Source organism: Anguilla anguilla, chromosome 14 (genome assembly GCF_013347855.1).
Source record: "Anguilla anguilla isolate fAngAng1 chromosome 14, fAngAng1.pri, whole genome shotgun sequence".
NCBI lineage: Eukaryota > Metazoa > Chordata > Actinopteri > Anguilliformes > Anguillidae > Anguilla > Anguilla anguilla.
In genome coordinates this window covers 34,409,376-34,553,554 of record NC_049214.1, presented here as the reverse complement: position 1 = coordinate 34,553,554, position 144,179 = coordinate 34,409,376, and the positions used below count along the sequence as shown (strand labels likewise).

The 144,179-nt window shown below is 44.4% G+C and overlaps 3 protein-coding genes across 9 annotated transcripts in view; 1 reads left to right on the top strand and 2 right to left on the bottom strand.

Moving 5' to 3' along the window:
• The window catches only part of unc13bb (unc-13 homolog Bb (C. elegans)), a 62,137-nt gene extending 39,344 nt beyond the window's left edge, over positions 1 to 22,793 (bottom strand). For 2 of the 4 annotated variants that reach the window (XM_035392132.1, XM_035392134.1), the window contains exons 1-8: positions 22,151 to 22,793; positions 8,958 to 11,520; positions 7,955 to 7,977; positions 5,726 to 5,772; positions 4,546 to 4,624; positions 3,854 to 3,859; positions 1,193 to 1,267; positions 125 to 344 (exon numbers count right to left, since the gene is read on the bottom strand). In XM_035392132.1, the coding sequence (XP_035248023.1) occupies positions 125 to 344; positions 1,193 to 1,267; positions 3,854 to 3,859; positions 4,546 to 4,624; positions 5,726 to 5,772; positions 7,955 to 7,977; positions 8,958 to 11,352 (2,845 nt within the window). In that variant the 5' untranslated portion in view covers positions 11,353 to 11,520; positions 22,151 to 22,793. The remainder of the gene's footprint in view (positions 1 to 124; positions 345 to 1,192; positions 1,268 to 3,853; positions 3,860 to 4,545; positions 4,625 to 5,725; positions 5,773 to 7,954; positions 7,978 to 8,957; positions 11,521 to 22,150) is intronic. The other 2 variants (XM_035392133.1, XM_035392135.1) reach the window with 1 other exon arrangement.
• A 24,225-nt stretch (positions 22,794 to 47,018) lies between these two features.
• Positions 47,019 to 115,765, bottom strand: LOC118213035 (protein unc-13 homolog B-like). Its single transcript, XM_035391635.1, has 11 exons — positions 115,499 to 115,765; positions 115,257 to 115,420; positions 93,684 to 93,713; positions 72,945 to 73,044; positions 61,835 to 61,952; positions 59,478 to 59,601; positions 56,265 to 56,338; positions 54,954 to 55,008; positions 51,827 to 51,856; positions 48,794 to 49,016; positions 47,019 to 47,034 (listed from the first exon to the last, which is right to left on the bottom strand). The coding sequence occupies exons 2-11, from the start codon at positions 115,399 to 115,401 to the stop codon at positions 47,019 to 47,021; spliced, it is 915 nt and encodes a 304-aa protein (XP_035247526.1). The 5' UTR covers positions 115,402 to 115,420; positions 115,499 to 115,765.
• Positions 115,766 to 127,995: 12,230 nt separating this feature from the next.
• Positions 127,996 to 144,179, top strand: part of LOC118212968 (protein FAM214B) — a 34,573-nt gene continuing 18,389 nt past the window's right edge. For 2 of the 4 annotated variants that reach the window (XM_035391544.1, XM_035391540.1), the window contains exon 1: positions 127,996 to 128,131. The gene's annotated coding sequence lies outside the window, so the exon portion shown is untranslated. Of the gene's footprint in view, positions 128,132 to 128,895; positions 129,086 to 144,179 lie in introns of those variants that run through there. The other 2 variants (XM_035391543.1, XM_035391542.1) reach the window with 2 other exon arrangements.

Genomic DNA, 144,179 nt, shown 5'->3' with positions numbered 1-144,179 from the left:
GTCACATGACCTGCCCCAAGCAAATGGTCGAGCCATGTAAGGGAGAAACTAAAAAGCACCCCCCCTTTTACCCCTTCCCCCCCAAACCCGTTTCTTTCTCTCCATCCCCACCCCCAGGACTCACGCTGCAGGCAGTCGGCGTTCAGCAGGTCCTGGCACTTCTCGTGGCACTTGACCCCGCACTCGGAGCACCTCATGCCCTGCCGGGCGATGCCCCACAGCAGCCCCTCGCACTCGTAGCAGTAGGTGGGCGTGGTCGCCGTCCACACCTCGAAGTTGTGGGGCGTGGTGCAGGAGATGGGGTAGATCAGCGCCTGCAGGGTCTTCTTGTAGACATGGTTTTTCTGCAGGGGAGCGTGAAACGGACACCGCATTCAGGAGCACAGTACACTGGCTCAGGCTTGTCTGTCCAACATCATGTTTCTGAAGTTATGGCAACAGCCAGCCTCTCATATCAGCAGGGCTGTCATTGGGGGGGGGGGGGGGGGGGGGGGGGGGGGGCTGGGTACTTTATCCCAGGCCCTGGAGGAAGCAGGGGCCCAATGGTCTGTGAACCTGTGGTAAATACTACTGTCCTAGAACTAGGAATAATATAATGCTGTAATTTTGAGGGAATTTCACCCAACAGCCCTACTCACCAATCAGTGTAAAATCAGTAAAATATTTAAGGTAATCATCATGTTAGGATTGATGCCAATGACACTTCAGCTCAGCCAATTCAAGAAATTAGTTTCACTTAAATTTACTTTTTTTAATGATGATTTTTTAATTTGTAAAAAATGAATTAAAAACCATTATTATCTGAACTGAAATTGACCACATACTGTTCATAATACAAGGGTAGATGGGCTGGGAATCATGATTAGAACCAAAAGGGCTGCTAGGCCAATTCTTCAAGTCAGACTAAAGTTGAGGAGGACCACTGTCAGAATAAAAGTGCAAAGTTTCTGGGCTGTGATGAATGCAAGGGCACACCTCAAAACAACAGCATAAAAAACATAATCTTTCAAGGCCAAATCAATATAAAAGTGTAACACTTCTTGGCTGTGATGAATGCACGGGGGGCAGTCCGAGTCAAAATACCAGCTGGACGTTTCTGTACCATGATGAATGCAAGGGCAACATGTCAAAATAAAAGCGCAGCATTTCTTGGCTGCACTGCAGGTAGAGGCAGCTGCGGAGGCCTACTCACCAGCTCCTCGTCCTTGATGGACGAGCGGGTGGCCATGGCGGAGGTAATACCGGCTTTCCTGGACTGGACCAGGGACTGCACATCACAAAGCGACCGTTAAGTCCCCCCAAACCATCCCCACGTTACCTCATCACACACTCCACAACACCCCTCCCTCTCTCTCTCTCTCTCCCTCCCTCCCTCCTTTCCCCGACTAAATCCTCTTCCCTCCACAGCAGGGTTTGGGGTCAGTTATTTTTAAATTCAGCCAATTAAAGAAATTAAAACTAAATTCATTAATTGGAAAAAGCCCATAATGCTCTGAGGACTTTTTCAAGCTAATTCCAAGAATTTCCACTCATTTCCTGAACTGACTGTAATGCAAAGATAATGACCCCCAATCCTCCTACTGACTTCCAGTACCTTATGACATTAAGCTCATCGAGCACACCATTAGCTCAATTATAAGAACACTCATCCCACTGACCGCCTAATTTACATAATGAATCAGTTACTCTCTTAACCTGACACTGAAACTCCACTTTGGCTGTGTTATGCAACCAGGGTTGGAAGAGGAATACCATAACACTGATTAAAAAAAAAAATTAAGCAAACATTAAAATAATTAAAATAATAAAATAAATAAAAGTAAAAATCAGCTTGTGAACAGTACTCTGACTGAGGAATTGGTCTCCTCAACAACTCAAACAGACAGAAACTTCCCTCAGTGGTGATTAAAACCAGGCTTCATCTGTGTCTTTCTTCCTCTCATGCTAAATGGTAAATAATTAAGACCCCCAAGGGGAGGAAATAAACAAAAACGTATGAAGTTGTGATTAAAAGATTCTGCGCCATACATTAGTACCCTGATAGATACCGTGGGGTGACGCATCATTTAAAAACACAGCCAAACAGAGCTTTGTCTCCAGGTTACGCTCTGCGCATGAAAGAATCATTCCATAGCACAAGGCAATCCTACTGTATGTCTGAACTCAGCACCCCATGATTGCCAAATAATTGCAACTTTCCTTTTGACTGGAGATGAAACACTTGATGAGTGAAAGCATGAATGTGACTGTCTAAAAGAAAGGAACAGTAAATAAGATGTTGCTACGGTCTCCCTATTTATTATTCTCAATGAATTTAAACTAACTAAAAACTACGCCAACAGAAAACCTTAAACCTGTGACTGACAAGATGATTCCTGTTGAGCAGATTTTTTTTTCTTCACGCAAGGATCAAAACAGCCCTGTTCTTGAAACAAGACATTGATGCAAACATCTGATGCTTGTTGAAATATACACCGTACAGTGTACATTAAGCATCAACCATAGTCAAGTTAAAAAAAATGTGAGTTTCAAACCTGCAAAATAAAACTGGTTAATTTCAATAGCTATGAATGCTCACATAAATTATAAGAGGAGACAAAAATAAAATAAATTAATAAACAAAACATAAAAAGGAAGAAATAAATGAAAATATATATGCATACCTTAAATTGAAGCACATATGTTGAGCTATTCTGATTTCATTGATTTCATTTTCTCTTCAATTTAAGAATGCTTTATTGGCATGCCATATTACACTGTCATTTACTTACTGTTTTCTCTTACAACACTACAGGTGCTTACATGTTAATAGGATATCATTAAGACGTATCACAATAATATTAAAATATATATGGGATTACATTTCCAAAATGGGGTGAGATACAGATGGAAGGGTAGTGAATTTGTGCTCCCTTGTGAAAATGTGATATGCATGTGAAACACAGCAGGTAAAATCCAAAATGTAAAGAATATATTTACATCATCAACCTGCATACAATATAATGCAATTTGTAAAAATAAATATGAGCTGTATTGGACTAGAAAATAATAAATTTCCACTACTTTTTGAATTGTATGTTTCAGGCCATTACTACTGAATGTTCAGCAAAATTACCCAGTTGAACAAAACTTTTAAACTTATATACAAGTCTGTACACACATCTAAAGACATGCATGTATATACAGTATGTGGATGTGTCAGCCTAGTTTTCATAATTCTAATGAAAGAAGCCTGTAGCGTAAATATATTAAGAATTTTTTGGATTTTATATTGCTTGGCACCATGCACTCTTTCAAGTTAAAGATCTTGAGCGCTTCCACCAATCTTGAATCATATGCTGCACAGGGTGCCTCCACACGCGTCTGTGCAGCAGACCAAAGCCTGTGCCTCAGTGCCCCACCTTCACAGAACAATGCTAGCGGTTTGTGGGACAAGGGCGGTGCCATGGAGAGTGATCAATCAGAGAGAAGAGACCCGGCTTCTTGTGTGAGCAAGCCCGTGACAGTGACGGTTTTTTAACATGCCTCTGCGTGCTGCGCCACACAGGGTTGGGTTCACATCCATTTCAGTTTGGTCAATTCAGGAAACAAACTGAAAAAAACTGCCCATGATGTTCCTCCAGAATGTTTCAGTTAATTAACTGAATTTCAACTCACTTTTTTGTGAATTGACTGAATTGAAATGGAATTCATCACAACTCTGTCACCATGGTAATGAAAATAATTACTCAAAGGGAGGGAAAATAAATAGAAAGGGTGGAGGAAAGGAAACTAAAGCCTGTAAATAAATTAAACTCTGGAATGGCTAAATCTGAGAGTAAAGGGTAGATAAGTGGGCTTTATTTAAACTTACCATAGCCTGACCAGGGAGAGGGATGGCAACGAGAGAGTTGTAAAGCATTAATTTTAAACTTTTCATGTGAGAGAACACAGTAGGTTACATCATGTGATTTTCGTAAAATGATCTTCTTGGCTATGGGATTTATTTAAAAATGAACTGTGGCACATGGATTTGGCAATGCAGAAATATACATCAGTATCAGCATTTGCACAAGTAGATTTTTGTTCTTGTGGCCACATATACGATTGGGAAAGACAAGGAAATAAAGAATAAGCCTGGCACCTGAATGGTCATTTACAATAGTCATAATAATTCTACAGACATACCTAAAAATGTACTTCATATTTCAACATACATATCTTCACATCAGACCTGAATTGAATATGCATTTGAAATAATGTACCGCTACTGATGGTAGAAAAATTGGATAATTTCTGAATGAATTTTCAATCAAACACATTAGTAAGCAGACTATACACTCATATACATTTTTAAAATCTGTATATTGACTAACAATTCTGTCTTATGCATTCAATTATTAGAAATACAGAATTTTGCCCAGAACCTTCTGTAGAATAGCTTAATAAGAATAAGTTTTCATTCTGTAGGCCTGATGCCCCATGACCAGTTTGGCCAACCACAGACGTCCATTCCTTGTTACAGCGAGTTTTGGGAGATTTGGGACCTGATTTGAGAGCACTCACCAAGTCACTGACCAAGGGGATGGGCTTCTTCTTGCGAAGGTCGGGCATGCTGTCAATCCCAAAGAGGCCGCCACCCCCTCTGTGGACATAGGTACACCTATCCGTCAAGAGCCACACCCACTCTAGCTCAAGGCACACACCTCCTGGTAGGCCACACCCCCTCGCACAAAACACAGTCAGAGGTATAAAAAAGCACATTGCCGTGCACAGCACACGCCCCTTCCGTGTAAAATGCAGGCCCCTCACACCTATCTCGTTCCGCCTTGTGTAGCTCTAGAGAATGTAAAGGGGGAACACACAGGAGGAATTTTAAAGATAAAACTTACCTACGGAAACAAATAATAAAATATATAATGCAATTTGTGAAATGTTATGTAATTATGTGATTTTACAGTATACGGTACAATTTTCTTCACATACTGGTGGTACAATAACTCACAGTGCACAATATCAGTATATATTTTTTTACCTGTGATAGGATGTATTGCTTGTCTTGTTTCCTACATTGCTATTCCATGAGGAGCCATTTCCCAGGTAAGCTCGCAAACGGCTTCCTGTTTATCAGCAGTACACCGAGAGGCGCAGGACATTAAAACAACAAATTCACCAGTAACTGAAGAAAGCGTTTGGTGCCGAGGGACCGGCTCGCTCCAGAGGGGAATATTAAAAACTAACAGAGGCGTTCAATCACTGCAGTTGTGTACAGTAGAATATCTTACTGGTGAAATGGCAGGGAAAAATATGAGGGTTCATTTGCTGTATTGGTGAGGAAAACCGTTAGAACCAGCTGTCAGTTTGCAACCTCAGAAAGGGTGCAGGGCAGTGTTTTTTGAAAGGGGGCATGAGACCCATGGGTGAGTCACATGATGCACATTTAAAAATAAATAAAAAATGATTTGCTAAATTTAGTATTTGATATTCACACCAGCCAAATTAAACGCTGTACATGTAACACGCACTGCACTCAGTACAGTGTACATGTATGTTCAGGAAAATGTAATTCTATGATATCAGGCAACATTTAACAAGGACTAAATCATAAAAAGAACTATGTGCTCTTTTAAGTGTGCCAAGGTCTCAAGTGTTTGGGAAACACCGGTTAAATAAACTAGTTCCGGGCTGACAGCAGTGTTGGAGACACGGAAGCATCTAGAAATGGCGGGAAAGGAGGGAAACTCACCCAGGTTTGACCCAAGCCTGTCTGCCACTGTCGCCATCCTCTCGGCCCTAAGAGAAGGAACGGGTCACAGAACGAGCACAAAATTAACAAAGAGGCACCGCAGACCAGGGGTGGAGTAAATTCCATTTCAAATCAGCCAGTTCAGGGAATCAACTGAAATCAAATTCACGGAAAAATACTCACAGGAGCATTACGACATTTGCCACCTGTGGATTCAGTTTCAGTTAATTTCCTGAATGGGAAAGGAATTGATCCCCACCCTGTTTGGAGACTTTGGAATTTTTCCAATGAAAATAAGGATAAAAATGTGAATGTGTAAGGAAAAATGAAAAAAAAGAGGCCACTGGTAGAGGGAAGAATAATGACAGGGTTGGTTGAGTTTCACGACTGGTAGAGCATGCTGATGGAACACCACTTGGCTACCAGGGCAGATACCTTATGAAACAAAATGGCCACCACTGTAGACAGACAGCACTGGTGAAGCAGCCCCATAGCAACTTCAATCAAACCAATGTTATCCACCAAACCATTTTCCTTCAAACACCACCTTTTCTGACTAAAGAAAGACCGAGAAAAAGGTACCAGAAAGAAGACAACAAGAAGAGACAGAAGAGAGGAAGAGGAGGAATGTGTGAAAGGAAGATCCCAAATAAATCAGTAAGAAATGCAAGCTCTTAGCTAGTAAGGTTTACTTTGTTTACTTGTTTTCATGAGGTCATTAAGGCATCCTCTACAACAGGGGTTCCCAATAACTAGTCCTGGAGAAAAACAAGGTCTGCTGGTTTTTGGTGTTAATCAGCAAGTCAATCTATGAGAGCAGCTGATTACACAGTTAACTTCCGCCTGGTCCCTTGCAGTGGCTGTTGGTTCCGGGTTGAAAACAAAAGCCAGTAAAAACCAACACAGTACAGCTGTTAAATCAACCAAAGATTAAATTTAAATATTCTATTTTTAAAAACACAAACATTTGAATATATTCAAATATTTACTGCAAAATTTACATGAAAATGTCAAAATTGTGAATTTGGTAGCCCTGATGTAAACCTTGAGGAATTCCCAGACCTGTATTAAGTGCTCTGGAAAAATCACTCAGTGAAGCTCAGAAAAGATGGAAGAGCTTAAATCATAAATAAGAAGGGGGGGGGGGGGGGGCTGCTCAGAGAGAGGGAAGAGACTTCAGAAGGGGCCTGGGGGTGCTCAGGAGAACCACAGGATAGTGGATATGAAAGCAAGCCAAACATCCAAACAGTTCAAACTTTCAAAAACAAGGCGTTAGGGGACACAACCAGGCACACGCTGCTGTGCTTCTGTCAGTTTTCGCACCGGTCGCTGTGAAGGGCATTCCCGTTCTTTGAACAGTTTCACCGAGCATATTTGACGACTGCACTCCTTGGAAGGAAGAAATGTGGGTGTTTAAAAATAAAAAATAAAAAAACAGCTTCCCACTGCCGATAGAAGCGACAAACAGTCAGAAGGAAACAGCAGCTGCGCTTGTTCTTCCCCCGAAGGTAAACACAACGGCCGAGCCAAATACAGGGGATAAATAGGGCCAATGCGTGGCCTGCCTGCCCCCCCCCCCCCCCCAAGCCAAATACAGAGGATAAATAGGGCCAATGCGTGGCCTGCCTGTCCCCCCCCCAATCCCACAGAGGCTGTTAAGCTCATTACTGGATTTTAAGACACTTCGACAAACGCCCCTGCAGACTTCACCCTAAATCTAGGGCTGTCTGGGACGCGGTTCAAAGCTTCACCATTCTCTAGCCAGGGCAGTGAACCCCTGATCTGCTCCACCGCAAAAAATTTCCATATTATCCAATTCAGATTCAATTCATCAGTTATTTCTTCTGTGGATACTGTTAAAGCACATATGGGGCGATTTTTTCCAGGTGTACAAACATTTCTCACTCAACACTATAAAAACTCTCAAGCAGATGTCAACGATTGATGAGTGCGTCAATATTTTTTATTCCGTTTCTTTATTGAATAAGCTATTGTGCACAAATCTTGCGTCGCAGATTTAACAGATCACTCTAATCGTAATTTCTCGTCGCTGATGGGACTTGGGAGCAAATGAACAAAAAAACCTAAAGCAAGAATCTTGGGGGAGAAAAAAAACACCACACAGATATGTTAAGCCTCATGCAAGGAAGCGTACAGTATGGATGTACGTTAAAAGCAATGCCGCAATGCATTATGGAACAACGTCAATGGGGAACTCATGAAAGTAACCTGCTCATCTTCTCTTGTGCTTTCTGTAAAGAAAGAAAAGGAGGTGGGGGAGAGCAGAAATGGTAAGAATATGTAAATGACAACATCCCACACCCAGCATATGCTCGGCACATTTCTGGAGATTTGTGAGGTTTCCACTGAGTAAGCAGGGCATTATGTAAACAGCTGGCCGGGGGAAATTGTTCATTAAATGCAGCATATCAATAATTCACCAACTCTCCCTTTTTATCAAATGAGCATCTGAATATTTATCCTTCGTTTATTGTCACAAAGTCACCTGGCCCCCCATTACTGGAAATCGAGGTGAAATAGATTTTAATGACTGGCTGATGCAGAGGTATGAGATCGTAGACCAGTCGTACTCACAAATCAAGACCGCTCTATCTACCTCAAGCAAAGCAAGAAAAGCTTTGTGTCTTCATACGCAAATGAATAGGGTGAGCGAATCCCTAAAAGAACAGTGCTCTTACGATGAGCAAAATAAGTCTTTAACTTAAGGCATTCGGCCACCCGAAAGGATACATTAAAATGCTTCAGGAAACAGGACCCTTTTTATCATGCAGATAGCATCAGATATATACAGTATACACACAGCATTGGCTTGCTTAAAAGCACAAATACTTCTGTAATACCATGCATTTGCTCCATTTAAAAAATCTGAAATGTTGTATGCGTATCTAATCTAATTATTCATCTCCAGTTATCCCTGCATTTAACCTTAAGATTTCTTGAAAATCACTCAAATCCAAAACCCAGGAGTCATATTCATTTGGGTGAAATGCATTGGCAGGTTTGGGGTCAGTTCCATTAAAAATTAATTCAATTCAGGTTTAAAACTGAAACTTAATTAATCGAAAAATCCCCACAGAACATTAAAATGATTTCTCAATTCCACAAAAAAAGAATTTCCTGAATCTAATTGGAATTGATCCTAATCCTGGTCAGCAGGCCACACAAGGCAAAATGACATACATATTTCTGTATGTACATGCTGGACAGGTACCTGGGTTACACTCTTCCTCAGAGTAAATGGACTTGGACGCTTCGACGATTTGGGAGAGTTTGTGGCGGACCAGTCTCTTCTCCCTCAGGACTCGCTGGAAGTTGTTGATACACTTGAGCCGGCGCGCCTCCTGCTGGCTGAGCTCGGACGGCGCGGCGCTGCTCTCGGGGGCACGTTCCGCATCGGGGCGCTCCTCGTCCAGCTGGGGTGCCTCATCGAAAGACTGGCCCCCTTCCAGAGGGAATGCTGCAGCGCTGTGGAGAGAGGCGCTGGCGTCGGTTGAGCCCTGGTTCTCGGGTGGCGTGGGGCTGAAGCGGGGTGCCTCTGCGCCACCGTCCAGACTGAGAGATGCGTCACTGCGCGCCTCCTGGTGGGGATCCGAGGGGCAGCAATCTGAGGCTAAGCTGGTCTCGCCCTCCGTGTCCCTGTGGCTGGTCTCCCCCCAGGGCAATTCGCTGGGTGGGTTGCTGGGACTGTCAGTGAATTCAGCCCCGTCCAAATCCCCGAGGTCCTGCGTCCCAGGCCCCTCCAGCTTTCTGAGAGCCCCCTTAAGAGCCGATTTGAAGGTCAGGACAGCTTTACCAATTTGTTTTACGTTGAAGCTGCCATCCAGTTCAACATCTCTGGGGTCAAGGTTACTGTAAGGGCCCGGATACAAACTGGAGTGATAATCTTCCCCGTGCCCCGCCCATTCCCTCTCCTCACACTCCCCCAAATCTGTGGCAGCAGGGCAGAGCTCGCAGGAGGAGTACACCTCGTCCTGACAGCAGTCGTCGCAGTCCGTGAACACAACGGTGGAGTTGTGGCTGAGGCTGCCAGAGGGGGCGCTGCCGAGCTCATCCGCGTACACCTCGGCGGTGTGGTAGCCGGAGCTGCGGGAGTAGGGGCAGCTAGCCATGCACTCACACTCCTGGTTAGGTGTCTGGCCCTGGCCATTCGGGGCCATCTCTTTTTCATGCGATCGGGGCCTGCCAGATCTCCAGTCCGCTAGGCTGCACGAGCTGGAGGGAGAATTGTAATGGCGGCCGAAAAGAAGGGAGAGGTGCTCCGAGCTGCTCAGAGAGGACTGTCCAGGGGTGCTGCTGGTCTCACCGCCTCCATACCGGTCCCAGTTGTCAGGTTCCCCAAAGTTGTCACCCTCCTCTATGCTGTCCTGTCGGGAAAAGCCTTCTTCCTCGCTCCAGCCCACAATGTCATCCCCACTTTCACTGCATTGAATTCCCGCTGCCTTCCAGTCATTGTTCCCTGGGTGGTCCTGGTTGCCAGGACAAAACCCACCTGGTTTCCCAGGTTCTGATTCTTCGCTCTTGGAGCTGTGGCCTGAGGACAGTGAGCTGGTGCTGGGGAAGTCCTGGCCACCCTGCCGTTCCAAATAGCCAAAGCTGGCCTTCCTTGCACCAAGGCAGGCTGGACCTGAGCTCTGGTCCGAGATGTCCTTTTTCACCAGCTTGTAGATAGCAGAACCCGAAGGCTTGTCCATGCAGGGGGTTGCTGAGGCTGCTTGGCGGGCTGACATAGGCCTTCTCAGTGGGCCACGCTGGGATGGCATCAACTTGCTGTCCTCACCCCAGTCATAGTACTGGGACAGTGAACTGCTCTTTGTCCCCAGGGATGCCGTTGGGACGTCCTCCCGGCGGAGACTGCCACAGTGGCTGCTGGGCCTCCGCGGGAGGCAAGGCCCGGCACACGCTCCCGAGCGGAGCTCCTCAATCTCAGACAGGACCGCATCCACGCAGCTGGACACCTCATCCACAGACCCCCGGACGGAGGTCAGGTACTGCCGCAGGTCCGAGATCTCCTCCTGGATCTTGTTGATCCCCCGCAACTCCTTCAGAATGTGTTCGACAATATCACTAGTCTCCTCCTCATCCTCATCCTCCTCTACCTCCTCCCCCCCTACGGCACTGTTTGAGGTAGAAGCCACAGTCTCCTCCCCCCCGCTGGCGGCACAACAAGCCTCTCCTTCATCCAAGCCTTCAGGGACGGCAGAACCGTTCCCACGAGAAGCCGGGCAGTCCAGTGTGAGGCCATTGTTTTTAACAGTGCACGGTATCTTGACATAGCCCTCCCGGTTCAGCTCCACCTCTCCAACACAGGACATAGTGGTAGGGGGCACAGAGTGGCTCCTCCCATTAGGGACCCGCAGGCCGGAGAACTCACCGCTGGAAGGGTCCCTCTTGATGCCGCATACAAACATGTCCCTCTCGATCTCCACGGGGGAGCGGCGGGCCGAGTGCTCGCCGGATCCCTGAAGGAACTTCTGGATCTTGCTCCGGAGACCCTGAGCCACCTTGGAACTCTGGGTCTTCTTCTTAGCCAGGTCTTTCTTCTTGGACTTCTTGTGCTGAAGGATGCCGGTCCCATCTTGCCCGTTGACACGGTTCCTGGAGAACATCCTTTGCGGGCAGACTGTCCGTATCCCAAACCCTGCCCCTCCCCAGACTCCCCCTTCAGCAGTCAGTCAGCACCGCTGGTCTCAGCTCAACATTGCTGTGATGCACCGCCATTTTACTTTGGATGCCAACGGTAGCTTTGTTTCTCCATAGGACAGCTTTGGCCATGACTTTGTAAGACAGAGAGAACACGAGTGAGCATTCAACTGGTTACCCAACAGAAGCCCACATAATCCACCGAAGATAACTCTCACAACAATGAAACAAACCAATCTCGAAAGCACAGCTAATATTTGAAATCCTTCCCCATCAAAGCTGTGTGGTATTAAGAGAGAAGCTTGTAAAATAATGAAAAAATTTGAAAAAATGTTCAAAAATAGAACTGTAACTGTTCTCACACATGCCCGACACTTTTCGGAACACAATAAGCTTGACTTTGACAAAGTTTACTGTGACTGAATTAATGCAATGTGACTGTAATGAAGTGTCATATGGGTTAATTTACTGCCAACAGTGTCATGGCAACACAGAACACAGTGCCATGTCTACACAGAGCAGGGCAGTGGATAATAGCAAATACAGGGCACTCCACTATGAATAACTATGTCATCAACAATCTAACGTGTGCGGAGGCAATGACAACCAGACATTGCTACCACGTGACGCTTTTTTTTTTTTGTTAAATCTCTTCATGCGATTGAGTTCATTCGCTGGATTTCCACAGCTGAATGTCCTTCAGTAATATCCCTGTGCCAAAACAGCCCCGTTTCTGCGGCCAACCAACCCAGTCATGATATTTCAGTCAAACCAGCGTTCTGGACTTCTGCCTTACTCAGTTTTTTTTCTGGATAGCTGGCTTTGTTGCTTTGCAGGGAAGCACGGTATGGCACGTGACCCCCTCACTGGCAGAGAGCGGAATTAGATAGGGAGGCTGAGGGTAGCGCTGCGTCCTCAAATTTGACAGGATCTATAAATAGAAGTCTACATATGTACTGTAACAGGCCTATACATGCAAGCTTCTTTCCATCACCGACCGATGAAAGTCAAAAAAAAAAATGTTTTCATCTTAAATGTATATTTTTCTCCCGAATCTCACACATTTTATCTGTCCAAATAGGAATTGAGCACAGTGCCAGCATTTTTTAAATTATTTTTTTGCCTGACACCATGATGACACAAGAAGGGGCTCGTGAAACAATGTCCACCTGGCGCACGCTCCCATAGGCACTTCACTTCTGTCAGGACAGAGACACTCTCAGCCTGCAATCTCTTCTGTATGAGCAGTAATCACTTAATGAAGGCTTTTAGATCACCGCTAAGAAATAGCCACTGTGCACAAATACAAGCTGTTCTTTGGAAAGGATACAAGTGATTAAATCTCAGTCCAGTGGACACCACAGGGCAGCAAAGGAAAACTCAAATGGGATACACATTTAATTTGACTGCAGTTCACAAAAACGTATTTTTGTAAGCAAAAATAGATCCCAGAATTCAAAGAGAATGTGGCCCCCTGACCACTTTCAGAAACAGTTACTGCGAGTGGCATTCTTTCCTGTCAATCAATGTGGTCACTGTGGAGACTGCAACGGAAGGCTTCACATTAAGGATTGTTCCCTAAAGTTGGAACCCAGCGCTAGAACTGGTACTGGAACCAGGGAGAACCGCAACGATCTGGTTACTGGGTACTTTGCAGTGTCCGACTCATCCTGCTTTCAATATCAAAGGAGCCAGTTCTGGTTTAGCACCGGATGATTGAGGCAAGTAGGCGTCCAAGTGCCAAAACCGAGCAAATTGGGCTCTTGTAGCAAGCAGCTAATAATGCGCACCTTGTCGCAAAGCAAAAATTAGGTAAATGTGCAGCAGGTGTTCCTTAAGCAGACTGTTTTGAGTCTTGTCTCAATCCGTCCGTCTTTGATCCAAACACAAAGCTGGCACCTTTTTTCTTTGTTTTTAAAGGCCAGCCCACCCCCATTTCTGAACATCAGTGAGAAATCATTCATCATCGTCATTCACTAATATTCACTCCACTTGCAGGTTTGGGGATGAGCAAAATTTTTATGTATTTCATACACTGTATTTGACCCAGGACGGAGTTATCCCATTCTCATTACATAATGAAAATGGCCGAACAGAAAGAACACAAATATTTGATGTCTACACTAGAAGCTGTTGGGCTATCAAAAAACCTGTTCCTGTTACAAGTGGTGTCAGTGAGTTCATATTACACTGGAGATGGAATTTAACTCTCAAACAGTAAAGAAGGGAGACTGTCTGTGCAGCCAGGGGTTTGAATCCCCATGGCCCTCTGTGCTCTCCCCCTGTCTGAAAGGGGTGGAGGGGTATACAGGTAGGATGGACCCTCTGCTCTCCTGTTTTATAAAATTAAAGATATTATGCAAAATGTATACCAAAAACATTGAAATAGAAATCACTGAGCTGCCCAGAAATGCCTTGTTGGAATAGTTCAACCTTTAAGGCGTAAGATCGCAAACATGTGACTAGGATGTTCTTAACTGAGCAGTCTAATGCTGATGTAACAATCACTACTGGTAATTGAAAGCAATGGAGACCTACATTTAGAAAAGCATTGCAAAATACCTACTCTTCAACAGGTTAAATACCTCAGAGTCCCTAAGCAACGCACTCCTACGTTACATAAGAATAATTACAGATTACACAGGGAGGACACTCTGCTGAGTGCAGTATTTATGGGCTACAATGTCTAAATTGAATTACACAGATAGATGAGTGTAGACCAGTCTCCAGTGTTTCACAGTCCTTGATTGAAAATCGTTGCCACGCCGTTATTGCGCCTTCACCAGTGCGCATGGGTGCATTGATCTTCAATATCCGGTACACACTACAAGCTTGTCCTTTTGTTTTTGCAATATAACTCAATGTCATTAAATCGACAAAAAGCGCGCACTGGTCGCGGTTATTCGACGTCTGCTGGACGGATTGTACAAACACACACAAGCAACACACGCTGGCATCCACATGCGTTTCGGTCAGCTTTTCAAGGTCGGAAGCAGGACGTGCTTTTCTTTTATAAGCCCTTCTCGCAGGCCCCAAGGCTACGGCCGGCCTTTGACCCCCGTCAGCCTCGAGGGGAATCAGTCTGTGGCCAATTGGAAATTGGGGGAGGGGGGGTTTGGGGGGGGGAGCCACGGTGGGACCCTCTGGAACTGTGTCTCAGAAACATCTGAGGCCACGCGTGGAAAACAATCGGTACGCAGCGCGCGGAACATCGAAGCCTCCCGACGCCGGAGCGGGAGATTAAAGATGCTCGGCGCGATCAAGCGCACACGAACACGTCCCGGGGCCAATCACGACTGACGGGTCGGGCTCGTGCCAGCCTGGTGGCGCTCGCCGCTGAATCTCAAACCGTGACGCTCTGGAACGGCACCCCAGGGCCAAAAAAGAGGAGAGGTTCAGTGTAGGGGCTGCCTTGAGTTCACGAGTGCCGGATTCCTATGAAGTGGTAATTAAAAATGAAACGGAGAAAAAAAAAAAAAAGCGAAAGAAAGGCTTTAAAACTCGCCGTGACGGTAGCTATGGAAACCCCGGTGGATTCCTGGCTTCTGCGCCTTTTATCACCGCCCCGTCCCTCGTGCTGCACGTGCCACGCCCCCGGCCCCCGACCAGAGACGGCTCGGTTCTCTGGAGCTCATGGGTGAACTCGGGGGGGGGGGGGGTACTGTTACACAAAATAGTCTCAGCTCCTGCGTGGTCTCTCGTGGCCTTGATGAATACACACCGTTTAAAGGATCAGCGCTGCGTACCATGGGCCAGTGTGTTCTGCAGAGCCTCGCTGTTCATGGGATCAGTGCTGGCAGCGCAAGCCCAACACTTCCTTCGTTTAGGGAGGGAACAGCCTGGCTTTTCAGCATCACTGGCTAAAATACAGCCAGGACTGTGACCAACATACAGACAGACAGAGGGGGAGTCAGATCAGCTAGGCAGGTAGGTAGGTAGGTAGGTGAGTGTGTGTGTATGTGTGTGTAGGAGAGAGGTAAAAGGGGAAGGGGTGGTTAAGAGGGTGTGTGTAATGAAGCCCTTCCCATCAGAAAGCCCACTAGGTGGACCTCTCCCCCTTGGAACACTGTTGCATAGTCCTCTGGCCCAACACTGCAATTAGTGCCCTGCTTCACACCTCCATCACGGTCACACCCACACACCCCCTGCGTCCCTTAACCAAGACAAGGGATGCCAGCATTGTGTAACGCTCAGGGAACTGGGTTCGAGTCTGAAAGGAAGCTTGTTCAAGTCCCAGATGCGCTGTTACCACTGTACCCTTGAGCGAGGTACTTAACCTGCACAGCTATAGTGAATATCCCACTGTATGTGCACAGTAAGGAGAACTGGGGCTGCTAAACAGCCAAATCCAATGCAAAGTAAATGAGCTGAGAGAGCTCAGCTCACAGACAATGGTGGCCATTGCACAGCAGGCATTGGTACAGCTGACCTAACTGTTTTATTATTTTATTATTATTTTTATTTATTTATTTAACCTTTATTTAACCAGGTTAGTCTCACTGAGATTAGAAATCTCTTTTTCAAGAGAGACCTGGCCAAGAAAGCACTGTGGATGGATAGAGCGTCTAAATGGCACTAAGATATACAGTGTAAACAGCGCTCCCGTGTGTCCGCATTCAAACAGCCTCCCTTGTGTGAGACAGTTAGAGGGAGTCTCCTGTGATCTGCAGTCAGATTTTATGATCTGGAACAACCTCGTGCCCCCCCCCCCCTCCTCCTCCCCAACCCAGCCCCTCCCCAGATAGTAAAACTCAACTGCCAACGTTGGCCAAGTTTATTAAACAGAAGGCCTTGAGTCTTTTAACCTCCTTGTCAATTACTGATCATCTTGGCACCAGTACTGCCCATTCTTCTGCTCTTTATCTCATTCTCTGACTGACACAAGGGCACAGCCTTGATGGAGATTGGGAGGCACACAATTGCCTGTACAGTTTGTGAGATGTGAGTATTATTTCAGTATGTACTCTGGAGCAGCGTGTAGACTAACGCACTAGAGACTGAGGAACCACAAGCTTATGCTCTATGCCAAGATCAACACCATAGCTGCTTTCGTTTAAATTGAATTCTATACATTTTTCAGCATGGTTTGCAAGCAAGGCTAATCAATTAGATGAGACTAGTCACCTATTACAAGTTGACTTGTTACCCAGCTACAACACTCAACACAGGATATTCAGTCGATTGGCTTTTCACAAACAGACTACGGTATGCACTTATTGTACGTCGCTTTGGATAAAAGCATCTGCCAGATAAATGTAATGTAATGTAATGGTGAAGACACATTAACAAAAGCGTCTGTTATTTTTAATCAAAGTTGTATCTAGGGTTGGTTTAGAGGCATCAGCTTTCCAATTCACTGTAAACGCTCACAAAAGCTGAAATGTGAAAAATTGACTGAATAGAGGCGGCTATGGCACTAAAAGCTATAGCAAATGACACACCATTGAGTGATAGATAATTGCTATTTCACTGATGGAATGGCTCCTCCTGAACTCCTAAGTTTATTGTTTGTCTGCAAAAATGCAGTGTCCATATGAAGCGAGTGCTGGTTCTCTGAGCCCTGCAGACTGAAGCGCTTCTCATTGAGAGACATGATCCTCAGCAGTCCCAAAAAAAAAAAAAAAAAAGATCAGTGATTATTGGACAGGACAAGTCAGGCCAGGACCCATTCTCCTGTGGTGAAGTGGCTGCTGCTGACCTCTGCATGGCCTCAAGCTAAATGTAAGCTTCCCTCCTTATTGTGCTCAGTTCTCAATCTTTCCCCCCTTCTTGATATATATGATTATAATATATGATTTCTTTCCTTATAATCAACCACTTCCTTCTGGTCTCACTTCTTAATTCCACTTTTAACTCTGATGTTTTAGAAAATAAGTACAGATACACTGAACTCCTTAAAACAGAAATATTGCATGGGCATTTTATGCACATTGATTCAGGCTATAATACAGTAATAGGTAACAGAAATCTTCCTGTAGATCAGAATCTTCTGTCTCTCTCTTGCTTTCTGCCACACGTGTGCTTGCACACACATGCACACGCATACATGGGCAGAATCCCTCCCAATACAGAAAATAACCACAACATTGCACTGTTGTCTCGGTTTTAATTGGCTTTTGGACATGACACCAATGACACGCGGATCCGAAAAGCTCGCGTCACCATCTCTACAAGCCGGTCTACACCACGGGGGAGTCTTCTCTGCTCGTGTTGTAAATGCACCCAGGATTAATGGATGATAGAGACTGAACTGACACGCACGCACAGTGTGCGCTCTGTAAAACGCGGTTAGAATGGCACCCGGGTCTGCCGTTTCCACGGCGAGCCCGGGGGTTAAGCGGAGGCAGCTGGCGGGCGGGCGGGCGGGCGGGCGGGCCGTTTTCTGCTCCCAATTAAGCCGCTAAAGTGGGACCCCCCGCCACGTCTAACTGCCGCGTTTGTGCCGCGCTCATCGCGGTCGCTGTCCTACTCCGGCACGGCAACAAAGTGCCTGACAGCTTGTGTTTAGCGACTCGTGTCCCCCCACCCCTTTCTTCCCATTGGCCAAGGCGGGGACTGATCCCTGAACCTAGCGTACTAGCGGATGTCGATCGCCGTGGCAACATTTCACACCAGCCGGAGTTGAAGCATTTTACTTTATATCAGGCCGGGGGGGGCAAAAAGCCTATTCTCGGTGTGCCATTAAAGTCCACCAAACTGTACAGGCGTACGATTAATTGCGATTGGAAAGCAGCTCCACTGCATGCAATAAGAAATGAAAACCTTGGATCATATGGATTTTTCTTCTTCCTGGGATCAATAGAAAACTCAGTCATGGCATCACTCTATAAATTGTCAGTGCACAAGCTGTCAATCACCCATCCCCCTTCTGTGCTCCCTATCAAGGAGTGAGGTAGTTAGGGAGCGGTTTTGTGAGGGCTGTGAAGTTCACTTCATAACAATTTATTTTCTTAATCTCTCCAATACCAAGCCCAATGAGAGCCAGGTGATTCAGGGACTGCAAAATAATTTCTGTAAATTGCAAATTGATTGTGTACACTGCGATGGCAATATGCCAATCAATGCTTCTGGTTACAGCCCACAACATTACTGCCAAAATGGAAGCAAACAAACCTCAAGGTGAACTTCAGAAAAACAGTTTACATTTTGAATCAGCCCCTGCTGGAGTTTGGCATCCTTGAGAGTTTTCATTGTTTGCTCAGATTTTCAGAAAATTAATACATTTTAGATTGGTCCTTTTTTGGTGTTGGATTGCATAGTTCAGTTCGTATTTACTCAAAGGGCAATATGTGCTGATCATTAAAAATCCGAATACATTTGATGACCAAAGGGGACGCAGACAGAAAAAAAAGCGGATATTACTAGAAGAAAGTTTTAAACTTGATTTATACTCAAAGGAGTAAAATATAATATGTACAAATAATTACATTCAGAAAATGCAAATTAAAAAAAAGAAGTTTTTAAAAATAGGCAAATGAAAGGACAAAGAGGGTTAATCCGTTTAAGCATTTTAATCTTCAGTCGCCTTTGGGATGCATGAGAGATTTTACCACATGCTGACGGACAGAATGTAATGTTAAATTCAGGGTAGAGCGCTTGAGTTTGGCCATCATGGATTGCAGTCGTACTACACAGGCGTGGGAGACCCTGTACAATTTGAGCAGATGCTCATTACCTTCTGCAATCTGAAGGCAGATTGAGATCATATATCTTCACATATAGCTCATACACATATAGCTTTGTTCACATCACCACTGAAAGGGTGTACACTGCTGTAGCTGCACCTTTGACATGTTTCCTGCCTGGTGGCACTGAGTTACATGAAAACAACTGGCAACTGTTTTCCTTTCCTAAGTAGGAGGCCTAAAGCGTCCGCAGACCCGTTTCGTGTTGGCAGTTAACTCTGAATGGTTAAAGTTGTTGTGACCAAGTCCAGCTGCACTGTAATGTGTCACCGGAGGCCCCCGGGAGTTGAGCAGCAGAGAGAAAGGAAGGCAGGCAGGAGCCGAGGGTATCGGTGATGTCTGAAAAGGGGACAGGGCCCATTCCCTGTTAATGTGCTACGGCACCCTTTGGCTGTGTTGGCTAATGTTGATTAGCCCCCAACACACCTCCAAGGCACCCCCCCCACCCCCTCCAACCCCTCCGCCATCATTGACATTCATGGCGTCGCGTCGACAATCACTCACCCAAATGAATTCACGGGCCGACGTGATCTTCACCGGGGCTCGTGCGATATCTGGCTAAGACGGTGGTATTTACAGGGGCTGTTGTTTTTTGGCAGCTTGCCTGAGGTTGTCTAAGGGGGAGGAGTGATGTAGATAGATTTTTTTTTTGCTTTTCCTCCTTAGCAAATGGGTTTCTTGTCCCTGCTTCATCATTCAAGAAGAAATATGGCATCTCCATTAACGGTAAAAAAAAAACTCCTAGCTAAACCAGACAGCTGTGGCCAAACAATAAGAGGAAATTTAAAATGGTTGGGTAGGGGGTGGGGGTGTAGGGGAGGGGCTGTACCTCTGCTGGCCACTGTAGGAACAACACCAGCATGATGTACAGTATTTCTGAACAGTGTGTGAGTGAACATCCAAAAGGCTAGTGAACACGCACCTGAATAGCCTTAAAAATGTTAATAAAAAAGGTAAACAAACATTAGATTTTTTATCCTGTCATACTGTAGAGGAGGAATTATTCCAAACTAGTTTTGCAAAAAGAATGAAAAACTGAACGGTGAGGATTTATTCCACAAGCGAGACTGTTTCCCCACACCTTTAATGGACTTTCTTCCCCCAACACAATACACTTGAACTCTGCCAACCCACGGCACGAGGAAGAAAAATGCACTGCCACTGCAGACTCCCAGTCACAGTGAGCTAATGACAGCCCAGGCTCACATCTGCCCCAACAGGACCAAACCTCCACTCCTGGAAAGCAGCTTTAAAAAAAGACCCTTCAAACACACAGGATGCTCTGTATTCTTAACGTTGGATGTCCTGCTAAAGCTGAACCACTTGAAACGTCTCTTGAACATTTGTGAAGTGCTGTGACCCGGTACAAAGGGATGCTCTGGCAAGGGATGTTCTGCACTGTAATACAGTGCTGGAAGCCCTTGCTACCAACCACAACATCCTGTTGCTAAGATGCAGAGAGGACAAAAGGAAGCTGAATATCTGGTCAGCCTACAGAATCTGTATCTTTACCGACTTGGTCCTTCTGTAGACCCTGTGAGCCATTGATGGGCTGTCAGCCATTATGATTCTAGATTAACTGTCAGTCACCTTCATTATCCAACCTCAAAATCCAAGTTTATCACCGGTGTAGTGTCCTTGAATCCCTGGTGGTGCACCCATTAGCCTGATTAGAGCCAAGATGGCCACAATTCATAATCAGGCATTTTACTACAGCGGCCAATCACATTAATGAGGTTACTTAGGAAACAAAATCCCGAGAGAAATATCAGGTGTCAAATTTCCAGAAAACATTTCCCTTGTCATTTCCCCTTTCTAACTGATCAAGCCTTAAAAAGGTAAATATTACATCACTATGATAATAATAATTGCATTAAGAAGAACTATTATATTTATTATTATACTTTTATAGACTTCAGCTGGAGTTCAATAGATAAATAAATAAATGGCACATAATTTTAAATTCCTATTGTGTAATTACCGTCCCTGGAACATACTCCTTAAGGAGGGGACCAGCCTTTACACCCTAGTGTGATTGGCTATCGGCCATCCAGGTCACAAATCAGGGATAATCATCTCTTAGGGAGCGTCTACAAACGGGTTTCTCATTTACCCTAAATGGTCGGTGGACTGTCAGTAATTTGTCCAGGCCCCAGAGGAGAGAGGGGGGTAGCACAGCCGATGGAGGTCTGGTTTAATCTGACCGGGGCAATAAAATAACACATCCTGGGGGCCATGCATTTTCCCCCCACTCCTCCATCACAGTCTGCTACCCATAAAAGTCTAATTCACGCTCCCCCCCCCCTCCCCCCAATCCCCTTCATCCACACTCCACTTACGCAGTCTTTCCATTGTAAATACGAAAAACCTCACCACAGAAATCACGCTAAGACAACCGCTTCCATGTTATTTGTTTCGGCTGCCTTTATGTGATATGTCAGGAGGGATTCATTTAGAAGGAAACTCCACGTCTTAAGAGGCAAACATCAGTGGGTTTTGCAACTCACCTTGTGCCAAAATTCACTGTTCTACGCCAGACCCACGCAAAAATTAAACGTGGGCTCTCTTTTCAAAATGCAGGAGGTGCGCCTGCCACAACTGTGCCCACAAGTGGTGGAGATGAGGGCAAAAACTCCCTATCGTCACTCCTCTCTAACAACCTAACACAGCCGGCCATCCTAAAAGCACAAAGCACATTAGCAAGTTTTTGACACACGATGTAAAAGACCGTTCTGGCACAGAAGTGAAAACATCATCTACTTCCTGCACAGTAACCTTCCCTTTATAAAGATCCCATGAAGTTGCCATGGGAATTTCTCAAACCTAAGTCCCTGATTCTGTTTCCACAAGTAAAATAAAAATGTACCAGTACAGTCTTTGATGAGGAAAGGATTTTTTTTTTTTTTACCCCACACTACTTACAGCAGTCAAGGAACATGCAATCAAATCAATGTTCACACAATCATTCTACAGACATTGATTTGTATAAAAGTACAATAAGAACAATTAACAGTATAACTTAAGCTTCAAAAGCAAGAGAGGAAAAAACTAGATGTGGACTAAAGATCAGTGTACTCACCTCAACGAGGCAAAACAAAAACAAACAAAAAATCACTAATACAACAACCTGAGTAAGAAATCCGTGAGAGAAAATGACTTTGAAAGGACTGCAGGATCCATCAGAGGAAAGAGAGAGAGCTCCTCAGCCAGAAGAGGGGGTGGACACCCAGACAGCCGGCGCCCGCGTTTTTTGAAAGGGAAGCGATCCACGGAAAGACGCGTGAAAATGTCCGCAGGTCCGCTTCACCCCATGTTCCTGCGGCCGGAGACAGGCGGCAGCACCGCACTCCAAGGGGCAGCCGGAGGAGAGGCGGGCGCACTCTCTCCTCAGATGGACACAGACTGTGGCATCAGTTTGAGTGTCCCTCCATCTCTCTCTCTCTCTCTCTGTCTCTCTCTCTCACTCTCTTTCTCACCCAGTCACTCTCACTCTGTCTCTCTTTCTCTCTGTCTTTCTCTGTCTCTCTCTCAGTCTCTTTTTCTCTGTCTCTGTCTTTCTCTCTCTCTCTCCATTGCTCTGACTCCCACTCTCAGTCGCTCTTTCTCTCTCTCATGTTCCCTGTCCCCTGTGGGTGCAGCTGGTTGCGCGAAGCAAAGCTGAGACTGTCAACATGCCAGCAGTTCGTCTTCTGCCTCCCTCTCTCTCCGTCCCTCTCTCTCCCTCCCTCCTTCCCTCTCCCTCCCTCTCTGTTTTCTCCCTCTCCCTCTCTCTCTCTCTCTCTCTCTCTCACACACACACACGTGCCCCCACGACAAACGCTTGTAGACGCACGCACACAAATTCCGCGCAATGTACTCAGAACATTAAAGAAAGCAACAACGACACAGGTGCAGGAGGTGAATATAAATAACTTTCACGTTAAATTCTCTCTCATTTCTCCGCTTTTTATCCGCTTCCTGATGATACTTTTTAACCGATTATTTAATATGATTTATCCCAAGAGAGAGAGCAAGGCACAAGGCAGCACATGGACACTGCACTGCACTGCTGGACCCACTGCTACAGCCCCAGCCAGCCGCCACACAACCACTTAAAGCTGACCTCTGATTATTATCTACTCGGGATGACCTTGGCCTACATGGGCGAGGTCCCCGTGCCCCGCGAAACCAGAACTGACCTGAGGTGGCATGCCAAGCAGGGGGACGAGTGATTAACGACGTTCCTATTTATTGCCACGATAAAAAAGAAAGGAAAAAAAGGAAAGCAAGGGACAGCTCGCGTCCGAACGCTTCCTGATTTCTCCAATAAATCAATTTTATATCGCTTTGCCCCGAACATTCAACCTCACCACCCCCCCACCCCCCCCACCCCCCCCACCCCCCCCCTCGTCCCCAGCCCCTACCCTCATTCCATCAGGGTGCGTTTACCCGCCCATCTCCAGCGGCCGCCACAGCGCAATCACCATAATGGACACCCCGGAGCGCTCCCGGGAACGCCGGCCGGGAACGCTGCCCGCGGCCGAGAGCCCACGTCCGTCTCCCAGCAACGGATCTTTCATAATGCAGCTCAGCGGGGGGGACTACGCGGCGCTGCCTTTGGGGTGGTCAACTCTTGACCCCATTTACGAATTCCACCCCCCCCCCCATGAGGGCAGTGGTTCGATTCCCCACCGTGGCACTTTCTTCACTGTGATCCAGTCTCTATCTATAAATACCGTCTGCTTTCCCCATCTGGGTGAAAAAGCACTGTACGTAAGGTTGGCAGATCCGCGGGGCAGGTACCCTCCACACTGACTGCGAGCTGAAAGCAGCCCCTCCCGTGCTGAAGGGCGCACATATCCAGATCGAGTTTCTCAATCTTAGGACCCCGATGGGTGCTGCTCACCAGGCCAATCCACAAAGGAGGCTTCGACGGTCAATCACAAACTATCCACCCAACGCCAGTGAGACACGGACTGTTTATTCATTGTAAATAAAGTAGTCAAAGGCTTTTTTGGTCAGTACTGTTGTCATTACATTACATTACATTACAGGCATTTAGCAGACGCTCTTATCCAGAGCGACTTACACAACTTTTTTACATAGCACTTTTACATTGTATCTATTTATACAGCTGGATATATACTGAAGCAATGCAGGTTAAGTACCTTGCTCAAGGGTACAACGGCAGTGTCCTTACCCGGGAATCGAACCTGCGACCTTTCGGTTACAAGCGCAGTTCCTTACCCACTGTGCCACACTCCGTCCGTCAGTGAGGCTTGGGTGAGAAACAGCAGCACTAGCACGCCTCGTGGGCAATCTGAGCCCGACGTGCTCAGTAATCACAGAATGGAGCTGCTGGACACGTACGTGCCGGGATTGGCCGGTGCTGTTTTATGTCGCTTTTGATGTCAAACTTCACGTGTCATTAGTCGTGACGGTCACAGGGTCAAGCTCTTTCAAGGACTCCTTTCAGACTCCAAAAGAAAGTCTGTCTTAACAAGTCCTGTAATAAGACTTAATCTTATTTTTAGTTTTTCCCTCAAGTAGAAAATATTAGCTTGTTTGAAGTTATTTTTTGCTTGACGTGAAATTGTCTCACCTCACTGGCCATCTTTTGTCTTATTTAGCAAAAAAGATAACAGAAATAAGATTTTAAGTTCAAATATGATATTAAAATACTTAAGGCTGACTTATTTTGTGGTTTTCGCAATGCGATGCTGTGGAGTACTCCCTATCCTTAGAGAATGACATTGTTCAGGGCACCGAAATTTCCCCACAGTCGGATAAACATTGTCTGGCAAACCAAAAATACCAGCGCAAGACAGGAGTCTCTCACAAGGCTCGTGCCACAAGGCTGCGACACACACGCATGACTTCCTGATCCAAACGGCAGTAAACTTTGATCCTGGCGCCCATCGTCAGGTAAACAGCCCGAGATTTCCAAAGAGAATAATAGTGCACATTTTGCGTAGTGTGGACTGGGATCCCTGCCCCAACGCAGGGATAGAGTGTGGTTGATGACCTCATATCCTCATACAGGTGATGTCATTTCTTTTCCCTTTAACCTCATTACCAGCCCTGGAGTCAGTGTAACACATCAGCCCACCCCTCAGATCAATTACATGACATTATACTGGGCAGACGCTGTAATCATACAGAAGGGCAACATACAGAAGTGGAGAAGTGCCAAGGTAACCCTCAGGATCTATTTGCACAGTCCTGCCTCCTACATCCCTTTTCTCCATCTACCACTATCACCTCCTTCACTGGCAGCGTCTCTCTCTCTCTCTCTCTCTATCTCCCTCTCTCTCTTCAATTCAATTCCATTCACTTTAATAATCCTTTACCAGCACGACTGAATAAGACAATATTGCCAAAGCATAACATTGAAATAAGACCCGACACAAGCAAAATTGCAATTTAAAGAGCGAAAAAAGAAGAAATGAATTTTCTCTCTCTCTCTATTGATGCCGAATTGTACCCTTGCCTTCTAAATGGAACTGGTGAAGAAAGGAGAAAAAGAACTGCTGCTGGTACATTTTCCAAAAAATGTGAAGACCATATTAAAACTGCTCACTGCCACTCCCTCCGTCTTTCTCTCTCTCTCTCCCTCCCTATCTCTCTGTCTACCTCCTCCTCTCTCATTCACTTTTTCAGACTCACCTCAGAGTCCAGTACTCCATTAACTGAATTACAGCAGAAGAGAGGGAAAGAGAGAGAGAGAGAGACACACGCAGGGAGAGAAAGAAAGAGACAGGCAGATGCTGGGAAAGCGCAAGAGAAAAGAGAGAGGGAAAGAGAGGGAGAAAGACAGAGAGAGCTTGAGAGATAGTGAGCAAGAGTATGAGAGAGAGAGAGAGAGAGAGAGAAGAAAGTCAAAAGGACATGATGAAAAGAAAAAAAGAAAAAAAGAAAACAGGAGCCAGACAGGAATTGTGGGATCCAAGTATTCAAATGGATCACATTTCAAATGGATCACAATTATTATTTCCAATTTACAGGAAAGATTACGACAGCACCTGTTTCACCACAGCACCACTGCCTGTGCTAAAGCACAGCAATACACAAACACAGCCTCTTGAACTCAGATGTCAGGGCCAGCGGGTGCAACTAAACACAGCCCAAAAGTTGCAATAGAAATTGCTTTAAAATAGTTCCATCCCTTGTCAGTACGTTGTTTTTCTGCACTTAAGGTCCATTCACTGTTATTAAACATTGCAGCAGCTAAATGGCATTAACATATCTCAATAGTAAATGAACTTCCCAGTGACAGGATAGGAAGAGAGGAAGAGAGAGACGGAGAAACAGACAGAAAGAGACAGAGACAGGATGAGAGAAGAACGTGCAATTAACCCGTCAATGGGAACATCACTCTCTCTGCTGGAGGGGAAGATTTTCATGACCTTAATTCTCCTTTTAAGGAGCCAAAACCTTACCCTAAACTGAGGGAAGAGGGTGGAGGGAAATCTGATTTTGAAGAAAATGACAAGTGCTGAGGAAACGTTGAGGTATGGAGACCCTGCATCAATGCATGGAGAGGGGGACTCTGATAGAAGACATCAGGCAAGAGGTAATGAGGGAGAGTGGTACAGAGAGGGAGGGAGAGAGAGAGAGAGAGAGTGAGGGGGTAGAGAGAGATAGACATAGAGAGATACAGCGAGAGAGAGAGAGAGAGAGAGAGAGGGGCTACAGTTACACAAGATACAAGAGTAAGAGAAAGGATATCATTACCCTGTCACCAGCAACCCTTAATCTCACGTCCCTTCATTGTGCAGAAAGGGGGGGTGGGGGGCAGAAGATTACTGACAGCAGGGTCATTATACCCCCTCCTCCCCCCTTGATAGACCCTAATCCTACCCCCAACTCCAGGCACTGAGGCCATCTCAATGACAGGAAAATTATTTCCAACAGATATCAGCTGATATCTGCTCATACATGCCATATAAGCCACAGTCGCAGCACAGAAGTGTGCTGTGCTCGCTCCCTTCATCTGAATACATTAAGGCTCATGGGGGATGGATGGTTATACAATAACATGGTAGCTGGAGACATCAAACGCTCCAACTGTACGAGAGCACCCATGTACACAAACAAGTTATGCAAACATATTTATCTTATGATTCAGAGCCGTTTGTGTATTTACACAAAAGTATTCATGCCGTTGTTACAGTGAATGTCATTTTATAAAATGGACTGCGCGTATGAATGCAGAATGTTGTGAAATATTGAACATGCCTTTGTAATACTGTTCAGTGTAATTTAGTACAGCGTATCAGCACAACCCAACTATTACGTCAGAGTTACATTTCACTGTATTACTTCCCTGCTATTATTTAAAATACAAAGGACAATAGCCATGATTTGCAGTGGAAGCAACTCCACCTTATTCCCATTAGCATGCAAGGTGAACATTTTTTTTACATGATATAAGCCGCCTGTTAAAAGGTTTCTCATTTTAAGTTTGTTTTTCAGTTAAAGTTTCAGTTTTAATACGGTCTTCACATTTTTCTGAAAATGTACCAATAGCAGTTTTTTTTCTTGCTGTGCCAATTTAATGAATCCCATTTTGAAGGCAAACTTGGAATCTACATCAATAGAGCAAATGCTTACTCTCAAAACATTTCTTCTGAAAATGGTTCTCCATGCTCTGCTTGCACAGAATATAGTGTTAGTGGCACATATAGCCATAAATGTTTTTCTTTTGCTCTGCAATTATGCTGAGTTTTGCACTGCTTGTTCTAAACCTAAGTGAGTAACCATGAGCTAATGCCAACAATTGTGTATTTGGTAGCACAGTAACTCTCCTGTTTCATGGGTTAACCTGGACAGCCTTCTGTTCTTCGGACTTCTCTTTATGTAGAGAATACATCAGCGGTCACACAAGGTGGAGTTCTGAAAGTCATGTCCTTTATAATACCAGTTTGATATTCGGTATTTTCGGCCCGGCAGAGCAACGTGCAACCATCTCCGTTTATAATGTCCCCCAGGGATGGGAGGGATTCAGATGGCGGGGATGACAGCGTTTCATTGATCAATAGCGACCCCCGCTGGTGGATCGGGTGCCTGTAAGTCCACCTGTTAAGCTGTGTATGAAGAGTCTTCCTGCTACTCGTGTCTGTGTGAGCCAAACTGCACTGTGGTAAGAAGAGGCACTTGGAATCGGCTGCTTAGGAGAAGAGCATGTGCACGTTTGCACCCTCCCGAAAGGACAGCAGAGGTCGTGACAGCGGAATGCTGTGGAATATGACTGGGCATTCCAAACCGGGGAGAAAAGAGAGGGGAAAGTGCTAAAAAAGAGTCCCGAAAGGTGCTTAGCATCTCAAACCACAGAGAAGTGACCAGGTGTACAGTACTAACGCACACTGAAATTATGAGTGGTTAACATTTATGAATTATTATTAACGTTTGTCACCTTGGGTACGGTTATAATGAGAGGCGACGTTCACATTGAAATTCTCTTTTATTTGTTCTTTGCGATAAAGGCCTGAGCGGGGCTCGTTCGTCTTGCCCTGGCGTTCAGGAAGTGCAGATCCTCGCTCCCTCTCCCGCTCAGCTTTAATTAGTGCCTTCATCGGGAGTTTATCAGACATCAAGCGGGAACGTCGTCGCGGTTATTGACCTTGGTCCCGGACAGATTAATGCGACTGCAGCTGAGCGGGCGGGAAGAAAAGAATCCCGACTCATTACCGCCTGACGCCGAGCGTGACGCGTACAAAGGGACGGGGACCGGGGGGGGGGGGGGGGGGGCAGCAGGGGGGGGGGGGGGGGTGGACGCGAGCCGAGGCCATTTCGCCAGTTCGCGCGGATATCTCGCTGCGTGTCACCTTCCGGACGTGCCTGTAAATCAGGGACCTGAAACTCCATTACTAGAGGTCTGCACTGCCCGCCGAGTTTTTTTTTTTTGGGTGTATTCCTTTAAATCAACGGCCACTTTAGACCTTGGAAATAGTGTGTGGACTCTTTAGTCAACAGTGACTGAAGTTAAGCACTAATGCAGAAACACACCCAAAAATCAGCAGAGACTGTGGCCTTTCAGGCCAGGAGTTTGAGGCCTCTGCTCTAAATCATGGAGAGAGGAAGAATGATCATTAAGCTTTGGAACTCACAGTTTATGGTCAGTTTGCTGTCTTAAATCTATTGGCTGCATATGTTTTACTGCAGAGTTGTAGGTACATAAACCAACAAAGTGTACATTTGTTCTTGCAGAGTCTTGCCAAAACAAGAATTCAGCAGGGGGCACTGACTTATTCACAGCACTGTATATTAAGGGAATGTGAGGTGTCCCCATGTAGAGATCCAACTGGCAAATTGGCTGGAATTTAAAAGCCATTAAAGTCACTGTGCTACAGCAATCCAGCAAAATGCATCCTTCACTATTCACAGTTGACTGAAATGCTGATACCTTCACGCTTCTCAAAATGGCCGCCTCACCGAAAGGCCAAAAATTCCCATGATTCACCAGTTCATCCCTCTCTTCTGATCTAACATTTCCCCCATTCCCCTGGGCGGTGAGTACTGCCCTTTCAGCCCGGCCCTTAGCGGGGGCATATCCCAGCTCCGGCGGTGCGAGGGGACAGGAAGTTAAAGGTGATGACACTTCCTTTGTCGTCTCCCTTTGAAGAGCAGGTTGGAGTCCCGCAGGACCCCCCCCCCCCCCCCCACTTTCAGCTCTTAAACCTCCCCTCTTTTCCTCTGGAGGTGATCTGCCCCGATGTTCTCATTTAGAATGCGCCCCTAAGAGAGGCAGGCTCTGATTCTGCCCCAGGGGCAGGGGGGGGGGGGGGGGGGAGTGGGGGGTGGTTGGGAAAAGGGGGGTGAGTGGCTTATATTTCATTTGTAATTCAAATTAAATACTGCCTTGCAGTTCCCAGTTTTGTTCCAGCCCAGTTTTTGCCATGTTTCAAGCAATATATTAAATAAACATTAACTAGAAATACAAAGTCATTTCAAATGTGTACGATACTGATATAATCAGATAATACATAAAAATTATATGATTACTTCAGACATGTATATATATATATATATATATATATATATATATATATATATATATATACCTGTTATCATTTATCATATATTAAGAATACAAATATAAAGTACTTAATATACATAATCCTTATGCTGCATGTGCAGAAGCTGTGAAGAAATATCACAAAAATGTTTTCCCTACAGAATATCAGTAGTACTTTCAGCCATGATAAATATTCCACATAGCCATGATAACATTTCCCTCACACACTCACACACACACACACACACACTCACACACACACACACAAGATAAATGTTCCACACATGTGTTTATCTAAGAAGATTCAGCGGTCACAGTAAGCCTGTCACTGCTCGATTAGCGGCTGCTGCCTGGACGCTTGATCTTGGTCGGTGGTGGCCTGTGAGATGCCGAGGAACGCAGCAGCGAAACACAACTCAATTCAGCAGCTCAGGCTGTTTTTGCCTGCCGCACCCCCTACCCCATGCCCCCCCCCCACCCCAACCCCCCCAAATGAAAAGGCTTACATGCCTGCAAAAATTCAAATATCAAAAAAAAAGAAAGAAGCTTACATTTGCTGTTAAGGATGTTTTTCACCACTCTCGAGCTGAAGCATTAACCCCTTGCCAGACTAGCAGGACATGGATTTTCCCCCCAGTTCTGCAGCGAACCTCAGACTTATTCCAGCGCTTGAGTGAAAGTGATAGCCAAGCCACAGGGATGCAGGGATATTAGGCTCACCGTTTTCATGAGAAATTGAGCGCCCTGAGCTACCGCCAATAGCACAGCCCATCACCTTGCACAAATGATGTCTTACAAGCTAATGGTCATGGTTAGCGCCCTCAGCACCCTCAAACCCAGATCTCTGAGGACGAAGACCTTTCCTGGCAGCAGCAGCAACACACCCCGGGCAAACACAATAAATCCCATCCAATTTTCCACCTGAGCTTCGATTTGCCCTCCATTTTAAAAAGAGAAGACATCAAAGTGGGAGTCTAGGTCTAGGGCAGACTAGCAAACATGAAGCCGCAACTGCAACTGCATAAGCAATAGTACTGTAGCTATTAAAGGGGTAATAAAACACTAAGTCACATTTTTTTTAGTTCTAAAGCCAAGTACCCTGTCTCCATTTGATACATCACATTAGTCCTGTAGTAAACAAAAATCTAACTAAGCCCTGGCACTGTTTTTTATTTTTTTAAAAGAGCCACCCTTTGCATTGTCACCAAAATGTGAAATGTTTGGTTTCTTTTCACCTGGAGCCCAGCCCAGCCCACATCTGTGATGCAGATGAAGGTAAAAACCTGCTTCTATGCAAGCAAGCAAAAGCCCCATCCCGGCCCCTCTTCTTGATTGATGGGTAAGTATTATGTATTCAGCCCATTTATTATGACTGCACAAATTCCCTTGCTCATTTCAAAACGGCCTGTGGTCGAGCTTTGACAGCCTGGACAGTGTTTTTTCTCTTTAGATTATCTCAGCTAGAAATCCTTTCAAGTCTTTCCTTGTTCCATTTTCTATATCGTTCTTTAGGTCTATATTTGGTACTTTAGTAGTTTGTAGTTAGTAGGAGAAACATTAGTATTGTACAGCTCATTCATTGTTAAGATTTACATTAAAATTGTACATAGCCTTTCCAATTGTAATGTCAGTCGTTTCTAATTGAAGTATTTTCAAATTTTAGTTTCAACTGCAGTGTTAGGAACCTATCAGCAGCAAGTAGGCTAAGTGCTTTTTCTAATTTTAGCTGAGAGAGCTAGCATGGGTTTCACCTGCTGCACTTGTGGATGTCAGAGTTACCAAGCTACTCACAAAATTACATCCTTAAAATTGTTTCAAAGTATGTTCAAAAAATGTTCAAAGTAAAACAGTTCCATCATGTGCTCTCACTCCCAACACCAATTTGCATCTTTAAAATGATGAAGTGGGCGAAGACAGGCCAAAAGCTGGATTTGCTGTACACTTTAAACTGATCCATTAAATGCAAGTACGTTCTGAAAGTAGGAAATATGAAATCTCTCCACTATTTGCAGAATAGACCAGGGACGGGGAAGGCACTCTTAATTACTTAAGATCAATCATTTTGGTGATCTGACAACACAGCTAACAAAAAAGTTCTCACAATGTTACTGGAACGTTTTTTCAATGTTATCACATTGCCACTACATGGGAACAACACTGCAAGAATGTTTTGGGTTAGCTGGGATCCTAACTACCATTATTGATAAGTTTGTCAATGAAACGCGGACGACATGCACTCGATGAAATATTAGAACACGTCTTACTGGGGCCAAACACCAGTGAGCTGTTGTGAACTGTTTGTGAACTGGTGTGCACAGCTACTTAAATTAGTAAGGGGTAACTCAATAAAGAGCAAAAACTTGTACATATACCAGGCGTATAAGAACAGAGGTCCTGACCTCTGGTCTAAGAAGAGCAATGACTAAGCTGAAAGAAAGCAACACGTCAGCCAAGCTACTACCCCGGCAGTTGTTCATCAAGTCGCGTATGAGTACGTGGGAGCTGCTCATTCAGATAAAGTACCTCAAATAACGAGCCTGCTGAAGGAAGTAAGCCGAACAGCGGAAGCTGGAGGGAATGAGGTGGACCAATCAGACGAAGAGCCCTAGAACATGGAATTAGTGTGGGAGGAGGCACTCTCTCTCAGGCACGGAACTGCAGCGGGTAATCAGAGAGGAAAGAGGATGTTGGGAGGAGGGGAGTCTGTGGGTGAGGGGGGGGTGTCCAGGGGGTGCCTACTCTGGTCTCCAGCTTCTTCATAATGTATTAGGATTGCCTGTTTGCACACTGCCAAGCGGGAATGGTGATTCATAAGTACACTGTAATATGTAAATATGAAATGCATTAAACCTACTGTTTCTGATGTTTAAAAAACAAAAAGATTCTGCACATTACACCTCTGACATTTAGCAGATGAAATTAGCCAGACCGACATACACAATTTTTAAAGTATTATTATTTTTTTTTACATAGTATCCATTTATACAGCTTAAGTTCCTTGCTCAAGGATACAACAGCAGTATCCTACCCAGGAATGAAATCCACAACCTTTAGGTAACAAGCCCAGTTCCTTAATGGTTTATAAATGTTTATAAAGGCCAGGTATCAGATTTTCCAGACAGGAAAATTATCAGTGGCTTACTGCAAGTGATTACCTTCAAATATATATAGTGGTTTTATAAATATAACCCACATAACCCAAATAATGTGATAGGGGTTTACCTATTATCAAAGGCCAAGGGGTCTTCTGATAAGATCTGAGTGTTGAAACTATTGCAGAATTAAACCAAAACAAGTACACTATGTGGGCCACAGTAAGGGGGGTCAGCAGATCCAAATTAGGGTGAGGTAATTGTAGAAACCGTAAGTGCAACAGAGTACTTCCTGGCATATCAGCCTCCGCAGAGCCCAGTGAATTATGGACCTCATTGGAGTGTATAATGGAAAAATGTGATTGAGCCAATGACAATGACCCAAGGCAGTTCCTCTGCTCCGCAGCAGCACAGACTTCATTTCTGCCGCTGAGAATTAAGACCAAATCAGAGGAAACGTATGCAACCAATTTTTAACACGTGATGTGTTGAGAGACTCCTCTGGAGGTGTAATTTTACTTATTTGCGTGAGGGCGAGGGCTAAAGTAGCGCGATTTCCTCTTCCATAAAACAGCGCATTGTCCCACCGAGCAGGCTCGGCGCATACAGAGAGCGTGAAAGCAGCATACACCTGCACGCAAAGCAATTTTAAGCCCCTCTGCGGTGCTGTTTGTTTGGATTTTCTCATCCACAGCCTTTTACTTTGATAGAATAAAGGAGCTCCCAGAAGCCCGTGCATGGAAGCCATTGTTTTCGCAGAACGTCTTAATCTTCGCTCGCTTGGGGCCCAGTCTTTCTCTTGGGCGACAGCAGAAAAATACGCATCTGTGCGCGAACGGCATCGTTTGAGAACCAGGAATTTCAATTCGCTCGCGTCAATAACACGAACCCTCAAGAGAACAAGCACATGCAGAATGAAATGAACTCAGTCATCACAGTCAGAAAGCGCACGGTTAATATTGGTCTTATTTATATTCACAAACAGTCACTGCCTTGTTCAACACCAGGAATCTTATCTGCACACCCAGTGTATGTATTGTAGCACACATATCTCCAATATTATAGAAGTCAAATGTTCTCTCAAATGTATGTAAAGTTTATATGCGTATACGCTGTTAATACACTGTATAAAAGACATTGAAATAGTCTGCCTATTGACTGAGAAAAATGAGCCAATCAATTCCACCCAGAGTGTCTTTTCAGTGTTCACAGGCTTGGTATGTCTATAGCAAGCTAGGACTGTCAGGCAGGCGTTAATAGCAGGCATTTAATGAAAGATCGACATGACCAAAGTGATGGCTGCTGAACTGGCAACCGTGAGCAGGCTCAGCACAGCACGAGGCAAAACTCAACCAACCCAAGAGTGGCGGACAGACAGAGTGGGTCGAAGAGGCGTGGAGAGGTGGGGATAGAGGAGGAAACCAAGGAGGAGGTGCAGTCCCTACCTCCTGCAGCTGCGCCCGAACTTTGTTGATGGCCTTTATCCAGCGCACTCTCGAAGGGGAAAAGGGCGGAGGTCCATCGTCAAAGAAACTGTGAGATACAGAGACAGTGAGAAGAAAATTAGCGAGGAAATGAACTGGAATTCAATTAAAGTTATAAACTGAAATTAGCCCATAATGTTCTTTGTGGGTCTTTGCAGTTAATGAACGTAATCAGAATGAAATGGACCCTGAACTCAGGACCATGATCGGATTCTGTACCTTTTGGCAGGTTTCTCAGACTTCTTCTCCTGAGGCAGAGGGGGCTGCACTGGAGAGATCCGGTCCGTCTGCGGGGTGCCGTTCAGGCCCTGGCTGGGCTCCGCGGGGGGCCTGGTCTCCTCCTCCCGGTCCCAGGTGGCGTGCCCGTTGGCGGGCCTGTAGCTGCCGGTGCTGTGGTAGGAGTGGTAGGACTCCTGGTCGCGGCGCTCCTCCAGCTCGGACCCCGCCGCACTGTCCGGCCCCATTTCGCTCAGCTGGGAGCTGGCCTGGCTCAGGTTCCCCGAGGACCCGAAACGACTGCTGTCCACCGGGCTGGGGTGAGACGAGAGACCCGCGTCAAAACCTGGGACTGCAAACCAAAGTCTGTCACTGTGTCTTATACTGTGGTTTTCAGAAAAAAAATTTACGCTTTAAAAACCACTATAAGTATACTAATTACATAAAGAAATCCTTAAATAAACCTGTATTTTCACCAAATTTCAGAAGGATTTTATTTCTTAGGACTGTACATTTTGTTTAAGAACATGTTTCTCTCCAGGAGTGTTTTCAAATTTTATCTAAAGTATCTAAAGTATTTAGTTATTTCAAATATGGATTTTACCCAGCTCCAATATTTCAATTATTGTATTATATTCTTAGAATTCTTCTTATTTGTTATCAATTACATCCATTCCAATAACTAAAAACAAGGCAAACTGTGTAAATCTGAGGTCATAATGACATATCATTAAGGTAACCAAAATCCGTAAAAAGTAAATACAAGATGAGATATATCACTTCATGTGTTCAGAGAAAATAAATATGGCATTTCAATTTATCCATTACACATCCACCCTGAGTTATAAATAAAATTTATTACGTTAGAGACATAATCAGAAAATAGTCTTTCATGTGCACGGTTTTCAGTGGTGAAAACAATGTCACATTGGCTGTACAAGAGACCAGTGTAACAGTAATTACTGTGCAATAACTATACGGTTTTCACATCAGGAGCTATACATTTTAAATATCTTCACAGACAGGAATAAGGTCTGAATTGGATCACCATTTGTACTTAACTCTACATCACGGTTAAATTTGAAGGTTTTTTTATTTTATTTTAAATCTCCACTAAGATATTTAGAAGAATTAAGTGATCAAAAATCAATTCTCCAAATGATGGTGACTAAAAATGTTAAATGTAGATTTTAGTCCTATACATGCTTTTATAATGAAGAATCAGAGTGGCACAATACATTTCATTCTCTCCAAAATAACTTTGACATTGTAACTGTCCCTGTGGTGAGATCACACAAACAAAATGCAAACAATCCACATAATATAATGAGCACAGCACACAACACAAGCAACTAAACAACAACTAGCACGTACAAATAGCTGAAACAAAGACAAATAAGGGGAAGAACAAGAACAAAATCTTAAGAGATTAGGTATCAATTCTAAAGGGGGGGGGGGGGCGTCACTATCTTTCATATGGAAAAACTAACAGCAATGCATTATAAATGGTGTTTCTCAGCCATTTATTATGCTCCTACTGGCCTTTTTGCACTCAAAAGGTCCTTCTTCAACTGGTTGTCCTTCAGCAGTCCTAAGGTGGGATCTGCAGAAGATGAGGGTTTGGAAAGGGTGTCCTTCCCATTTTCGGCCTGGGATAGCAACTGGTCTGACACGGGTGGACAGACGCGTACCTGGGGTGTACCTATGCTATCTGCAGGACCTACTGTTCCCTGCTTGGGGAGTATTGTGCTTCCCTGGCTCTGATCGAAGCTTTGAGCTTCTTTTAGGATCCCGTCAGTGGGTTCCTTAGCCTCACAGCTAATTTTGTCACAAACACCTAACTCTGACTTGGGTTTCTCATCTTCACTGGACCTGCCATCAATGGAGTTGGGTTGGGTGGTGATGACTGGGAGTTCATGAGGCTTAGGTGGTTCAGGGGGTTCTTTTGTCCAAGGGAAGCCTAATTTCTTTCCGAACATTGAGGCAGCTGTCGATTCCTCCTTAGCTGCAACAGGCTTCTCTTCTTGAAAAAGGCCAGTGGAGAAGGCTTTGAACCCAGAGAGGAGGCCTCCTCCATCTACTGGCATTTGAGGCAAACCTTTGGGAATTGATGGCGGAGAGGAGAAGATGGAACCGAAAGATGACCCTCCATCACCAGATCCAGACATGAAGCTAAGCTTGGGGGCAGACAAGCCAGGCATGTCAAACAGGGACTTTGCAGGATGAGGTTCAGCATTTTGAGGTTGTTTATCCAATGGAAGGACCTTCTCAGCATTATCCAGTGGTGCTCCAGCTTTGTCCATACCCTTACACTCAATTCCTCCCATGATTATACCAGGTTTTTCATGTATGATTTCTGTCTCAGGAGGGATACCTTTTACCTTCTCAGTAGCATCAGTAGGCTGACTTGTGTCAGTTGCTGTAACAGAAACTGATGTGTCTACTTCTGCTGTTGGTTGAGCTACTTCAATGTCTTTTCCAGGCACAACTTCTGAAACACTTGGTAAGACTTTAGCCAGAGTATTTGCTTCTGGGATTGCCTGATTTTTATCCACACCACCAGGTTGGGCTGAGAGTAATTCACTACCACCAGGCAGAGCTTCACTTACATTATGCACACTAACTGCTGGTATTACATCTTTTACACTAGACTGGGGCATGAGTACCGAGGCTGGTTGTTGTCTTGCTGCTGGTTTAGGTGGCTCTGGTGCTTTGAAAATTCCAAAGAGGTCGGTTTTCAAGGACTCTGTGGGGAGGCTGCCAGGAAGAGTGAAGAAGGAGCTCTTCTGTTGAAGCTGAGGGGTGGGGGTGGGTGAGGACTTAAAAAATGAAGACTGAGTGGGTGAGAAAATGCTAGTAGTGGGTTTGGAGGGGCCACTTGGTCCAGAGAACATCTTGGACATGAAACCAGAGAGCATATCAGCTGAAGAGTCCAGAACAGACTTTTCTGCCTCAGGCAGTTTCTGTGGTTCACCAATACTAGCAACTTTGTCCTGGTCTGTAGACTTTGTATCTCCTGATTTAAGCTGTGGTTCAGCCTGGACAACAGTCTGCTCTGCAACTGGAAGTTGGTGTGTTGTATTCGTGGGTTGTTCACCTGTGGTAATCTGAACCTTCTCAGAGGAATCCGGGAGCTTTATCGACTCAGAGCCTAGAGCAACCTCTTTGTTATCAACCTGAGAAACTGATTCTTTGAGTTGAGAAATGTTGTCAAGTTGCCCAGGTGCACGAGACAGAATAACTTCTTTATGCAGAACAATAGTGTCCCCTTGTTCCTTGTCTTTCTTAGCAGCATCAGTGGAGATGCTATCAGATACAGTGGTCTTTGGGATACCCTGTGCAGAGGTGTCTCTCACACTTGTTGAATCCGGGGGTTTCAGTGCCTCAGGTTGTTTCCCATCCACAAGGGATGTGTTTTCAGAGTTACTAGCACCAACTTTGGGTTTGCTCTCCTCAGGAACACCACTAAGTGAGAACAAAGAAGAAAGCTTGAAACCACTGTCGGCCTCAGGTGGTTTAGTTGTCGGTGTAGTTTGGTTAGGACTAAGCTGGGAACTAGGTCCACTGAACATGGAAAATAGACCCATTCCAGGTGTTTCTTTGGGTGCAGAAACCCCAGAGAAAATGCCCCCTAAAATTGATCCAGTCTGAGAGGGAGCTTGTGCTGAACTAGGTCCACCAAACATGGAAAATAGTCCTTTGCTTGAAGGCTCTTTGGGCGCAGATGTTCCAGGTGCTGGGCCACAATTTGTAGTACTCGTTTCACTCTGAGCTGGTTGGGGACTCGGCCCACTAAATATAGAAAATATGCCTTTAGCAGGAGCTTCGTTTGGTCCGGAGGATCCAGAGAGAATGCTATCCAGAAATGATCCAGTCTGGGATGCCGGTTGCTGAGGACTGGGTCCAGTAAATATTGAAAATAAGCCTGTGCTTGGTGACTCTTTTGGCAGAGCAGTTTCTGGAGGTGAAGCTTCATGGGCTGATGATTCTTGCTGTGTTGCAGGCTTAGGAATAGAAAGAGATGTTTCTTCTTTACCTTGAGAGACCTCTTTTGGAATATCTTGCTCTGCAACAGTGGCTTCAGGGCCTTGCGTAGTCTGTGGTGAGGCATGCTGGGGACTAGGTCCAGAGAACATAGATAACAAACCTATGCTAGGACTTTCTTTAGGGCCAGCTGACCCAGGGAGTATACCACTAAGAAGAGATGTTTGCGATGGAGCTGACTGGGAACTAGGTCCACTGAACATTGAAAATAAACCTTTGCCTGGTGGCTCTTGAGGTGGGACAGTGCCTGGAGGAGGGGGTCCAGAAGTGAACCCTGATTGGGGCGGCGTTTGTTGAGGACTAGGCCCAGTTAATAATGAAAATAAACCTTTGATTGACGGTTCTGTTGGAGGCGCAGTTCCTGTCTGAGAGGGTTCGGGGATGGATCCTTGTTGGGATGAGGCTGCCTGTGGACTTGGCCCACTAAACATAGAAAATAACCCTTTGCCAGGGGTTTCTTTAGATTGAGAAGCTCCAGAAAGAATGCCACCAAGAACTGATCCAGACTGGGTCTGAGTCTGCTGGGGGCTAGGTCCAGTGAACATTGACAGCAAACCTTTGCCTTGCGGTTCCTCTTTTGTGGCTGATGTTCCAGAGAGCATGTCCACAACTGAAAAGCCAAATAAGCCACCGGTCTGCTTAGGAGGAGGTTCCTGTACAGATTGTCCAGTTGGAGGCATTGTTTGAGATCTACCAGGAGCAGGGCCAACACTGGAATTGGGAGGGAATATCTGAGACATGCTTTTGCCTGGCACATGAGGTGGGCTTGACTGTGATACACCACCTTCAGGTAGGTTACTTTCACCAAAACTCTGTACAGTTTGCTGTTTAAGAAGGCCCTTAGGTCTTGAAGACATCCGTGTATTATTAGGCTCAGCATCATCAATGCTTTTATTACTGTCTCTCATGCTGGAACCTGGCTGTAGCTTTTTTGAAGTTGTAGATTGTGATTGTGCTTGTGGTGATTTTGTTGGCTGAGAAGGAGGGGGCTCCACATTAAAAAAGTCACTGATTGACCCAAAAAGGTTTGATATCCCTGTTCCCTCTTTGTTTGTGCTTGCAGCTCCATTCTTCTCTAGTGGTTTTACTCGAGGTTCACTGGGTTTACAAGGTTCTGGTTTTGGTTCATCAATCCCTACTGCTGACCTGAAAAAGCCCAAGAATCCACTAGCCTCTGGTTTCTCTGCTGGAATTTCAACTGGCTTTTCGGCTGACTGATGGGGCATATCTGACTTACTAGACATATTCAATGAGCTTCTAGACAGTGAGCCCTGCTCAACAGGTTTCTTAGCCAGCTGACTTGGCGGTATTGTGGACAGTGTCGGTATTGTAGACTGAGGTGACAAGGTAGGTTGTCGTGAAAGTTTATTTCTCTGTGGAGAGGGAGGAGATTGTTTGCACTGAGCAGAAGCATGAGTGAATCCAGAAGGCAATCCTGTGGTGGGAGGTGTAGGCAAAATTCTGCTTGGTGTACTTGAGGTTGGTTTTGTCACCTGTATCCCTGTAGCCTCAGACAGAGTCGATGGCACAGAAGACTCTTCCTTCATGATCTTTGACTTTAAACTCTGGAAGCTAGAGGACAGAATGTTCTTTGCCTGACTATCCACTGGAGGATCTTCCTGTGATTGTACTTTAGATTTTTCTTTTTGGATATAGCTACCATCCTGTGGGATTTGTGAAGGCTTTCTGGAAGACCTGGATGGACTTGCTGCAGTAGGTGGCTTAGAAGCAGTTGCAGCTTTGCTCAGTTCATAATCTTGAGTCTTAACTAAATCTCCAATAGCTGAGAAGGAAGAGGCCTGCTGGGCTGGCTGCCTCTGCCTTTGGCCCATTGTACGAGTTCTCCTACACCACTCATCATCAGATACATCATCAATATGTTTCACTATAATCTCAGAAGTTGATTGCTGCCTCTGCTGAGGGAGGGAACCGCTATAAAAGCCTTGAGGAGTGGGGTCAGTTGTGGTGGTCGAGAGCGAGACAGAAACTTTCTGAGAAAGAAGTTCTTTTATTGCTTGATTATTAAAGTAAAGGCTTCCAATATTTTCTTTCCGTAAAGATAGATCAACTGCTTCCAAATATGGATCTGGATAGGAATAGTCTGTCTGGCATTGTTGTCTTGTGTCCATTCTGAACTTGTTTAGTCTGCATGTGGAGAAGTTCAGAGGTTCATCTCTTTGTGTGAGAATTGCATCCTCAAACATCTGGGAGAAGCTCTCTAAATTCAAGTTCATAATTTGATTCCCTTTCCTGAAAACTGAAGAGAGGTCAAAAGGTGCATTAAAGAGCTGAGCACTTCCCTGGTCTTGTCCAGGGAACCAGATAAGCTCATCCTCATTATAAAGAGGAATTTTGAAACCACACACAGTGACCATCTCATTTTGCAACCATGCAAAAGGGAGGTCTTCAGGGACCTGTCCATATCCCCAGGGTTCATCTTCAGTAGTGTAGGTGTAAACATACTGTCCAGCATCATCAGTCAGCAAGGCATAAATATATTCCTCATCAGAATATACAAAATATCCACAATCACCATCTTCAGATGGCCACCACATTCCTTGTTCCAACAGCGAGAGCCATTGCTGGTACCACTCCGACTCCTCAATGTAGGTGTAATCTTCCAAATCTTCATACCCTCTGGGAGAGCTACTCAGGTCCATAGCAAAATTATCTGAGTGGTAACCATATGGTGAAAGTTGTTTCATCATATCTTGCATACCTCTGAAATAAAACTGTGTCTTAGGGGGCTCCACCGATCTGGGTTGCCTCCCCTCTAAATTGCCCTCATAATACGAGGCACCATGCAGATTATAGTTATTGCTTTCATCCATAGAGTGCCAGCTGCTGAATCTCACATTCCCCTTAGTACTCAAGTTCAATACAATATCATCTGCCATCAACTGATCTTGATAACCTTTACTTTTTACATGATACCGATCTTCTAGGTTATCGTAACTACTCCATAACCTTTTGCTACCATTCTGATATGAGCCATTCTTTGATGTTTTGTAACTTAATGTTTCAGGTTGATAACATGCATTCCTCTCTGGGCAATCCACACTTTGCTCCCATGTCTGTGAGATAATGGAGTGCTGATTAATGTCAATTTTGTCAGTCCCCCAGGACAGAGGAGCATCTTGTATCGATGCACCATCTGGTGGCTGCCTGAAATCCAGATTTTCCTGATAATAATTATGTGCTTGATCAACAAATTTGTTTGTAAAATTGTTGTCGCTGAGGTGCTGCCACAATACAGATTCTTGGGTCCAGTTCTGTGCATAAACTTCATTATCATTTGCCCCATGCAGTGTAGATGATGATGGCTGCTGTTGATCATCATATTGTCCAGTTGTACCATGTGACAAATATTGCTGAGAGGACATTATAGCAGGATGCTCCTGTTCTAAGGAATAAAGTTTTTCAGTGGACAGTACTGTTTTCTGGTTTCGCTGATAACCATGCTGATAGTAAGAATCATTGGGTAAATGACCAGTGCTATTCAATGAATAGATTGCCTGATTATGTTGTAACCTGATAAAAGTAGCAGAAGTCCTCAAGTCGATACCTTCTGTACTACAAGACATTGGCACATTTTGAGAATCATTTTTCGTTCCAAAGATAATTCCCTCGTTCTTTTCAGGTTTAGTTCTGGGTTCTTGAGCACCTCCAGTGGATCCTGTTTTGAAAATACTGGAAAGCAAGCCTGAGAAGTTTTCCTTACTCTGCTGTACATTCTGTGGAGCTTGATTGTCTGTCTTTGAGGAGATGTTGTCTTCCACCGAGTTCCGGGTAAATAGTCCAGAGAAGAAGCCTTGCTGAGCAGGTGGGTTCTGATCTTTCTCTGAACCTTGTTCATGAGATAATTGTGGTTTTACGGTCTGATGAGTCTGTGTTTTATGAACCCCTTGCCCGGGCAGACTGCTGGATTGAATCTCAGGCTGATGTAACTGGGTGACAGGAGTCTGGTTTCTTGCTGATACATCATCTGTAGATGTTTTAAACTTGTTAAACAATCCAGATAGTAAGCCTGCAGGTTGATCTACCATAGCATCTGCCTGTGGAGGAACATGATATGGTCCAGTTACATTTTGACCTTTTCCCAGATGTTGGCCAACTTGGGGCTGACTGGTTAGTGGTGTCTCTTGTTGTCGAGCTGCACTGTCAAGGGAACCTGATTTTAAAAGACTTGAACTCAAACCTCTTGGCTGACTGGGCTCTTCTGCATCATGTTGTGGAGGAATCTGACTTTGCCCTAGTATACTGTGCCTGTTCAATTGTTGCTGATTTGGTTGACTGCCCTGTAAAACTGGTTGTGGTTGGGTTGTTGCAGGCTGATTAGCAGAAACATTGTCTGAAGATGCAAACTTAAATAGGCCAGACAGAAGCCCTCCTTGTTGACTTGGTGCTTGCTGAAGGGGATTCGGATTTCTTCCAGGCAATTTTGGAATGTTCGTCTGTTGCTTGCTGGGTTGATCACCAGGTAGTGGCAGTGGCTGTTGCGAAATATGTTCCTGGGATGTAGGGGGTTGGTTAGCAGAAACATTTTCTGAGGAGGCAAATTTAAACAGCCCAGACAGGAGACCTGGTTTCTGAGTAGATGTTTCCTGAGGTTGATTCTGATTTTGTCCAGGCATATTAAGTCTGTTAATTGGTTGTTGGAGAGGCTCATTGCCTGGAGGGTCCTGCTGTGACTGTGGCTGGGACGGAGGGGGTGGGCTGTTTAAAGACACATTCTCTGATGAAGCAAATTTAAATAATCCAGAGAAAAAACCACCTGCCTGTGATGGTGGTGTGGCAGATCGTTGAGGTTGATTCTGATTGTTACTTGGTAATTGTTGCATGTTCTTCTGGGCCTGATAATCCTGGCCACCAGGAGGCATTGATTGCTGCTGTGTTTGAGGGAGTGGGCTGTTTCCAGATACATTATCAGAGGAACCAAATCTAAGCAACCCAGAGAGAAACCCTCCTGTCTGAGGAGCTGCAGTACCTTGCTGAGGAGTACTTTGACTGACAGCTGACTCACTCTTATTACTACCTTGTGCTTGCTGAACATTTGAGGATGTCTGCTGGGGTTGGCGTAACAGTCCTGAAATCAGCCCTCCCTGTTGAGGCTGAGGCTGTTGCTGAGCGTGCTGCGGATCAATTGGGGTTATTGGCCTATTAGAATGCTGCTGCTGCTGCTGCTGCTGCTGTTGACTACTGGAAACAGACTGGTTTGGAATTGCTGAATTGGATGGAGCAGAGGTGTCAGGTGGTTTCGCCTGTTGCTGGGCATGAGATGCTGCACGCATGTCGTCATTTGAAGATATCTTGAAGAGGTTAGAAAACCAACCTGTTTCAACATTTGCTTTAGGTTGTGTTTCAAGGAGAGCAGCACGGTTCACCTGATTCATTTTGGACACCTCAGAGGACATAAAACTACTTGCCCCACCTTGTAGGGTTCCACTTTCTTTTTTCCCAGAATCTTGTGACATATTTTTAGACAAGCTGATGTCTTCACCAGAGGCGAATTTACGGAGGCCAGAAAATATACCACCTTCTGATTTTGCTGGCTGTTGAGCAGAGACATTTTCAGTGGACAGAAATGGAAGTTTAAACTTGCCACCCAGAGAAAATGACTCATCAGCAGTTTTTTCTGCTTGAATGTCCTCTGTTGATCTAAATACAGAACCCACAGAGGAAGCAGATGAGGTCTGGTTAGTGGGGCTTTCAGAAGGTGTAGGTGAAATCAGTGAGCTGATGGATTTCTTGAAGGGGCTAAAGAACCCGCTGTCCTCTGTTCTACTTGCATATACCCCATCTACTTCAGCTTGGCTATTGGAAGGAACATTCTCTATTTCTGATTTTCTCTGTGTCTGATTCTGCTGTATATTAGTAGTTTGTAGATCCTGAGATCCACTTCCTGTTTTCTGGAGGCTTCTCTCATTGTCTACCTTGGAGAAATGTTCTCTTGTCTGAGTTCCTACAGGCTTAACCTCAGTCAAGCCTCTATCACTTTTAGCTTGATCTATAGACTCCTCAGGAGGTCCATTCCTGCTTGGGTATTTGTTCTGCTCTGTGGAGCTTGCTATTTCATCACCTGAGAAAAACCTTAAGGGGTTTATTTTTCCAAACATGGAATTGACAGTAGAAGGTGGTTGGTTTTCTGTACTTTCTTGGGCTTTCTCTCTGGTGACCAGAGTTTTGTCAGGTGTAGCTTCATGGTTTGCAATCGATGCCTTGTTTCCAGTATCTTTGTTATCGAGTGACTGGAAAGGCAGAAGTGATTGAAGGGAGAACTTTCTGTCTGGTGCAGGCTCTTGTGCAGGGGGCACCACGGCCACTGGAGTGGGACTTGGCGACTTGGGAATGAAGGACAGTAGTTTGGAGATACCGGATTCTGCTGAGGCTGGAGAATCGGTGGACTCCGGAGGCTGTTTGGAGACTGAGTTAACTTTTTCAGTGAAGGAGCTAAACAAAGAGCTCACGGCACTTTTAACCCCAGAAATTCCCTGTTCACCTTGGGCATTTGATTTTGACCCTATAGTCTCAGGTACCGTTTCCTCTTTAATTTGCTTTGAGGCAATGCTCTGGTCATCTCCAGTGGACTCTGTTCTAGCACTGCCCTGCGATGACAACCTTGATTTTTTTGACTTAGGAAGGGAGCCATACTTGCTGATCTCCTCCTCTTTCTCAGCCAGGTACTCAGAAACTGTCTCCACCAGACACTGCAGCTCATCCATAGGATCCACATACTCATCAATGGGCTCTTCCACTGGAGAAAGCACAGCCTCAGGTACCCAACATCCAATCTTCCCTTTGCTGGGCTTTTTATCCCGATATCCTTGAAGCTTGTCTTTGTGAGTCCCATGTGAGGAAACAAATGGGCTTTGGATATAGTACCTCTCATCCTCAGTATTTATACCCTCTGCTAAATAAGAAATCTCCTCGAGCTCCTCTTCAGAGCCTAAGGAGCACAGCAGCTCCTCTGAGCCCTCAGAGTCCCACTCCAGACTGGCCCGGAGCCTGGCGGCCTCCTCCTCCTGGTATGCCGCATAATTTTCCAGAGTGTTCTCAAGCTTATTTTTGGCCCACATCCTGGTTTTGTAGAGCAGACCATTCTTGTAAGGTCGCAAACATGGTGTCATCTGCTCTTCCTCCTCTTCCATCTCCGCAACCTGCCGCAGCACCTGATCCCCTCTCTTGTGGCGAAGCAGTTGGACCGAGGGCATGCCGGAGATGTCCGGGGGTAAGAGCCCATCTCTTCCCGGCCCCTGATAGGCAAGTCCAACAACCCCAACATGGTCCCGACGCTTCTTCCTCCGACGCCTGTCGATGGTGTCATACGCTTCTGGGTAAGAGGCAGGAGGAATGGACTCCGTTTCCATGGAATCATAGAAATGACTCTCTGACGACTCACAGCAGGCTTGGGCCATGCGGATTATCATGCTCTTGTTCTCATCATCATCTTCCCACTGCGCTTCCTCCTTGTCTAAGAACTCGCTCAGCGCACTCCTCCCCTGTACTTTATATTTGCTCTCCCAGTCTTCTACACCCATCCCAGAATCTACAGGAATAATTCTGACTCTTCCCCTGTGGTTTGGGGATCTTATGTGGATGGAAATCAAACAGTAGAATTGGTAAAACAGGGAAAGAAAGGGACAGAAAATGGGCAAAGCAAAGAAAACAGAAAAAGACAAATAAAGAAATGTAGAAAAGCAAATGGTATCATAGGAAAAAAGAGAAGACTTTCGGACATAAAGCACATCATAACAAAATGACAAATTAATAACATGCAAACAGGATTATGTAACAATGCAGCAAAGAGGATTGTTCTGAGCTTATTTGACTATGTGTGTGTGTGTGTGTGTGTGTGTGTGTGTGTGTGTCTGAATACATGGCAATTGCATTACCACTGGCAGTTAAAAGTAATTGTTTGCAGACTCAGAAAAAATATGTTTAGCACTTCATGATTTTTTATAACGACACAGTAATACAATATTATGCTAAATGAAATTGTTGTTAGAGATGTTATAGATAAATCATTCATAATTTTTTATGTTCAGCTATAATCTTTGTATGACATATGACCGAATCATGACCGATAAGATACTTCAAAACCAGGATAATCACAAGCTATCTGGGACCCCCTCTAAGTAGAAGAGACAAAAATGGAATTTAACAGAATTTCTGTTACTGAATATGAGATCTTCCAGCTGCTGACTATCGAGTGCCAAAAACGAAACTCAGTTTCCCTTGCTACAATACAATCCCTCCTCTGCTCAGTTGTCGTCAAAAGTTTTCCCGCCACATCCCGTGATATGCTAAGACCAACTGAGATTACCCACTTTGGGACGCTGAAAGATAATATAAACTGCTGTCTGTCCATCACTCAACCAGTTTCCACACAGACAGAAAGCAGAAACTTTGTAGTCAAGGGGTCACTCGGAAGACACCATATGAATAATCAAATTTTCTGGAGATTTAGGTCTAATGAAGCAAGTCGTCAAAAGGTATGCAATAACTCAGACAGCTTTCTTTCCTATTGCGGTTTTGCCCGAACAGGTAGCAAGGCAGACAAAAAAGCCAAAGCAGTATTACTCAATTCAATTCAATTCAATTCAATTCAATTCTAAAGACTTTATTTATCCCCAGAGGCACACTTTAAAACACAAAAAGTACCACATTGTCTCTAGAACAGAAATACAAAGAAATCACTTCTATGTTGACATTTGAGTTGAGTGGTTCTCAACCCTGGTACTGGAGTACTCCTTTGTATGTCAATTTACATTCCAACCAGTATCATAATTAATCAATGTTTTCAACGGTTTTTGTAAATTATGTTCCATAATGCTGCGCTGTTATGTTCCATAACGGTGTTGGTTTGCAGCATCACTATTTGCTTTGTCCTTGAACTCTTCATTTTGTACTCAAAGGCTAAATCATTCCTTCATTAGAGGCAACAAAAAATCAGTTGAAAACTAACAGTTGGTGATGATCCAGGAACTGTGCTTAAGGTTCTTACAGAATCCAGCATACAGAAGGGAGACGGCTTTCAAGGTTCAGGGTTCAGAACCGCTGCCTTATTCCACCCAATATACTAGATTTTATTTCACATCCTGGGAATAGTTTCACATTTAAATGATTTCCCAGGACTTTCATGTTTCAGTTTCATGTAAATTTTGTCCTACTAGAGGGTCGGTTTTAAGTGTCAGAGCTGGAGTGTGGCAGGGCAAATGTGAAACAGACCCTGCGTCCAGAGCAGTAGGGCAAAGACCCATCGTAACTAGAGATCAGCACTTCGCGAGACTGCCCGTGCCACACCCTGACCTATGGAACGGAAGCTAATAAACCGCTGCTCGCTGCCACGGTGCCTCGCTGTGGACTTTCTGCAAAAGAAGATCAGCGGCTAAGCCCATCTAAAGCCCGTACATAAACTGGGAACTTCTGTTTTGAAAAGAGCTTTCAAACGAATGCATCAGCAGTGCTCCTAAGGAGCTTTGTTTCAAGACTGCCGCTCCATCCGGTTTGTGGGGACAGTCCATGGCCAGGAATGAGTCAGTAAAGGCCACCTGACCATCCAGAATCGCTCAGTCAGGGAGATCCCACAAGGTCAGAAAGCTCTTACTGCCAAACTCTGAAGCACTTTGGGCTGCAACCCATTGCATGAACAGTGCTATAAAAATAAGGTTTTTATTATTATCATCATTATAATAAATATCATAATAATAATACAAAAATAATAAGAATTATTATTATTATTATTATCGGACCTTGCAGTATCCTTTCCTTTCTGCGGTTGGCTAGCAAACTAGCGAGTCATGTTCTGTGAGTCTGTCTGAGCGTGGGTGACGTGTGTTTGTACATCAGCACATATGCATGTGTGTGTGCCCGTGTGTGCATGTGTGTACCTGGTCCCCCTGTGTTCCCTGTAGTCCAGGTCGTAGCTCTGCATGGAGTCCGTGTAGGACTCTCGCGAGTCGGCCTGGTGATGCAGCCGGGGGCCCATGGGGTACTGGTGCAGGGAGGAGTTGGGCTGGGCCGTGGTGTGGTACCGGGGGGGCAGGCTGTTGCTGGTCTCGCTGCGGTAGTCACTGTCCCGATCGTCTACCGCGCTGTCGTGGTCATCCAGGGCTGCGTGGGGGAGAAGAAAAGCTCAAAAACACAGAACCGGGTGTGCCTTCGAGGGTTCGGGAGGAGGGGGGGGGGGGGGGGGTTGCGGGGGGTTGGTTGAAGAGCCTGGGGATGAGACACAAGGCAACCATTTCCTCACATTCTGAATCAACCTCGAATACATCCACATTCATTCCACCTGCTGAACATGCCATGCACATGGACACAAACTTCCATCTCTGTATAACTCATGTATAAGTTATTAAACAGAAATCAAATGCCTCTTATACAGCTATCAGATTTTTTTCCCCAATGCTCTTATGATTGTATGACAATCCACTGTCATAACATGCATGTATTTGATGGCTTTAGAATTAAAAAATGTTAATTTCATGTAAAAGATTAAAGCTCTTTTGTTAAGTCACAAAACTGTTCATTTTGCTCTCTGTCTATATTTACCTTCTAGGTGTCAGTCAGGTGTTTTCAACAGATCATGCAAATCCATAAAATAAAACAGCTAAATTAGCTTCAATGGGAAAACACATCAATGTGTATGCAAACAAAATGTATGGTCAACAAAAAGTAAAAGAGTAAATTCCCCCACATATATATTATTCACCAAGGATTATCAAAGACATTAGCACAGCAGCTGTTATATGATGAACAGCTCACAGGCTGAGAAGAAAAGAGCAGGATACAGATACTCAAAATGATGCGGCAATAACGTAACCATGCTTAGTTTCATCACGGGGTGGGGTGGATGGTTTCTTTCATTTTGTTTCATAAGAAATAATGAAAACAAATGCCAGGAAGTTTAAGCACACTCTTAGTGCATGCACCCTTGTCAACGCAAGGGACGGACAGTAGCTCCATGTGATGGGATGTATGTTCCATTCCTCTTCTATGGATGGCTAGACATGGTGGAAGAGTGGTCATGAGTGCGTGCTTCCAACTCTGGTCCTGGAAATCAGTGGCTGAAACTATGCTAGAACTGAAGTACTGCAATTGAACTGCATTCACTCACGTACAACTGTGTTCACTGCTACAATGGGATCGAGCAGTACCTAGCAATTAGATAGTAATTAGGCATTGGACCAAGGCTGGTGAAGTGTGGGGGCCATAGAAGCACATCACATGTACAAAACCACACACACTTGCAACCACAGATAAATACACACACACTCTCAAAGACATGTACTGAAAAATACACAGACAAACATAGACATGTACACATAGCCACCACACACACGCACGCACGCACACACACACACAAATACAAAATTGCATACACGGGAGTGGAGTATTTTGGATAAAATAAATTAGGCCACACTGGCACATACACACAGATGGGGGATGGGGGAGGATATAGTGCTTTGAACCACAGGTGTACCAGGCTGTCAGAAAGAAACAAACGGGGGGACGCATGCTCCCCTGGGTAAATTGCTCATATTCATGCACACAAACCTTAGGGTACCTCCTCCAGAGAGAGACAGGAGTGCAAAGTGTGGGGAAGGGGGGGGGGGTGGGGGTGGGGGGGGGATGTGTTAGGGGTGGGAGGGTGATGACAGTGGGAGGCGTGTGTGAACATCTGCATGAGTGTGTGTGTATGTGTGTATGTGTGTGTGTGTGTGTGTGTGTGTGTGTGCATGTGCCTGTGTGTGTGTGGGCGTGTGTGTGCCTGTGTGTGCGTGTGTGTGTGTGTGTGTGCGTGTATGTGTATGTGTATGTGTGTGAAAGTGTGAGTGCGTGTGAAAGTGTGTGCATGTGTGTGCCTGTGTGTGTGTGTGCGCGTGTGCCTGTGTGTGTGTGTGCGCGCGTGTGCCTGTGTGTGTGTGTGTGTGTGTGCCTGTTAAACTTAAACTTACTTCCCCACCTGAAAACTTCTCTGCAGTCTTCATCGGAGAGGGACTCAGGGTTGTGTGTAAACACAGATCTGATGCTTAGTCAGTTTAGTCACTTAAATCAAAATAACTCAATCATAAATATACATGCTGTTTTACTCATCACAAAAAGCTCTACCAGCTCTGACCAATTAACATACAGAAAAACTTTAGATTACACTCATATGCTTAATAAATGATACACGTATTGTACATAACTGAAAAAAGCTATTTTATGGCCAGTTGATGTTAATGCATAAAAGCAACACAAAAGCATGTAATACGCATGGTTGAGATGGGATTTTACACAGCAACCATGCATACTGTAAATTTGTGCATGATTTCTTTATCAAGAAACTTTGTCATCCTTCTAAATGGTAAATGGACTGCATTTACATAGCGTTTTTATCCAAAGCGCTTTACAACTGATGCCTCTCATTCATTTTCTTCCGGAAAACTCATGATCCATTCCCAGCTCCAATTAAGATGAGTGTGCTGAGCAATAACTTAAAGGTTAAGTGCTCGTTTCTCTTTGGGGTTTCTCCCTCTGGCCCCCTTTAACGAACATACAAAATCCACACGATTACAGGCACCAACCAACAGAAAGGAAACACAGAAAGCAGGAGTGGATGTTCAAATTTTGTAGTATTGCTGAGCATTGTGGGAAGGGGGTGGCTGTTAATCTCTGACTCTCTGTCTCACATCAGCCCCACCCACCCCCCCCACCTCCACCCAAGTGCCTGGAGAGATGCCAAGATGGGACTGATACAAACGATGGAGATGGAAGAGAAAGAATGAATGAGAAAGAGAGAGCGAGAGGTCCCTTTTCTTTGCACGAATAGAGTCTTTCGTTCAGCCCAGGAAAACATGCAGAGAGCACATGGGGGGCAAGGGGGGGAGAGGGGCAGCCGAGGGTAAACTTAAAAATAAAAATAAAAAAGGACTACGTACTCTGCGGGTCGCCCCATCCTAAATAGTTGCCTGGTGTGGACACAAAAGTCAACAGAAAAAAGAGTGGGGGGGAAAACAATAAAGTTGTTCACTTAAGTTGTTCAAAAATAAAGTTAAACTTTGCGTGTGTGTGCATGCGTGTGCGTGTGTGTTTGAATGTGCATGTGTGTTTGGGTAGGGGGGGAAGTGTTGAAGGTGAGATGTTAGAAGTGGTGACAGAAGAGAAAACAGCAGTCAGCAGTGTTTGTGTGTGTGTGTGTGTTTATGTGGAGGAGAAGAGCAAACAGCAGTCAGTTTTGCAAAAATCACATTTTCCATGTTCAAGGACACAGGTGCACACAGAACATTCAGAAGAACATCAGCGATATGGCAAAACAGGAAGAGACCTGAGCACTGCGGGGCCTTTTCTGGAGAAGAGCATCCTATGACACAAAACCCACAAACCCCCCGGAAACAGGACTGCAAGAAGTGAAAGCTCCAGGTGAAAGGCCCCAGCCAGATTAAACTCTGAATGCTGGACGAAAACTCAGGACGTGGCGGCTTCCAAGAACCCATAAACCACTGAACAGCCTGAGGGAGTCTGTGGCTAGTGTGCTAGAAGGCCTACAGTAAGTAGTTAAGCAACGCTGCAGGTGCCACAGAGAACATTTGCCTAATTATGAGGACGGAGCACAAGCAACCTGCGTGTACCTCTCTCGGGTGCGGGACCAAAAAGCACAGCTCCCCTTTTTGGGAACACTTTTGTGAGCCCCTTCCGCATTCCCAGACGCCGTCTCTAATCAGCAGAGCGTTTGACTAAGGCCGCCAACCCGCCGTGCCGGTACAGCGCCGTGGCAGTGCGGAGGAGCCGCTCAGGACCCGAGCTTGTGCCTGGAAAGCCTCGGGGTTGTGTCCCCGAGCGCGGGCACTGTAGCCGTGACCTTGAGATGCACGGCTTCCGGAAACATCCGGCGGCATAAAGGAATATTGGATGACCAAGGTTAAGCCGTTTCATTTTCCCCAGGTAACAGCATCTGCCAGAAAGGCTGAGGGCCAACTCCCTTTCAATTCAATCGGTTCAGGAAGTACATTTTGCCGACTGAACAATGGCCCGTAATGTTTTGAGGATTTCCGAATTACTGAATGGAATTTAAATTAATTTCTTGAATTGACCAAATCGGACCCCCTCCTCTGTATGCGCTGTTGATACTTGCCAAGCGAGCGAATACGCTGGAAATAGGCTGGGGAAAAAACCAGCATGTGGGAACTGGCTGCATTGATGGCCTGAAAGATGGAACATGACACTGGCTCAGGAGCAATTTCAAGCCAAAGTCCTGGGATAAAATGGGCTGAAGCGCTAGATGGATGGGGCCTATGCATGCCTCTGTATGTTGGCTCTACTGACAGACAAGAGCCCAAATCTTTTAAAGGAAAGCCCTTTATCAGGCAATATGAATCAATTTCATATTTCAAGGATGCAGGATAAGGTCATGGTCTGACCGAGGTACATGAATGGAATTAAACAGTGTCACATTATTCTAAACCATACAGATACATCAAGCATTCCAGTTCACAGCCTGTATTATTCACATGCTTAAATAACACATATTTACTACTGTGTACAGAACAACATGGTAAATAAAGAGCAGAACATGTAATTGCATGCAGCCATAGCAGTTCTCAAAGCAGCGCACCAAATGGGAGAGAACAGCACAAAAAAGAGGATGGGGTGGGGGGCATGTGGGGAGACAATGAGGGACAAACACAAAGGAAGCTTAAGAAAGGTCTTAAAGGATATAAAGTGACAGGGTGTATATCTAGGACATATTAAACCTAAGATCACCCACTCTCACACACCTAATCACTTTCTCATTCACCCACCCACCCATTCCCTTACTCATCCATCCATTCAGTCATTCGCTCATCCATCCCTTCAATCATTCATTCATCCATCCATTCACTCACTCGCTCACCCATCCATTCAGTCACCCATCCATTCACTCACTCGCTCACCCATCCATTCAGTCACCCATCCATTCACTCACTCGCTCACCCATCCATTCAGTCACCCAACCATTCACTCAATCTCTCACCGATTCATTAACTCACTCACTCATCCATTCAGCCACTCACTCACCAATACACTCAGCCACTCACTCACTGTATCTCTTTTTGCATTCCATAAAATTGACTAAATGTCACCACCTTATGTCACAATGAGGAACTGCTTATGGCCAGGCCAAAAAGTAGCCCAAGGAGTTTGGCATAAAGCCTTCCAGATGCACTAAATATTCTGGGACAGTTAAACTCACTTTTTCGAGTTTTTAAGATTCCACTTAACTGCTTGCTTTTGATTACACTAAACCTGAAATGATATCAAAAAACTTCTAAAAGTAAACTAACTCTTTAAGGGTCATGTGGAGTCTTATCCTCATGAATTTAATTTAAAACAGTACATCTTTCCATTTAAATAGGTTCACAGAACTGGGACTGCCGATTCCACTTTTGGTCACTGTTCCCATAAATGTGCACATCCATGATTTTTTCCGCCCATAACCACTGTGGTGGGGGTGGGAGAACAAGCATGCATCCACGTGTACAGGGACATGACTGGGCGAGGAAAGGAGTAGATACCAACAAAACAGGGCACAATTATGCAAAACCCAATGTATCTATGGACCACAGCATGAATGTGAACCTGCAGAAACTGGGTATAGATTACAAGAATTCCCCACCAAAAAATTTGAATGGATACACACAAATACACAGGGAGGGAGAAGAGAGAAGCAGAACAAAACGGAGCTAGAGAAAGATAAGCCAGGCTGTAGCTCAAGACTGCATGCATCCGCCCTAAACTTACGCTCAAGCTTAAAATGTGACTTTATATTCCGCTTTTCCTTTAATAAATAACAGCAGACTGCTGCAAATGCATCGCGAGACAGATTAATCCTCTGTTTACTTAAAATTCAACTTCCTCATCCACAAAACTGACTGCATTTCTGACAACCAGGTTCAATAAATAACTGGAGACAAGACAAAGAACATCAAACTCTTTTATAGTCTTCTGATCCAGACACTCCTTCACATATTGTACAGAATACACAGTAGGCTATGAACGGGACAACAAAAGGGTGTAATTCACACTTACAGCACTGGGAGGCAGCAGAGGGCAGAGTGCTCCTTTGAACTTCTTGCAATGGGTACTGTGGGAAAATATAAGAGGATTGATAACAACCCAGTGTCTCCTCTAATACAACCATTCAGTCCCCACAAGCCCACTTCAGATGACTTACTGATAACAGCATTATTTTTTATTCAAGGGTTATGAAGGAATAAGGTTAACGCAAACAACCCAAGAAAGCGAGACATCACACACCGAGGGATCAAACCAAAACCGTAACAGTACATTTTTGTCTGACAAATTTAACCATTTTATGTAATCTGTCGAATTTCACGCACAAGGGCATGGAAGTCACTTCAATGTGTTACAAAAAGCAATGAATTAAACCACACACATGCTAGTGTACCGTACTTAACCAATTCATCCGCTTAGTCCAGCATACCAAGGAGAGAGCTGGCAAACACCATTAGATATTAAACAGTGTGCCAGCTCTCTGACTTCGCTAGTAAAAAAATGAATAAAGCTCAAAATAAAATTCCTCTTTTCTCTGTCATTTGATGGAATAAAGCAAAGAATATTTTACACATGTTCAAAGATTGTCATTTATGTGGTGTCCTATGACATATATCTTTAAAGTCCTCAAACATGCCCAACATCATACATACTAGAAGAAGATCCATTTTTTGATATTTGGAATATGAATGATTTGTAAGCTAGTGGTTTTAAATTAAATGACCCGTTTCATTAGATGGCACAGGATATGGTCCAAACCACAAATAAATCCTTGTTAGAGAAGCTGTCCACTTAAATGGAGATAATAAAACTGCATGCATAAAATTACTAAGTATTTTTCAATTATTTGAACTTAAAGTAAAAATGTTTTACTGAAATGAATGCCCCAGGAAAGGAGATAAGAAAAAGCATTTTCAACATGCACACTGCAGTAACTTTGTATTTCCCCTAGATGGCAGTGCAATAAGTAAAATCCATAGAACATATTCCAAACAGCTGAACTACTAACTTTACACAGAGCACACAATTTTAGTCAAAGGGACAGGGCTATGTTGCCCTCTCAAAATCCATATGAAGGCATTAATAGTTACCCAACAGTCTGCTACAGGATGGGACAGTCACAGAAGAACAGAAACACCAAACTTCTAAAACTGGCTTCTGAACAGTAAATCCACTGCAAGGCTTGGACCTTAGCCAGTGTGCTTTCTAGAGCACCAGGAACCGCCCGTCCATCGAGAGTGCGGGGCGCGGTGACGCCCCGCCGTCGAGGATCACGCGGTCTCCCTCGGCGACGGGAGGTCCGGCCCAGGTTCGGGCCGCGCTTACCTCGTCGTGGATGTGCATGGTATTGATCTGCTCCAGCTTGCCGGTCCAGTACCGGGCCTCCTCTTCCGGGATGTCTGGCGGAAAGCGGGGGTAGAGAACAGAGACCGGCTCATCCCAAGATCATCCACTGCTGCCATCCCGTCCCGTCCCACCCAGCCCCCGAAAAACACCCCGCGTGGGCTGTCTGCATTACATATTCATGCTCTTCAATATAACATGAGACTCTCATGATTCCTGTAGGATGTTCAAAATAGCACAGCCCTGCTCTGCTCTGCTCCCGGCTGGAGGAATGTGTGAGTGCGTAGTCCATAAAAACAACAAGGATTTAGTGTTTTAGAGTTAGAGTTAACAAATTTAGAGTTAATAAATTCTACAGCAGTCAATCACACTTAAAATATGTCAATGGATATGGACATAAAATATGTCAGAGGTCACACACTCTTGTTATGTCCAAGAATGTGTTTATTAACGGATAAAGTCCCCATACCACAGTGCCTTCATGATTCTTATTCTCCAGTTCTGAGGTTTTATATTGATTTTTTAAAATAATCAGCATATTCTTGAAGTTAAAAGTTTCTCGTCTGCCTTTCGGACAGTCAGCATGTTATTTTTCTCAGCTGATGTAACTGATGAAAGGGGGACCTGACCAGCGAGATGGCCAGGCACCTTCTCACCTGGACCAGACCCCCCCTCCCCCCTCCCAGATTCAGCAGATGTGGAGAGCTTTGAAGAGGATCTGAAGGTCCTAAAAGAGGGCGGAGGGGCGGGGGCTTCAAAGGGCTCAGATGAAACGGCCGGGCCACACGAACCACTTCAATGGGTCAGAGAGAGGCTGGGTGGGACGGGGCGGGGCAGCAGCTTGCTCCTGTCCGAAATGAGCGGCGAACGCACCGGTTTCCATGGAGACCTCAGAATGATCACAGCTCCCCGGCCCCCATGAAAGGACATGGCCGCTGAAGAAGCTTCACAGCTGAATGTTATTTATTAATGAGCCGGATGGCAGCCCAACACCAGCAAGCCAGGCTCACCCGTCCCGTCCCGCAAGGTGTGTGGGTAAATCAGGGGGCAGGGTGGGTTTGGGGTGTTGTTCGGATCACAGGTGCTGTCATGTCCCACGCCCAGGCGGTCAACTAAGGAGAACCCAACCCCATCCCATGCCTCGCCCCTGACTACTTCTCACTCGCTACCAAAAATATCAAAGAACCAGTCCTTCAGCCAACACATATTGTGTCATATTGTGTAAAAGCACTAGGAGTCATTTTTCTCACATTCATAGTCAGTGTCTTACAAGCAGTTTCATTTTCGCTATTTGTAGAATTCCCCTCCCACCCACCCCAGAATATTAGTGGCTTAAATGGGGGCTTTCTGCCTGTTTTTAGGTGCTTCACTTAAACTGCTTCAGTGCAAATCCAGCTGTATAAATGGATTACATCTAAAAATGTACACTCTGGAAGCCCCAGGGAAGCCTTGCTGCTGAGCAGACAGGGTGATGTAACCAGCATCCCACCAATCATATCAACTCACTCTGAACTTCTGCTCAATTTCCCATAATCCACTATTTCCTTATTCTATTACAGTACATACAAGATATTTTTATTTATACAGTTGGACAAAAATATGAGTGGCTTAGATGTCTATCTATCAAAAACCTAGACTGGCTGACTGTTCATTTGCCTGACTTAACTGGTTATCGAGTCAAGCACTAGCCATTGCCAGTACCAAAAAGCTCCTGGTGACTTGCTTTAGTATACCACTGTTAGTTGGACAATTCGATATGAAAGCTGCTGATTTTTGTCACTCAGAATTTGCACCTTCTTATAACACAATGTAGGTTGTGTTCTGAATATACACGACGTGCAAAGGCAGCACATTTTTCTGATCACACGTGCATGCACTGCACTGGACTCATCCACAGGCATCACCCAGAGACTTGTTTAACCTGAGCCAAGTGTTTTACCTGGAGCTTTTTCACTACAGAGCAGAAAATGCACTCTGCCTGCCCAACCTGAACGCGGAGCTGGGACAAATGATCCCCAAAACAAAAACAGGAATACAATATGAATAATTCCCACATCGGCACCACAGATTCCCCCCCAAAAAAACTTTCACCTACAAAATTAGGTCTTTTGAAGAGTTTCAAGCAAACCAAACCATCACTCATTTTTTTTGAATTACAGCATTTGTAGAGAGGCACTGATTCAGGAGGCATTTAGATTGATTCCTTGCTATGTCATAGAAATGCAAATAGGGAAGAGTGAGCAGTTGTTGACACACTGGGTTCTAAGAGCAGAGCAATATGCAGACTTCCGAGAAAAATCAAAGTCATATATTAAATTACTTTTATTACATGTTTAGGATAATCGCCTGACATTCAATGATTAATTGCAAGGCTGATCCATTAGTTCTTGTGCATCATTCTGTTTTGTGCCATAAAACTAGTTGGAGGCACATTACTTTCAAAATATTTTGTGACTACAAAGATGTAATCATCAGATTGACATTTAAAGCTTGTGACTACGAAGATGTAGTCATATTTACAGACACATTTACAGATATTTAAAGTCTTAACAGTAAGTGATATCAAACTACTTAGCTGTAAAAGAAAAACACAATTTTACCATGATTATTCAGTTAAAAAATATAATTTTCAAGGATTTTAACAGACATTGAGTCTGATGGCCAGCAGTTGGTGCCAGAGGAGAACATGGTTTGGGGTTGAAGCTGAACATGTTTGGGTCTGAAGCTGAACATGTTTGGGTCTGAAGCTGAACGTGTTTGGGGTTGAAGCTGAACGTGTTTGGGGTTGAAGCTGAACGTGTTTGGGGTCTGAAGTTGAATGTGTTTGGGGTTGAAGCTGAACATGTTTGGGTCTGAAGCTGAACGTGTTTGGGACTGAAGCTGAACGTGTTTGGGGTTGAAGCTGAACGTGTTTGGGGTTGAAGCTGAACGTGTTTGGGGTTGAAGCTGAACATGTTTGGGTCTGAAGCTGAACATGTTTGGGTCTGAAGCTGAACATGTTTGGGACTGAAGCTGAACGTGTTTGGGGTTGAAGCTGAATGTGTTTGGGGTTGAAGCTGAACGTGTTTGGGGTCTGAAGCTGAACGTGTTTGGGGTTGAAGCTGAACATGTTTGGGTCTGAAGCTGAACGTGTTTGGGACTGAAGCTGAACGTGTTTGGGGTTGAAGCTGAACGCGGTCAGGGCTGGCGGCTCACCGAAGGGCAGCTCGAAGCGCGTGTCCAGCAGGACCCGGTGGGGGGTGGGGTTCTTGGTGCCGTAGATCTCATCCGCCTTCATCAGGACCTCGGCGTCCAGGAAGGTCCACTCCCCCGGGCCCTCCTGCAGGGACGGACAGACAACCCCACAACGAAAGAGTCAGAGAAAGACAGAGCGAAGGGAAGAGGAGGAAGAGAAAGAGCATAGGAGAGAGGAGCAGAATGTTGGGGGACAGAGAGAAAGAGGGAAAGAAAGAGATACGGACAGAATGTTGGAGACAGAGCGACACACAAACAGAAAGAGCAGGATAGAGAAAGGAAGTGACACAGACAAACACAGAGAAGGGCGGAATGGGAAACTGATAGACATGAATTCCACTGCATGAAGTATTGCCACTTGGCCGCTTATTTGAAATACAGCCTACTTTCCTTAAGTCCCCTAAACCTGTCAATTGCCCAAAGAAAACATTTACAAGACAATGTATCATTTTGTTTGTAAAGCCCAGAAAATGGCAAAAGGATTGTTGAAATAAATTGCTCAATATTTTTTTCTGTCCACACCACCCTACCTTCAATTAATTAAAAAAATGGGTGATTTTCTATTTTGAATAATCATTTCTGGTAGCACAGCATGCAAGTGGAGTTCATTATCCAACCACTTGCATTTAAAAACATTACATGAGCATATTTATAATTACCAAGAACAGCCACGGTCAAAATAAATTCTGTATTTCTGAAATTACCATGGTTGGGCTCAGTTCCATTATAATTCAGAAAATTAATTAAAATTTATTTTGTGAAATGAAAAATGCCAACAAAGTTCTAAATTAATCGATTGGAATTGACCCAAATTCTGCCAATTATACTCAAGAACAGCAACCCACTCATTCCTAGTAGCATAATGCTACAAAGCTATAACTCCCTCCACTCATAAAGTATCCAAATTTCAGATTAATATCTAAACTCAGTAGGACTTCATGAAGCTCAAGGGTTTTGCAATGTATAGATTTGCCTGTATCCATGGAGACTCACCATTAGGCATTATGAGAGCCGATTTACCCCCCTGGTAGCCTCTGTTTAAGTGTAACATTTTTACAGTAAATGAAGACTTCCTGGAGACTAACATAATGGAAATTATTGCAAGAACAAAGCCTGCAGCAGTTTCGTCGAGGAGGGAGGCTTCCTAATTTAAGTGCAGAGCTGTGCTCTGGAATACTCACGCAAGGTGGAAAATGCACTTGGCCATATTCCAAAAGCAGAAGGTTTTGGGCTTGCAAACACGCTTGTTGCCATGAAAACATTAGTTTCCCCCCTTAGCGTCACAACGTCACAGTCGTTCCCTATTTTCTTCCAGCACAGTATTTCAGAACGTCTCTTATTCTTCACTTTCAACTATTTTAATTGAGTTAATTAACTTTAGAATTACCGTAATTTGGTACTTAAATTAAGCATTCCCTTAACCGAGCGTAAGCATGCGTTTGTATGCATAGCGTCTGTACCCAAATGTATGCCTCTAGTTCCATTTAGATATAAGCCGCTCGGTCAGTGTGATTTCTGTGACTGTGACTATGTTTCTGCTGTCGGAAACTGCACCGGTTACTAGACTGGATTAATCAAGTGATTAACAGTTCAGAGATCCAGAGGTCCATCCATTATTGATTACTGATGAAATCTTAGTCTCCACCACTACGTTTGCGGCTTGGTTTTCTTCAACATTTGTCGTTAACTTTGATTTACTGTTTGATGAACGTTGTAGGTTCTTAACATCAAAAAAAAATTAACAACTTAATTTTCGTAATCGCTAGATTTGGCAAACTACTATCAACAAAGCCATAGTCAGGATTTTAAAAATATTCAAAGTTTAGTGCTACCAACAGAAGAGGTCATAGGTTGAAATTATTTTGAACATCACAAAGTAATTTTTTCACAAAACCAATGAATGGACCACCTTGCAACTCCATCTACTGTAGAAGACAGGTGCTCAAGTCCAGGCACAACACATATAGGCTAGTTTCTAAAGCAGTGATACACTAATCTAGCCCTCATGGGTCAGTAGTACTGCTGGTTCTCATTCTTCCCCTCTAATCAGGCGATGATTTAGGCCTGGAAAACCAGGTGAGTTGGATTCCTGGCCAGTCAGTGATATTAATCAACCGATTAGCTGTCAAGTAGCACAGAAAACCACCAGTGAAACGGTAGTCAAATTTAACGACAGGTGTTGACTGAACACGGGCCTGTTCGAAGGCACATTGGGTGGCAGCAGGCAGTTTGGCGAAGGGTCCCGGTCGCCTGGCGACAGAGCGGTTCCCCACGCCGCCGACCCGGTGGGGCCCCTCGGCCGGGGGGGTCCAGCTCACCTCGTCCGACTGGCGGATGCTTTTGAGAGGGATCCAGGCGGTGCCCACCATGGTGTCCCAGATCAGGCCCTTGTTCCACACCTCCACGATGAGCCCCAGGTCCAGCCGGCTGATCTCGCTGCAGAGAGAGAGAGAGAGAGCGGGGAAGGGAACGTTAGCGAGGTGTCCCGTCGCAACGGAAATTACCGCCACTTCACAGCCTGACGTGTGAATTCATGCCCCGCGACACATCTGCAGGCAGAAAAAGCAGCCACGGTTTGGCACATCTGCATTTTGCGCAGATTTACACAACACTCGGCTTTCCCGTTCAGAACAGAACAAACCACCCTGCACCTGGCCTCCTGGCTGTCCTTTGATCTGTGCATCAATCCATTTGGCACATGGGGAGGGGGCACTACACTGCCAGCTTGCTATATGTGAATGGTGAGGACAAAAACAGCCTCTCTGAGCATTTCTCAAAATTGGTTCTGAAGTTTTACTTTGATAAAAACCATTCATGAAAAACACACTGAAAACAAGATTGTTTTGGCCCCTAGCCTGGTTTGGGAAACACCTAAACAGGTCCGAGGAATGGACATACATCACAACATTAATCCAGCCTTTTCTCCAGCTGCGTTTGAAAACCAGGAACGTGGTTCTAAACGCCGCCCTCTCCTTGGTACGGAGGAAAACAAAGGAAGTCTCCAACTCCGACGGAGATTTTCTCATTTACACACAGCAGCCTGTGTGAGCTCGGCTCCCGGCAACACGGGGCGCTTTCCAGGAAAAGCGAGGAAGGGCTTGAGCGCGAGCGAGCTCTCAGACGCTAATTAAAAACAGCGGGTAATTAACGAGCGCGCTCGCGGACCCCTCCCCAGACTCGCGCCCGAACAGACGCGCGGGAAAGCGCTCGCGGGAGGGGCTCTCGCTTTAACAAACCGCCGCAAGAGCGTCAAGAGCGAGGCACCTGTTAATCCGCGTATTATCACGTGGCGTGAAAATTCTTTTCCAGTCTTGAATCAGAAAAAAGCAGGAAGTCTAGCCGCAGTTTAGCCCACAAGTGTAAATTAAAGGTGGTTTTTATGAGAAGCCACCATATGAAGTAGCCTTTTCTGGGACAAAGTCCACGTCAGCAGTGTTAACTGTTTAATTACCCTGAAACAAAGTATTAATTTCAGCTTTGTTTACCTTGAATGCCCAATTTGTGTGTGCACACTCATCGTGGAAGCCTTCTCTTTCAACAGAGCAAAAGCGAGAGAAAGCGAGATGCTCTCTCAACTGAAACATGCAATGCCGAGCTGCTGCTTCTTTTCACTCTTCAGCCCACCGGTCGAGCTCACACAGACGGTATGTCAGAGATGGACAATTTGGGCCTGTTTTACTAAGACCTGTAGCACATTCAGAACCTCAAAACTAATAACACAGCACATGATTGGCACAACACCAATACCATGACCAATCAGTGGTCATGTTATTGGTTTTGCACGTGCTGAAAGGTTCTGCATGTGCTAAAGGTCTTAGTAAATTAGGCCCTTTGAGCGCAGCTTGTGTGGGCGGGCTGCGTGTGCTCGACTGACCACAGGGGGTGCTGTTGTGCAGAGAGACACAGCATTCCCTTGGAGGGAAATCCCTCCCTTCCCCAGCGAGCGACACAGCCAATTATGCACTTACCTGTAGGGTGAATATGTACTTTAGATTGCACAGGTAAGCCTCTCCCCTAATAAAGGTTCTCCTCACACTGCTACTGAAAAGCAGTTTGCAGGCTGAACCAGACAGAAGTGGAGGGTGGGTCCCAAAGGAGGTTGCTATATCAGAGGTTGCTAAACACATAAGGAACGCCCTTGGCTGAACAGCTTCAAGCCTGACCTCCTGAACACCTTGTCTCAGAGTTTATCCAATATCTCAGCTCGCCCTCCGGGTGAAATGCAACTGTCAGTCACAGATTACATCTCTACGAGGCAGTTTGCAAAGCAGGGATCAATGTAGGCTGATTGGGAAAGGACACAGGTATCCACTTAGGGGATTTCACCCTGGTCCTCCCTGCTGAGTCACTAGTCTGTGGACAACCTTTCCTCTCAAACCACATCTAAGAATTCCACCTTCCAGCTTACTGAAGAGAGTATGTGAGCATTACGACGTGCAAGAAGACCATGGCAAGTAAACCAGGGCAAACGGAAAGAAACGTTGTGTCTTTATGCCTCAGGACCATCCATGATAGCCCAGCCACGGTCTGTCAATCATTTTATCACAGGAACAGTGATCGGTCAGGCTAACGCACAAGACAGAATGCCTCTCTGTAACCTGAATTTCCTGCAGAGATGTAGATAAGACCTTATGAGACAACATTTTCCTGTAAAACAGTTCAACATACAGTACAAGCACATATAAGGAGCTAATTATATTTACAGATACATTGTACAGATACACTTTAAACAAGATTAACTCTAATTGGATACGATTACATATGTCATAATATTTCTTCTGATTACCAAGTCTTTCCTGGTTTTTACATGTGGCAATTACCATACTCATCTCTGATGCCTTGTAACAGCTGATATAGCAAAAGAAAAAAAATACCAAGAATGATTACACAAGGACTAGAGAGCTCATTATCAAAGGAAACAATATTTCAAACAATGATGTATTATTATAGCTGGTTGAAAAGATGCTGTGATGCAATGTCCGCCAATTAGTTGTATAATGAGTCACATATGAGACTGGCTCTTGAAAAGACCAAAAAAAAAAAAAACCTTGACAGTACAGATAATATAATGTAGCGATGAGAATTTTACAATGAGAGTGTTGCGACCTGATGAGAGTTGAGAATGACTGAGTATTCTAAATTGGGGGGGGGGGGGGGGGGGGGGGGGGAGGGAGCACAAAGAAACCTGCATGGGGGCTTTCTGTAAAGCCAAAAAGGCAAAAAGGGTACCAGTGCGATCACAGCACCATGCAAGCCATGTTTTAAACCCATCAGCATTCAATCCTGAGCGGAAGAGAAACCGGGAAAAAAAATGACTCATTCCCAAATGGAGTTGCAAGCTTCCAACATATTCATTTTTTAATAACCAACTGTGGCGTTAAACACACACACACACACACACACACGCACGCACACACACAGACACACAATAAAAACAACAATCAATTTCCTTGTGTTTATCATTTTAGGTTCTGTTTTGCTTTCCAGAAAGTTTTTTTTTTATTATTCCTTTTTTTTTTGCTCACAAAGCCAAAGTAAAATAAGGGAATTACTAATTGATGTGTTGCCATAGATACAGATTGTCGGCTCTGTAATCTATTGTGGCATCAGATGAGTGCCGAAACATCAAGGCTCTACATCCAGCTCCAGCTCTTAACCACAATAATAGCAAGAAATGCTCCACTTAAAAGACCATCTGCAGGGAGCATCATGAAAGCACGGACGCTGCAAAGAGTTTACCAGGTTGCACTTAAAAAATACATAACAGCCGAAGCAAAGCGTATTTCTGTTTATTATGGTTTGAAATTGCTATTACTGAAGCTAACACAAAAAAGGTTTTGCCTTCAAAGGGGAATTCATTTAGTTTGAATTGAAGCATAGGGCCTTTACAAGGGTCAGCCTGAAAGGGGGTGGATCCTAAAAGGGGTGTGTCTTTAAGGGTGGATCATTAAAGGTAAGGATTCTTAAAGGGGCGTGTTTTAGAGGCTGGATCATTGAAGGTATTGACCCTTAAAGGGGCGTGTTTTAGAGGCTGGATCATTATAGGTATTGACCCTTAAAGGGGCGTGTTTTAGAGGCTGGATCATTATAGGTATTGACCCTTAAAGGGGCGTGTTTTAGAGGCTGGATCATTATAGGTATTGACCCTTAAAGGGGCGTGTTTTAGAGGCTGGATCATTATAGGTATTGACCCTTAAAGGGGCGTGTTTTAGAGGCTGGATCATTATAGGTATTGACCCTTAAAGGGGCGTGTTTTAGAGGCTGGATCATTATAGGTATTGACCCTTAAAGGGGCGTGTTTTAGAGGCTGGATCATTATAGGTATTGACCCTTAAAGGGGCGTGTTTTAGAGGCTGGATCATTATAGGTATTGGCCCTTAAAGGGGCGTGTTTTAGAGGCTGGATCATTATAGGTATTGACCCTTAAAGGGGCGTGTTTTAGAGGCTGGATCATTATAGGTATTGACCCTTAAAGGGCCGTGTTTTAGAGGCTGGATCATTATAGGTATTGACCCTTAAAGGGGCGTGTTTTAGAGGCTGGATCATTATAGGTATGGATCCTTATCGGTGTTTGTTTCAGAGGGTGGATCAAAACTCACTTAAAAAGCAGCTCTTTAAGCCTTCAGTGTGTCTGAAATACCCTGATAAAAAGCTTGTTTTCCACCCCACACTGAACCCTAAAGGCTCTCACTCCTAAGCGATACGTTAACAGCGTCTGGCGGGACAATGTCTGTGGCATGAGGGTAACAGTAACACAAGCTGCGGAAAGCAGAACCTGTCCGACATGGACATGGATTACAATGCACTAGTAATGAACCTCCTCTAATCCTTACAGCTCCAGACAATAGCAGCTGAAGGACTGGGCTGCTTATTCGTAACTGCGACTGAGGATCCCACAGCTTTTTTGTAACTCCCTAATCAGTTAATTAAAATGACTTTTTTGGAGACACTGATAAGAGGGGAAACTGATTCTCCTGCTGATTCTGGTGTGAATTGGCTGTTGCTTTGGGAAGATATTTTGGAACATATCTGATCCAGGGCTGCCAGACCAGGGTTTTTTTTCCCCCCAGGCAAACTGGCTGAGCTGTTACCTATTTTGCACTCACTGCTTGCTCAGAAGCCTGCTTGCTTTTAATCTTCTGTGATTTATCTCTGCGAAGTGGTCTCCTTCATGAGAATAAATATTGGCGTTTCCTTAGAGACAAGTTTTTTGTAAGGAGCAAGTTAACTGACAGTTTGATTTTCACTTGCTATAAAATGACCACTGCTGTAGGGATTGGTGTACATCATATTTTGGTTGAGTAATTTCATAATTCACATGACATTAAGTTGGCTCTGATTTTGAAATCCAGCAACTTGTCCAGAAACTTGTCCGCCAAAATCTCAACACTGAAGATTGTTTTGTTTGTTTCAACCAAAATAGTTCTGAAATGAGCAGCAGTACTACTCTAGGTCCAGATTTCCCTTCCAGAAAACACACCTTCAAAAACACACACAGCCAACCACTGCCTTTTTGTACTCCACCACTAGAGCTGCACAGCGATTCCACCAATCATCTGAGCCGCACAGGTTTCCACCAGTCATCTGAGCTGCACAGCAATTCCACCAATAATCTCAGTTGCACAACAATTCCACCAATCATCCGAGCTGCACAACAATTCCACCAACCATCTGAGCTGCACAACAATTCCACCAATAATCTCAGTTGCACAACAATTCCACCAATCATCCGAGCTGCACAGCAATTCCACCAATAATCTCAGTTGCACAACAATTCCACCAATCATCTGAGCTGCACAACAATTCCACCAATCATCCGAGCTGCACGCAGTGGCTGCAGGCAGAGCTATCGGCTAAACGAAAGCGTCTCGATTGCAATGAGGCGAGGAACGCCGTACCAAATGAAATCCCAGGGTGACGCTACAGACAATTAGGCACTGCTCCATGGGACTCCCAGCCACACGGGGCACTGGCACAATTAGGATCGGAGTCAGACGGTGGGGAGCATCTCTGCACCACCCTGCCTCTGCTGGATTCTCCACTCCACTGCCAGAAATCCTCAGAGTGAAGATTATTCATCTTTTCTCCTGATGTTACAGCTCAGCAGCTACTGGAGAAATATACATTAAACAATATAAACTGATACACTCATTTCATAACCCATCAATGTGTGGTTTACCAGAAACCACCTCCATTATGTCACTGTGTGGTGAAACGACTGAAAGAAACATTGGCTTTTTAAAGGTGGCAATAGATAAGCCAGTCCTACTGGATTTTAATGAAAGTTAGCATTGTACAGCCACTCACATTAATGTTTGACTGATTGACTGACTAGCTGACTGACTGAGTGGCTGACTTGCTGACTGGGTAGCTGACTTGCTGACTGACTGACTGGCTGATTGGCTGGCTGATTGGCCAACTGGCTGGCTAATTGGCTGGCTGACTGGTTGGCTGCCTGGCTGTTTGACTAATTGGCAAATTTATTGGCTGACTGGCTGATTGGCTGGCTCATAGGCTGAATGGCTAGCTGACTGGCTGATTGGATGATTGGCTGCTTGATTGGCTGACTGGCTGAGGGAATAAATGCTCCTAGGTAGATACCGTTTATTTCCATAATGACCCTTGGTCTCCAGGGGACTCGGGACAAGAAACACCGGCTGAGATCTACCCACCCACAGCATGGACAGTCAGCCAGTCAGCTCCCCCTCCTGGACATCAATAAAATGTGTGGAATTACACAGCAATCCCACAATGCAATACCCATTGCATTTTTTCAGCCCCAGTGCAGGGGATAACAGCAAGCATTATACAGCATTCTCAACAAAATGCCAGGCCAGGAGCTTAGACCCAAGCCCCCTCATCACTCACAGTTACAAGACCTCACTTTTCTGCAGATGAGGTCACTTTACCACAGATAAAATGTGTTATGGACACTCTCAACCACAGCACCACTGCCCCATTTCAACCCTTCCCTGCTCTCCCATCCAACTGATAGGAAGCACTTACAGTAAATTGAAACGGTCTTGGAGTAGACTGGCATGACTGGAGTACCAGTCTACTACTACACACACACACACACACACACACACACCCACACTCACTCACTCATACACACACACACACACACACACACAGACCTGACAGCTCTTCAGTGCACAGTAAGACATTGACAGGAATATGGAATTGAATATAGCCCCAGGCATCTCAATTTGATCTTTTATCACTGCCAGCATACTTATCTGGACGTCCAAAACTGTTCAGTTTGACTTTTGAGGTTTTTCACAAAGCTCAAGGTCCATTCTGATTACAGCTCACACAAAAATGCTTTGGCAAATCACATTCTATAAAACACCCCAAAAAATAACAGAATCTCATAGAAATCTCATGTCAAATGAATTCATGAATTTGTGTTACTGACTGTCAAAATAATAAATACAAAATAACTAATAAAGTTTAAATCAGAGTTGTGTAATGGAATTAGTGCATTGATAAAACCTTTGGTTCAAAGTTGATTGGGTGCTGGGAGGCTGCAGGTTCGATAGAAATAACTCAGATCAGTTGGGAACTTACTTGAGATGGTGATTTTCTATTATTAAGGATCTGGAAAAAAAACAGTCAAAACCTCATAAAACTACTGCACATGTAAAATAATGAGTAGCCATCTGCATAAGGAATGCTTCTCAGTTTTATTCAATCATGACCTGAATTTAACTACACTGTTGTGCATTTGTCAGCTGCTTAGATCTGAAGGAACTGCCAGCTGGCCCATGACCTACAGAAGCAGGGACCGTTTGCAGATGACCCCTAAGGCAGACGAATACAGCGCACTTGAACCTCTGGCTGAACCACAAATCTGTGTGTATTTTTAACTCCATAGACAGTGGTTAATAAAACTCCCAGTCCCTTAGAAAAATTAAACGGTGGCATGGTTAAACCGAGTCTTTCCAAATGGAGAGCACAGAATGAACAGTGTTAACTTAAACGCTTCTCAAAAAAAATTAAACGTTTTTCCCGAAGGAGACTGCGAGACGGGAAATGATGGACTTCACGTAATCCGAGGTACAATAAATAATTCCGACAGGAGGAACAGAAGTCGATGCGAACAAAGCCCAGCTTTAGAAGCACTCTGACGTCAATCAACACGAAGCCCACAGCGGCGATGGATGAACCAGAAAGAAGTAGGTCTGTGGAACACTGAACAAATGAAGCATGCGCGTAGGGGACGTCGTTCAATAAACGGTCACTTGCGATTTACGGAGAGAGGCCGTTTTTTACGCGAATCGCCGTTTCTGCGTGACCAAGCGAGGCGGTGGTGGAACCCAGGAGGTCATTTTCCCTTCCTCGAACCAAAACCAACCAACAAAGGTGATTCAGCTGAGTGGCACAGGCAAAGGACGGTTGCCACGGAGAGTCATAAAAACACTGCATGCAAGTGTGATAAACGACGCCGGACAAACGTTTGCTTATGACAGCTTCATTGTGTCTGGAGGCGGCGAACAAGCTTAAAAGAAAAAGAAAGAGAAAAAAAAGCAGCCAGGGGCGTGAAAATGGATTTCGCCGATAATGTTCCAGCTTGCTCGGGCAGTCTCTCTCTTCATAACGTAACGAGACAAGGAACGCACCTGCCGCACAGCAGCCTGCGAACCAGGCGAGAGGACCCTGACAGCTCACTCCTACACACTGAAACAAAAGAGGAAGGCCAGGTGGCGTCCTTTTAACAAGGAAAAAAGCAACATCATCAAAATAAAACGACACTGGCCTACGAGGTGTAGGCTACTGCTGTTGTGTGCAAGTAATAAATAAAAGCAGTTGTTCCTTTGGTTTTTTAGCCTTGTTCGGGGTGGTGGGGGGGGGGGTGAGTTAATATTTGACACTCAGTGTTCAGTAGGAGGAAGGTTTGACACTCCCCGGTGGTGAGGATGAATATTTGATGGCGCTCCCTGAGCTGTGGCTCATGGTGTTATAAAGCCTCTCTCTTTAATCCCCGCTGCTGCTGAGGTTTACACAGATCAGCACGTGGATCAACAGGCCCGTAATCCTGATGCAAGGCGACACTCAACACTCAAACAGTGCATTTAGCCGAACACTGAACACTGATACAAAACACTTACACAAAACACTGAACACTGACACAAATGCTGAAAACTGATACAAAATACTAAATACTGACACAGACTCTGAACACTGACACAAACACTGAACACTGATACAAACACTGAACACTGACACAAACACTAAACACTGATACAAACACTGACACAAACACTGAACACTGACACAAACACTGAACACTGACACAAACACTGAACACGAAAAGAGCGGCTGCATAATGTATCATATCGGCATTAACATGACGATACGATGAGTAAAACACATACTACATTACTGAATACAGTTTAAGATACTTTACTGAAAGTATATTTCAGTGGTGTTCTTTCACAATGAACAAATATAGATCATTTCGCATCTGTGGAAATCATGGTAGACTTGACACGCCCCCCCCCCCACCCCCCAAATTGATGATGTATCATCTGAGTAGGAAAATGGTTTTAATGAATGCATATTGAACTTTTCATAAAATATTCATTAAATCCATGCAAAAACCTGTGTACGTTTTATTTCACCACCAGGGAGAGACCTGACCTCAGGATCACAGATTTAAGAATCCCCAATGCTTAATCTATTCATGATACATTTATTAGCACTTCAAAAAACAAAACAGGTTCACATAATGGGTACATAAAATGGCCAAGGATATTTGTCATCGTTCTGAAATTCAACGGCTGTTTACGCAGTATATATTCATGAACACATCATGCAATATTCATAATGAACCAATTATAAGCATATTTTATAAAGCATGACAACACCCGGGATGGGATCTGACCGGAGGAAGACTGACCTAAGAATGTCACGCACGCAATGCATTCATAATACACTTGTCTCAAGTTGAATGATTCATGAGGAGTTCATTCAACTGCCACCAACTTTATTTGTTTTAATGCAGCTGAATCAAGCTCGCAATGCATAACAGCTGCACAACCTCTTTATGAAGAGATACGCCCCCTTCTCAACACTAGACCAAAAACCAATAATTTATGTGTAGCCACTACCGCTTACTAGAGGCAATATAGTCCACCTGTGCAAAGCCTGATATGCGAGTAGCTAATTATCTGCAGAGACTGATTAGAAAAATCTTCCTTTTGTGAAAACTGAAAACTCCACTCCCTTCCACTCATCCCAGCAACACTGCTGCCAGCCACTGGTACTTTTTCTTTAACCATTGAATTTTGAAAAGCACAGAATGACAGATTCCAAATAGAACTTATTCTGTCCTAATTTATCTTGTTTGCAGCAGAAGGCACAATCGCTGGGGGGGGGGGGGGGGGGTGGGGAGGAAGGAAGGGGGGTGGCGGGAGGTAGTGGAGGAGGGGAATTTGTTTATTTACGAGAAACACCACTGCTTTCGCTCCAGCAAAATCCAGAATAACAAAAGCCAAGCGCTTGGCCTGAAAGGGCACTTTTTTCACCACATGTCACAGCAGCCCTGGGAGAAAAGGCGAGGCTTTCTGTATGAGATACATTGCATGCGTCAGTGTGCTCCCAGCCAGTTTGCACCGCAGGGCAGAGGCGCACAAACCCTGGGTCTGGGGAGCCACAGAGTCTGCAGGGGGCCTCAGCCCTGCCCCTGAAAACCCACATGGCTGGGGATTCCACGGGCTCAGATTCAGTGGGAAGGGCAACCCTAACACCATCACTATGCTCAGACACAGCCGCTGAGACAATTAAGCTGGAATCCAAGTTCATTCCAAGCACTTATTTTCACTCTTCGTATCCTTTAATTGCTCCTTAGCGCCAGCCAACACAAGAAAGAGATGCAAGGACGAGATACGAGGTCAGAGGACTCAAAGCTCAGCCAAGCGTAAGTTTTTGGAGCGATGTCAATTACAAACGTGGCAGATATGGAGAGGTGGATCCACTTGTGGATCATTTACTACGTCATGCGTTCTGAAAAAAGACTTCGGCAAAGACATGTGTCCTCACTGAAGCATCCTCCAAGAGTCTCCTCACTCCTCCAAGAAGCTTTTAACAGACTGGAAGGTCCTCAAAGACTGCGAACCTTGGTCAGGACTGAGGAGATGAGAACGGATAAAATAGGTGTGCGACAGCCGTGCACACTGACCTCATTCTCTCTGGAGGCCATGCGCTCCAAGTCTGTAGTGCCCCTGAATCAACAGGACTGGCTCACAACTGCGATTGGGCTTATCAGTCCAGGTTCAACAAAAAAAATAAAAAATGGGGGGGGGGGGGGGGGGGGGAATTGTCACACCATGCAAGGCAATACAAAGTATCCGCCAGTTGCTGTGAAGACATTTTTTTAAACATGCTGCCACCGACAGGACGGGAGGTAGAATGCAGGGAACTTACAACATGAAGTCCTGCTCCCAGCATGGCTGGTCCCCTCGGACTGTGATGGTCGTGCTCTTCACGTTCTGAACCTTCAGCGTCACGTAGGCATTGAACTTATCTGGAAGACAGAAAGAGTTGGCCGTTATAGCATACTTCACAGGTGTTTAACTAACACTAACCAGGTTCAGCAGTGTGACATAATACTTTGTTGAGGCCAACTGATCACAGAACAATGTTATTTTCTGGTAAAATGGAAAAACGAGCTGCTGTATGCAATGATTACAGATGGCATAAGTCACCCTAGTAAGCAAGTCATTCATGTTACCAAGGCCAGTCACATATCTGGTTACATGCAAGAACTGCTGAAATGTTGGCAGGTACAAACAATGGCAGAAATTCATCAGGCCATCAGAGGAAATTAGTTTGAAGAAAGGGATATCATGGAACATGGATGGAATATTTCCAAACTATTGGAAATCAGAATCCTCAACTGTCCTCGCCCAAACAAGTATCACGTTGACATTTTACCACCACACCTTACGGGACAGCGGTACGTTCTGTCAGCCGGTCTGAATTTAGTTGTCAGGGAGACCTATGTGGTTTTGTTTCAGCGACCGCTGAATGTCTGGAAGTCTATTCTCCTTGACCACAACTCGGCCTCCGCAGCAAGAGGGCCTCCTCGATCACTTTCAGCAAAAAAAACATGAGATGAGACTCTTGTCCAACCGAAGTGGGGTGTTTTAGGGTGCTTTCACACCTGCGCTTATTAGTCCGGTTAAATCGGACTCTGGTTCGTTTTCCCCCTTGGTGCGATTCGTTTGGGCAGGTGCGAATAGAGTAATCGCACTTGGGTGCGGACCAAAACAACCGCACCGAGACCCTTGAGAGGAGGACGGGTCTCGGTCTGGTCCCAAACGAACTCTGGAGCGGTTTGTTTGTGGTGGGAATGTGATCCGGCATCGATCCGACCCAACTACCAGGTGTACCCCGCAAGTTTGAGCTAAACGGCTCCTGTAGCCATTTTTATTATATTTTATTCCATTAGCTCCCTTGTTCTGCTCAGTCGTCTGAAGGCAGCACGTCTTCTTTGCAAATGGTGAAGCAGTATAGTATTTTCAGGACAGTTCCTGCACCTACGAATTTGTTTGATCTGACAAACCGGGAAACATAAATGGTGCATACTACATTTATGAAAACGACGTAGATAAGCAGATAGTCCACAGTTAAAACCTGATTGTTTAAAAAAAAAAAAAAATAGTGACCTAGCAAGAACAAAGGGTTCGCTCCGTTACAGTTATTCAGAAGAGTTTGTACGCGGTTCCAACATCAAATTCATCACTTGCGGAAACCATGAATCCATGAGTCCTCCTGTCCTGAAGCACACATTGAACTGACTCGATCACATATTCGGAGCATGTGGACATGGGGTATAAAAATGAATGAATGTAAATGCCCCCATGTCACCGAATTTGCTAAAGCTGCCAAGAAATAAATAAATAAATCAACCAGTGAAACGAACTACCTTGCCATTGAACACCAGCCCAGGAAAAAGGCAAAAGAACACTGCTGTGTCTGAAATACAATTTATATTAATCGAGGTAGGGTGGCAAATAAGTGTATTTCTCAGGAATATCAGAATGTTACCAACCCTATTACCTCTCCAGCTGCTGTGATTCTAGAGCCAGTTGTGCGTTGCCCTGCAGGGGCGATAGCAGACTGTGTAGCCCATCTATGTACTAAAATGGCATCTAAACAGGATGAGCTACACTGCAGTCCTATGTTTTTAACCTACAACTGAACTGAAAGAGCCATTAGTCTACATGCCTGTGAGCTACTGGGTCCCTAATGAAATTACAAGATGTTTGCCGGACCCTCTGATTAGCACATACACTTAGTGGTGGCTTAAACATCAGCTGTGTTTTGCAAAACCACACTGAGCTCGAATGACAGTGAGGTAACTGACTGTAACAAGTAAAACATATTGATATATCGTTATTACCAATAAAAGGAACTTTAACTGTAATCAGTAAACACATTTAAAACCATTATAATATTTAGAATCAACTATGGTGCTATAAGTCAGTATTCATTATGGGATACATTTACTCTTCCAGGCAGAATCACAGCTGCCCTGCTAGTTTTTACAAAATCACATAAAGGAAGTCCATGTACTTAAGTGTCAGTTGATTTCTTTAGGGGTGGTTAAATGTCAGCTTTTATAAAAAAATAAATAAAAAAATAAAAAACAGATGTACAAACTTCCTCTCAAGACTTAATGGATGTGTCCATAGCCCTTATTGTGTCATATGCATTAGTCTGTTTTCTTCCCAAATGGAACAACATTTATTTTATAAGGCAGTAATACAATATTCAAGACAAAAGACAGCATCGATATTGAAGAAGTGGAAACTCAATTAGAGGGGAACTCTAAAAGTAGTTTTCTTCGAGGCAGAGAGAAATAATCCAACTATCTGAAAAGGGATTGGCAAAAGAAGCTTCTGCGCTTTGAAAATCAGTGAGCATATTAAATCTTCATTAAATGGAAACTGTGTACATGCATTTGCCTGAAGACACCGGACTATTAAAGGGTAGGCACACATTGTTTGTAATTACAGATGTTATGCAAATCCAAGGCAATATGAACTATCTGCAATAAAACCATATCGCATTACACTTCCATGAAATAACAGTCATTTATTTTCATTTTAGAACTATAAGAATAGGTTTATAAAAACGCATTGCCAAATGACAAGATGCTGTATAAGTTCTGACAAAAAACAAACAGTCTTTGGTTTACCTCTGCAGTTCACAAAATACAATGAAGCTGTAAGTTCACCGTAGTCCTTCTGGTATTTCTAATGCTTTCCGCTACGCTATTAGACTGGTCACACTGCTGAACATTGCAGCCTCAACAAAACGTGTCCATGCTTTTGTTAGCAATCTGCAGTCAGATAACGGTAATCTATCCTGCCTAGTTTTGCGCAGACACATCAGTAGCAGGTAAACATTAGATTTTAGGACAACGCTTGTAAATCTCTCCCTGCGGTACCCGAGCAAATATTTGCTGGAAACTGGAGGCTCATGGGAAAAGAACCCTCCTTACTACAGAAATCTTGTCTGTGTACTGTGCTCTGCTTCCACTGAACTAATGTGAAGTATCAAGCTTTTCTGTCTGCAAATATTAACACTGTAGCAGTGGTAGTTTCCAGAAAGGTGGCATCTCCGTCTTTTGTAATGGCCTCGTGGAGAGGTCCCAACCTTTCAACGAAGTGCCAAAATCACTGCGGCATGATCTGGGTCAATCTCCCTCTTGTTAATCAGGGTAATTATCATAACACGCGCTTGAAGACAGGCCAGCCTCTTTGATGCAACTACACACCTTCCAGATGGTGTACGCGCAAAGCAGACCACAGAGCACTGAACAAAGGAGAATTATTGAGAATTTATAAAAAACAAACATTGCAAACAAAACCTATGAACATCTGCTCTTGGAAACGGAATCCTCTGTCTCCAATACGGCAAGCATTGGCCGTTGTCTCGTTCAATAAATCCCTTTTGTGTCCAGAACATGGGGTGCTAATTCTTTAGCCTGCCAGCAACCGTCGACACTTCCTTAACCGGAATGAGACCAATATCACTATCTACAGATAATACCTCTTTCATTTGTGACTTTTAAAAAACGTTTTTCTGAAAGATTGCATAAAAACAGACATAAAGGGGTTTATGCTGGTGAGCTACCAGAGGTGGAAAACCCTGGTTCAGAAAGTAGAAGTCCTCCCCGGGATTTTGTTCCAATCATCAGAATTTGCTAATTAGCACAATTATTCAGCCAGGGGGTAGGAGTAATTAGCGAAATCAGCTGGCTGAGTTAATTGGTGGAAGGAACACATGGCAGGACTTTTACTTTCTACCTCTCTGTGCTACAAATAGTAATTCACGCTATTCCCAAATCACCACTTCTTCAAATGAGGTCTATTAATTTCCCCCACGGCAACAAACCGCCTCAATAAAAAGAAAAGCCCATCTAGGGACAAGCATCGGAAATTAGCATATGCTATAAATGCTGTGATACATTGCATTGTATATTGTTTGGCAATAATCTATTTTAAAATGTATCTGTCCCTATCAAATAAACATTAAATAAATAAATAAAATCAACATACATATCGAGGCCACTTTCCAGCCCGCTTTTTATATGCGATGCAGCAGTAATGCTTCGTGGCCTGATGCATCCAAAATCATTATTTGTCGGGACAATTCTGAGGAAAGGTTGGGGGGGGGGGGGTGGGGGTTGGATCATTCTCAGACAAATTCCCAGAGGAGTTTGGATAATGAGGCATGTTGTTGCCATTAAAACACTTCTCTCCCTCTCCCTCTCTCTCACACTCTCTCTCTCTCTCTCGCTCACACATTGTCTCTCTCTCTCTCCTTTCTGTCTCTCTCACTCTCACTCACACTCTCTCTCTCTGTCTCTCTCTCCCTCTCTCTCTCTCTCACTCACACACATTCTCTGTCTCTGTCTCTCTCTCTCTCTCTCGTTCACACATTGTCTCTCTCTCTCTCTCCTTTCTGTCTCTCACTCTCACTCACACTCTCTCTCTGTCTGTCTCTCTCCCTCTCTCTCTCTCTCTCTCTCTCACTCACACACCATCTCCCTCTCTCTCCTTTCTGTCTCTCTCGCTCACACTCACACTCTCTCTGTCTCTCTCTCCCTCTCTCTCTCTCTCTCTCGCACTCACACACCATCTCCCTCTCTCTCCTTTCTGTCTCTCTCGCTCACACTCTCTCTCTGTCTCTCTTTCCCTCTCTCTCTCTCTCTCTCACTCACACACCGTCTCCCTCTCTCTCTCCTTTCTGTCTCTCTCGCTCACACTCACACTCTCTCTCTCTGTCTCTCTTTCCCTCTCTCTCTCTCTCTCTCACTCACACACCGTCTCCCTCTCTCTCCTTTCTGTCTCTCTCGCTCACACTCTCCCCCCCCCCCCCCCCCAGGTACGGCGCAGAAGCTTCTGACTGACAGAAGCAATCGTCGGAGGTGCAGCCCTAAGAGGCCACTCTACTGCAGACAACTCAGAGGGACAGCTGCCATACAGGGGCACAGCTCTCTATGTGAGACAGATCACTGGCAGAACAGGAAACTGACAGCTGTGAGCAGCGAGTGGCGGGGGGGGGGGGGGGGGGGGGGCAGGACGGGTGGTTCTGAAAAACCTCCGCAGCTTTTCAGCAAACGTTCAAACTCCCACCTGAAACCTGAAAAGCTCTCACACAGCCTCAGAGTCAGAAATGTGTTGACTCGTTTCTCGGCTCAGAAACAGGTTATTAACGTCTGGTGAGTCAGACCAATGTTGTGACTAACTAGGATCAACATATTTATTTTGCAGTAATTCCTGGGTTCCACTTCCACTCAATAATTTGTAATTATGCTTGAATTTGGTGAAATGAAAACAAAATCATAACAATGCATGAATCACTGTATGTTTTGCTCAACTGACAGTAATAACGAGTACTCCCTTTAAAACAGAAATTATTTGGGTAGACATTTGAAGGCATAGAGCAAACAACAGGAATGTGTTCTTCTATCAGAAATCCCGGTCCTGGACGGAAGGGCCCCACGGTTTGGTAACTAATCCGGACCACAGCAGTACCGAACGCAACCAGCAGCCACGCAGGGCAATGCACTATTGAATCAATCAATCAATCAATCAATCAATCAAATTTTATTTATATAGCGCATTTCACAGCAATTGTCACAATATGCTTCACAGACAACCCTGGTCTAAACCCCCACAGGAGCAAGGCTAAAGCAACAGTGGCAAGGAAAAACACCTCGTGGCAGATGGGAAGAAACCTCGGAAAGGAACCAGGCTCAAGGGGGAAACCCATCCTCCTCTGGTTGGGTCAGGGTGTAGATTTGTTACCAACATGGTCAGTCAGTCAATGTTTACATTGATCAAATTGCGGCTCAGATGATGGGCATGGCGGTGGAGGGGAGCAGCAGGTATTGGCTCAAGCATTGGCCAGGAATGGGAGGGTTCCAGTTGACCAGGATGAGGGTCACCGCACAAACAAGTGATGGGGCACCTGCTAGTCTGCCTGTTGAGCTGCAGACATCCCATCTCCACCGAGACTTCATCCTGCTTCTGAACTCCCAAGTTCGTACAACGGGGGCTTATAGCTGGGGAGGCTTTTCTGTCTCTGAAGGAAAGTGTGTGCAAGCTGGTAATTTTCCTAACGTAATAAACAGTAGATTATAAATGTTTACAGATCTTTTATTACAACAGGTTCCAGGATTATTTTATTACTTTGCACACTCTAAAAGAAAGCTGATTCATAATAAACTCCTCCTTTTGACAGAGGTGAGGCCCAGGTGCAATTCAACATCTGGCCAATGAGGGTGCTAGACAGCAGAATATGTCCATTTCACAACAATGAGTGTCCATGGTGGGTGTCTTAACCACCAAAGAATAAATGAATTAATCAGCTGATCATTGCTGTTCCAACTCTCAACAGGCTCATATTCCTGACAATCCTTGACGAGAAAAGTATTCCGGGAAGAGGTGATTTGCCCATCATCCAGCTAAAATAGTCCTTGTTTTACCACCACAACACTCTGCGACCTGAAGAACACAAAAGTAAACCATCACGAGAACGGAATACTCCAGAACGCTGTTTCCCCGACCATCACTCAACACCGGTACCGTGATGCCAGGGGGCGCACTGACTGAGGTAACGATAACTCCCAGGTCTAAGATGGCTGTAGCGAGCATCAGCTGCTGCTGTTTTTCTTTTTTTTGTTTTGTTTTTTTTTAAGCCAGCAGGATTACGGGAAGAGCTGACTTTAGCATCCGTTACAGGAAGGGATTAATAAAGAACAGCGTACAGCCACACCCATTTCGCAATTACAATGATCTGGCATCATAAAACTTCCCACAATGCTTTAGCCATTAAGACAGCGTGGAAATGGCCAGCTGGGCACTCACTGGTACGGTGACATGACGTGGGAAAATTTATGACTACAATTTCGCAGGTCAGTAAAGGGAGCTGTTTGAAGAGGGAGCGCTGCGCTCGCTCGTGCCCTTTCCCCGACTGCCTGCGTTTATGGTCAGAGTGGGTCACAGACCCGCAGAAAGGCCTGCCTCGCCTGCACAGGGGTCGGCCACACGCCGGCCTGCCGCCAGAGCTGTGGATTAGAGAGAGGGTGACATAACAGAGGATTTTCATTTCCTGTGTCCTGGGGCGCTATGGCAACTCCCGCCACCTGGTGAGCTCTACCAGCCTCTGCCCTGGCACCACCGAGCAAGCAGAGATATGGAGAGAGAGGCAGGCGCGCGCAAACACACACACACACACACACACACACTCGCCCACAATTACACACACAGACACACACACATAATTAAACACTCACCCCCAAATACACACACAAGTGCTTACCTACACACACATACACACGCACTCAGACACACACACACACAAATAAACAACTGAAAACACACCCTCACACACACATACTGCTGAATACAAACTAAAAATAAACCTCAATAAGTCGCCAATCCATAATCACCATGTAGATTTCTAATCCCAGATGGGGTTAACCTACAGTGTCCCTTTCATTGAATCTATATCCTTCTGAAAACACACACATATGTACACACAAACACACACAAATGCATGCACACATACTATCATGGTCCACTGAACTAGGGTTCAGTAATAGAAATTTGGAAGTAACCTAACCAAATCACCATGCCTATTTTGTTTTTTTTACTATAGTGAGGAGACATAGCCTAGAGTCAACACAATCTCTCTCACAGCACCCCATCAAATAAAGTCACCCGACAATATTTTGTTTCTTGTTGAAACACGGTTCTGTGAAAGACAGACATATTGACTCAGTAAGGACTCCCCACACAAGTCTGGACAAGTTGGGCAAGAGAGCAGGGCATGTCCTCACAGCCTTCCCTTTGATCTTCTCACCCCTAAACATCCAGGTTATGCCTGGTAGTGTCCCTTAAAACAGGAGTGCACAACAAGGGCAGATTTGTGCCAACTTCTGCTCTGAATTATTTTATCACCTCAATCATATCTTGATCTGACCATCAGCTGCAGCAGCAGCAAGACTGCAAGTGTATCCTAAAGAGTTTACTGTGCTCAAGTGCAGGAGTTAATCAGCCTAGTTCATAGAGCTGTCAGAAAACTAAGGTAATCGGCTGGAAGAAAAAAACAGCAAGAAGACCAGCCCTCCAAAACCAGAGTTGTGCGCCCCGGACTTAAGACTTGAAATGAATTGTGTCACTAATGGCTTTTTTTCTGACAGATTAATTTGCTTTCCAAATGTACGTAGTCTGCTGTTCACTTTTTATCAAGAGGTGTTTATGTGTGTGTACTGGTTTGTGTGTTTATGTTCTGATTGGGGGTGAGGGGGCGTGGTTTTGGACGTAAGATGAGGCACCTGTCTGTTTCTCATCCGTATCTGAGGCTGTGCTGTCATGGACACGAGTGGACGGTCCTCTGACCTTTGAGACAGTGACTCAGAGCACCTGCCGCTGCCCTCCCACTCGCCATTTCAAGAGCATTTCGTCTGTTGTTCTCATGACGACCAACGACAAGAAAGGGCCCCTTCCCCCCTGCTCCCCCCAGAACACAACATGAATGATGCCTTCAACCCTTTCAATAGACCGCCAATCGAAAGGTTAAAAATACATGTGGTGACAGGTATTTAGCTCCACACCCTAAGAACATGATTGGATACAGAAGGTCAATATGGCCTAAACTATACATGAAACAGAAATCATCCTGTAAGAAACAAAAACAAAAAATACATTTCATACAAGCTCTGTACCCACCAATGCAGATCCTTAAAATCCAGAAAGATCCTTCCTGTTTTAAAGAGGACAAAACTACCTCGTTTAGGGAGCCTAACTGTGCAGCCTGTGAAAGCTAAAGATATCCTGTTAACTCTGTTTGTTTATTAAGTGACAGAATAATCCTTTGTGTACAGTTTAAGGATGTATAATCACTTGACCACAGAGGTAAGCCAAGTCACTACATTCCGTGTTTGCTTTGATTTCTGGGTGCCAACCTCAACAACTGCAGCTTTTGCACCTTGAAAAGAAAATCAATGAAATGTACTTTTCACACCGCAAAGCTTGCTCTTAACTCCCTTGTGTGTATTTGTTTGTTTTCTTTCAGCACCTTTCAGCTTTCTTTCCTCACCGCCTGCTTTTCTCAGTTGTGTCACTTTCAAAATAGGGAGACTGCTTATTTGTGGACGGCATCTAACTGAGAGGAGAGAGCAAGGCTATATTATTAATGCACAGCCACATACAGCCAAGCAGGAAGTTTACTCTCGTACAACTTACACAACTTACTACGACTTATTCTTGTAGAACAACCCGGTAACGAGAACCAAATTAGCGAAGGAAAAGTGATATTGTGAAAAGGCTGTAACAAGCACGCTGCGGCGCTAGCAGGTGTAGCCAAATCTCCGGAGGGTGGCACCCTGGGGTAAACAAATGAGCAGTCGTGCGCGGCAACGGCGCTAATGAGCGTCGCCCTGTGACAACAAGTTCCGCTACCAGCGCCCACGGCGACCGGGTAATGTACCCACGGAGACCGAGAAATGTATCCACGAGGCTCTCAGGGGTCTCCTAATTTTGTTGGCAAGGGCCTTTTGTGTAGCAATTCAAAGCACACTTCCTCTTCTGCATGAATGTGAGGTGAGGGGGCACAGAGAGAGAGAGAGACAGGGAGGGAGGGAGGGAGAGAGAGAGAGAGATAGGGAGGGAGAGAAAGTGCAACAGAGAAAGAGAGGGTGGGGGAGAGGGAGACAGAAAGTGATAGAGGGAGGGAGAGATAGTGATAGTGAGAGGGAAGGAAAGAGAGAAAGGGAGGGTGAGAGAGAGTGCAAGAGAGCGCATAAGAGAGAGGAGGATGTGGGAAACTGTTTTCTTGTTCTACTCTGGGGTTTCCTGTGGTCCCACACATTTATATCACCAGTCAGGAAACCCCATTCACCTCTCCCTGCACATCTACTGAGAACACCGACTCATCCACATGTGCATACATAATATTCATGCACACAAGCAGCCACTCAAACATAAATACATATGCATATATACACACACAGGCACATAAGCAAGTAAGCCAGTGTATGCAAACAAACACACACACATGCACGCACACACACACACAGGCATGTAAGCACACACACACACATGCACACACACACACACACTGGCATGTAACCACACGCACACACACAGGCATGTAAGCATACACACACACGAACACATAAGCACGTAAGCCAGTTTGCACACGCACGCGCACACACACACACACACACAGATAGTAAGCACCCATTCACACATGCGAGCAGCACAATTTAAAGCCACCTGGACAGAAACGTGACGCAGAAAGCCTGCACAGGGCACAGAGAAGTGCACCAGATGAAAGAAAGAAGGAGCACTGGAAATAATTCAGTCACGCAGCCTCCAAATCCAGCATTACATCCTTACACTACAGCACACAATAAGCCGTCACATATAATCACATTTAAATGGGACGGCATGCCGCAGAAGATTACAGATCACCCATGACACCAGAGCCAGTCAGTCTCTGAAGATGACACTGTGTTCAGCGTCTGACGAGATGCAAACACAGGACTCCGAAGGGATTCGTCACAGGCCTGTGAACAGCGACCGTTCCTGGGGACTGCGCTCGGGCGCGAGCGTGGCCAGGCGACCACGCCCGCGGACAGAGATCCGCCCCGTCCTCCGTCCCCGTAGGGCACTTGACCCAAATCGCTTCAAGTAAACACCCAAGCCACGTGGGAGGAGGGATGAAACCGTAAACTTGAGCTGTTTAAGCAGGCCTGCATAAGTGGGGCCTTTTCATAAATAAGTGATGTCTTCAAATGCTCAACGGTTCTGCACCAGCCCTGGGTTTTGTTGTCCACACCCATTCCCACCCCCGCTCAAACTCGTATATATCTCATACATTATTGATCCCCATCGATTCCTTTGAGAGATTAGTCATAATGATGCGGCCGGCTGTTGAAGCAATCTTTCTCCGATTTGGCTCCTTTGGCCCATCGCTTACGATCGTTTAAGCGCAAGTCAACACGTGGAAGAAAACTGCCACTGGAGTTCAAACTTTCAACTAGGCTGCGCTGTTGGCCACACCTACATCAGTGATGTCAAAGCAGGTATTTTTTCCCATTCACAGCTGAGAAAAAACCCCCGGTAATGACATCACTGATTGGGTGTAGCTAAGGCAGCCGGACATTGATTTAGGACTACAGACGCTTCGCCCCTCTTGTATGTTAGGGGGGCGTCAGGGTGTCTGTATCTCAACAGGGTCAGGAGACAGGAGGACAGCCCAGACCACACGGTGAGATATCTACTGTTCCTCTCCCTCCTTTTGGTAAGCACCATAGCCAGGCTCATAGGCCCAGATAAAGACATCACCAGGTTCTAACCTCCACAGCAATTACATGCCAAACAAAATATTAAAAAAACCCAGGTGAACCCATGGTAGTAATATTACATGCGCAAACCATTCTCCATTTGAGTCATATTCCGCGCATGGCAACTATAAATGTAGCCATAAGTTACAAAGAGAAAGAGAGAGATAGTGAGATAGAGAGAGAGAGTGAGTGTGTGTGTGTGTGTGTGTGAGAGAGAGAGAATGTATGTGCATGTGTGTGTAACACATCTGGGTCAAATACGTATTTGTTTTGCATTCAAATATTTTTCTGTGCTCTATTGATCTTGCCTGGTATAATTGAGCCTGCCAATATGACCAGAAGGCGGGGTTCGCACTTTTTGAGAGTATTTCATTGGTTCCAATACACCAGACAAGATCAGTAAAATGTAGAAAATTATTTGAATTCAAAACAAATACATATTTGACCCAGATCTGGTGTGCAAGAGAGATTCCTTGTCCAGTCTTTCAGTACGTGGAAGCAGCAGCTGCTAGGCAAGGGGCACACAGGGTACAGGCAACAGATGGTCCTGGGTTTACAGTATGAAATGGGTCTCCGGTCAGTCCAGCGCATTTAACTGATACATCCATCAAGCCACCTCTCTGTCACATGACAAGGACAGGAAGCAGGCTGGCAGAGAGTGAAGCTGCTCTGTGGGTGGCACAAATTGACCATGATGAAAAGCTGGCCGTTTTTCCAATCGCACAGGCGGATGGGTGGTGACATCATCGGGCACCACTCCATCCACGGGGAAGTGACATCATTTCTGTGATGCAGCAATAAAAGACCTGAGACCGTAAAGCCAGACGATGGTGCTACCACTGCCATTATAGCAGAGGCTGAATAATGATGATTGACAATTATTCTTCCTTCTGCTTCTTCATTCTTTTTCTTCCTTCTTCATTCTTATTCCTTCTTTTTCTTCTTCAGAAATTTTGCGCCACTCATAAAAATGACATTCCATCTGCCAATCACGGTGGCACCCCCTCATTCTCCATGAAGTAGGCCTCCCACCTGGGGCAACCCCTCCAGCAGGGCTGCACCCTGGCAATCAGAGGGCCTCTTGTCCACTCCCAGCTCCAAGGGAGGAGTGGACCCCACATCGTGAAACCTTTCCTCCAGGCACCCTCTGTTCCACTGTGCTACAGCAGGGGAACCCTTTCCGCGGTCACTGAAATGTCCAGTTAAAGACGCAGCAGATATCCAGAGCGCTCAAAGGGTTATAAAAATTCAAGAAGTTCAAATGGAGAGTAATAATACTGAAGGGAAGTGTGAAGGCATGTTAACATATAAACGTATGCTATTACACTAAGTGTTCTATTTAATGGCCTTATTAAAAAGGTGGTGTGCAATGAGCCCTCTTGTGAGTTGTTTGACTCTTAGCTTCCTTACACCAAGATTCTGTTTTTCCTGCTTTTGTTTCTAAACAATATAACTGACAACAGAATTTTCAGTTGCACATCTTGCATGTTCTTGTTTGAGATTTTCAGTGAACAATATCGCTTTGTATTAAACTGTTGTATTAAACTGTTGTTTGCATTTGTTCAACTGCACATTGTACACTTATATTGATGATTTTGGATTAGTTTATGTCATTGGGCACTGGTAGTGAACATTAGGAACATTAGGAAAATAACCATGGCAACAATAAACAAACAGAAAATGGCAATAAAGTCACAAGATAATGACAAAGCAAATTTTGCTATGAGTCACACAAGCTTATATTTATCTACTGTAATAACTTGGTGAGGACAAGATAAGGGTTAGTTATTGTACTAATATGTAAAACCATACAATTGAAATGGGGTGTACTTTCTTTTTCACATTACTGTATTGACGATTTTATTCTGATTTAAGCCGTTGGGCATTTGTCCTGGACATTAGGACGTATAATAATCACCATGGATACAACAAACAAATGGCAATAAAGCCAGTGGCGTGACATAAAAGTCTGAAATTTCATATTCCCTGATGTGAGACATGTTTATGCGCCACTGCGGTTCACTGCTCTGGAGGGGGTTCAATTCTCAAACCACATTAAAAGTTTTCCAATGACTTTCCAGACAGGTGTAAATGGATTCTGTGACAATCGTGAGGCTCTTTCGGCTGTAACAGAGAACGCTGAACGCTCTGCCCTTGTTCAAATCGGACTGCGAGGAAGGAATTAGACCTCTGACAGCAATCTGTGAATTCAAAAATAGTCTTGCTCATTCTGAAGACAATGAAAAAGAGTTTTTTCCCCCTTCCTGGGCTTTGAAACTGCTCAAACTGTATAATTCCCACATAAAACTGAGGAATACAATACAGGATAATCAAATATAAAAACCCATTTTGGACAATCACTCAAATATTTAAATATGTATTTGTGGTGTCAGTTAAACCTATAAAAAACTGCAATGATTATTTGTTCAAAAAAACATCAGCAGAGGTAAGGTTTAACCACCTACCACATATACCTACCTAACACAGGGTACAACACATGTATTGGTGGATACTTAATGCTCCACAGCATTTAAAAATGAAATTTCCACATAACGAGGGTGATCTTTTAAAACTAAATGTCCTTTAAAGACATTTTGGGGCCAATGCATTTCAGTGCAGACAGTTAGGAAAGTGAAAACAGCATGTAAAAACAGAGGAGGCTGAAAAACAGCAATGTCTGCATTGGTCTGAAGAGCACACAGCAACCGCTACTACCACAAACATAGGCTCTTATCGGGGCCAAAAGTGAAATCAGTCATTACAAACTGCTGCGTATTCCACAGCTGCCACTGAGAAAATAAATGACATCACTGCCGCCAAAGCCCGAGTTCAAGGTCACTTCGAGGTATTTTTACCTCAGAAAAGTGACGTGATGTTTTCCATTCACAAACTCGGAGCAGAGAACTGCAGGGCGGTGAAAAGACCGGCGAGGTCAGTCGAAACAGCCTGCCAGGCTCGACTAGGACCTACCCGGCTTCTTTCATTCTTTCTGACCTCCTTGAAAGACAAAAAAGACTATTTTTAAAAATCAAGCTCACCCTCAAAAAACACAATCCACTTTACAGAGGAGATGATGGCACATTAATTTTTTTTTTAATACAACGCAAGCACGAGTGGAACACAAGAGACAGAAAACACCAAACCCTGCTTCTGTCCCAGAATCCATCCCTTCCATCCCAGAATTCCGTACAGCTTCACCCACAAGGGCTAAGTTAATGTCCTCCTTCACTGTACTGCGCTCTCACAAGCTCTCGCAAGGCACCGTACAACAAACGCAATCCATCACCGTCCGTCGCCGGCTCCAAGCCCAGCTGGGGTCCGCGGCGCGTCTGGTGGGCGGGGGAGAACCAGCGTGAATCCGGCAGGCCCGCTTAACGAACCCGGCTCCGTCCGCCCCTCGTTAATTACCGGGGAAAGCTGGCTGTCAGGGCCAGCCCAGTTCTGGTTGCCGACGGAGATGCATCCTGCCAGCAGGTGTTATTTATAACAAGTCATCCACCAGAGGGGCCCGGCAACCATTAAAAACCTCAATCCTGTCAGAGTGGGTTGAGTGGGAGGGGAGGGGAGGGACAGGGGGCCTGTTTGTTTGGCATTTGTATTTTGGCTTGATGAATTGGCAATATTGGCCCTAAGGAGAAAATCTCAACACACCTTCCGTTTCTCAGTCCATTACGCCCCACCACCCCCCCCAATTCTTCCGGCAAGAGATTAATTCCTCCCACATGTGCCTCCATATTGTCAAGCCCCCATTGTAAAACAAATATTTTTTCCTCACAATTGGAAATTCTCACTTTGCGTGTCCCTGTTCATCACACAGGGGTTCCTGTTCATCACACACGGGTTCCTGTTCATCACACAGGGGTTCCTCTTCAAACTCCACGGCTAATTTGAGTGAGCACCGGAAAAGTGCAAGATGAGAAGAACCTCACCCAAATTAGTTAGAGCGCAAATCACTGATGTCAGCAGGCTGGTCCAAACACAGACAGCTGTTGATGCATGGAACAGTTTACCAAGTCCTGTAGTGCAGCCAGAGACCCCAAGGCTGTTCAGGTCCAGGCTTGACCAGACACTGGATACTCTCTCCACAGTAGGTAAACGATGAGTCTAAATGGGCTGAATAGCTTGTTCACACTGTTATATATTTTATGGTATTATGTTCCAGATGGGCTAAATGTCCTGCTCTCCCCATTATATGCTCTTGTTTTTTTGTTAGAACATGAAACATAAGAATATATAATGAGTAGAGCAGGAAGAGAAATGATGCATAAAAAAGGAAATGACTCATCTGAAGGCAGCAGAATCAACAGACTTTCCCAACAAGGAACATCTGCTTCCAACTACAAACAACAAACAATATCTTTCAGGACAGGATAATAGTCCATAAACATTTAAAAAAAAAAGGAATTTAAAAACCATTCCCTGTTTGTGGTGAGATGTTGCCAGATGGTAGCACAAAATCCCACTCTGAGTATCCTAAGTATAAGGCAAAACATCTCCACTGATGGCCACCTCGGACCCTCCATACAGGCAACTAAGATTAAACACAGAGCCAAGCTGCCATGCATAGATGTAGGCTAATTCAGGAGAATTCTGCACCACAGTGATGGACTGATAAGCTCCCTCACAAAAAAACAATGAAAGCACCTGTTTCTATTCATCCCACGGCCTAACAAGCCTTTCTCAGGCTCTCGAGGGTTTCCTGCTACTAATGTCATCTATTGTGCCACTAACTTCATTTGGATAGAGCTTATCTCAGACTGCACTAACCGATCGGGGGGCCTTCTACTTCTGCAGGTTCATAAGTAGATTCACCCACATTAAGAGCCAGCATCTGAGCCTGCTTTGTCCATCACACTTTGCTTTTCAAACCACAAATGTGTGCTCCTGAAGTGTCTTTTTTTCCCACTGACAATCAAACTTGGACCATGCTAGTGCTGACTGTGGCAGTAGCTCCCTAGGACAACACACTTCCTACAAACTCTACTGGACCAATCAGCCGCTGAGTTTGGAATATCCACGTTAATTTGACATTCAAAATTAGTACAGGAATTGTACATGCTCAGCCTCAGAATAAACGCGGATATATTATTTCTTTAAAAAGAAAATACATTTAAAAGAGCTGAATTAATTTCTTCACTGATTTCTTCACAAGGTGAACAAAGAGTGAAGTGTAAACTGAATATGAGCTTTGAGCATGATTTGGGCTGAATCTGATTTCCATGACAAAAGCCCAGCTACTGTGCTGTACAGTATGCGCATCACCAGAAGTCATCGTGTCACCTCTGACCCCGTGACCGGCACAGCAAATCCAAACCGAGAGGAAGACGTCCATCTTTGCGGTTTTGGCGCATCATCAAGCATAGTAGGGCCTATCTCCCAAAGACATGAGCAAGTCTCCCGTGGGGATGGAAGGCTGTCCAATCAGATGGCCCAGGCTGAAATGGCCAGCCTGCTCCACAGCCTATTCAGAGCATTAGCAGTGTGAAAGGTCAAATGGAAGCAAAGGCCGTAAAGCTTCACAGGGGGTTTGAAAAGGACTTGTCAGTTAACTGGTGTACCGTAAAGCTGCAGAGGATAATGAAAGGAAGGTAAGAAATTAACAGAATGAGGGAAGAGGAACCTTGCTGGGCGCCCTGAAGAGAGTGAGCATTCATACAATCAGACCTGTGGATGGACCCGTTTCCTCCTAATATCAGTGTGTGTGTGTGTGTGTGTGTGTGTGTGTGTGTGTGTGTGCATCTGCGTGTATGTGTGTTTGTGTGTGTGTGTTCGTGTGTGTGTGTGTTTGTGTTTGTGTGCATGTGTGTTCATGTGTGTGTGTGAGCTTGCGTGTGTGTTTCTGTGTGTGTTTGTGTGCATACATGAGTGTGTTTGTGTGTGCATGCGTGCGTGTGCACATATGTGGGTGTGAGCCTGACTCAGCTCCTGTGCAACAGCCCATACTGAACAATTACATTAGCCAGGGTATATTACGGGCACTGCTGTACTTCCCCTGACATTTGGCTGTACATTAGTAACACAGGTTAAAAACTGAAGCAATAAAAAGCTAAACAATATCTACATAAAACCTGGTCACTTCAGTCAACACACACACACACGTCTTTCATCAAAGACGAAACAGCCTGGAAAAAAATAACACCCACAAAAACATCAGTGGTGACAGAGCTGAAGTTTGAACAAAATTTTCAGAAAGTCATGATCTTCGAAACCCACGTAATCACTGAAATCACTACTCAGGATGAGGTAAAGCGGATCAGAATGTGTTCTGGTAACGGCAGTAAAAATGATACAACATTACAAGGCCGTAATCTGGCAGCTGAAGTTAGTGGAAGCTGGTTTGTGCTTGTTACTGTAACACCTTGCGAAGACAAGAATCCGAGAGATGCCATTCCCCGCTCAGTGGGTAAACGTGGCCTTTATCAGACACAACAGATGGCTCTTAGGCAAACAACACCCAAAGTGAACCCAAGAAAAAGAGCTGACTGGTGAACAGGGAAAAGAAACAGCAGCTCTTCCCACCCCAGGGCAAATAAACCCTGCAGCCTGCCTGCTCAGTTCCTGAGGACCCCAATCTCATAGCGCAAAACCTGCACAGGCGGCCACTCTGCTGCCCGACACCACGGTGAACGGAGGGAGAAGTGAGGAAATTAAATTTGATTATGCTTATCGCTTAAGAGCCATCTTCCCCCTAAACTTCATCCGGTGCACAGACAAGTTCATCAGTCAGCTGCCTTTCTTCTCCCTCTTCTTCCTCCTCCTCCTCCTCATTCACTACTTTCCATTTTCTTGCTGCTGTAAGGGCCTGTTGTCAAAAAAAGTTGCCCAATGGTCTCAATATTTCTGCAAGTCACGGCATATTTACTGAACCACTGATTATTCAGCTAATTTTATCACAATAACAATTTACTATGGATCCATTAGAATCTGTGTGTGGCCATCACACACAACTGGATGCGTTCCTCCATACTCATTCCATCATTACACATGAGCATTAATAAAGATCATTTGTGATCTAATTTTCTCTCCTGGGACCTTTCTGTGTGGTTTGCATGTCCATGCTGGTTTCCTCTGGGTACTCCGGTTTCTCCTTCACAGTCCAAAGACAAGCAGGTTAGGTTACGTGGAGAGTCTAAATTGCCCCTAGATATGAGTGTGGGAGTGAATGGCGTGTGTGCCCTGCATTGGACTGGCGAGGATGTATTCCTGCCTCTCACCCAATGCATGCTGGGAAAGGCTCCAGCAGCTCCCACGACCCTGGCCGGGAATAACCGGGTGCAGATGATGGGTGGATGGAATTCTATGTAAATGAAGCTGCATCCGGTGCAGTGCCCTCTTCAAAAGCAGTGTGTGGTGGAGAGCACTGTCAGGACATGGGGCTCATCAGCACAAGCAAAAGAAAAGGAACTTCCTGAATCCAGGAGGCAGTTTCTCAGGGGGAAGTTCCGCAAAGGCTGCGTGACGCCGCGTTCGATTTTGCGCTCAGTCGAACGGAGGGAATCGAATCATTCACCTCCCCCGACCTCTCTCGCCAAAGCGCACGTGTGCATGTGAGACGGTAAAAAGGTATGTGCGAGGGAACTCGCGAATAGGCGCTCGCACGGTGGTGCATGAGATCCTCCATACAAGCTCCCAACAATCGATCCTCTCGGGCAAAGAGCTTCCGGATAACTCTGTGCACTACAACAGGGTTTCTGAGTCACATAATTGCTCTTTCCTCAGCTGCTGCAGATCGGCATCTAAAAATATCGATGAAAAGATGAGATCTCACACAGAACTAGGCCCGACCCTTGTACAGTCCACTGTATATGACTAAGCAATTTTTGAAGACACATGCCAGATGCTCTTGTTTCCAGGAAAAAAGCTAGTGTCTGTGCTGGACATTCAAAGATAAGGTTTTATTAGATTACCCGCCTACAGATAGCTTAAAAGCTACTGAACATGCGAAGAAGGCTTAACGGACCTGGTCGGCCAGCACAGAACATACGGTAATTTGCTATTGAACAGTGTCTTGGACTGAATAATTGAATAGCTTACAAACACAATGGGCTCTCTTCCCCTCTTCATTTTGCCAGGATCATTCTTATGTAACAGTCCCCGCCTACATCTGTTTCCATGACTGCCACTCAAATTGAATCAGGCTAATTGCAGGTTACCATCCCATAATACACTTTGGCTCTCTGGAAACAGCTTTCTTTTATAAATGTAGCAGGGTCCATAAGACCACCGGCTGCCTCCCGCCCAAACAATCTCTCAGAACATCTTCCTTCCACACACCACACAGCACATCCACACGCACGCATGTGCACGCGCACGTACACGCACACGCACACACACACAAATCAATTCCTAATTCCAATTTCTGGAACCACTTCCCCAGTGATCAACCAGATTCTGGAACCACTTGCCCAGATTTCACCAGCACTTAAAGGGTAAAGGTTAAATCTTTACAGCAACATCTGGGTGTGATCAGGCATGACCATTATAAAGGCCATTGTGAGATACAGACAAATCACACAATACCCTTCATAATGAGGACAACAATATCACTGCCAGTGAGAGTCACTGCAAATGTAGATACAGGAATGATATACTGTTGCACTATATGGCATGCAGCCATAATACGAGCCATCAGTAATGCTTGTATTATATCATTATAATATATCATATGATATATTAATTCAGTACTATAAATGCATGTACTGTACGTCCAGAGAGTCCACATGAGTGACGTAGTACAAGCCAGATCTGACACTGAAAGGATTTCCCACTCTTTTTATATTCATATATGCCGTACTCTGCTCCATTATAGATGAAGAGCTGTGTTTTCTACTGCTTGGATGATTTATACTGGTGAGCAGTTGAGCTGGTTGACAATTGGTTCCAACAGGCCAATAGCTGACGATGCTGACTTTATTTAAGAAGGGACAAATCACTTTCAGGGGTTTTTGATATCGTTTCTGTGCAAGTATGCAAAGAATGTGTGAAGAATATTTAATACATTTATAGAAGTTTCTGATGATCTACCAGCTAGTGAAGGTGCAATCAGAGAGTTTGTCGTCTTAAGTAAGATAATTAACTTCAATCAAGCAGCTCATATACGAAAAAAAATCTGAAAGATCCTTCATTGCAACATATAAACAATGTGGGCCAATCAGAGAACTACACAAAAATATTTTTAAAACCCCCACAAAGTGAACACCATCACCCAGAAGCTTGTTGGGAACGCCAGTTGCACTTGTCTTTAGCCGGTCTTACAGAAAGCCGTGGGGACAAGAAGCAGGTGGTCTTACCTGGGGGACCCTGGAGCATGGCTTTCTTAACTGAAAGAGAAAGAGAAGAAAAACAGGTCAGTGATCCTGAATGTTTCAACTGCAGTGGGAGCGTGGCACCCTCTAAAAAGCTCCAGCATGGTAATGAATCATGCACTGTCTTAATTGGGCGGGCGTAAGCCGCAGCGGTGCGTACCCCCCCTGCGCTTCCCCCCCGTCCCATCAGAGCCACAGAGCCCAAACCTGCAGCTAGCTCCCACAGCCTGTAAATCATTCACCCTTAAACGGACAGAGTGAGCGCCGCGTCCGCCACCCGCGATCGGCGGGCCGTAAATGATTCACGAAGGCCTGCCTGACTCCCCCGAAAGCCCGGCTTTAAAACAATGAGGGGGGGGGGGGGGCACACTGCAGGGTAGCAGGAAAAGAACCCAGCAGTGTAGGTCCACAGGTACGGCACGTTTCAAGTTGCAAGTTGCCATGGATACAAGCATCAATTAATCTTTCCAATGAATCATGGGGAAGCGAACAGGAACTCTTCCAAGGGCTGGAATTAAAAGGTCCTGGCTGGAATTTTTGAAAAAGTAGCTGTTAACGCAAGAGTGCTCTTCATAATGTCACAGTAGCTGTGGCTATACCACCTGAAATCCAGCTTCTGTGGGGCATGTTAACACTTGGCACACAATAATAATATTACTTTACAGAATACAGAAAGCTTGATATCTCAAAAGCTTATTTTCTCTATGGAAAATCCTTCATCCTGAATTTCAGACACAATAACAGATTCAATACACCTTTGCACCAATGAACAGAATTCCAACAACAGCAAATAATAACAATAATGGACTGAATTAGCAGTCAGTGAAAAAGTTTTTGTTATTAAAAAACTAGTCCCTAATAGTATGTCTGAGTACTGAGTGTAGGCAGCACAGACTGCGGGAAAAGTCAATCACTTCACGCTTGGTTGACTGAAGTGGAAAACGCTGCCTCAGTTGGACGTTTGGATAAAGTCAGTGCCCTGCCTCTCAAACCACTGGGGGACTGCCTGTGCTCTGAGGACAGGGCATTTCTGAAGAAGGCCCTTTAAGGCAAAGCAATGCTTCACCATGGCGATCACGCAGTACAAGGAAGGACACTGAATTTTCCCTCTAACCGCACACTGGAGTGTACCCAAATCGTGCCAAGAAAATGCCCCCAGACAATGTTTGTGGAATGACCGGAAGCCTACAGTGCCTGAACGGTGTTACGTTTCCACTGCTTTGTGCACTTCCCGTATAAAGTGGCTTTATGGTCCTGCTTTTCCCCAGGGTGTGGAAAGAAGCATGGATAGAGAAAGCCCAACAGAAAGTGGGTGTGTGTGTGCATGTGCGTGTGTGCACGTGCATGTGTGTGTGTGTGTGTGTGTCTGTGTTCACAAAGTACCACCATTTCTACTCTCTAAAATGAGACTACAGTACCCATCTGATTCATTACTAAATTGAGACCTCATCAAATCACAAAATGAATGTGTTCTTTGATCTGGCTGAAAGCATTATTTCACAGCATTTGACATTACGATCAGCTGATTTCTGTAGCAGTATACACAAGAGCGCCAAATGCACACTGTGGAGAGTAAAAGAATTACACCAATCAGCAACTGTAAGGCCACAAATAAATGAAACGGGATTCTAGGTTTTAATACTGATCAATTATTCAGGGGCCAATCAGAGAAGACATAGTTCACACAGCCACTGGATCACATAAAAGCAAAGCGGATTTATGAGGAACTCAGAGCTTATGAAATATATAGTAATTATTATCATTTTCAGAGATGTGTGGTGCGGACCGCACGGTAGCCGACTCTCACCCCATATTCGAATAATCCTGCATGGCTGGTGGTTTGACCCCCCCCCCCCCCCCCCCTTAACCATGGCTCTCTTTGTGCCATGGTCCCCTCTCTGCTACCCTCCCCACTTTCCCTGTCTGAACAGGCTAAAAATACAAAAGTAGGGCAGACAGTCTGCTCTCCTATAAAAATACAAATAGAAATCGGCACTTACAAAATGCACAGAACACCATGCTAGAGAACACAGGCACAGCCTTGTTTCTCCTGTTCCCGGGGTGCAGCCGCCCAGTCAAACCCGGCACCCCAGCCCACAGCTCCAGCTGTTTCAACCCCACGTTTCAATTTTCGGCAGACAGGAGGCCAGCGGCTCCTAAATTACAGAACCCCATTTGCTGCTCATTCCACCAGGGCCTGGTGTTCCGGCAGAACTGGCCCTGTGGATCAATATGAGGGAGCGAAGCCATTAACGGACTGTCACCGGGGGAAACCGGTCCAGCTGGAAGCTCCTCGTTTGGTTCGACCACGTTCAGGGAAGGGGCCCGGGGTCTGTTCAACAGCAGACACCTGGTTCACATGCCCATTCACAAACTTTGCTCTAGGTCAGGGCAGTATAAAGGTTAGGAAACTGATCTTGTGACTGAGAGGTTGCAGGTTTGATTCCCACGTGGGGAACGGTACCCTTGAACAAGGTATTTGCTTCAGTAAAATCCAGCTGTACAAATGGAAACTACATAAAAGTTTTAGAGTTGTGTAAGCCCCTCTGGATACGAGCGCCAGCTAAATGTCAAACCAAATGTAAATGCGGCAAGAGGAAAATGTTCTAGGCCCTCTGTGGAAGAAGGAGCTACCAGCTGCCATCCACTCTGCTGAGTCACTTGCCATCTACAGACACAAAACCAAAAATGTTTTTTTTTTTCTTTCTAAAAGGCCACAGGAATGCAAACCCTGAGTTTGGGCAAAAGGGTGTCCCCTGCATGGTCAACAGGACCGTGAACTCTGTGAACCCCCCCTCCCCCCTCCCGGGGCCTCCGTTTGCGAGGCACAGCTGGGGGGGCAGATGAATCCCCAGGTGACCGGCGATGACACACAGGACAAGCTGTCCTCCACCCCGTGACGGAAAGGAGCCTTTTGCTTACGCAAGCCACCCTCACAACCGCTAAATATTCAACTGGCCTCGCTGTGTCTCTGAATCATGCCTGCCCGTCCCCTCCACAGCGCACCCTACAAAGCGCCTATTACAGAAAACAAAGGGCGTTTCCCAGAACACCCACCCGACATGTTATTTTCCACCCTCAATCGAGTCATAAATAAATGGGCTGGGATGGGGAGAGCAATGCTGAAGAAATAGATTTGGATTCCAGGAAAGCAGACAAGCAGAAAAGAAGTCTTGGGGAACAGGAGCGGTGACTTTGAGCATTGGCCAAATTCCCGCTCTGCAGCGCTCCGCGATGTGTGGAAATGCTGTGGGTGATTACACTTGAGTTGAGCTTGTCACCTTGTTTTTATCTTCTATATAATTTTTTTATTACTATGTTTATTGTTTCCTTTTATTCTTATTTTTTATTACTTTTATATTCATTTTTGGTATTTTAAGCTTGTTCAAGCACTTTGGTCAACTGTGGTTGTTGTAAATGTGCTATATAAATAAACTTTGACTTGACACGTTTGCTCCTCGAACCAGAAAATGAGTGAAAAATAAGTAGAGCAAGGTAAACCCTGTGAGGCTCCCATTCAGCTTCATTTCCAAACACGTGTGTGCGTAGGGGTGCAGTCGCTAACCGTCTTCTTTTGTTCACAATCCTTTCATTGAGCAGGTAGGCAGTGTAGTACAATTAATAGAGTGCACAGGGAGCTGTAATCAAGAGAACTCAGGCTCTATTTCCGAATTCCCGCACATTTGTGCAAGTGCTTATGTGTCTGAGTGTGTATGTCTGTGTGTAGGTGAGTGCTTGTGTGTGTATTCATGGGTGAGTGTTTAAGAGTGTGTGTGTGTGTGTGTGTACACTTAAATTGGACAGAGACACAATTTCTGTTGCTTTGGTTCTGTACTCCAGCACACTGGATTTTAAATTAAACAATGACCAACAGGTTAAAGTGCAATGTGTCAGCTTTAATTAGAGGGTATTTACATCCATATAGGTGATCTGTGTATGGATATGCATATATGTATACTTCCACTCTGTATAAGAGGAGCTTTTAACATTCACATTTCAATGTGTTTGGATATTTTTTAAACTGAAAACAAACAAAAAATGGGCCTCTCTCCACCAGGGCTATCGTTTTATCTGAAAACGAGATTCAGAAAAAGCCAGCTGTGTTACTGTGAATTTTGTAAAGGCAGGTAAACTGTTCTTCCATGAAAGTGGACAGGTATCCTTAAAAAAACAAAAGAAATAAAGCGGGAAAATGTTTTAATATTTAAAAATACACCCCAAATCCCAGCATGCTCTACTCTGAGTCCGTGGGGAGCTGAAAGCACTTGTTCCTGGGGACAGATCTGCCAATCATTTCACCACAGCCCCAGACCAACTGTCAAGGCAACACTCAGAACACTCAGAAAGGGCCTCTGGCGGACTTTCACCAGCTGCCCCAAGACCTCAGCGGTGTGATTCAGGCTTGGCATGATGAGAGGAATGGGTATAATGGGTGCAGAAGAACTGAGAGAGAAAGCAGGGGAGGGAGAAACGCAGTTTAGGAGGGGAGGAGAGAGACAGGGAAGCAAACAGATTGGCCTATTAAAAGAAGGGAATCCCAGTTTTTTAAAAAGGAAACGGTGACATCACCTTACGATGCCGAGAGAAAAGAACAGCGGGCTAACTCAATGTCGTACAGCTCTCACCTCGTCCAGACCGTCATGCTAGGATCGGGGGGGGGTAATGGGTGAGCCGCCAACCGCCATTTCTTATCTCGCCCTCGCCCCCAGAACAGATGTAGGCCAATCCCACGACTGTGTTTGCTTACCTGCGGAAAGGCGTGAGGCGTCCGGTTCACACGGAACACAGTGCGGCGGGCAGGACAGGGGGATTAAGAGGGTGCACGCGCTCCTCAAACGTTACCCGGTAACGCCTCTGAGAATAAATCTCATTCTTTCTCGTTTCTGGGGTTCTGATTCCAACTCTCAATTTCAACAGCTCAGTTCCTCTCTGTTTAAATTCCTGCCCACATTTGTGCCCGTGTGAAAGCGAACTGAAGCACCGGTGAACTAAGCTCCTCCCTGCCGGTTGGGGCTGGCACCAGACCCGCGGGCAGCGGTGGCAGCGATCTCCCCTGAGAGCCTATCAGGGCACAGTGATGACAGCTCTGGGGCGATTAGCTGATTAATTGAGCCGTTTAATCCTCCCCGGGGTTCAGCGTATGCGGCGGGCAGGTGGGGGGGGGGGGGGTTATAGGGGCGGGCGGCACTCCAGAATCAGAATCAGAGCACGGGCGAGACGTTGCGGCCGCGTGGGTGGGGGGAATCACCGGCGCTGCCACAATTAAACCCGCACTGCCCTCAATGGAAAATACAATCAAACGCTGTCACGCTGAAGAGGAGGAGCCCTCTGCCTTCAGATTAGCATTAAAAACACACGGCCACACCCCCGGCTACGTCCCGTAGCAACAGAGCAGAGCAACAGAAAGGCTTCATCGGCCCGTAAGCACTACACGCGCTCCCTCGCTCAGCACAGAGGATTTGAGACGATGCTGGTCACGGTACAGCGTCTCCAGTGCTGGCCTACAGATGTTAGCCTGACGCTAGCTTACCTTCAGAAAACAAACATGTCACTTTAAAAATCAAGCACCTCACAGATTTCAGCTTTGATTAGACTGCAATCTAGCCTGAGTCCTACTAGCCTGTACCACTGCTTCTTTGCACACACACACACACACTCTCAGGCACATGAAGTGCACACACGCATACACACACACACAAAGGCACATGACGCTCGCTCACTCACAAAGAAACGCACCCAGATAAGCAAACGTCACACACACAAACACATTTACATATTTTTAATAAGGGCTGCCAGTGGGGGGAGGGGTAAGGGCAGCCATAAACTCTATTCAATCAGTATCAACAGTTATAATCACAACTGTCTCATGTGAAGCACGGAAAGGTAACGCTACCACATGTACCAAAAGACACTGGCTGCCAATGGGAAGCCTAATTTTCTCTGACACGATTGTTAATCACGCGAAACAATCCAAAACTGGCTCAGGACGGTTGACGGTTTCTACACTTCCCGATCTCAAGCTCGCTAAAAGCCAGATCAAGAGCTGTGCCTCCCTGCCCACTGCAAACGTATCACACTAATCCGCTCCTGTCAAATCCCTGACGGGTCACTGGCCCCGCCCAACAACGAACAGCCATCTACCAATCAGCCTGTGTTCATAATCCCAATGTGAACCTCAGGTTATTGGACGCAGTGTCTGCCTGTCACTACCACGTTAACCCCCACAAAACGATAAACACAGCAGCACAGCTGTATGAAACAATGACTATGACCCTTTTTTGAGAGTCACAGATCATAAAGACCAAGGCTAAAATAGATTACAGGATTGCCACGGTCTGCCCCACCAGTACAGACTGCTGTCTGCTGTCCACCAGTGACTGCTGTCCGCAGGCCCGTCTGACTCAGCGACAGGCTGGATCGATTCCAAGGACAGTATTCAATAAAAGCCAGTTCTGCTGAGGCGAGATTCTCAAAATGATGACCATTTTGAGGCTGTACGCAGAGGAGTAATTACTCAGTATTAAGGCGATAATGACTCTATTATGGACCACAGAGGCAGGTTTCAGCTGCATGCTGGAGACCCAGAGGTGCATAGATTTTATCCCTGTACAGACAGCACTGGGACAGAACAACACTTGGTTGTCTTTTTTAAAACCATTTTTATGCCCTATTTGCTCTCCCCTTTTCTCCCAGCTCAATCGTATCCCTGCTGTCCCAATTCTGCCATGTCCTCCTTCGATTCAGCTCGCGGTGGCGTGGGTCCTTTCTATTCTACACTCCACAAGCTGAACTGCGTAGCGATCGCGTCAGAGCGCACTGCATGCACTGCTTATGGAGGCAGACTGCAATGTACCTTATCAAGCAGAGGGGGCTCTGTTCTCTTCCTCTGGTGCTCAGGTGACAATTAGGTTCGGATTTCAGGTGAAAAGGCGTATCAGTGCACCAACTGCTTTGACTAGCCATTCAGTCTTTCCCAACAAAACCAAAACATCTAAAGTCAAGCTCAAAGCAACATCCTGATGTGCATATCTGCCACAGGTTCCATCTCCACAAACAACATACATCTAGATACCGAATGGATTAAAAAACAAAAAGCTTCCTTGAACACATAAAATTCAAGACGACAGTTTTCCTTAAAGCTACTTACACTCATGAAGACTCATAATTTCCTACAGGTAGAGAACAAAATGTGGAAACTCAACAGTTGCAGCAGCATACTGGTTCTGGTGGTTCCATAATGGTGTGGGGCACATCTACCTGTCATGGTTCGGAAGCACTCTTACCCTTAGAAGGCAAGGTCACTTCTAATTTCTACTTTATGCTAATGAGAAATGATATTAAACCCATTTTAAAGCATTGCTCTCCTACAGAAACGAGATGTCCTTCACAATGAGGATGGTAACCTATGGGTTCATGACATAATCAACCTCGCCTTCCTCCTCAGCTCCAGAACACAGCCTGACTGAGAGCACCAGGAGTAGCCTCAACCACACCTGAAATATGACTCCACCGTGAATTTCAGAGCCTCCCTCCCTGCACTTGATTGGAGTAGGCTAATTCCGCAGTACTTCAGTTGAAAAAAGCTGAATTGTTGTTGCACACACATTAGTTAAGGTCAAAGCAAAACAGGTAACGTATGTACTATTCATGGCATGGATATTAAAAAATTTATGAAACTGAAGTCCAAAAATGTATTTCACATTTGTTATTATTACATATAAATTATATATACATCTCCCTGTGGTACGTGGCTTATTAAGGTCCAAACAAAAATTGTCAAGAGCTCAAAATTAAAAACAGAAAGCACTCTGGCAAGGCTGACTGGCTTATTCTTAGACGCAATTCATTCCGCTGTGCACTCAGAGATCGCCGCTATCCAATAAAATAATTGTTATTGGATTCAAAAGGCGATTTGAACGGGATTAACGGCGGTAGCCGAGCGCGCTTTGCGGACTGAAAAAAACAACACACGGAAATGGACAGATGGAGTAGACTGATAAGCGGGTGGAAAAAAGGAAACGAACAAAAAACTTTGGTGGCAATATGAGCTTACACATACAGTTCACAACAGCGTTGTTTTTTCCGCTCAGTAACCGCTGAAGGAGCACACCGGCAGCCGGCCATCGCACTGTTTTTTTTTGTCGTGTCTCATCAATGCCAAATGGAGGACTACGTGCTAGTGCGTCAAAATCTACAATCTACACAGTGAAGCCGCCAACTCCTTTTTCATAATCTCTGAGATTGAGGCCGCCTCCACAGTCATTTTGGGTTACTTTAATGAAGCACAGATTTTCCTACGCCCAGGCGCTGCGTAGCTCACATTTATTTGGGCTCCGTACTCCGCGCGTTTGCGACGATGCTTCTCACGTGCTCGGACCGTTCGGCTGGCCGGAGCTCGGGGGTGCCTGCCTCTCGCCCAGTGCACACTGGGATAGGCTCCAGCACCCCTCGCGACTCTGACCTGGATCAGCGGGTATAGATAATGGATGGATGGATGGATGTGATTGTTTGCTTCTCTGTGGTGGCACACACTGTAGCCAACTTGGAAGAAATGTGGCCCTAAAATGGTACTAATGCATGTACACAAAAAAAACTAATAATAAAACAACAGCCCTGGCCACACTCCAGGCTGATTTCATATTTCTGTATGACACCTGCCAGTCGTTCTCTCCTTGTCACGTGACCACGTCCGAGCTCAGAGGCCACTGACCTGCCCTAAAGGACAGAAAGAGAACCGACAGTAATAGACCCTGGAGGCTGGACTGGATCCAGTAACCCCGCTGCAGCTGTTATAATTAGCTCCAGAATCCATAATGACATCACAAGCCGGGGGCTCCAATCCAAACAGGCAGCACATTTCTCGGGCCTACACATGTCTACAACTACAACTGCACTTCTACACAATTACGCGTGTACGCGTACGTCCGATTTCACAACAAATCCAGTTCGCATCACGCTCGACGACCACAGCCTGGGTGCAAGAACCCGAACGCAGGTCAAACTTGTCCAAATTCGATCAGAACCTCTCCAGAAAGCAGGTCTGGGCTGGGCTCCGTCGGCTTCGGAATTGAGCACTAGCGTCCCAGCGTGCATCGCCTCCTGTTGTAGCCCATAATAAACATGTCTGCAGTCACGAGACGAGCTGTTAAAGAACTGGTTATCAGGTTGAATAGAAGGCTGAATGCAACAGCTAAAAGAAGCATTTGGTCTAAATGCACAGAATCGAACATCCAGCACATAAAGAAATCCTGTGTGAACAAACAACATAATCAGATACAAATAGAGACCCCTTTTGGAAACTGTTAGGGATACTAGTGCAAACAAGTCCAACAAGCAGAAACAGCAGTTTAAATTAAATCACAGCTTTCACTGGAACCCGAAATGCACCTCTGAGACACATAAACCAAGAGTAAGCTGTAAATTTGAGCAGGTTAACTGGCATTTAGCTCTTTATTGATGTAGCATTTGCACTCACTGGTGTGGAAGTGTTGTTGAGCAGGCCTGGTACTGCAGCTCACATAACACTGGTGGAAGCACTTATGTTCAGTGCAAGTCACTCTAGATAAGAGCATGTACTAAATGAATGTAATGCAATGTAAAGTAGTGTCTGGTCATTATCAGAGATCATGTAGGTGCCTGACTCCACAGAGGAGTTTGAAAAGGGCTCATTGTTATGATCATAATTGTTATTTTATTTGTTTTATTATTTTAATTTATTTTAAATAATGTTTTGCCACCACCCTATCCCCCAACATATAATCACAACCTAGCATAACATTATGCTTGGGCATATTTTCCTTTGACTTTCTTGCTATCCTTTTTCAGAAATCCTAAAATAGGTGAGAATAGCCCATAAGGAAATGAGAAGCAATGATATTTTCATCCAGAAAACCTTTCCCGCATCCGTGGGACGGGTCGATGATTATTCAGAAGGGTCCGGCTCAGTCATGGAAACTCGGTTTCCAGGAGCAGCTAAGTGCAGCAGGAAGCGTGACTTAGCCACAGCTCTGGCGAGCCGCTGCGTCGAGTTCGTGGGCTGTTCGTCGTGCACGGAAACAGTTGTTAGGCGCCCAGACGGCACGTCCTCACAGAAGCGCGGTCGCGAAGTAAGACTAATACGCGGGTAAATACTGCCGCGGCCCGTAAACTAGCTGGCCATAATGACGGAAACCGATGCCTATCTAATCTGAGTTAAACCCACAGGGACACGGCCGAGAGAGACAAAATTCCTGTTTGGTCAAGGACAGTTGCGAAGGAACACTATCGCCCGTTCTGCTCTTTAATCTCCAGTGAAGTGTGCTCATTTGGTAATGTTTAATTTCTAGAATGATTGCCGAGGCTGGAAAAAAGATATTGCTTTTTCAATATTAATAAACAAATCCTGGTGTTTAGCTCAGTGGCCCTTAGCAACCGTCTACACAGGACAGCGGTCTCCACAGGACGCAGGCAGAGGCCACGTCAGGTGAGAGGCAGGCCTCAGACTGAGCAGAAAGCTTTGGCCAGGTGCTGAGGCGTCCGGCTCAAAGACAGCGACAGACTTCACCTGCCACGGGATCCACCCTCAACACCCTGTGAGGATTTTTAGAAGGCATGTATTCATACATATGTATACATTTACTTCCAATTCATGCCTTGCACAACATGTTAAAAAAAACCAATATTTAAGAATAGAGTGTTGCAATTAGTAAAGATTAGACACAATAGTCCTCGTGTTTCATTTGTGTTTGAGAGGCTGACCACACAGAGAGAGTGAGAGAGAGAGAGAGAGCACTGAGGACAGGGTATTATCCCTGGCACTCAAAGTCCCAGCTTTTTCACTCTCACTGCTCACCCCCCCTCCTACCAACCCCACCATCTGTCTGCTGTCACTCAGCTGCTGTGCCCCGCCCCTCCACCCACCCAATCACCCTTCCAGTGAACAATTACCTGCCCCCATTCAGCAAAAGCATGCAAACTCCACCAGTATCCACATTTGCTTGGGATAAAACCACTTTATGCCTTAATTATACTCAATCAAGTGGAGCCTAATTATAATCACTTGTCGTACGGTCGCTAGAGACTGAGGCAAAGCTCTCCACCCTGTTAAACCTTAGGCAAAAATGAGCATCAAATCAAAACTTTTACCCGTATTGCACAACCCACTCTAACATTGCTTATTTTGATTAGATGACATAGGAGATTTATATATCTTGGATATTTAAAAATTGATGAAGTGAAGTGTCAGAAACGGTGAGGTATCTTCGCCTATGAAGCTTGGATGGTTCACACACCAGGCCTACTTGCGCCGCAGAACGAGTAACTTAGCAGGAGAATCATTCAATGGGTTTTCACGGAGAGCGCTGACTCGCTCTCCTCAGACTGTGTTTAAGTGGTCACGTCAGGCCCCAGGTGCACAGTTAAGATGAATGACTGCTGTAATCTAAGGGCCAAGAGCCTAGTGCTGACATACGGCCAGCACTGATTTCAGCACCCTGGAGAGCGCCCCGCGATGCACGAGAACTGTAAAAGAAGAGACACCGCAGCTGTTCAGAGTCTGTAGTTTGCCACTGAGGCAGCCAAACTCATTTTCAGACTTAATTACGAGGTAATCAGTGGCTGGGTAAAGAAACAAAAAAAAATTGTGCAGAACTAATATTTAGCCTCGAGCTCAAGAAAACTTTGGAATCATCTGCGATCTGTATGTCTGAATTCTTAACAGGGGCTCAAGCAGGTAAATTAGAATAAAACGGATTAATTTACAGTAAGTGCAGTAGATTTAAAGTAAAAGGTCTATCCTCACCTACCCACTTAATTGTTGCACATTTAATATTGATGATCGACCAGACATACAATGACAGCATACTGTTGAGAATCGTTTGTTTTTTATGTTATTTAAAGGAAGGGGGCATATACATGCTAATATCTTCTGTAACGAAACCGTTTATTTAATTAGCTGCTTGTTTATTTAACAGTGGACAGTGCCAACTCAATTTATTAGGACACAATTAAAACACGCACGACAAGTCAAATGACGCATTGCTCTCAAATTAGCCACAGGTCAATGCTTTTTACATCCCTCAAACAAGACTTGATATAATTTAGCAAACAAAATTGCAATAAATGAAGAAAAAACAAAACAGGCAAGATTAAAAGGGGAGACATTTAAAAAATAAAACTAAAATAAACCCTCGGTGGAAATCAATTATGACTACAGCTCTGTGTTGGTTGCAGCCAGAGCGTCGACTTGAATCAGTTATTTGTTATTCAATGTTTTTAAATTATGTTTTATTCTGTTAATTCTGAGTCTCAGAAATGGTAAAAAGTAAAAAAGTGAAAGCTTCAAGTTTTTTTTTTCTAGTTTTTCATATGCAATGTGTGTTTTCCTCCAGAAATGAACAATACTTTCCACCAAAATTTAAATTTTCCAGATTAAATGACTACACCTAGAAAAGGCATTAGACCTTGTGGAGGACATTTTATGGCACACTACGAAGACACTAATTGTAAAGTACACCTTTACACCAATCACCATTCCTAATAATCAAATACCATTTCTACATTATTACGGTCTTACAGGCTGTTAAACTAGGTTGCAAACTTTTCAAAGAATAAAAGTATAAATACTGCACACAATGAAATATGCAAGACTTTTCGGTCTACACAATCAAAAGAAGTAATGAGAACTCCTGGCTTGAGCATAGGTTCAGAGGAAGCTGAACTCTAAAGGATACAAAAACTTTTCCAAAAGACATTTCTGTGGGTATATTTGTCCCATCGGTGTTCCTCAGAGCAAGGGAAACTGAATTATTCTCCCTGAAATCACCGTAACAGAGGTTTTGCAGTACCTTGGCTTCTCATGTCAAAGGACACTGCTCATTAACATGGGTAATTTAATATACCAGAACAAATGAGGTATGCTGAGGATCTGACATTAACATCCAGCATCATATGAATAATGAATTGCTGAAATAAGGGATATTACCACGGTGACCCCTTTCTTGACAGCGCCACTGAGCTACTTTGATTGTGACTATGGTTTCCCTGGTAAACAAATGGTTAACAGACAGCACTGGGAATGGTGATCCCCTGACTGCTAGCCAGCCTCAGGTCACAGGTGACAAGGAAAGCAAAGTCTACATGAGCCGGTCACATGACCCTCACTTGAGAGACGCTTGAAACCAAGGCGATGTTGAGTCAGCGTGTCAGAGAGCACTGGGACCGTGAGGACAGGGGATTGTAACTTCCTGTCGTGGGGGGGTGGGGTTGTCATGCGTTTGCAAATCGCCACTGAAGCGGGTGGGGTGGGGGAGGGGCCAGGGGCTAGATATGCGTGCAGGGAGCAACAGATGGCGAGGATTACACACGAACAATCCCACAATCTCTGTGTTTCTCCCGTCTTTCTCTTTATCCCTCGCTCTCACATTCAATCTCTCTCTCTCTCTCAATTTATCCCTCTCTCCTGTTTCTCTCCCGCTCTCTTTAGCTCTCTCTCTGAGTGCAGAGGTATCTGACCGTAAATGGTTAGATGTCAGGGACCTGACGCAGGATCGGAAAGCACAGGTGAGTGAAGGCACAAAGAAAATGAACTGTGTCCGGACCCAGACCTCCATTCAGGGCCTCCAACCCCACGCACGGCTGTGACAGAAACGAGACCCCTATTCCACAGTCCCAGCCTCAGTTATGCCAGCTTACTTCACCCTAATCAGACTAATCAGAGTGGTGGTAAGCAAACAAGCAGAAATGTGAGTTTGTGCGTGTGTCTGTGTGTTCGTGTGTCTCTGTGTGCGTGTCCGTGCGCGTGTGTGCGTGTGTGTGTCCGTGTGTACGCGCATGATGAGTGCGTGTGTGTATGTGTCTGCGCACTACTTTTTCCTGGAACAGCTGTGGTCAGATGAATGTCCACCTGCACATCTCAAAAAAAGGCTATATAGCCCAGAGTCGTCATAGTAACAAGAGGGCTAGGCCATGCATATGATTATACAGTACAATCAAGATGACCAAACTGGGAAAAGAACCGATAATATGCATCAGCCATGCTAAAGTTTTAGATTGCTTGCCTTTTTTCCCCCAAAATTCACGTTTTTTTTGCTCCCAGCTTCACTGCTGCAAAGGACAGTTAAAACCTTCTATCACTGAAGTTGTAGACTGATTTTGGAGAGAGAAAAATTTGAGTCACAGCAAATCACATTGATATTTTGAAGAGCTGAATCCAATGCCACAAGTTCATTCTGAAAACCCATCACTTCTGTCCATTTGAAGGGTTGGACAACCTCACCATAAAGTATACTATGCATAACTCTGGATATATTTTAAGAAAAAATTATTTTTAAAAGAATATTTATATTTAAGGCCATTTTAGTTACTTTCCTTCTGCATTAAAATAATGTTGGAAAACATTTGCACAGCACTGTGAAAACAATCCTTCCTTCTCTGTTGTTGTCCCGGCACTCTGGAGCAGGACCAATCAGGCAGCCTTTCATTTATTCCAACAGCCCTTGTTGACACCTCCTCATGAAGACCACTTGGCATTTTCTTTGTGTGGTTCCTGGATCCAGGAAATGGCGGCGGCGGCGGCGGCACACGCAAGCTCAACCCGCGCCACGGCCTGCAGCACACGCGTGTGTGTGTGTGTGTGTGTGTGTGTGTGTGTGTGGGGCCAGTCGTTTGCCTCACGCTTAAGGCCATCCCCATGGAAACCCAAGTCCCATTCCCATAAACAATGGCATGCATTAGAGAAGGAGAAGAGTGCCACATCCAACCATATACCACTTTGCGGGTCATGTTATTAATGATTATTTATTATACTATTTATGGCAGGCACTCCTTTTCGATTCCTAAATTTTCCTATTTTCCATTTACAAAGCTGGTTATGTACAGAAGCACTTCAGATGAACTGCCATGATCCAGGATTCTACTGAAGTTTACCGACAATGGAACTGAATGGGCAACCTCTAGGTCAGATGGCCAGTCGCTAAGCCACTATGACACGCTACACACTACCGCCCATAAAACATAGGCCTACAGGCCACTGTTGAACGTGTTCCCTGCCACATGGCGTTGGCCAATCAGACCACTGGAAAACCTGTTATGAGATGAGCACCCCCATCGTCCTGCTCAAAAGGCAACCTGATGCCTCCCAAACCAGCATCAGGATTTCTGGGGGCTTGTTTGATTCAATCACGTTATGACATTAAGTTCATTCCACAGACCCTTTTGGTCAACTTTTGGTCACCCCACCAACTCTTACATCACATTTGGATCCAAAGGCAGCTTGCAGAATTATTAAAGGAGGAATCAGAGGAGGTCTACAAAATGGTGTGCAGAGTTATCTCAGGGAGGTTTGCTCACACAGTGACAACCATTTTGTAAATGGTGGATTCATGTTTTCCACATTACCACCTGAACGTACCAGAAAGCTTCATTAAGAACATGAGTCATCAGACTGAACTGGGACTGACTGGGATCGCAAGCATATCAACAGTTAAGACAACATAGGGAAGCCACAATCACTGGTCACAGTGATTTCTTTTGAATCCAAATTTTCTCATTAGAATTTCAGGAAATGGAATTATGTTCATAAAGCTGCCCAAATCACATCCTTCCCAGGAAGTGCAGACATGTGCACAGGTGACTCACGTGCCCCATTGTCCCATAATGAGATCCACGCTAAACCGTACCTTGCCAGTACCACCCAGTCGGCTTGGCTCGGCAGCTACAGGGAATCCCCCCCCCCCCCCCCCCCCCGTCCCCCCTGCCCCCCCTCCACTCACGGCTCCTCCCACGCCAAACTGCCGGTTCAGTAGGCCTTTGGGCCGCAGTCCAAAGAAGAGAAGATTCGGGCCAAGAATCCGAGGAAAGATGCCAAGGCTGGTATGAGGTTGCCAGATCAGCTGACCTCAAACACGGGACCAAAGCAAAATTAGAAGGACAAATATACGGCAGCCACAAACAAAAGGAAGAGTGAGATGTATTTACAATTGTGAATCTGCTTTTTGTTTTTTCGTATTTGTTTCTTTTTTGGGGGGGAAACTATTCCACAAGAAAAAAATTGAAACGACATTATTTTTTATTCTTATTTGTACCGGACATTCATCCAAGCACAAAAGGAAACACTGAAAAAATCATTTCCTGTTTTGAGGAACGCTCCTGGGCGGTAGTAAATTGACTCTCCTCGTTCCTCTTGTTTTTGGACAGTGATGCAATAAATATGCACTCTCACCACAACAGCACAGAGCCCAAAGCAAAAACAGGTGTCAGCATGTAACACTAAACTGTAGCCACGCAATCCGCATAAGGCTGTAACAACGCTGCACCTCTGACTGGTTCATTCCCTGTGAGTGCCTCTGTCTCACTCTGTCACACTCCCTCTGTCATTATCTCACTCTGACATGTTTTTATCTGTCTCATTCTCCATCTATTTCTGTCCATCTCTTTTGATCTCTGTCTCACACAGACTCTCACTATATCAGGCATTTTTGCATCTGTTCAGATCCCTGTTTGTCTCACTGGCACCGGTGTCCATTTTTTCCCTTGTTTTTGTACAAGAACTACCATCTTCTCACCTCTACCAATGAAAGCAAGAAGCATGTTCACTGCCCCGCCCCCTCAGTCCTGAATAATGTCTCTTTCTTTCATCTCTCAAAAATCTCATTTAAATGAATACTGAATTTTTAATGCCTGCTTTTCATACCAGGCCTTATCAGAATAACTTTCTGTTAACATCAAATCAACCGACTATGTTAATGCTGCAAACCAAATGTAGGCTGCCAACATTTCAAAACAATTAAATCATCAATATACAGAAATACATCTAAAATTATTGTTTCCATAACATCAATATATATAAATATATAACAATTTAGTTAATGTCCAAAATGCTTTACCTTCTATATGAATAGGATACAAAATAAACAGGTGAAAGAATCATTATACAATAAAAACACAATTTAGCAACAAGATAATTAGACAGAAATGGTCCCCATTAGTAGAACTGAGACAATTTCAAGAGAACCATTTAATTACGACTGTAAAAAATGTCAAAACAGAACAGCAAGGCTATGTGGCAGAAATGACACTGATGCCACTGCAGCTGTGAGATGTTTCATTGTCAGCATTTTCTAACTGCATGCCGGTCCATTAGCGGACGGAAAACTCGCCAACAGGAAATTCCCCTCCTCACCCACGGACCGGAGCTGGACCACAGCCAGACCCCGAGAGCACTTTACCATCAATATTAATACATGAATATTCTCCTCCGTCCCCCCGCCTCCCCCGTCCGTTCGCTCACAGAACACGACCAAACAAAGACATCAAAGAACAAGACCGACAGAGTCCTCGACCAGCCGGCGTTTGCGCTTCAAAGCTTCTCGTGCAGGCGTCTGGCCCTCAGTGTGACGAGCTTCGCTGTGACTGTACTGCCGTTTGCTGGTCCTCTGGTCTGGGATGTTCTTCGGATTCAAACCTGCCTCCCTCTGGCTACACGCCCAGTTCCCCAAAGACACTGCCACAAGCAAGGCTGTACTTGGACAAGCACGATGGGACGCAGCCGTGCAACTGTCCATCCGCTTAACAAGTGGGCTCAAAGCACTTATAATATATATATATATATATATATATATATATATATATATTGCAACCCAACATGGGGCTGAACATTTCCCACTCCCACCCCAATTCTTCGGCAAACACAGCCACGTTCATGCTGTGAACCCCACTGTCGATTACAGAAAGTGTAGACATCTACGGTTCTCCTCTGAAACCCGTGGTTTCACCAGCTGATTAGGTCCAGCTGATTCTTTTCACACCACAAGCTAAAACTAAGCTCACACAGAGCAGAACCGGGGGAAGACCTTTCACATGCGACTTTTGAATGCAGTTGATGGGTAGCCAATCGACCAGTGGGGGTCACTAGATAGCGAGGAACTCTGAACCCTCCCATTATCGGGGAACCGCCCTACAAAACTAATGACCACAGTCGGCACTGGTATGGCCCAGATTTGATCCAAGGGCGTGAGGCTCATCCATGCACCGCAGCAAGATGCTTTAAACTGTAATGAGCCATCCAGCAGCCCCACAAACAGGTCAAAATGCAGTGATGTTGCTAGCATTGCTAGATGCGTATTGCCATTTGTAATCATTCGTATTGTTACTATATAGAATTACTTCTGTCTGTTACATTATGTGTCTGTTGGTGTGTTTGATGCCTTTAGCTCCTAGAGGATTACAGGGGAACAACAATTAAATTTTCTGAATTTAATTTTAGATATTGCACAGTGACCCTGGTCCACGCTATAACCCTCCAAGTAACTGCTATAATCGCTTTGCCTTATCTCATATGCAGCCACCTTCTCTACCTCATTGGTATCACATATTTCTGAAGCTTGTATCAAGTTTTTTTTTTCACTTCCAGAAACTCGGCCAGAGGCGTCACTGGGGGGTGTGGACCGCACCAGGTGACACCATCAGAGGGGTGTGACACCTAAATGGCTGTTTTGTGTAGCAACGGGTTGAAACAGCAGATGCAATTTACTGCCGGTTGATTTAATTAGCGGTATTAATGTGACGAGAAGCGCTTTGTCGTTTGAACGCATAACCCCGGTCGACAACTTCCAACAGCACCCGCAACAGCAATCCTACTCACGCAGTTGCAGCTCCGCAACTATTCATCTGAGCAAAAAATGGAATGTACTTGCAATTCTTGTGTTAGATTATCCACTCATTACAATTTATCAGATGTATGAATACAGTTGGTGATCAGTGCCATATATGGCCATTTCATCATCAGGTCAGAACAGACAGCAATGGCAGTTTTCAAAACTGACCAAACAGAATAAGCAATTTGTAATTATTCAACTAAAAACAATGGATATCCTGTGAATAAGATGCTGGTAGGAGATTTCCAGGTTGTTGTAATTATTACAAAACATTTTTTTACAGAAGCCTGCATACAGGCTGATATTCCTAGTATCTGTGATCTTTGTGGAAGGTCTAAAACATCTCTCTGATAGATCATATAGTACGATGAGACCTCTCTGCACTGGCGGACAGACAGCCAAGGGCGGGAGGGAGGTACAGCAGGCAACCTTTTCAAGCCCTTTTGAGCCTTTCCTCCGGTAGAGCTGGTAGAGCTCATCCTCCCAGGCGTACAGTTTGTGAATAGTGCAGGATACAGATGAAAAGTAGACAGCGCATTGTAGGACAGAATTAGCAAATTGCCACCCCCCACCCCCCCTCCAAACAAAAGGATTTAGTCAAAGTAAATGTTTTGTTAGCCTACCTGTTTAAAAAATGTAAAAGCTTTAAAACATTTTTCTGTGTGCGCTTGTTGTTTCCCGGAGGCCTTGTTTATATTTCGCGCACCATTTCCTAAAGTCTAATTACGTCATTGTTCCAGGAAGAGGCGTACCGGAAAATGACAATGGAGGGGGGAAATAATGAGTTGTGTTCGGCAGCAAAAAAAAAAAAGAAAGTTTTTCCAGTGAGGGAGCAGTCACAAATATCCTGATCTTCGGCCACGGGGAAAGCACCAAGATAACTCGGTGAATCTATGCAGGGAATCATTTTTAAAAACACAAAAAGCCGGCCCAGCTTCCTTCCTAACTTGGCACAGAAACAAAAAAGGGCTTCACTGTACATAACACTGAGGGGAGAGGGGGGGGAATGGTGTCCCCTTAAGCCACTCTCCATTCCCCTGAAAAAATGGGATGAGAATCTACTCCCCGCAAAACTGAAGTGAGTCAGAACTGCCTGGTAATGTGTACTGTGACATTTGCCACTGGCACCAAACCAAAATGGTGAAATTAGGAAAGCTTTGGGGGGATGGAATGGGGGTGGGTGGGAGGGGTGGGCAAAATTTGATAAGCCGAACAAACACACTGGCTGAACAGAAAGAGATACGCCTCTTGCTCCTCCTCCCCAACAGTCAACAAGCCAGAAGTCACAAAGAAAGGGCCGTCCGTGTCCTGTCTGCCTCCCCCAGCACAGTGCCTGGAATGCATTACATTACCATCCTGGCTGATCCGTCTCTGGGCCACTCTCAAAGATTGCTTAGCAAGTGCTAGAAGGCGAGATGCCCTGACTTAAAGGAAAAAACTTTGAAAATGACTATGGGGCGCAAATTAAAAATACCAAAAACTCTTACATGGAATTGTTAAAACAAAAAAAAATAGAAGCACTAGGTCTGCCATTCACCCAGAATTTCAACAGTGAGATTCCCAATACAAAAACTAGAAATAAACATGCAAACATAATGATCCCAAATACCACTCACAGAGATTTGTGAAAACTTCACACCACCAGTAATGCTAGGAAAGGGTGGGGGGGAGAGAATAGCTCCTTTCATGTCTAAAAATGCTATTTACACCTGACACAGAATTCCCAGGTTATTCGATCTCATGCACAACCCATCCCCATTTCCTTCTTAATAGACCTTTTTGATTTGGCAAAGACTGGAAACGGGCACTTTGAATCTAAACCTAAACCCAACGGGAGTTCACGAAGAAAGCAGAAAGACTAGCTTTGTGTATCCTGTACAGAAAACACAATGAGGTTGCTAGCAGAATCATTTAAAATGCCCTGCTACCTGTTATGCTAATCACTATGCTTATGCAAATTATGAAACCTCTCGGGTGTGCAAGATATCTGGAAGAAATTTATACGAAATAAGCTATGTTACAATGTCAGATTATTTTAGGATCACAAGACAATGTACAACGTTGTATGTTGGGCAACATGAAAAAATGTTTAAAGGGTCATTTAGTGCAATGGTTATTTAGTGCAATGACCTTTTTTTTTTTAATTGGGGAAAAAATAAGTTTCTCGTGCACTAATAAAGCAAAAGGAGGTGAATTATGCGTCATAATAATAATTTTTTATCTCACCTTCCTTAAAATGTGTATTTAAAACACCAGGCAAGTGTCAAACAGCTTAAACTAAGTGGAAAGAATTATCACGTGCCAACTGAAAATACGTAAGTCAGTTGATGTTTTACACTAAAATCTGGTAACGTAAAATAAACATAAGTTTATCAACTTCTAAGTATGACCAAAAAAGAAAAATCATGAACGAAACAAGCTTTCAAATCAGTGCTCGCATATGTCCCCATGGGTGGACGGACAAATCAAACGTAGCCTACTGTTAAGCGCCTTACACAGAGATGGGTCAATGTTGTGCAGTCGTATAGTGCATTATCATATCAGGACATTCATACAGAAACAGTTGATGTTGCATATTGTACTTCTCAAATAAAGGGCATTTCGTGGCGTTTATTTCACTAACTTCGTTCTGCGCGTATCTGTCGGCAGAGGTAGGCTATACAAACACAGAAGAGGTTATTGACGGGCTATTTATTTTGGTTTATTTCCCAATACAAAATCAAACCTATACTCCCGGCAGAATTCAAGAACCGTTTAACTAGCTACTTAAAACGTAAAACTTAACGCAAGAACGGCTGCTGCCGCTGCATTCACAATAAATTGTATAATGAGTTGGTCGGACGTGCCCATGTTTCCTCCCAATGGATCGATGTATCCATTCCGGATAACTATATGATGTAGTCACATACACAGTGATGTACTGTACCGGCTCTAAGATCCAACGACGTATTCTGCTGCGTATCATTGTGATTCTGTCCCTTCCAGTCGACAAGTTGTTTCAGAAGAAAATAAATCACGGGCGAAAAAGTTATTACGTAGAGCCCCGCTGTCAACCCGGCTACTTGCACCATGCAAGGCAGGACTAGATCGCTGCAGAAAAGGAAGTTACCAGAGTTTGTTTGCGATGGACCCGAGCCACACAGTACTTTTACAGAATGAGAAACTCACCTCTCACACAAAGTAGAGACATTTCGAAGCTTTTTTCCTCGAAAATCCTGTTGCACTTCTGAGAGCTAAATTAGGACAAAGCGGTTAAGACGACATACATTCCATCCACAGTTAACATGGCAAAAAAGTGGGTCCCCGTCACTTCTGCGCGAGTTTTAGTTGTCACTTAAAGACTCGGGGTGGAGGAGAATGAACGAAAGAACAGTTGAAGACTTAAGGGCATTAGCTCTCCGCCTCGCAACGCCATCATGAAAAATACAGACTCACCTAAGGCATTATCAATCCAAAAGGGCGGTGATGAGATAGGCGTGATTGACACCGTTATGCGTCTATAAAGAGAACACAGTCCCTCATAAAGGGTGGGACTTAGTAATGTGTTAGCAAATGGGGGATATGGGGGCGTAATCAAAAACGAAACAGGTTGAAGGAACAGGTGGTGACGCATGGAGAGTTGCTGTCAGGTTGCGACCGCTGCAGCCTAAGCCATTGACACAGATATGAGGTAAATTTGGAAATTGTATAAGAAGGGCGTCCTCACAAGATAAACCCAGTTGTACCATTAATGTCAATGTCTGTTTTCCATAATTTTTGCCATATAGCATACTTATAATAGCTATATATAACTACTACAGTAATTCTGGAGGTAATCGGAGTGGGTAATTTTTGCATAAATCTTAATTTGCAAACTACGTTTATTAAACGATCATTTTGCATCAGAAAAAATAGTAGGCTATAGGCTACAGTAGCATAGGCAATTAGGCATATTGTAATCTTATATAGGACAACCGATAGGTTACTGTAAAATTGAAAATGTTAAAATACTGTAAAACTCACGCAGTCTAAACTAGTAGACTACTGCAGTGAAGGTTACACGCTTATCTTTTGTTACTGACACTTATGCTATACTTTTGGAAGTAAAGAATGTCGTTTTAGTTTGTATTCGTCCTTTTCAAAGTGAATTTGGTTTGTTCACAGGGTATGTAGACCCACTCCTGTTTTTATTATTTATTTTCTATTCGTTCTTATTTTATTTTCTTTCCTTTTTGTTTGTTTGCTTACTTGTTTTGTTTGACATTGGGAGAGTTGTATAAGTCGGATGTAGGCTATTTATGAATACCACCACTACACTCCCAACGGTTTGGTTTCGGCTCCTCCGCCGCCAGCACGTATACCAACGATGCATAGATACTGAAACTCCAAGCTGTGTTTGTCAAGGTCTATTCGAGTCAAGACAAATTGCCCTTGTTTAATGTGCCACACAATGCTCAAAAGCAATAGGTGTATGTTATGCCAAGGAAAGTAGCCTACCTCGAGAGGCTGGAAGCCGTTTGGTTTATTTGATTACAGGGAACACTGCGGCGCGGGCGCAAATACAATTAAATTAAACGGCACACTGGAGTAAGATGTCTTCTGTTTGATATATTCTGCACACTGGGTCGTATAACCTTTCAAAATGTTCGGCAGAAATGAACGACTTGTCAAATAGGCTAAAAAGTCACTTTGGCACTTTCCACAAAATGCATGCCCATTGGCCAACTGAAAGATTTGCGGTTGGCCTCACAGATATCGTGCTTGCAGGAAACTGTCATAAAAAAACGTCAGAAAGTTGTGGCCTAGATCTGAATCCAACATTGCACACAGTAACGTCCAGTGTTAATTGAGCACTAACTGTTAATTGAACTCGTAACAGATAACATTTGGTCCTTTTCTAGAATGTGGGACCAAATGTTATATGTTAAGAGTTGAATGAACACGATTAGAGTTGAATTATCACTGGACATTTTACTGTGCATGATCTTCTAGAAAGTAACCCGAATGGGCATACTTGCACCGAAGGCTTATTCGGATAGACAGAGAAGCAACGCGAATAACTCAATATGAACCTATGGCCGTAAGCTAACTAAATGCATATCAATCAGAAAATAAAACTATGTGGCTTTTCCTGAGCGTCATGAACTTCTCCAGAATATTAATGTGATTAATGACATATTTTATTATTATTATTATTATTATTATTATTATTATTATTATTATTATGCATTTTGTATTTTATGCTTTCAACTGTCATGAAAGCAGTACACAATAAAATGTCTTGTGTTAATTCAACTCTAATTGAGTACCGGCATCTTTCATGTTCCATTAAACATTCATGTAGAGACCATGTTATGCTTGTTGTGAATATATAATAACTTATGGGTTATATTATATAACTTATGGGTGACAAACTGCACCCTTTTGGATATCAGTCCAAACCGACTGCTCTAGCCATATGTTGTGCACTCCTAAACTCTGACAGTTAGGATGTTTGTGATTGGTGATGAACGTTCTTGATAATTATTTCTGTATGATCATTCTTAATTTTGGCTAATTGCTTAATAGATCTTAGATGTCAGCCTATAGGCCCTATTCATTTTTGAATTCATACTTTAATGATTAAATCTATTCTGATCTTTCTGAGTAACTGCGCAATGAACATGTCAACAATACTTATTTAAATCAAGGCCTGTCAAAGCTAATCTTAAATATATTAATGGGTAAATCCATCACATGGATGGATTTCTCGGTTTCAATGATAACCAATCAGCTTATAATATGGTATCATCATGTTCATTAGATCACCAGTAATTTACCGGCCCACGAGAATTACACAGCTTTATAAATCTTCGGATTACACGAAAGTGTTTATCACAAACTGCTGAGTAGCATTTTTAATGAAAAACAAACCGTTCGGAAGCGAAAGGGAACGTAGTGCCTCAGAATTTATGAGGCGAGGACCTCGAGTGGTCGTTTAGAGTATTGCGGCGCTGTTGTGGACGAGCTGAGGGTTTTTAGGATGTCCGGTCCACCTGTCATAATTCACCTGTTGCATATTTTCCCTTTTCATTGGGCGTGTGAACAACAACGTGGGCTGCTCCATCCACCGCTATTAAAAGTATCACCGCTGCAAATTAAGGAATGAAAATCTGAAAAGAAACTGAAATTATACAATTTGATACCATCACTACAATAAATAGTACCAGTGCTTTCAAATATCAGATTTCTGCTTTATCGCAATATGGTTATTTCATAGGCCCAACCAAAGGTATAAATACGCCTTTACTCATTATTGCTTTGGTTAAGTTCGGTACTTTGGTTTGGTTTGTGTTACACTATGACAGAGATATTCAAATCTAGCTCAAGAGGCAGCTTTTCTTAATTGATTGGTCAATGTCTCTGATTGGCCAGAGATTCCACCCACCTGCTGTCCCAGGTTGAAATTATTCCCTGATTAGTGGGTAAGAATGAAAACCCACAGTACTACTGCTCTGAGAGGGCAGACTCCAGTATCCCTGCCCTGTAGGATTGTTGGCTCCTTGGTTTCAGTCTCCCATTTTGAAGCTTAGTATCCAGGGTGTGGCATTTTCATGGCAACTGGTTAGCATTGATGTATTTGCATTCAGCTGAACACCTTGGATTCAAATCAAATCAGAGACTATTAAACCACATTCCTGTGCACTAAGAACAGCCAGCTGTTACTTCAGCTGAGGGTGATCTCACAGCCAAAGGTCCAGCAGTCCCAGAATGTATTGTTCAATTGTGTTTAAAACAAAAACATTTGAAACCAAACCGAAAAACGTTTTAAACAAAAGTTAAATGAAAGTGTTCCATTACCATTCTCTGTACTTTCAGTTAATTTTAAGGTTACTTGTAAGAAAAACAATTCCTTGATGTCATCACAGATACTACAGAGACCCCTTTGATACCTACATGTTCAGAACACATAAATTCTGTTCCCTTACCTTTTAAGGTGGAAACATTCCAACTGGATGCACCTTCTGAAAATTAACGTAGGGGTTTTACCATGTGCACAGTACTGTGGAAATTGACATTCTGCACTGTGATGCAGAGCTGAAAACTGCTGGTAACTGTCAGGTCCTCAGCTATGAAGCAGAGAGGAAAGAAGGAACACAGGAGCTGGGTATCTACAGAGTATGAGGAATCTATCAGGAGGGAATGGGCGAAGGACGTTTCACTGGTTGTCAAGCGTTCACCTGGGGCTGCTCACTGTGAAATCCTAGCCTAGTAATTACCCACAATTCCCCAGGGTGGAATGGGTGTGATTCCATTGAATTTCTGTTTCAGCAGAGCGATTGAGATGGCTCAATCATAGTGGGCTTTCATGGAAATGATGAGGGCTTTAGATCTGGAACAAAGCAAAAAAAAATAGAGAAAATGGGAGGAGGTACTTGCAGCAGGGTGTCGGGGTGGGGCGGGGTGGGGTCGGGTGTGGTGGGGGGTGGGGGGTGGGGGGTGGTGGGTGGGGGGGGGGGTGGAGACAGATTAAGGGGTGGATTTATCTGGGATTTGGACAATTAACTCTGCTTGTGACTCCATATCCAGGATCTTCTTTCTCTTTTTAGTGAGTCACTTTGAGAATTACTTTAAAATAGACCTCCCAGAATTAAGAAAAATAGATACATTAAAAATTGTGCAGGAATGAAGAAGTTGTAGATTAAGCAAAATCACCTTTGGTTCAATATGAACAACTGTGCAACTTGTGTGGGACTTGGAATTGACATATCAGTGCTGAAAAATCATTTTCACCAAATAGGCTCATGTTTTGTTGATGTAGCTGACGATCTTGAGAAAGAGAGAAAACTGCTGTTTAGTCCTCTAAGGCGTGAGATCAGGAATATGTGATGAGAATGTTTTTAACTGAACATTCTAACTGAACGCTCTAATGCCGATGTAACAATCACTACTGATGACTGAAAGCAATCACGTTTTAGAACACTGACATAGAATGTTGAAAAAAACATCCAGAAAAACCCTTCAAAGAGTTAAGGGGGTTTGAGCGAGGAGAGAAGCCTATGGGCTATCAGTAGCCTGTAACTGGACTCAGCCATTGTCATCCCATTACAGCACTGTTAAAAGGTCGGAGATGTAGAGTAATGAGGGAGTAGCTCTCTGCAACTGCCACACACAGAGATCTTGAGGTACAGAACTATGTGGCCATGCAGCAATGCAACCCTAGGTGTTTCTTGATACCAAATCATCTCTTTTACACAGGTTCTCAACAACTTCTGCGCTGTTGTCTGCAGTCAGGGCAGCTTTTGTCCATGAAAGTCAGCCACTGCAGTCTTCGAGAGGAGTGCACCTTCAGGTGGTTTTAAAACATTTATGAATGTGGACGTCAGCTGAAATTTTCATAGATTTTACTGTGTTTAATCAAATATTTGAAATGCTTCAGTCCAAATGTCTCAATGCTTCCCCAGTCCAGCAGCATGATTTTTGCGTTGATGTGATAGTTGAGGTGTGACCAGCTGGTTACCTTCCATTAACATGTATATATCGCCCTCTAGTGGAGATCTGCAGAATATAGCAATGTTTTTTTCTTGAGAGAGGAGCAAGACTCAGCTACTGTAGATCAGTTTTTCATTTCAAAGCATATACAAATCGTTGGCAGGAAAAGGAATAACATGAAAAATTAATATAGGAAAATATCAATATATTAATATAGATTAGGTAAATTATCATCAAAGTATAAATTTGATTGATTTTATATGCAATATGCAATATCCTAAATCCCCCCCCCCCCCAAAAGCTGGCTGGGATCTTCAGTTTTGAGGCAGCTACACAGCTTGGCTGAGGGTGTTGTTGGGTTGTTTTGGGCTGGGCTCAGCTGGGTCGTGTTTGTCTGGACGGGCGTGTGTTCCCTCTTTTGCCTGAGGTTTGGCTGGGGCTCCTGTTGTTGTTGGAGTGGTTTTTTGGTGGAGGCCTTCATAGCGGTATCAGACCCCACCCGCCCACCCCTTAAACTGTCATTAAAACACCACTGCTGTCAGAACACAGAGCTCAGGCTCTGCTCACAAAGACCAGAAAAGGCCTTGAGTTCGATGGTATTACATGTTATATTAATAAGGCTTATTACCTTCACAGCAATGCCTATCTATTTTCATCCCTGAGTCTCCCCCCACTGTTTTTTTTTTTCTAACACATTGTGGTGAGTTCAGCAACCATTGAAAGGTAATCGGCAAACTGAGTTTGTGAAGAAGAAGCACGGAGCTTGCGTTTACTTGTGAATGAATGTTAAAGACAAATGTTGATTGAATCCCAGCTTCTAGGGTGGCCAAGGAGGATTTCATGGCAAGTTCTGGTCTTAATTAACCCTAATCAGCCTAGTCATTAATGTGGTCAGGTATTTCTGCTAAATGAATGGCAGCTAATAACCTTTCTTGTATCCCTGCATGAATTCTAAAAATGTGATCTAATCAAAAAGTGAACCATCATTAGTGCTGATTAGCTAATTGAGCCTCGGAGCCTGAAAACTCCATACCCACTCACCCTCCAGGAACAGAACTGATCAGCCCTGCTCTACCGGTATGTGAAATATGCAGGTATGGAACATCGCTGTCTTCTTCTCCTGCCAGGACGCTGGTCCAAGTTACACACAGCAGCAGTAATCCTGATAAAGGATCTGTCAAATACCCACGGTACTTTGTAAATGTATATTAAAATGACAAAAGCCAAGTTAATCTTTTCTAGGTGTGGCCTGTCATATATCGTTACATTAAGGAAAACAGGATTAACCAAATTAGAAACACTTGTAATTTCACAAGTCACTAAAGAATAGTGCTGCAATTAAGAGCTGAAATGACCAGAAGTGCACGTCTTTCATCTTGGAATCTGAGGTATGGAGTGTGTATTTTATGCTTTGAACTGGAAGAAATTATTCAAATGGGAAAAAAACACTGTATTTGCTTGTATTTTACCTTCATATTTCCTCTTAAATTAGTATCAACATATACTCAGTTATCAAAAAATAACTCATTACCCATATCTGAAGGCAGCCATTAACATGATTCGATCCCAAGGGCACAGCATAATCATGTATTAAATATGCAGTAGTATTCTGTTAGTGTCTATAAACATTTCCTATTCACCATCCTCATCTTAAAGTAGCATACGTTTTGGAAAAAGTAACATAAAATGTGCTAAAATGTGAAAGAAAAAAGCAGATTTTTAATGTTAAATCATTTTTTCTTCAATATTGAATTTACAGGAATGTACGGCTGGACGGCAAGCTGCTAAACTTTGTCCCTCCCAACATCTGTCCAGGAAAGAAAGGGTTGAGCACCAAATGACAAAAACATCCTTCCAAGTAAATCCAAGTAAACAACAAAAACGTGCAAAATGAGCTGCCAGTGTTCTCAGGCCAGTCAGCTGAGGAGCACGTGACTCTCTCTCTCTTCTTCTCTCATTCTTCCGCTGCAGTTTGCCTTTTTTTTTTTTTTTTACAACTGCCCACCCGCTACTTCATTAGACGCACGCTGCATGCCAAAGAACACACAGTGTACGCTACACATTCCTCTAGCCGCGTCCTAACAATAGCCCCGGCAAAAACCCGTTTGTGTAGAGCGTAGCCGGCGTACGAGAGCGAGCGTTCTGAGCTCTTCTTCTTGCCTCTCCGCTAGCTGCCAGGGCTCTGTCTTTTGTGTGCGGTCAGGCAAAGTTCACTTGGCAGCACAGGCAGATCTCAGCCTCGGCCAAAAACAAGTACACAGTGGCCAGATCCAAGTCGAAGATAAAACCGCCAGGAACTCCCATCTTTTTGACTGACAAGTTAGTATCAACTTGATTGTTTGCCTCTATTTAACATCTGTGGAAAAGACACTGAAATGGCCATAAATACAGCCTGAAGAATTAAAATACCACTCTGTATATAGCAATTCAGCCACGCAAGTGGTTTTGACTACCACGTCATTGTAAATAATAAACACATATATGCCTGAGGTAAAGATGGACAGATAGAAAAATAAAAAATAAGGAATTAGAATTGTTTAGCTGGCAGGAAAGCTGGTACAAATATCCAAAAAGTTGATTGCTAAACCATTTTGTTTATCCTCTCTGTGGAGGAAACAGAGAAGGGAACTAAAGAATGGCTGCCAGAATCTCTCTCTGCCAGAGGGACAAATTCATTGCAGCAGTGCGTGTGATTGGCTGGATCGTCTGGCTCGGGAGAAGCTGAGGAGAACCGTCTTCCATCCCACACTGAACTGGTTTGTTGCTGTTGCTCTCAGGGATATTGTTGCTCTTCGGGAGAAAGCATTGCGAGACATAACATAATACGTGCTCATCGAGTTCAAATGGGGAAGGAATTTCCTCAGTGTTTATTGTCCCATTGTTGTAGCTGTATGTCTCCTGGTAAAATGCATAAATACAGGTATTTATCAGACACTTATCCAGAGAAATTTCTAAGGGAGAAATATAACTACAGCAAAATATTAACTACCTATTAACTATTAACTACCAGCACTCAAGGTTACAACTGCAGTGCCCCACCTGAGATTATAAACTGAGATCATTGTCCATTATACTATGTGCCACCAATTCATTCAATGATATTCAGTGTTATAAACTGGGTATATGAGTTCTGCTTTAAAATCTATTTTGTCCTGCTCTTTGCCTCCCGAATCTCTGCTAATGGCCAATATGTGTAATTAATTGGGTGTATTTTGAAGCGTAACATAGCCTGGCAATTATTTAAATATTAAATTTCATAAATGTGTCATAGTGCCTTTGTGTGTTTGATTCCAGATTCTGTTCTCTAAACTGTAATTATCTCCACCATTTGACATCTTGGATAAGGATTTATAATGCACAGTATGCAAGACGACAAACAAGGAAACAGTGTTATTCATGAATTCTTCTTCAAAATTCAGCGAAGTGGGGTAGCACATGGGTGCTGTAGATAGCACTGTCACTTTAGACACACGAAGACGGTCGAGGGTCTGGATCCTGGCCGGGCCTTTCAGAGTGGAGTTTGCATGTTCTCCTCGTGTCTGCATGGATTTCCTCTGGGTACTCCAATTTCCTCCAAAGACATACATGTAAGGCTAATTGGAGACTCTAAATTGGCTCATAGGTACAAGTGAGTGAATGGTGTGGGCCCTGTGATGAATCGGCAGCCTATCCAGGATATATTCCTGCCTCTCGCCCAATGCATGCTGGGATAGGCTCCAGCCCCACAACCCTGACACTCACCACCCCTCCCCCTCCCCCTCCCCCCCATAACAGAACTGTACAGAGCTCCTACAGTAATCCATCCATAATGGATGGTTAATCCAGCAAACCTAAGTAGTACACAATGGTAACCATCAGCAAGAGGAGAGGCAATATTAAAGCTGCTGTTTTATTTGCAATTTTCACTAAAACACACTGTTGCTCCCCAACTTTATAATCAATCAATACTGCACAGTGACCTACGAGGAGTCGGGGCAGTAATCATGGCTAGTTTTGACAATCTCCCCGCTTGAGCATCAGGATAAGGTGACAGTTACAGTTGGTGACAGTAGCCCACAATCCGATTGTCTAGCCAGATATTAGCTGGTGTTATGTAGCAGGTCAGGGTTTGAGCTGGCTGGAATCACTGACTACAGCTGGAACCTCACCTACACCAGATCCTGATTCGCCAGGCAAATTATTTATTAGTAAAGATTATTCCAGAATTTGGGCAGGCTTGTTTTGCATTAGAATTTAAACCTTAAGCTTATGAGTCTGACAAGCGAGACAAGGATGGCAGCGAACATGATTTTACTTGATGATTATTCTAAACTTGTTTTTGACAACCCCGCTTGATAATCGAGCGTGCCAGCTTGAGTACGGACCTCACGCTGTCACACGCGAGCGCAGAAATCTAGCATGGTTACAGATGCAATCACGGAAATCAACTCATAATGGTCTATGCGTAATTAAATTGGCATGCTTGATAATCTCGTAATCAGGGAAAAGACATCATGAAACCCCGAATGATAATCAAAATTAATGAATGAAATGGAAATCCCTGCCATAATTAAAAGGATTTGAGATGAAGCAGAGGAAATGACGGTGGTGCGACAGAATTAGGCAATCAAATAAAAAAAGGAACAGACTCGAGGCTGGCACTTCCTTAAAACATGCAATTACAGAAAAAAACAAGCAACATCAATTTAAAGGTGAGTTTCCGTCTCTTTTTTACATCTGGTTTCATTTTCTTGGGCTGCCATAAGGAATAACAGAATTACAATAACAGGGTAACAATTTTTGTTGAATTTTTGTTACTTTGTGTGTGTGTGTGTGTGTGTGTGTGTGCGTGTTATTTCTTTAAGATGGCATGTACAGTAGACTGTAACTAATTCAAAACAGGGATCTGTGCAAGGAAATTAGGCAAAATAATTCCAAGATTTCAGCATACTACCTTATGACTGTATGTGTTGTTCTGCTGCAAATCTCTTTATGTACCTGTTGCTTATTATGTGAGTTCATCTTGACAAATATTTTAGTGTTATGTCTTCATATCTTTGGTATGTGTAAACAATATATTATCATAAGGCCTTCCATTGTCACAAAAATCTAGACAAATCAAGAATGCTAACAATACATGCTTATATCTGCTGCATCAAAACATTATGTGAATGTTTTAAAATGTAAATTAGACTCAACTGAACTTTTGATTGCAGGTACAATGACTAAGAGGGTATTTGCATTTGGTGAACTGCAGCCATTACCTTATGGTCAATTACATATTTTAACTAGTGGAAATGCGTCACCCCACCACAAACCTATCCGCACCTACGGCCAACAGGAAAAACAGAAGTGCATTCATCTGATCTATATGAGCAAGAGTGTGAGACCTGGCTAAACCATAAGCTATTTCATTTGTTTTCATGATGGACTGTCTCACAAATATTAATTTTTTGTTGTTATTAATGCACGCATGCCGGTTCTTTCAAGGCAGATGCCCGTTCACACTTACATCAGATATCCGTCACTTACTACCATGAATGTGAACAGTCAACGCAAAAACATCGGATCGAAGCAAAAAGAACCGGAATTGAGCGTTAAGGCCGGCTATGTGAACTCTGCCGTGGACATACTCCCAAATGAATAAACACAGTTTGACATCCCTGCACTAATACATCACCATAGGTGTTAATTAGGCTCAAACTGCCAGCACAGGCCGTTTCAATGAGCGTTCCGACTCACAGCAGCAAATCCAGAATAGATTTTCCTCTAATAATAGCAGTCTGTTCATGGAAGGAACGTGATTGCTGGGGAGACAGTGTTGTAGCTGTCAGTAGCTGTCAGTAACGTGGTTGCTGTCAGTAGCTGTCAGTAACGTGGCTCACCGCCGGACACGACTACTCCTATGTAGGCAGGGGCTCCATTCCTCTCTTCTTTACCATCCCATCCCTGTCTGTAACCCTCTCTGCTTCATTCCTAAATAAATTGAAAGCATACATAAGGAGGGTTGATGGTCTGCACTCATCTAGAAGGAAACTGACTGCAAATCTCTGCCATGAGCTGTTTTCTAAAATTGTTTTGACCTTTGCCTTCACTGAAATGTATACTCTAGGCAATGGAGCAATCCATATCAATTTGTACTGAAAACTAAAAAAAGGTGCTTCCAAATTGATTCCATGGCCAGCGAGGTGATCTGAAAACATAAATGTAAAATGAACTGCTCTGGAGAAAATCTGCGGAAATCTGTGGATTACCTCAGAATTTTTTGAAGTATTTTTAGAAGTATTTATCTAAGTCACAGGGACCCAGGTCGGCCCCAGGTTTTTGTTACAAATACATTTCATTACTTGGCACTGAAGGAGGATGTGCCAGAACACTGAAGTCGACTTGACATTTACAAGCAGGGAACACCAATGAACCACAACAAAATCACCTTAAATGAAGGGTGACAAATGCATGCAAACCAGAGGCTTTCACACAGCAGTGACTCACCGTTCATTAAGCACACATAAGCGTATCCCAGCATACATCGGGCCATGTATAAAAATTCTGGACAAGCCTGGTTCATACCAATGGCAACAGCACGGATATCAACCTCAAATCCTGGAAGGCCACTGTGTTTGCTGATTTTTTATGTGTTCGCTCACGTAAGCGCTTAAATTAAGTAATTAATTGACTAAAGGCAGCCCTAATATATATGTGTGTGTGTGGACGTATATACTCAATAGCAGACAAGTAAGCTGTTACGGACACGGCCGAAAGAAACAGACAGTGCAGTCATGTGGGGTGTAAACAGTCTAAAAACACTTAGGACACTTCCTTAATGACATTACCCCAATTGTATTGAGGAAACTGGCGTCCTCGTTAGTAGTCGCCTCTCTCCATATGCGGGGTCATTAAAAAAAGACCGTAATTCTGACATTGAAGGCGTAGCTTTCTTGCTCGCTTATTCTGGAACTATATTACGTCTTGATTAAGGCAACCTTCAAGAACCGCTGTTGCTTTGCCTTTCATTCGTTAGGGGCAAACAAGAAGGATATGTAGCACGTGTACTAGGCGTGTCCTGGAAGGCAACGTCAGAAACAGTTACAACTGTAGCCAATAATGTTCCAATTATGCTAATATTTTGTTAAAGGGCGTATACAGTACTTTCTTATTGGTTAAACTAGCATTCAATGTCCAATCATACAACACATAGGCGGGGTAAATTCGTTTTGAGATCCTCCTACTCTCATTCCAGGAGACCCCGGAAGCGTTGGGTTTTAAAGGGATAGTCGTTTCGGGGCGGGGGCACGGAGAGAACAGCTGAGCAGAGCTCGTGGAAAGCTGCAGAAGAGACGTACAAGAGGGAGAAAAGGGGCTCTGGGGAAGGTAAGAGCAGAAAAGCAAGACAAATTGGAGAAAACGGTGTTGAGACTGATAAACGGACCGTGTTCCTTACCTCTCTTTACTAGAAGGAGCTCTCCATGTCATTTTAGCTAGCTACACAAACAAGTAATGCACGTTGTATGTAAGCACATCTAATTTCCGTGAAATCGATTACAGACAGGAAAAAAGAGAATTTGACTCAGTTTCTCCAGAGACGAAGGGAATGTTTGCAATCTTAACCCCCTCGTTACCTGGTATTTTCTTTGCTATTTCCATTTTTACAGAGAACGACATAGCCAAACACTCGGTGGTGCCAAAAATAACAAATGCTTGTTTTCGTTTGCTTTTTAGTTAGCCATCTAGAAAGGTGTCTGTGTTTTTGCACATAATGCTGTTACAGTTTAAATCGCAATAGTAGATCGACATGTCTCTTGTGAGCTATCGATTCAAATGCCATATAGCTGTAATAAAGACAGTTCATACTACAGCTGGCATGTTAAAACAGCCGACATTGTGTATATTTTAGTGTCCAGCAAAAAGAGGAAACGTATGCAGGCATTTCCAATTAACTTTAGTTTGAATTAGCCTTGTCTAGCTTGACAGCTGCTTTCATGCCTTGTCTTGCATGGTCCTCAGAATTATTTATACATATTTACCATTGGCAGGCAGAAAATTGGCATGCGTTCCATTTCCCACAGTTGGAATGACAGCGTAGAGCATTGCTAAAAGACATTAGTGGGCAGTGATGTGAAAGCTCTTGGTAGGGGGCGTTTCTGTGCTTTGTCCTGGATTCCAGTCCAGCCTTTCTTTCTTTACCCAGTGCATTTTCTCATTGTTTTCCACAAAAAAATTTAATGCTCGATTCTTTGACACCGTCTTTTTTTACCAACGACTGATGGAACTGTAAGAGAAGGATTGCTATCGATCTGGTCTTGATCATTTGTGGGCGTGTTTGAGGTAGGCTACGCTTGAATTGGCACTTCAGATTTCACCTTGTTGTGGGAACATATGGGAAGGTTAAGGATAAAGGGGATGCATGGTTGTCAAATTAAACTTATGTCATTATTGCTATCAGTATTGTGTTGGTTAAAACGTGAATGTGTTAATCTCTAGCCCATGCATTGGCATAAGAAAAACGTGCACAACTAAAGAAAGGCTTTGAGAATTAGGTCGCGTGGATTAAAATGACCGCTGATGGTCATCTGGTTCAGCTAACCTGTAGCGTTGCAGATGTCTAGCTAAATCTTTAAAATCTACCACAGTCGATCACTGTTATCCCAGCAACGAAGGCATTGCACCCTCTCTGACGCCTGATCAATGACCCCATTTATTTTGGCATAGATGGCAAAGCTGGCATAGATTAACCTATTTAATTTGCATCCGCTTATTTGTGGCAGTTTTCTCTTGTTATCTGGGATATTAAGCTAACCTGGTTTTATAGATCAAATCAACTCGTTTTTAAGTGGCATGTGTTAACATTGCACTGTCACCTACTGCAGTCAGTTCTGGCTGACTTTGATCTGTATGCGCTATCATCTTGAAACTTTCTTTCTTGTGATCTACTTCCACATAAATGAGCCAATAATCAAGATTGTGATTTTTGATTGTAATTATCCTTACAGACTGATTATAGTCGAAGGTCACGTTTCTGTACTGCTTCAGTTGATTCCGCACCTGAATCAGTGATAGGCCTTACTGACCATTAGGATAATTAGAACCATGTCTGCATTGTTAGTGTGATCCCTTCTGATTGTACATGTTAGGGATACCTGTAATCTCTGGCACAGTAATACTTCCCACCCCCACACCCACCCCTCCTCATGGTATTGCTTTACATGGACTTGTAATTTATTCAGGTGTATTGAAATGAATCTGTACATTAGGCCTATTAGGAGCTGAAGGCTTCAGGGCTCAGCTGACCCTAGTTGAGTGCAGGAGGAGTTGGCCGGAATGACCCGGAAGTGTATTGGTCCACACCGAGACTTAGCAAGTGGTCATCCACTACCGATGGCTGCTTTAATGGTTTCTGTTTGATGGATGCACGGGCTGTTAGTGCCAAAATTCTCTTTCAGCATTAGGGAGCTGCCTGTTCATTTTACAACAAGTCATCGCTCTTCCGGATTTTGATTGGATCATTGAGGCAAACGCTAAGTGCCTCCATTTTTACACTGTGGGTTTATTCAAGGTTTACTCAAGCAAGTCTTGCTTTTTTATTATTTAGGCATATTTCTTTTTTTGATTTTCCATTTGTTTAGCATCTCTTCTCCTGTTAGATTGAAGTCACTTTTTAGAAGAGTGACATACAGTATAGGGCTTGAATTGCTCAAATACATTTTTTGCTGCACATTGTTGTGAAAGAGTTTGGAGTTCCTTGTGCTAATTAGACAGCTTCTTTGCGCACGTGTTGAAGAGTGGTGCCTGTCAGTGCTCTGTAATCAAAAGGTCAGTTTCCAAAAAGTTTTCAGAATGGTCTCTGACCTATAAAGGGTTGCCTGTCCGGCAGTAGACATGTCCTGACATGCCCCGACATGTCAAAGCATGTCTGGAACATGCTGCTTTTTGTAACCTCTTGTGCCTGTATGATTCAGTCTTTCCTGTAAGAGCATGCTCACAGGAAGTCTGTCCATCACTCTGCGACTCGCTGATCCCTCAGTGTGAGTCACAGGGGATCACTGCACACCGAGGGACAGCGGAACCGAAAGGCATGACTTGATCCAGTTCTGCACTCGGATACGCTCCAGGCTCAGGATGACAGACCCGGGCACTCTGCCACTAAGCAGTGTTTATTCTATTCAGGGCAGGAGAGCGTTATTCATCCCACGGCGCAGCGCGTCCGTAAGGAAGTCACCGTGCGCTTGAATCATAGTCTGCGGTTGAATCTATTGCCGTTTGCAATCTGGATTTATGCGTGGATAGAGGGTCATGGGAGGAATTTTTAATCGGTCAAAAGCAGAATTCCTTGGGTTCGCAGGTTTGAATAAGTAATCGTTCCTCTGACATCGTCTCCAAGGGAACGAACGGCCTGACAAATGGGGCCTGACTTGCAGTGGTTTGTCGCCGCCCTGGTGGACGTTATTGATTGGCCTTGATGATGTTTTGGCAGTTCTTGTGGCACAAGAGCTGTGGGTTTGACCCCCCCCCACCCCCACCCCCCCTTTTTTTAGTTGTTTGTAACTGGGGGAGGGGGGAGAAGGATTGGAGGAGGAGGAGAACACCCCTCGAAACAAACTTGAAGGAGTTTGAGGAATTTGCTAATGAAAGCCTGCCCTGCCAAGCTGGTCTCTGCATTCTCCTCCAGCCCTTGGTCCCTGGCTTCATGTTTTGTTCAGTGTGTTCAACAGCCAACCAGGGAGGTTAACCATGAACCATTTCTAAATAATGATCAGGTGTTGTTTTGAAAACACTCCGTGAAGGTTTGACGCACTGGGAGGAATGTGCCGAAACGTTGTGCCCATGGGTAGAGCGTTTCCTCAGCATTAAAATGGCCTGGAGTTTGAGTGCAAGAATTGACTGAGGGACAGGATTGCTTTAACGGGTGATAAGATTTGAATAAATAACTTATGAGCTTTCAGGACAGGAGACCATAAAGTTGAAAATGAATAAATCCACTTAAAACGTCTTTAAACACCGTTGATATCTGACTGTCGCAAACAGTTTTTTATTGCTTGCATTAGGATTTACCCTTGGCTAAAGCACACAAGCCATTAACTGTTCACCTGAAATCCTCTCTTTAAAGCCTGGCTGTTTGTGTTGGGGGGTTATTATTACCTTCGGGCTTTTTGTCTGTTTTTAATTTCACTCAAATAAATTGCCTCACCAATCCTAATTCAAACATGGCTTTGATTCAGTTTAGTGACTTCCAATTTAGCAACCATAACCTCTTTTACTATTGTACGTGAAAATAATTACAGGATGATAGGGTATGAGAGCATGCCTGGTCTGCTTTCAGAGGTTGTTTACAAACTCTAACCCCCCACTTCCCTCCCCACCCACAGTTTCCCTCAAACCTACTAGTATGACAGGCCTTTTGTATTGAAATGTTGAGAGCCTTGGAGTATTTTCCTTTTGGTGCTGTTTCTGCATAACTCAGGAGGTGCTTTTTTGGGTGGGGGTGGGCAGGTCGAGGAGTTGTCCAGGGGAAGTACTTTAAGGTATCCTTGGTACCTGTGGAGCTTCTGGAATGTTCTTGTAAAGTGAGCGAGATCCAAAGTGAGGTGCCCACTTCAGGTGTATATTGCTGTCGTTCCCACGTTATATGTTTGCATGAAGCAACATCAAACTGTGAAATTGCACTCAGTCAGCCAGTTTTGCCATGCTGGGATGTCCTTAGCGTTGCTGCCAAAGGTTATTTTGGAGCAAGTGGAACTGCCTGCATGCTTTTATGTTTTATGAATAAAAGTAAGATTTGCATAGCAGCTCATTCCATGTCAACTTCATGCAGTAGATGGCCTATTAATTTTGGATTTTGAAAAGGAGGGCGATGCAGAGAGGTTTTTGTGGACACTGAGCTCAAAAACAGGTGAAACGGGGAAATAAATAATCCCCTTAATCAATCCAGCTCGTGAAAATAGATCAAAATATGACCTTGGGTTCCCTTACCTGCTCATTTATCTCTCAAACAGATGGCTATGCGTTTGTCTCAGAACGACTCAAACTTTCCTGAAAAGGGGGGTTCTCTGAAGACCTTAACTCTAACCCACCTTACTGTAGCTCCCCCCCCCCGCTCCCACCCTGTGGTTCAATGCGGCTCCTAAAATGCAACGTATTTCTGTAATTACTTCTCGGGACTAGTCAGTCTCTATGCACCTCAAGCCGTCGGTCCCCGGCCAGACCAAACGGGCAATTAGTGGGGGTTTTAATCAACATTCCTTACAGTGCAACCGGAGCGGGGGCAGCACTGGACTAACCGTAAATCAAAAACCTGAAGTATCTCGAGTGCTCTGCTTTCACCATTGATTCTGTGGCTGGTTCCCCCTTCAACGAGAGGCCAGGGACGCTGCAGCCCGCTGTTGGCCAGCCTTCAGTTCTCAGTGGGCTCCAGAGTCTGGGTGCTGAAGGGGCAGTTTCATAATCCAGCTTTACAATTCAAGCACAGGGACGTTCTTTGTGTTGCAGATGTTATTTCAGGGGAAGCCTTAAGACGCTAATCTTTTTGTCCATTTGTTCATAAACATGAATAGGACAGGCCTACAGATAGGCCTACATATTATTAAAACTAATTAACCCAGCAGCTTCCACTGGCACTAAGAGTCCTGTGTAGGAGATTATGCTGATTTAAAATGTGGTAGGGTGTTCTTGTATCCTGTAAAAAAAAAAAAAAAAAAAAAAAAAAAATTATTAAAAAAAATAAATTTTCTCAACTATATTTGGTGCATGGCCAGACATTGCCATTCGCTTATAACACTTACTCATATTCAGTACTTACCCAATTTATACATTATTTTCTAAATTAAGAGTGTTTCTTTTCATTCCCTGATTCGCCTGTCAATTTGCCTTCTTGTCCCTGATCTGTTATGCCATGGCGCTTCACTGTCTCCCCACTGCCCCCCAGGCAAGGTCTTTGACGAAGGGAGCCTTAGGCCCAGACAGGGACAGAAATCCAGTCCCCTGCTTAAGGCATAGCGCAGGCCGTATCCACTGTTCTGTTCTTCAGTGATATTGTCATGCTCGGCAGAGCGTTTTTTGTGGTCGCCTCATGATTTTTTATGGTCACATTTCCTAGATGGGCTCTGCTTTTGGCAGTTATTTATATCTCTTTTGAACAACAAGCTTTGAATCTGCTTTTGAATTTGTGGTGTGCTTTTAATTACCAGCTGCTTTTACTTCTTTTTTTTCCCCCAAAAAACTAAATTGCTTCTCTAGAGGCTGATAACACAAGTCAATAGTTCCTTGCAAATAAATTTGCGTGAAGTACCATTAGATGAAAGATCAAGACCAATGATTATTTTTCCTTTTCTGAAGGTGACTGCTAGGTGGTACGTGCTGTCATGGACCTGTAAAATTGATACTGTTGTTCTGCATTGTTTCAAAGCAAAGGAAAAATACCCCTTGTCCCCATCACCCACACCCCTTCCAAAAAAGAACTGCCTCTACCTTTCCCCAGTGCAATGCATTGGAAGGACTTCTGAGCTGTCCCAACACCTCAGATTCAATACCCCTCTTTATCTGCCACACAGAAGGGCTTTGGCTTCCTCTCCAGGGGGACATAATGTGTGTGAATTCTCAGCACTGTGCAATGTGCTCACACACACACACACACTTGCACTCAAATAGGCATGTACATATGTGCACATTTTTTACCTTCATACACATGCATGCGCGCGCACATAGGACACACACTCGCACTCACGCATGCAGAGACATACACACACAAACATCCACACCACTTCGTAACCCCTTTGTGAAGATCAACAAAGACTATGGAAATTGACACAGGTTTTGAGTACAGCTGAGAAACAGGATATCGGATTTGGAGGTTGGCCACTCTGAAAACACTTGCTGAAAATCGACTGCTCTTTGAATGGTGGTTGAAGTCTCTTTATCTGTTGCACCAGCGATTATGATATCACTAGTCTTTCCAGAGGCTAGTTACTGGCCTCCTTTTGCCCAGCGGCTGGCAAGGTCATCTTTCACCCTGCCAACGGCTTCAGGAAGACGTATCGCATCTCAAGCGGACGTCTCGACTTTATTAACGGCCACCCATTGTGTGTTTGGGGGCGGTCAACCTTTTGACCTGTTGCTCTGTGACGCCGGCACACCAAGTTCCTCCTGCCAAGAGTGATTTGTCATGTCGCACCGAATCCTTCTTTGGTTTCTGCTATGAAGCCGCCCTGGCACTGCTTTCTTGGGGTTTTTTTTTTTTCCCCCCCTGTTCTTTTCATCATGCTCCGACACCATTTTTTTCCCACGTTGACATGTACGGTCTGTTCTTGTGCTGTGGGAAATGGGGAGGGGGTGGAGTGTGAATGGTTATTTCAGTGGACACGCGCTAGATCAGATGTTAGTTGGCAACTTTTCTTAATATTTGTCTACCCTACATTTGTGTTTGAAATTATAGTTGTCTATTAATAACTAGGGGACAAAGCAGCCATTATATTCAAAGTCATTATCATAAAATAACACACTTATTACATGGTTATTCATGAAGCGGAGGGTAAAACCATACCAAAAAGCGAAATGGGCAATTTGTGAATGAATAGGTGTTTTTCATTGCACAGTTATGCCTGAATGCAGTAGTTCCCTGCTTAGGCCATATCATCCAGCTGTGGTAATTAGTGACGTAAGTAGACTGAGGTTCATTCCGGTGCTTTAGACTTGTGAAAGGGAAGAAAGGAGGAAGTCTTCTACTTCTGTCCACCTTTCTTCCCTTTCACAAGTCTAAAGCACCGGAATGAACCTCAGTCTACTTACGTCACTAATTACCACAGCTGGATGATATGGCCTAAGCAGGGAACTACTGCATTCAGGCATAACTGTGCAATGAAAAACACCTATTCATTCACAAATTGCCCATTTCGCTTTTTGGTATGGTTTTACCCTCCGCTTCATGAATAACCATGTAATAAGTGTGTTATTTTATGACGCTGACCTTTCTCTCGCTCCTGACATTCACCCTCAAGCTGCTGAACATGATCCCGTCTCCTAGGTTACTGCCATTAGCCGACCTGCCTGTCGTACCCAGGCCATTAAATGTTGAGTCCGAAGACGACGGGGTTCTGTGGTTTGCGGAGGCCTCTGGATCGATGCGGAGGTCTGAAAGTGTTGCCGTCAGTATCCTCTTCTGTTCCGCTCTGAGATGCTATCTCCAAATGAGAGATTTTTCTGCGATGAACTGCCAACGTGGGTATAGTTAGACTGAAGTAAGAGGAGCTCGTTTAAAGAGTGTGACTTTAGGGAGCTGGTTTCTGGCTCTGTTTCTGTCTGAGGATGTGTCCCATCAAGTAGTGTTAACACACTCTCACACACTCACACTCACTTGTGTGCACACACACACACACACTCACTCACACACTCGCGCACACACTCACTCACTCACAGTCATGCATTCAAATGCATGCACTCACTCTCATACACTCAAACAGATGCACACAGACACACACACACACACACTCACACACACACATACTCACACACACATGCACACAATCACACATACACGCATTCTTCCATGCCTCCTTAGTTTAGTGCCCGTTTCCGTTCTGTCCTCTCCCCCAGAAAGGGCGTCCCGGCCCAGCCAGCGGGCTTGTTGTGTGCTGACGGCGGCTGACCAGCCAGGTGACCACGGCAGGATGCGCAGGGCATCCTTTGTTTCAGCGAGCAGGACGCCATTCTCTCACGTCTTCCTCCGGGCTTTGAAGTGTCGCAGAGAGACAGGCGGGGAAAGAGTGCGTACGAGTGTGGTGTGTGTGAGAGTCCGTCCGTGAGAAAATGTGTGAGCGTGAGCGTGAGAGAGAGACAGAGAACTCGCCTCGGGTGGAGGACAAAGTGGGAAGCTTGAGGGAAGTTCTCGTGGCATTGCTCGTGCGTGGCGAGAGAGAAACATCAGCTGTGTGAGAGAGCGGAGCCCATTGGACCACCGTTCATGATGAACATGACCTGCTCCCAAATCACAGTCTCTGACCTGGAATTACAACCATCGAGCACGAAGCTCTTCACGCGTGAACGCGCTGTTTTGCCGTGCTGAGGATCAGAACACGTTTGTAGTCTTGTTGCTGGCGATGGTTACTTCGTGTTGCGTTATTGCCTATTAAAGGTCAACGTGCTTTGCAGTTCAGGAAATGGTTTCTTTTGATCTGGTTCCCTTGCTGTTACTACCTTTTGTAATGCACATATTATATCAGTGTTTGTACAGCTGGCCCCTTTTATTTGTGTCTTGGCTGGTGATCATTACAGTTCCCCTGTGCTTCTGCCGAACTGTAGTGAAGTCAATTACTGCTTCTCATTGTGAACGAACATTGGCATCATTTCTGACATTGTTGTATTTAACAGTGTTGCATTAGCTTCCCGGTGTAAATAAACAATGACCTGTGGGAGAGGGCAAGCATTTAACAGTGAGCACAAAGGGGGGGGGGGGTCAGTTCAGATAATGGACTCTCGTCTACAGCACAAGCCTAGCTTTACGATTTAAAGATTTGCTGTATGTATTTTGCTGAGGTGGGCCTGAGGCTAGCGCTGTCCTGCTGAAATCTGTGGCATTCTTCATTATGTGCGCGGTAATGTACAGTGAGCGAGTCAGTTGTTTGAAAATGAGCCCCCACAGGGTGACGTGAGCTTGGAGCCTAGCGCAGGGGTCTTAATCACCCTCAAGGGGCCTACTTTGAAACAATTGACAAGCTCGCTGTACATTATCCCGCTTACAGCATGGCTGCTTGCCAAAGAATTTAATTATCTGCCCCAAGATCATGTTTAAATTGACTTTATTATGCATACGTGTACACTTCTAGCATTCTGCACAAGGATAGACTAGCAGCTGTTTTTTGTATTCTAGCAACCACAAACAAGATGGCTCACACAAAAAATTAATTTGATGTAACCGTTTGTTGTGAAGTGTCTCGTGTTAAAGGGGGCATTTTCACATTTAAACAGCCAGGTTTAAATTCACCTTTAAGGGTGGGGAGAGGGAGACATGAGTGAAGTAAATTGCAGGGGGCCAGTGTTGTTCTTAGACTTCAGAATGTTTAGTCAAAGTCACGTCCCTGTTTGAGAGGGCTGGCACGTCCAGGAGTTCCGACGGCCTGAATGTGTTTGAAATAAAATATCCTGCATTAAGCCCTGTACGACACTGGACTAGACTCATCTGGCAGCTAATGGGTCGCATTCCAGATTGTCTTAAAATATTTATCAGCCCAAGTTCAAACTGTAAGTCAAGTGAGCCCGTGTGAAAGCAGTGGTTAGTTAACATATTTTTGTTGGTGTTTTAAGTTTAACGCAAAGCAAGCCAGGGTTCCATTTGGAGATAAATATTTTTATGTGACCAGGGAGGTTTGTTGCAATGTCAGTTTGATGTCTATAGACCGATGGACTGTAGTAACACTTCCCACTGTAGGATACCGGTTTCACAAACCTCAAAACGGCCGCATCACGTCCGCTTTTCACCGGCACTGCTGAGATGGAAAGGGACGGTATCGCGCACCGCGCGCCGATTCGCTGCTCAGAATGTCACGAGCGACACGACTGGAAAACAGAACACGAAAATCTGCCTCGCCGTGGGTGCAGCTGGGTGGAATTTCCGTTCCGTGCACTTCCACAAAGGAATCTTGCGGTGTCTGACGCAATCGAGCCACTTGACGGAAGAGCACGTTGTCCGGGCGGCTTGGGGGAGTCGGCCTTCTGCTTCCGTGCGTCAGCTGATCCCTCCTCCAGCTTCACAGCGAGGGACGGAAACGGTTCTAAATAAATAACACGTTGAAATCAGCACAGATTTGCTCGTTGATATTGAATCAAAACTTACAGTAACTCTGTTATTATATTAGCTTAGTGGCCTGTATGGAAAGTCAGCTGTTAACAGCTAGCTACTGTCGCTACATGTGTAGACACAGCTCAGTTTGGCAAACTAGCTCATGTGCCTAAATGCCTGAAGTTCCCAGAGTTGACTGTTGCATTAAAGTAGCCTTATCAAGGCCAATTTCTTTTATTCATTGTGGGCCCATATATTTTGTTATATGGGCCCACAGTGCAGTCTGTTAATATTTGGACAGTACAGGCCTGTCAAAGCATCAGCAGGGAAGATGCCCAGCATCTGGTGATGTCTATGGTTTGCAGACTTCAGGCAGTCATTGCAACTAAGTACTAAATATGACGACTTTATTATGATTAAGTTAATTCGTGAAATTACTTTTGGTCTTCTAAAATGGAGGAACTGTATAACGAGGGCTGTAATTCCTATATGGATCACTCAATATGAATATACGTATATACCCTTAAGGTTAAGGTGCTACCAGTCATCACCTTAACCTCATATTCATTGTTTTGTTTCAAATGCAATACACTGGAACACAGAGCCAAAACAACTGAAGTTATGTCACTGTCCAAATACCTGTGGACTGCACTGTACAGTACCTAAATATTTACTGAAGCAATTAAGGTATAGTCATATCATCGTAATTTCACATTGGATTATTTCATACTCTTATTGCATAGAATATAAACTCCTCCAGTTCTTTATTTATCTCCGTTAGATGCGTGCTCTGGGAGAGTGCACAAGGGTTCCCCCCTTTATTTAGGGCCTTCATGCATAATGGTGCAACCGAAGTTTCCAAATTCAGTCCACAAACCACATAGCTACTATGTTCCTTAAAGTGCAACAGATAGTACGATTGCCTTGTGGTCAACTCTCCAAATGTGCTTTGGTTGGAAAGTTCAGTTAACTGGCAAAACAAATCTAGAGTGCTGTCCAGAGACGGGAACCACCCAGTGAGTGATTGCGGCATAATGTTCAACATACATACAGCATGAAAGCAAAAGTGAGTAATAATTTGTCATAGCTTGAGTGTTTCTCAGAATACAATCAATATGTGGCCATACCTTTTATTGTTCACATACAGTGTATAAATATCTACATGAATAGATATGAATGATAAAATATGCATCTATAATCATTGCTTTTGAATTTGCCCTTTTAAAATCGAAGCCAAGGACATAGTTCAGCTTCAGGAAATTACAAATGAACCATTCCTCCATTATACATCTTGAATGAGAATAGGAAATAACCTAGGAGAAAAAAATTATTATCTGGTAAAAGAAAAATCCTCTCACTGTAAGGTAATCGCTGATCGATCTGACACTCTCTCCTCCCTCTGCTGCTGGGTTCCCAAGCAGGGAAGATTTTCTGCTGTAACCCAGCGGTATTCTGACTCTATCTCCAGGCGCCGCGCGTACGCGCTGCGATTTTCCCCCGCCGTAATTGCAACCCCTGATTAGTAACGACCGGTTCGTTATTCTTAATTAGACACTTGATGTCTAATGAAGGACGACTGGCCTTCTTACGATCACATTTATGTCAGAATTGGATTTGTGAGAACAAATATTCCCCCATTCACTCCCCCCGGCCTCTTCATCAGTCAGCTTAACTGATGCTTTCATTTTCTCTAATGTGATGTATGACAAATGAGACCTTTGAAATGCGGTTGCATTTAAAAAAAAAAGATTTCATTGTAGACTGACGGGTGAAGTTAATGGGGACCACTCCCTTATGTGTGGTCACCTGGTTACAGGAACTGAACAATTTGTGACACAGAAGGACAGAGCAAATGAGCTGAACCTGCATTTTGTTGGTATACGTAAAAAAGAAAAAAATGTTAGAATTTGTCCAAAATGATGCTGAAACTTTTAGAACATTGTAATGATGCTGTTCTTCTGTTTCTTTGTCAGAATGCCAGGGCATAGTGGCCATGTTGAGAGATCATTATACTGTGAGCAGTTCCCTGGTTCTTACCATCTACAGCAGTGGTTTTGAACTTGGACCTGTGGCCAGAATGGCATTGCTTACATGCAATCTCAGGCTCCTCCCCTCTCCTCAAACAACAGGTCCACCCCCTGTGTTCAAACAGCAAGCCCCTCTCCTCTGCTCAAACAACAGGCCCCTCCCCTCTGCTCAAACAACAGGCCCCTCCCCTCTCTTCAAACAGCAGGTCCCTCCCCTCTCCTCAAACAGGCCCCGCCCCCTGCTCAAACAGCAGGCCCCTCCCCTCTACTCAAATAGCAGGCCCCTCCCCTCTCTTCAAACAACAGGCCCCGCCCCCCAGCTCAAACAGCAGGCCCCTCCCCTCTCTTCAAACCGCATGCCCCTCCCCTCTCCTCAAACAGGCCCCTTTCGATGATGCGCTGATGTTTGATTCTGTGCTGGGCTCTGGAATATCAGGTCTTTGGAGCAGGAGCTGGTTTAAAAAGAGGAAGCTGGCAACTTGCAGAGGTCATAATCGAGGCCAGCTGTTTGGCAGCACGCAGTTTCGCAATGTGCCGCCGCCCCCCCACACCCCGTCAGTCATCAATCGTCACTCCCCTTTGGCTGCCCTCTTGGACCCCGGCTGATTAAAAAAGGATTTTCCTGCAATCCCCCCCCCGCCCCCATTTAATCCTCTCCATCCTCCCTAGTCCGGTCGTCTGAAAAACCTTGGTGGAAAAGCCTCTCTGTACGCATATTCCTGAAGGGTCTAATATGCCCTGGCGTCAAAACAGCAAGGAGAGAAATTCTCACGGATCAGACTCACAGGCAGGAATCTGGTCACGGTACTCAAATCATAGTGGGCTCAGGAGTTTGAAAGAACAACACAAGCAGCTTTAATGATGACCTTGCCTCACAAACAAACAAACAAACAAAATCTTTCAGGAAATGTCTTGCCATTTTATGTAATTGTACTTTAATTACTCACAAAGCCAGCAACAGCCTCAATCCTTTATACATCCTGTGCAGTCATATGAGCATTGCTAACCCCTGCCTGTGATAAACTCCAAACTTTCACCTCCAGTAGCAAATGCAGGCAGTAAAATTAATGCCAATACGCTACCAATGGCCATCCGAGATGTTTTTTTTTCTATGATAGTTTTATTCTGCTTGGGGGGTACAATTCATTCTCCATTACTCATTTCTGTAATGTTAATGGGTTGTATCTTTGTTCCTCTTTAAACCTTAAACCCTTCTGCGTATTCCATTCAGTTTTATTTGCATCGTGCTTTTTACAGAGATACCGTCGCAAAGATGCTTTACAGAAAAAGAGGAAGTGAGGGGACAGGGTGGAGGAGGATTTGGCAAAACCAAGCCTTAACCCCCAAAAATCCAGGGAGGTAAAAATTCCCCAGTGGGAAGAGAAAAAAAACTGGAACGGTGGTGAGGGGAAAAAAAAACTTCCTCTTAGGAAGAAATCTTGGGAGGAATTTGGATATAGAGGGGGGGAGCCCATTCTCCGCTGGACAGCCTGGTTTCAATATCAGGGAAACCGGAAAGAGTAGCTGGGCCGATTACAGCCAGGGGTATTGAACTAGCCAGTGAAATACAAAGCCCCGGCAAAGAAACGTGCATTAACATGCAGATCAGGAGGGGCCTCCAGGTTGTGTGGTGACATGGGCTTGAACCAGGAGAGGAAAGCCCTGTGAACTCAGGGTGAGGGAAAGGGGCAGAAACTCCAGAGAATGGAACAGAAATGCAAATGGCGTAGGAAACTAGACATGCCAATTACTGTGTTAAGTATTGCACACGTAGAGGCCTGAGTGTAATATGGGAAGTCTCTGGGTGCTATGCTAAGAATATATTATTCTATATTCAAAGAAAGAGGGGTGTGCATAACCATGAGACTGAACCCTGACCCCGAGCAAAGAACAGAACAGCCAACCAGGCCATCCCCACTCTGGATATTATTAGTGTGGGCCTGAGAGAACAGTACAGCCAACCAGACCATCCCCACTCCGGATATTATTAGTGTGGGCCTGAGAGAACAGAACAGCCATCCAGACCATCCCCACTCCGGATATTATTAGTGTGGGCCTGAGAGAACAGAGTCAGTAGTCACTCCAAAGGTTTCAGTAACTGACAGTGAAGCCATTGATTGTTTAAACAAAAATCATTTCTTTTTTATCAAGGAACACAAAATTATAATGCTAAATATCAAAGAATACTAATATCTGTTTTTATCTGAATTCAATAAAAGGACATTGTGTGTCATGCAGGCCTTTATATTTTTAAGGCCACTTGTTTAATAAGTGGGATAACTTGGGTGTGACTGATATGATATATTTTGAGTAAAACTGTTTGATTCCAATATAGCCACAAATGCATATGTGAAGGAGTCCTCTCCATTTTCAAAGTGAATATTAAACATCTCCTCATGCCATAACTTTGTCACAATGTACAATCGAATGGGAAAGTAATTTTGCCTACTCATGAATAAGCCCAGGGTATGGCCTAGAGGCCTATATGCCATTACCAAGGCAATAGGCTGAGAAATGGAATAACGAGCAGTCTTTACCACATCTGCCTGAGAAGCTCATGACTAACGCTTCAAACTTGGTTTTGGGGTGGAGCAAACATACTGTAGGAATGATAGATTATAGCGCCTTCACCTTCTTATTTACATAAATGAGAATTTTGACTAAATAAGTAACCAGGAAGCGAGGACTCATTTAAAGCAAAATTCTGTAAAAACATAATACATCAAGATGGTAATTTTATAATCGATTTGTTCACAAGAGCTCCTTCAGAGACGAGGTTTTATATTTAGCAATCCAATTTCAGAATTGTATACCTCAGGATAATGAAGCAATGTCTTGGTTTGATCGTAATCTAATTGTAGCGGTGGGATGGTTAATTAGGTTTAAATTAATTTGGAAATTTGGGAACTGACTCAACAGATGTTTGTGTAGAACAGAATGCCAGCGATTTACCTAATCTGTTATAGCTCTTGTTGCTTCTCTGAAAAAGGTAGGGAGGACCAGAGCATGGTATTGGCAGGGACAGGGCCATCTTGTTCACATGCTCAGAATTACTCTTCGTCATCTCTGACAGCCTCAATCTTGTTGTTGTTTAGGCAAATGTGCTGTATAAAAAATGTGGTGTATAAACTAAATTAAGCCTTCATTGCTGCTCCTAGTTCAACTACTGTTGAATACTAATATATTTTTTAGTGCATCTGTGAACCTATTTTTGAGTCCTTCAAAACTTCATATATATGGACTGTCCTGAATTTAAATATGGGACACAAACCAAGATAAATCGATGTTTTCCCATGATATTAAAGTTAATCCAAAGAACATGCATATAAACAACTTCAAAGTTGGATCGGGGCAATTATGTGGTTCTCTTGAGATGCTTGGAATAGGGTTAGTCTTTTGTGTTCGGCTGCCAAGATGGAGAAGTAGCTTTGAGCACTCTTTCTGTTGTTCCTTTACTGATGTCGAATTCTGGGCCGTGTGTTTCTGTCTGCGGATACATATGGTTGTATTTGTTTTGAACCGTGCCAGGACTTGTAGGTTGTGTGCATTTTCATTTCACGTCTCGCTGAAGCAGTACCAGCTGGCTCATAATGGAGTTTCTCTCTGGAAGGTTCTCTTCTGTAATCGC

Bases quoted from the DNA above. Each gene is read 5' to 3' on its own strand.
- LOC118213035 (XM_035391635.1), bottom strand. From the start codon at position 115,401: ATGGTGCAAGTAGCCGGGTTGACAGCGGGGCTCTACGTAATAACTTTT. The intron at 55,009-56,264 runs GTAAGCGCGGCC...ATTTTCCCACAG, and splicing joins CCATGCACATCCACGACGAG to TACCCATTGCAAGAAGTTCA. The intron at 49,017-51,826 runs GTACGTAGTCCT...TCCCCCACGCAG, and splicing joins AGGATGGGGCGACCCGCAGA to CCCTGGATGACCACGACAGC.